Here is a 132,538-nt window from a genome sequence, read left to right on the forward strand (position 1 = left end):
GAATTTAACGGTTCAGTTTAACAGTTCATTGACTAGGTGTAAGGCCAGTACACCGACGTTTCTCTCACTAACAACTAACCCACTGTCGTGGACAGACAACCCGGACACTTGAGATATGTGCTCAGCACAGTGTGCTTGAATCATTTTGCACTTAAGCATGAAAGCATGAAATGAAATCGTCAGAAAAGAGCGTTGTAGAACATCTGAACGAGTTTGTACTTTAATTTAGGATACACCCGCTGCCATACAGTTAAATTGAATTCAATCACTTCCATCAGCGTGTTGAAGTGTTACTGCACATAACATGTGCACTGGGAATAATTGGCATAATAAAAGAAATGTTGGGCATGTTGTTTTGAAATCCGTTTTGAAAATCAATGATTACTGCAGACCTTGCCGTAGAAGGGGAGCTATCAATCCCGCTCCCCATCACTTCTCTGAGACTAGTTCAAGGAGAGTAATATTTTAAATAGCTCCCCATAATTTAAGTTATGAGAGCAGTTAATAACTCCTCTCAGTTATGGGTTTTTTTTTACATCGAGGTTTGTTAATGACTGATTTGCTTGAGGTTGCTACACAAATATCACATGGAATGTGGTAGGATATATGCTTTTTAAATACTCAGGAATATCTCTTGTAAGTTAGCCCTCCACCTATCTACAGTTTTGTCTGTCTGTTTATCAATCTACATGTTTGTCTGTCTCCATCCATTCTTACCGGCCTCGGTGGCGTCGTGGCAGGCCATCGGTCTACAGGCTGGTAGGTACTGGGTTCGGATCCCAGTCGAGGCATGGGTTTTTTAATCCAGATACCGACTCCAAACCCTGAGTGAGTGCTCCGCAAGGCTCAATGGGTAGGTGTAAACCACTTGCACCGACCAGTGATCCATAACTGGTTCAACAAAGGCCATGGGTTGTGCTATCCTGCCTGTGGGAAGCGCAAATAAAAGATCCCTTGCTGCCTGTCGTAAAAGAGTAGCCTATGTGGCGACAGCGGGTTTCCTCTCAAAATCTGTGTGGTCCTTAACCATATGTCTGACGCCATATAACCGTAAATAAAATGTGTTGAGTGCGTCGTTAAATAAAACATTTCTTTCTTTCTTTCCATCCATTCTTGTTTATCTTGTCTGGTTTCCTTTCTCCCTCCCTCCCTCCTCTCTCTCTCTCTCTCCCTCCCTCCCTCCCTCCCTCTCTCTCTCTCTCTCTCTCTCTCTCTCTCTCTCTCTCTCTCTCTCCCCTGCTTCTCTCTCTCCCCCCCCCCCCCTCTCTCTCTCTCTCCCTCTCTCTCCTTCTGCGCCCCCCCCCCTCTCTCTCTCTCTTCTCTCTGCTTCTCTGCGCACCCCCCCTCTCTCTCTCTCTCTCTCTCTCTCTCTCTCTCTCTCTCTCTCTCTCTCTCTCTCTCTCTCTCTCTCTTTCCTTATATTAGTGGGTGTTTTTACGGAGTTAAAAGATAATAGTCCTGAATTTGACATTCATTTTTTTACAGATTCCAAATGGCACAGGTCTCTACACAAAGAGCCGACTTCAGCATTCCGGCGCTCAATTTAGTTTTTATGTCCAGTAATACTGCTTCCGCACACATAACAGCTTCCGATGTTCTTAACACTACACTACCACAGTAATGAATTAACTAATAAAAATCTTGGTTCATTAAACCTGCAACATCCATGGGAATGATGGATGGTAAAAGCTTTGCTGTAATGTTATTGTTTTTTTGTCGAATACATTTGAAACTATTTCATAATATAACACGTAACTGACTGAAACCACGTGCAGATTAGTACGATCCACTGACCTCGTTTTCATATTTTCATGATTTTGGTGGATAGAAAATATCCCAGGTTGACGTACAAAAGTGATACAAATTATTCAAAGTCTGTGCCTATTTCACCAGTTTGAGATTTATGCCAGTTGTCTGGACTCTTATTAAAGTGGGTGTGTGGGAAGCAGGGACCTGGCCCAGTAGTAAAGCGATCGCTTGATGCACCATCACCTTGTGATAATTGGGTCACATGTATTAGAAAACTATTACATGAATTAGGACTTGGATATATATGGAAAAATCAGGAATGTCTTGCAAAAAATAATAAGTATTATTTAACAATAATTGGGCAAAGGATATTTGATCAAGTAAAACAGAATCTTTTCCACCAGTTGAATACATCTAGTAAATGTTCCACACTGTATAAATATTTGGTATATAATTTAAATATGCAGTACTACTTGATTAAGTCAATACCTGTTGAGTATAAAGTCTGCACATAACTTAGCAATTGAAACTGGCAGATATGAAAATGTTAATAGGTCTGACAGAATCTGTATACTATGTAATAGTGGTGATGTAGAAGATGAATATCATTTTGTACTATGTTGTTCTGTATTTAAAGATATAAGAAAAAGATACATAAAACGCTATTATTGCACTAGATCTTCAGTGTTAAAGTTTATACAACTACTTAGTTGTTCAAATGTAAAAATTCTACACAATCTAGGAAAGTATCTGGTAAATGTTTTTAAGTATAGAAATTCTATAATTGTTTAATTGTTTTCCATGCTGCTATGTGTTTGTTTATGTTCTCCACTAGCCATGACTGTATCATTTTATATGTTTATGTTTGTACCAATAAGCTATTGCGAGCTTACGGTAATAACGACTTGAATTGAATTGTGTCAATCCCTGGGCTCACTGGGTTATTTAAAGTATTTTTGTACCAGTCAGTGCTCCACAACTGGTGTAACAAAAGCCGTGATATGTACTATCTTATCTGTGGGATGGTGATCTCTTGTAGCTAATCAAAATGTGTAGCCCATGGCAGCAGCGGGTTTTCTCTCGTTATCTACGTGATCCGTAACCATATTATATAACCATTTATTACACACCAGTGTAAGATATTGCTCATGTCATAACAATCACTCAATATCTAACTAGTGTAATATTGGCGTGACGTGAGCGTGACGTAGATCGCTTGCTGACCTAATTCGTAGAAAACTAACGTGTAGTAGGATGCAACATCTGCTTACTTCTGCGTTGCGGTTTTTTTTGTTTTGCAGTTGGTTTGTAATAAATAAAATACTAAACTAGCTTGCCTGTCATACCATTTTTATGAAACTCGTCAACAGTGTTGGTATCTGACTCGATTTCGCTCGTCAGATACCAAAACTGTTCACTCATTTCATAAAAATGCTATGACAGGCAAGCTCGTTTAGTATTCTATATAAATGAAACATCAAGTGTGTCGTAAATGGCAATGTTTCTTTCTTTTTATTACAGTTTTATTTGAACTGTGCTTGGTTGTTATTAAAAATGACCCAATGCATGACCAGCATTATGGCCTTTGTATTTTCTAAATAGAACAAAAGAATGTGAACTGAGGGATATTAAAGCTGATATATCGAACACCGTAATATGGTGTGTCGAGTTGTAGGATCGATTCATGCTACTGGACCTATTGGACCGTTTCTCGTTCTAGTTGAACAGCAAGGGAGTTTGCTTTTTCAAATACACTTTGGCACAGAATAGCACATACGACGGCATTTAGTTTATAAATTATTACCCAAAGTCAAAATTAAGCTTTACATATTTTTACACTAGACAAGAACTAAGTGATATTCAGTTTCTACTTTAAACCTATTTAAAGTTAGTGAAACCTGTTCCAGACTTCTCACCGGGGAAGCAAGGAAGGACACGTTTTATTTAACAACACACTCAGCACATTTTATTTACGGTTATAATGGCGTCAGACATATGGTTAAGGACCATTGAGGGAGGAAACCCGCTGTCGCCACTTCATGGGCTACTTTTTTCGATTAGCAGTAAGGGATCTTTTATATGCACCATCCCATAGACAGGATAGCACATACTACGGCCTTTGGTGTACCAGTCGTGATGCACTGGCTGGAGCGAGAAATAGCGCAATGGGCCCACTGACGGGGATCGATCCCAAACCGGCCGAGCATCACGCGAATGCTTTACCACTGGACCACACCTCGCCCCACACCAGGGAAGCGTGAGACACTGTAAAGGCCATTTTCCATGAGTGCAGTTTTGGAGGCGGCGTTGGCGGAACGTGGAAAATGGACGCATAACAAAAAGCAAAACAAAAATAATAAAATAAAAAATAAGAAGTAAAATTTAAAAAATAATGATGATGTAAAAAAAAATTAAAATCGATTCTATAGTTTCCATATGAATGGCTTGATATGCGTCCGTTTTTAGCGTTCCGCACTCGCGCCTGATTAAAGTTTAAAGTTTGTTTTGTTTAACGACACCACTAGAGCACATTGATTTCTTAATCATCGGCTATTGGATGTCAAACATTTGATAATTTCGACATACAGTCTTAAAATGGAAACCTGCTACATTTTTCCATTAGGTCAGGTTAGGTCATAGGGTTTTACGTGCATATTCAGAACAAGCTGTTGCAGCGCACGCCTGTCCTGGGCGCAGGTGCCGGCCTCGACCGGCTCCTCCGTCCAGACAGGAAAAAGGGTTGGGGTGGGTGGAAGAGAGGGACCGCCCGCGCTGGCAAGTGCAAGGGAGCAAAAGCAGCCCGACCGGAATCGGTAGCGGGCGGGGTCAATTTTGGTGCTATTGAAGTTTGAATACCTCGTAGGAAGGAAAGTAGTGCGCAATTTCGTGACAGAATTTTGGCGCATTTTTGAAGGGTTCATCGAAAGAAATGTTTTTCCATTGGTAGCAAGGGATCTTTTATATGCACCATCCCAGAGACAGGATAGCACATAGCACGGCCTCTGATATACCAGTCGTGGTGCACTGGCTGGAACGAGAAATAACCCAATGGGCAGACCAACCACGTATCAAGCGAGCGCTTTACCACTGGGCTACGTCACACCCCTTCGCGCCTGATTACCCCCCCCACCCCCCCCCCCCCCCAAAAAAAAACAAAAAAAAAAAACCCCACAACAAAACAATAACAGAACAGAACACATCTTTATTTACACTCAGATCACATAACAAGTGATACATGAGCACATAGTTATAATATGTGCAATATAATAATACAGCGGTTTTACACATATAATATAATAATACAAGATTAACGTGGGGGCATAAATGTGCTCATAATGTTATCTAAAAATTTACAAGTATTATTTAATAAAGTAATATTCGTGCTACAGAATAGATATATGATATTTAATTGCATTTGGTTTTATATAGTAATATTTTGGTATGTACTTGCATCTTTCATTTCGGAAAAAATAGCATTCAAATAGAAAGTGATATTCATCACCAACAACATCATCGTGACATAAACAACATTTCCGTTCACACCTGGGAGCCTGTGATTGGCAGTGCGATAATTAGTGAAAGTAGACCTATGTTTTGTATTTAAAAGTAATAAATATGGTTCAAAATTTATGATTTCTTTAAAAATCCTATAGTCAGTACCTTTGCTAGAATGGTAAATGTTGTCTCTCCATAACTGCAAGTACAGGTCTTTAAGTCTCTCAAGAATAATATCGCTAACGTTTCCATAATTAACAACATTTTGAGATAACCATACGTACGTAAATCCAGTTTCATTAAAAATATTTTCTACAAAATGAAACCATTTATATGCATGTATTCCATAAACATAATCAGATAAAAGGGCATTGTATATGCTAAAGGTTAGCTTATTTTTGTTATCACTATTTAACATCCTACACCAATAGTTAATCATTCTACTTTTCACATAAACAACAAGTGGGAACCTTCCAAGCTCACCATAAATCATATAAAGTGGTGTGCTACGTTTTACACCAAGAATACTTCGCAAAAATCGTATATGTACACTTTCAATAATAGAACAATTTTCAAAACCCCATATCTCACAGCCATAAAGTAAAATAGGTAAAATAGTCTGGTCGAAAAGTTTAAGCTGACAGTCAATTGGTAAGTTGAGGTTACTTATAACAACAACAACGACAAAAACCCTGTTCACGCGGACAGCGGCGCGATATAACATCCGTGTTTTGAGTTCGGCACCCGCGCCAGCGCTACCTAAGAAACCACGCGCATGGTACCCCCGATTTTTGATAGTAACTATTTTAACGCTGGTGCGTCTGCATTAATTTTTCTTTTTTTCCGTACTTCGTTTAAATAAAACTTATTTTGTGGGTGGTGGGTAAACAAAATCGATTTTCCTTCCCTTTCCTTCATGTGATAAATACTAGAGCAGTTCAAAGAGACACTATTTCAAAATATTAGGTAACCAGAACTTGGTTCACGTGATTGTTACCTAGGTAACCGATGGTTTTGTTACACTTGCTTACTTACAGCTTAAACGCCTTCGTGCTAATAAGCACATAAGGCTGTAACCAGAGATCGCCACTGCTGCATGCCAATTATATTTTCATAGAGAATAAAATCCTGATCATCTTGAAGTTTATGACCTTCAATTTTAGAATGTAAAGGTTCACCAGGTAAGCGAGCGGCAGTTCGCGCAAATTTAAATTCGCGTAACGTTCGCGTGAAATATTGTGCCCCAAGAGCAGCTCTAATTTGTTTATATAGATTAGCATGCTCCATAGACATATATATTTCTAGATACTCATATGTCAACATGGTTGTCAAACAAATAAATTTGTGGCTAATGATTTTCTGTCATCAATTAAACTGAGATGTCAAGGATGTCTGACATTTATCAATGTCACACTGTTTATACAGTGACATGTTTATAGAATCCTACATTAGGCAAAAGAGACAGGAAATATACGTAATTAAGTAAGTAAATGAAGGACAATGAAGCCGGGGTGAATCAAGACGGATCACTGCAGCTTTCTGCTAACGAAGAATCCGCGTCCATCACTGGTGGTCGCTAAAGATGAAATTGTTATGATGGTGCAAGCCATCGATCAGACTGTGACATTAATTAGCGCAGCTAACGATTTATCGTCACATCGCGGATCGCACTAACACCAAAGGTCAGTTGTGGTCAGCTCTGGTCAGTTTGCAATATGTAGATAAACCTTGTTTTTGGATCATTTTTAATCCAAGTTTTGCTGCATTACGCTTAATGAAGATGCTAGCATAAACATGGAAATTAAAGAAATGAGAATATTAAAAGTAAAAGAAAAAGTAATAAGAAAGATAATCAATAAGGAATGGCTGGTTATCATAATATAATATATCATCTATAATATATCAAAATCCATGCTATGTGGTGTCCTGCCTGGGAAAATCAACGTAAAAGATCCCTTGCTACTATTCAAGAGTAATACTATACGGCTGAAGCGAATGCACTCTCTCAATGTTTCAACCACATTTCGAAGTACATATTAATTTTTGTCACTTATAATTTAAAAATTAAATATGCTGATATTTCGTTAAACAAATAGTTTTTATTTTATTTATATGTACCACAGAGAATATGTGCTATAAAACCAAGATTGTGTGGTATTTCAGGTTGTAGCCAGCCTCTAAATGGTATTGTAGCAACGCCACCAGCTTTAAAGGGACAGACCCTAGTTTCAACCCGTCAAAATTAACACGAAGTTTTGTTCATCTACAAACCTGTAATACATTTGGATACAGTTACAATTGAGTGAAACAAGAGTCTGTGACTTTGAAATAATGAAATACCCTCTAAATATAGACTACAACTGGACTCCATAACTGTTATTTCTCAGACGCACGTGCGTTTTAAAAATATGAGAAATGCATTTTGTGATATTAAAAACACCAGAATGACCAAAAACACTTCGCATGTACGGAAATTGATAATCTAAACCATAAAATCTAAGTAAAGTATGATTTCAGTTATCAAAAACGGCTCTAATAGTAAAAAATATGTTTTAGTGTTTAAAAACTAGGGTATGTCCCTTTAAGGGTGATACATTACTGGGTTCGCATCCCAGTACACAAAGTGACTGTACAGCTCTCTTAGAAACCAGGGGCGAGATTTAGCTCAGTCGGTTGAGCGCTCGCCTGAGGTGCTTGCGTCGCAGGATCGAATCACGTTAATGGATCCGTTCAGCTGATTGTTTTTTCTCGTTCCAACCAGTAAACCACAACTGGTCAAAGGCCGTAGTTTGTGATTTCCTGTCTCTGGAAAAGTGCGTATAAAAGATCCCTTGCTGCATTAGGATAATGTAGCGGGTTTCCTCTGATGACTATAAGTCAGAATTACCAAATGTGTGTCATCCAGTAAACGATGATTAATTAATTAATGTGCTCTAGTGGTGTCTTTAAACAAAACAAACTTAGAAACCACTAACCAATAACTCGTGTCCTGGACAAACAGCTAGAGTGTCCCGATAACCACAACGTTATGAAGATTCATAATGGCGGATTGCTGTCACAAATATTTATTATGACTTATTTTGAAATGTAAAGGTTAAAGAAGCCCATAAAAGTGCCAAGCCAATAATGTCATTTACTACATTTACTCGGATAACAGTTTTTGTTTATTGGAAAATCTATAATGTGTCGCGATCAACTAAAAAAGTCAAAGTAACTTAGGAGAGGAATGCTAAAAATCTCAGCCAGAAAACGGAATGTAGATTTATCCTTGTTCTCTTTATTTTGGCCATTGGTTGTTAGAGGAAACTGCTGTTTTATCCAATACAGTCACCTCGCGGTTTAGCAATAATACTTATAATACGTGTCCTATTAATCCAGGATGCTATACGTAAAACATTAATCCAGAATGAGAAATGCGAACATCATTACATTTGAGACAGCATTATGAAACAAAATCATTCATTCTTTTTAGCAACATTGACCTTCTCCTTTGAAACAGAGAAACGAAACTCGAACTCCTTCAAGATATCATGGTCCTATTCCTGTGTGAAGTTTTATGAAAATCGGATACAGCCGATAGAACGGTTCTATTTTTAGTAAAACTGATCGTGATCTTTGACGCAGAGACGAGATATTACGACCATTTTTCAGTGTGTCAAGCGGTAACGCGGAGATTTTAATTTCAGTAACGATGACCTTAATCTTTGACACAGGCTAAACGCAAACTCGTTCAAGATATCATGATCCCGTTTCTATATGCAAAGTTTCATTAAAGTCAGATGAAAAATGAAGTCGGTAGAGCGGTGACGTTGTAGTTTCTAATTTGAGTAACACTGACCTTGACCTTTGACACATGCAAAATACGAACTAGCTCAAGATATGATCCTATTCCTACATGTGAAGTTCGAGTAAAATTGGACGGGAAAAATATTCTAAATTCACTCAACGACGAAGAGATACAAAAAAACCCACAACAACCTCACAACAAAAAAACAATCCAACAAAAATTGCATTGTATAATTTCCCCCAGAATGTAAAACGGCAATTATTACAGGCTGTCATGTATTGAATGAATGAATGAATGAATGAATGAATGTTTAACGACACCCCAGCACGAAAAATACATCGGCTATTGGGTGTCAAACGTCATGTATTGATGTTACACGTTTGACATTACCGAGTACTCTACGTCCATGTCACGCCTCTGTGGTGGAATAACAACGACTGCGAGGACTAATTATAAACGCTAGACGGACACACAATGTTTATATTTGCATTTTGCATCGATCTTTTTGCGCTCAGGTCCAGTCGACTACCGTGCACATACCGTGCGAAATATTGCGTACAGAGATGAATACCATAAATACAACTGGAATGGACGCCGCCATCTTTGTTACGTACATATATGCATATATGCACACCCTATCTATACTTTTCCGTTCGTAGCACGGGATACATCTAATGCATGTACGCACGCACACACGCACGCACGCACACACACACACACACACACACACACACACACACTAATACCCACCCCTAATAAAACCCACCCTCCACCTCCCAAAATCTCAACCCAAAACATACACCACCCACTCCAATAACACAGCATTGCATATGAAAATATTTAACCGATTTTGTTTGTTTGTCTTTTTTTTAATAATGGCCATGATGAAGTAATGCTGAGAGAATGCTGTGTTGTCACAATAAACACCAACGTTTTTGGTGAAGTTTTATTAATGCTTTTTTGTTTTGCTTTCCGTTTTGTTTTGTTTTTGTTTTGTGTTGTTGTTTTTTTTGGCTTCAAAATCATTTCTTTCCATTTGTGTCCAGTTTGATACTCTTTCAGATACAGTAGTTACCAATACACTATTTGTCTCCATGCGTAATAAATATATTATGACATTTCTATATGAAAATATCCAATGAAATATGCACTGCATTGTTTATGCCTCTCAGTATATTTCCTTTGATCCGAAATGTCAGAAACAAAATGATCCTCTCTGACAATTAGATTAAATCCTAGTGATTTATAAGTTTAAAGATGACAGTCAGAAATAATCAGACGTATTCAGACAGATTTGTAATGTTCAAAGATTCGTGTCGGAGTTAGTAGATGAACCCTTTTATCGGATATAGGCTACACCACTTTGAAAATAAAATAATGATTGTGTCAGCAGTATCACCATCTCAAAACAAAAAAAATCATTACCTCTTAGAAATGTTGAACGATGAGGACCCAGTTCAGTCAGATAGAGCTATCGTAGACTGTTTTTTGGTCCTTCGCGTTAAACTAAATGACAGCAAATTGAAGCAGACAAATCCTCTGCGAACGTTCGCGTTGATCGCTGTTGCTGAACGTAACCTGGATTTAGTTGTACATGTAGAATATTGCAAAATTATTTGTTTCATGCATTTCAATGTAAGTTCTGTTTCAGAATAAGTTCTCGAACTGGTTAAAGTTTGTTTTATTTAACAACACCACTAGAGCACATCGATTTATTAATAATCGTATAGTGGATGTCAAACATTTGGTTAATTTTGTTACATAATCTTAGAAAGAAAGAAATGGTTTATTTAACGACGCACTCAACTCATTCTATTTACGGTTATATGGCGTCAGACATATGGTTAAGGACCACACAGATATTGAAAGAGGAAACCTGCTGTCACCACTTCATGGGATACTCTTTTCGATTAGCAGCAAGGGATCTTTTATATGCACCATCCCACATACAGGGTAGTACATACCACGGCCTTTGATATACCAGTCGTGGTGCACTGGCTGGAACGAGAAATAGCCCAATGAGCCCACCGACGGGGATCGTTTCCCAGACTGACCGCGCATCGAGCGAGCGCCTTACCACTGGGCTACGTCCCGCCCCCATAGTCTTAAAGGACACACAACATTTTTCATTAGCAGAAAGGTACTTTTTATATGCACTTTCTCACAGACAGCACAACACATACCACGACATTTGATATGCTATTCGTGGGGGAAAAAAATATTTAAAAAAGAAGAAAATTCGCTTTGAACGGAGTTGGTGTACAGGCGTCTGTATAAGCATGGTCGATGTAAATCAGCCAATGACGTGTTCAGAAGAGCGAGCATTCATGAACAATTTGACTGGTTTCCATCTTATCCTATCTCATTACATTCATTTAAATTTAGGCGAGAAAACCCAGTCTAGCGAGGAACTGCGATCACTCGGCCTCACGAAGATGCCCGAGGTGGTACACACTCCCGACTGCGGTCAGTACACTGCGACAGAAATAGAAGAAAAAAAGATGCAGACAGGTACTAAGTAAATTAATGTTTCAAGAACAAAACGACAACGTTAATGGATTTTACACTTGCCAGACTACGCCAGAGGAAAATGGATTTAAAAAGATTCAGTCACTCGTCACTAGGCTAGGGGAAATTAACTCACCGCAAGACAATAACTGAGTAACACTAGTACTGGCATAATGGTGTCATTCGAACAAATAAAATCGTATTGGCGATGATGTTAACATTTCTTCATAAAAGAAACAGAAGCTACGAATGAAGATACCAGTGCAGTATTTACACAGATAGTGTGATAACTTCCATTCAATATTATTTGAAGAAACGATGGTGTCGCATGTTTTTTAAAACACCTTACAAGAGGTTTACGGCGGCAACCGTGATCTCCAGAAAATGTCAATTGCGGGTTTTTTTTACTGACACCCCATGCATAATTAAATTATAAAAGTGTCTTTTGTAACAACTTCTCACATAATGAACACACACTAATTGAAATACCACGTGTAGTGTTATTTGCACAAAGTATTACCTTCATGTATAACCACCAATCACAGCTGCATGTACGTTTACTCCTCATGGATGTCGACCTCAAACTCTGAACTCTGATAACCACGTGATTTTGTACAATGTCACCTAATGAAGTGTACGTATAGCTATATGGTCAGGAGGGCGGCGAGCTATCGCGGCTTTCGGTAGACTGGTTTTTACACCTAACATTAGATGAATGTGATACTATAGAAGACGATGGCACCAGTCAAAATTTTCGCGAGCGCTTGGTCCCCTGAACACGCGACAGGTTTAGTGTAATTCACCACGGCAAGCTAACACAATAACACATACAAAGTCATAGTAGAACGTATACGTACAAACAAGGAGGAAAAATAGAAAGAAAGAAAGAAGAAAAAATAAAGAAAGAAGGAAAGAAAGGAAAGAAAGAAAGAAAGAAGAAAGAAAGAAAGAAAGAAAGAAAGAAAAGCAATGATAGAAAGTGATGGTGGTAAGTCATAGCGTCTAACAGTACCGTATACCAAATCGAATAGTAGTAACTATACTAGAAAGTATATCAACAAAAAATAAATCATAAAAAATAAAAATAGGGGAGAAATAGAAAGAAAGAAAGAAAAAACTCCTTAGAAAGTGATAATGGTAAGTCATGGCATTTAACACATTAACGTCTACAAAATCATATAACTGTACTAAACAGTATATGTATAAAAATAAATAACTAAAAAGGTGAAAAATAGAAAGAAAGAAAGAAAGAAAGAAAAATTAAAAACAAACCCTAGAACGTGATGGTGGTAACAGAGTAACGTATACAAAATCATATAACTGTTCTAAAACGTATATGTACATAACATAAATACATTTTAAAAATAAATAAATAAATAAATAAGAGGAAAGAGAAAGAAAAACACAATAATTTTGAAACCCTAGAAAGTCAGGCATCATTGAAATATCAATGCAAACATGTTAAACTTCCGCTATAGGATTTGTCTTGTCTGTCCGTCTAACCCTCATATATAGATTTCCGGACTCTTTTTTAACAATGTCTCAAGATAATGAGTTGAAATGTTACGTATACTTGTGTCATATACAGTTACAGATCAGTTTGGAAGAATTATGACCCTTGAAATTAGAAGATAATATTACAACCGTCTCGTATATGGAGTTCCGTACTTTTGTTGTTTTGCAATGCCTCAAGATATTGAACCGGAATTGTGTGTATAACTTTATCACCTAGAGTTACATATCAAGTTTGACTTTATTAGGGATTTGCCGTTTCTGACAGACTTATGGTCCTCGACCATAAAAGATAGTACAACATCACAGTTTTCCAGAATTTCTTTGCGTCAAGATACTGATCCAACAGTTTTATTATACATGGGATTTTAACCCTTTTAGACAGTGTTATAGGAAACAGTACTTTATCGCCCTCTCATAAACTGTTATATTCAGAATTTACAGCTCCATGAAAAATTGTTGAAACCAGTAGGGGGCATGAATTGCTTTAACAGTGCTCTTAGAAATTGGAAGTCTATCAAAAGTTAGGCCATCAAAGAATTCTTCTTCTCATCACCGTCTGACCCTAAATGCTTTTTTTTTGTTTGCGTGCTAAATATGATTCCGACTCCTTATTTTATAATGCTTTTTAAGTGCACTTTTGATTAAATACAGAATTCGACCATCTTCTACATACATGTGTGTAGACGTATGACTAAACTGATTAATAAAAAGTCATGTATATTTACACACGCGCGCGCACACACACACACACACACACACATGGGTTATATGTCATCAGGTCCCATTCCACAAAGCTATCTTAGCCCTCAGATCACATTAAGTGCACAACTACCTAATGCACATAAGTTGATCACAGCACTAAGATCGCTTCGTGGGACGGGGCCCAGGACACTTAATATAACAACTTGATATAAACACGTATTTTTTATATTGTACAGTTACATAAATATATAAATGCTTATGTGAATATTAAAGTCAGTAGAAATGTTAAACCTCGTTCTGTTTTTGAACTGACCACTCCAATATATGATTAATTTTTATCATTATGTGTTGATCTTAGTCGTCAGAGGTGGAGGTGAGTTGATGGGCGGGTTGGAGTCACTGCCCCCCCCCCCCCCCCATTTCTGAAGATAATGCATTGCCCATCCCAATTGAGAATCATATTAACATATAGTTGCCCCCTTCCCCCAATCTGTCGCTATGATCGTTCGACGCCTATGTTAATAAGTCTATATAATCCGGCCACCCGAACAAACCCTCTATAAAAAGAACGTGCCAAGAATGAACAATATTTATTAATGGCTTTATCGAGATAATTAAGAACAAAAAACCAGACAGATGTCTTGCTGGTTATGTATTTTGTCAAGTTAGGCAGATTACGTCTGTTAATTTTTAAAAATAACACGGGTCGTTTGGAAAATAAATTACAAAACAAAGAAAACAAACAGCCATGTCTGGTATTGCCACGCTCAAAGGGTGTTAATGTCGCGTGTTCATCAAATCTGTCTAGGAGTCAATCATGACGACGGGTTAGACGGCACTGTGTCATTATTAAGTCGTTAATATTAACCAAGTAGGCAGTATCCGTCTTTAAAAACAGCCGGTGTTGGTGGTGCACTACTTAACCTATCGATTTGAAGGCTAGTAGGTGCTGAGTTCCAAGCCTGAGGAAGTGAGGAAATGCAACGCCGATATGCTATATCTTTCACTAAAGGGGCGATCAGACGATGTGATTTTTTGTAGTAACCAGGGGCCTAATTCACGAATCTCTCGCAACTTTGCGATCTCGTAGTGCAATGCTAAAATACTTGCAAAAAGGATGCTTTGTTGTCTGGCAGAGCTTAAGAGAGCTTTGTGAATTAGGCCCCGGTAGGCACTACATGTCGTGACGACATTATAGCGAATAGAACATGTTTTATTCCATACTTCAATAGTAAAAATTGTGACTACAAAAATTATAATATGAGGGTACGGAAGCAAGGTAGATTTATCTAGGTTGTAGGTCAAGGAGGTTTGAACATTGATTCCTATGTAAAACTATATGTAGATTTCAGATCTGAAATTCTTACCTGCCTAAACCTGTACGTTAACTGGGTATTCGCATACTTTTAATGGTACGTCAAAGTAATTTTTGTCACCCTGATGTTCCCTAAAACAACAGTATCTGGAATAGACACACAACTTTTAGTTTTAGGAAGTTTAAACTTTTAAAAAAGTATTTTACAGTGATTAACAACCAAGTGTTCCATTTGGATTGCTGGATTTTCATAATTGGCCACTGTGACACAGTTTTCCAAGGTCAACTGAAGGTAATTGATTCTGAATAAACCAATATAAACCATATTCTATCATCCTCAGGTGTATAGGACAGAGCTATCTCATGAAAGAAAGGTATGAAGGAAATTTCTATCCTACATGGGATATCACGCGCACTCGTTTAAAATGGCGTCGTTCGTAATATATGACGTCATATTGATGTGAGATGGTGACGTGAGTTCATTAGACACAGTTTTAAATTAATATTTTGTTATTAAAACCTTCATTATAAAAGCTATCTTGTTAATTTGAAACAAACATGATAAATATGATACTCTAGTTTATTTATGATAAAATGGACAAATACCCCCTTCCCCCTTCCCCAACTTTTTCAGACATCTTTGTTTATTAGTGTAAAATAATGGTTTATTTACCGAATGAATGAGAGAAAAAGACTCCATCATATGCGGTCATATGGGATAGAAAAAGTACACCCTCGGTGGTGAAAATTTCGACCATGGGACTCGGCAAGCCTCGTCTAAGTCTTATAGTATTACTCATTTTTATATTTTCATTACACATGCTTCATGGTTGAAATTTAAGGAGTAGATCCAGAATTAAACCAAAGAAGGAGATTTATGGAAAGTGTTAGGTCCATAATTTGGAGAATGATTTGCTAAAAATGGTACCCATACTTACTGAAGTCTATCCCTATGTTGAGGGAGGTATCGACACAAAATGACATTTAAATGTTATTTGGAGGTCAATTAAGGTCATTTGTATTTTTAAAGGTCAGTAAGGTCATTTACGGTCAAATTAGGGGACATGTTTTTACATATTTCATATGCTTGAGGGTAGGGCATTTAAAAATATACTTCTCAAGGTTCACCATCCAAAAATATGAATATAATGGATCATTATATATTACAATTTACATGCAAACTATGGATAATCTTGAAACAAATCAGTTTATCTCAAAATAATGCATATAACATATCTTTAAAACATAATGGTAGCATTTTGTGGTTTAGGCAGGATAAAGTTTATGATGAGGGTAAACACCCACGAGAGATCAACCATTATTGAGATCATCATAGGGTTTGTTGTAAGTGGAAGTGCTGACGCCAATTTGACATTATTGAGATCATCATAGGATTTGTTGTAAGTGGAAGTGCTGACGCCAATTTGACATTATTGAGATCATCATAGGGTTTGTTGTAAGTGGAAGTGCTGACGCCAATTTGACATTTAAAGCTTACTTTAGGGTCAAAATTGGGATTTTGAATTTTACGTTTGTATATTTATGCATCTAGGTCTTTTCTAAAAGGTTCTTTTTTTAAGATTTAGTTTTGATCATTGTGAATGTAATTAATCAATATATATTACAGTTTGCAGATAAACTATGGATAAAATGCAACGAAAATATTCATTTTAGACCACCATCAATTTGGATAACGTTTTCGTGTATCCATGTGTATGGATTGCAGTTCAATTGCTCATTTGTAGTTCTCTTGCACCCTTGATTGGAGGAAGATTTCCAGAGCTTCTATTTTGTTTTAAATATGTTTAACTTGACCACCAATCCCATCATCTGATTCAATGGCACCAGGAGATCCTGCTGCATTCTTTCAGAATGGCATGAAACATTATAAATATGGGACGATATCTTGGGGTCAAGGAAATCTATAAGTTTGCAAACTGGCCTTTTCTCCTTTCTACTCTCTTGGTTTCTGTTGATGTCTTTGTAGATTCGTTTTCATGCTGGGGTGTCGTTAAACATCTATTCTATTCTATTCTATTGTGAATTCTTTGTCAATATGTTTAAGAACGACCAAACACAATCTTTCCTTAAACTATGCTGATACATGTATTTGCAAGTGCCCCAATTACATGGCATGTCATCGATTTGTTAAATACATAGATCAGAACATATTATAACTATCACACAACGTATGAGAACAAAGGTAGATCTAAAAAGTATCAGTCGACGTGATGTTTTCTTGCCACACATAGTGTCATAGTTTATTATGCTGGATCATAGTAACAATGACTTTTGTTTTTGATTCAATATGCTATGGAACATGCGGTTACATTAGTTAGGAGATGGGTTTGAGGATCCAGGGAGGACACATTCAACCAGATATAAATTATTACACAACTTGAAGTCGCATTCCCAGTCTGGAGCTCGTCGCGGTCAGACGTGTTTATTTCGCTTGTGCACGCTGCACGTGCTTCGCGGCTCGACTTGGGGATCCTTCACTTAGTTGTTTTTGTCAGCGAAGTGAAGTTTTGTACTGGGATGTATGTGGCCATTGGAACTGATTGAACGCTGGAACGCTTCTCGTTTCAACAGTCTGCACCACCAGGTTAGATTCGTTTTTAGCGAGATTCCTTGCCTCCACGTCATTTCTCCGTCTGACTATGTTGACGGCCATTCTGCAGAACGCCACGGTTGTTCGCGTTTAGTCTCTACATGTCCGAGCCTGTCCTAGCAGCACTAGAAGATTGACCGCCCCACTCTAAGAAGAAATAGGAAGCGGAGTCGGCCCCTACTACTCTTTTCTAGACCTTACTTTGTTTTATTGCGATACAATCTCATATCCTCTGGAGTCGGGCCCGTCCGCACCACTATACCAACCCATGACGACTGGACTATACCCTAGTCTGATTCTCTCTGTCGTTCAGACGGATCCGGCTTCTCAAGATCTGTATTTCAGCACAGCACTACACCTTCAATGTCTATTGACTGTCAATCTAGGGATTTTCTTGACGGGATGCAACTCATCTCGTCCCTGCAAGATGTGCACCCTAACGGCCTTAACGAGGCCACTCACGTGGACATACAGATCGGATTTTAAACTTTTAGACCTTCGTTCACAAGTTTATGTCGATATTACCTTTTTTTAAATATTATTAAATAGTCCGATCCTCTCTTCTTTCTCTTATTTATTTTCGGACTGTCCTTCTAAAATGCTCCAAATTATATAAATATTCGACCGAGCAGTCAATTCTTTTTATTTTTGGCTTGTAACTTTTTTTTTTTTTTTTTAAATTCTATTAACTTTTTTACTAATTGCTATTTTAAAAATTCTGCCCATTTTCAACTCTACCCCCCCCTCCCCCCTCCGTCCCGAGAGAAATTTTTTCTATCCCGGGACAAGCCCCTGGCTATCCAGAGACAGGCCCCGGGACGGACATGCTCGAAACTCTAGTGGTATATGAGCATGTAAACATTATTCGCACTCACACAACTTGAAGTAGCCCATCGATGACGTAAATACATGCAGGTTTCTCCAAGCAAATGACGCGATTTTAAAAAGTTCTATTTGGATGCAGACAGAAACATAACGTTATTGATAATTTACAATATTGACCACCCTAGAGATGAAGCTTTGACACCATTTGGATTTTTATCAAATACTAAGTAGGTCATATGATAATTGTAATACACTTATGTCACTCAAGGTATTGGACATTGCGTTTCGACCTAATTAAATAGTGGTTTACCTCCTGCAAAAGGAGATTGGGAAAATAATTATAAAAAAAAAGACAAGAAAAGACAAATATGTACTCGAGAATATGATGTACTACAGTCCAGCTGCAAAATATAATTGCCTGTCACACTAATGTGCACTATAGATCTAGTCATTTACAAGATTTTATTGGCATCTATAAGGATGTATCACACCAAATTAATCGTGAACAGTAAATGGTCAAAATGGCACGAGTACCTGCCTTCCCTATAAATTGTATCATATATAAATACCAATAAACGTCAATTTCGCGTTGGTACCTACCTTCACCACAGACCTCAGTACGCATCGGTACCCATTTCTAACAAAACGCTACCATTAACTTTTTAAAAGATGTTTTAGACATTTAAAAAACATTATTTCGAAATAAATTGAATTTAATATCAAGATACCCAATAGTTTATATATAAACTGTAACATATTAGAATCACATTTATGAAGAGTGAAGCTTACCTAGCATCTTTTGAAAACGTTAGAATTACCCTTAGAAAAAACATAGTATCCCCTAATGTAACCTTAACTGACCCCAATATAACCTTAAATGACCTTAAAAGGTAAACGTTTCATGGGTACCTACCTTCAACATAAACCTTAACTCAATAAATATGGATACTCATTTCTAGCAAATCATACTCCAAAATGAGGACGTAACCCGTTCCTAAAAATCCCCTTCTTTGGTTGAATTCTGGTTCTGCCCCTGAAATTTCAATCATGAAGCATCTCAAGCAGATGCATAATGGACAAACAGTAATACTATGGTTTATATTGGTTGAAAGAATTAAAAGAAACAATGATGAAAGAAAGGACTTCAGCTTTCCAGTAGTCAATTTTCACTTCATTTCGATCAATATTCCTTCTGCTCCAGCTTTTGAAGTCTATATTTCGCAACGTCTGAGATAGCTTAGGGCATGATATGCTCATCATATGCTGATGTTAAAGACGGACATTTCACTCTAGTAGAGACATTGTTGGATCAGGGTTATAACATCCAAGGAATCTTAAAAGCCGTTTTATGGTAGACCCTGAGAAAGCATTTCACAATATGATGTCTGATGCGATACCCTAGTTTGACCTTGACATCTTTGTAGTGAACATTTTGTACATTTCAGCTATGGACGTGGGCTCTGAAGGTTGTCCTCATGACGGGTGGCACCTGATATCATCACTGTTTTTACAGTGATTGGCAAGTGCATGTCATGATAGGTGTATATATTCCAATGAGCTCTATCCTGTGCCAGTTTGGATTTCTAAGCTAGTATTGGGAGTGGCAGTGGATTTGGCAAGTGAGAGTTGCAGATCTGAAATCTACACATATTTTTCTGATAAGAATAAATGTTCAAGCCTTTCTGACTCTCCGATACGTAACTATTAATGCTTGTCGTGTACAGACAGTCTTGGGGCCAATGCCCAGGACAACTACGTGATAAAACTCTTATGAGTAAAATCCTTCCTCATTTACTAGTAGTAATTTTGACAAACCACTATCCGACAGCTTATACACGTAAACCGGCCATCGGACTACAAGCTGGTAGGTACAGGGTTCGCAACCCGGTACCGGCTCCAACCCAGAGGGAGTTCTCAAGGGCTCATTGGGTAGGTGTAAGGTCACTATACCCTATTCTCTCTCACTAACCACTAACCAACTAACAACTAACCCACCGTCCTGGTCAGACAGCCCAGATAGCTGAGGTGTGTGTCCAGGACAGCGTGATTGAACCTTAATTGGATATAAGCACAAACATAAGTTGAAATGAAAATTAAATATACACGTAATTCAAATGTGTTGCGTCGTTAATAATATACACAGGAATTGTGGAGAATCATGATTGATGAACTGTTACTCAGACCTGAACTGTATAGTGAGACCCGAGCGATGGCTGATAGAGGCCATCTTGCATTTCAGGGCATAATGTTTAATAATAACTCGGGTTGCGAATAGTATGAAACTTTTTTTCTGTTGCAAAATCTACATCTGGAATGGCAATATATGTTCTTAAAGAAGACGATATAGGAGAGCTAAAGACAGGATAGCCCAGCACTTTGAGTAGGTGTTTACCTTTTGGCGGTCTTTTGAGGCTACTAGAGCTAAATATTAGTTACTATTTCAAACTAATTTCAGTTATACATGTGTATATGATCGAGACTCTGTGCTTACACAGCTCTGCTTTAATCCTTATCTAACAACGTTAAAAATATAATTATATTGTTGCCATTAAAGAGACATTCCTGAGTTTGCTGCAATTTTAAAGATGTTATCGACTAACAGAGACTTTTTAACGACTGTAATTACATATCAAATATATTTTTCTGCATAAAATATTAGCGGCTGTATATTAAACGTGTTTCTGATCGTTATAATATTTGCATTAGGTTCAATTGCATTTTATTTCCCAAAATAAAATTTTTCGTACGTACACAATTATTTGAAGACAAAATTCAGTTTGGGCTTCTTACACACATTAAGATGACCAGAAGCACATTGAATATATAGACACTGATATTCTAAACAAGAAAATATATTTAATATGTAAGTTTATTCGTAGAAATATTTTATTAGTCGGAAACATCTTACAATGCAGCAAACTCAGGAATGTCCCTTTAATTTGGTATCACCAGTCGTTGACATATGAGGCAGAACGTAGCCCCGTGGTACAGCGCACGCCTGATGTGCGATCAGTCTGGGAACAATCCCCGTCGGTGGGCCCATTAGGCTATTTCTTGTTCCAGCCAGTGCACCACGACTGGTATATCAAACGGCGTGGTATGTGCTGTTCTGTCTGTGGGATGATGCACACAAAATATCCTTTGCTAGTACTGGAAAACTAGCAGGTTTTTTTCTAAGACTATATGTTAAAATTACCAAATATTTCACATCCAGTAGTCGATGATTAATAAATCAATATGCTCTAGTGATGTCGTTAAACAAAATAAAGTTTAACTTCATCGTTGCAATACAAAACGATTATAGTTCGTTTGCGTCAAAAGAGAACCCACGAACTGATAAGCAATTCTAGAACAAATAATGAAACAATTCATATCAAAACATAAAATTACGTTTTAAACTCATATCAACTTGTATAACAGTTTTTGAAAAACATTTCATTGTAAATTAAAAAAAAAAAATCAATTTTATTTCCATCAAATTGCATAAATTAAATATCTGGGTGGTTTTTTTTGATACAGGGACGAAGGAGACTGCCTTTAGTTTCTGTATACGGCACTGTTGATTACTCCAGGTTAAACTACATACCTTGGCTGTTCCAGCATTTTGTCTTCACCACTTCATTAGAAATAAGCTTTAATCTATACAATTTGATGATAATTCGTTAAGAAATCGTTTTCAGTTTCATACTTTTTTGTGCAAATAATTGATATGGGAGTTGGTATAGGTTTAAAATGTTTTTTTATACGAGTTTTAGCTTTATACTGTGCATAGTTATGTACCCATTTAACAGCACTCTAATTAATTGGGCTTTCATGGTGTGTTTTTTTGTGTGTGGATATCCCCGTTGGCCGAGATGTTAAAGAGGCGGATCGTCAAAAGCCATGCGACTCGGTGCAGTATGCTGTGGTTCATCACTTCATGTTTGCATTTACTATAGTTTGAGAGGTCGGTCGGTGGGCCCATTGGGTTATTTCTCGTTCCAGCTAGTGCACCACGACCGGTATATCAAAGGCCGTGGCATGTGCTATCCTGTCTGTGAGATGGTGCATATAAAAGATCCCTGGCTACTAATGAAAAATGTAGCGGGTTTCCTCTCTATGACTGTCAAAATGACCATATGTTTGACATCCAATAGCCGATGATTAATAAATCAATGTGCTCTAGTGGTGTCGTTAAACAAAACAAACTCTTTTACCTGAATTTGACACCCAATAGCCGATGTGGTTTTCGTGCTGGGGTGTCGTTAAACATTCATTCATTTGTGGCAGTAAGCTGGAATCCTGCCAATCGGCACTTTGTGTGTTTAAATATTATTCCCAGTCTCAAACTTCTATTATACAAACCATGGATAACAATAAAAAGGTACGTTCATAAGTCTTTAATATTTAACAAAATACTCACAATATATACAAATAATATCACGATGTTTTTCAAGAATTCAAGAAGCAATAAACAGAAAGTTGACAAAACGCGTTACAGTTTTAACTCCTAGTACAAGTCCAACAATAGCACCAAACAACTGATCCTTGCAGTTCATTTGATAACTTCAATAAAATGACAAAAGGAACATCCAAGTAAAATTAAAACTAATATTTACACTTAAAAATAGGACAAGCCTGAAGTAGACCGTTAATTTCCATTAAAATATTTTCTTGCGGATATTACTCACAAAACACGTTCCATTCATAACCAGTTCTTGAACACCTTTATTCTACCTAGACATCATATCATCTGCTATCACTTAAATAGAAATTCGCATGTATCATTCAAACACGTTCATTGTTAGATATGTCTCACCATATTTACACTGAACATGGCAATAAAATATCGGATTTATTGGACAGTCGTTGTTGAATAATTCATCATTTTACCTCTTTGAATATATTACTGTTTTTCAAGGCTTGTACATTTTCTTTTGAATTATTCCTGAAATATCGAATGTTGAGACTCTTGATTTTATTAGAATCTGCTACAGATTCCCTGGTTGGACGGTGATTTCTCAACGTCAGGATTTAGGAAGTTAGCTGCTGACAGTACCTCTGTATAATGCAGTCAAACCTGCTCAAGCGGCCACCTCCATTATCGGATCTTCAGTCTGAAGATCGAGTTACTGTCCCAGATCATCTAATATAGACACAAACTCTGTAGTATTAAGAGCCATATGTCTTAAGTGGTCATCCTTTTTTATTCTGCCAAAACACTGAATATAGTACAAACTAACCTGTATTAAGGAGCCACTTAATGCTTCCGTTGGTGACTGCTGAAAATAAATTTGATTGTACAGATAATATACTCATTTCTACATTTGTCGACCCCTTGTTCACATTCTGTACTTGACCTTTTGTTATTTATATACGGAACAATGTTATACATGAAATACGATTTTGTTTCCCTCAGCTGTCAACCCTAGTTGTAAATGGAATCACCAACATGTTTTGGAATTTTCTGGTGGTTATGTAGATACACTCAGTACAATTATTCCCTCAGCTGTCGACCGGGGCCCTAGCTGCTTATAGAATCTTAATCAGATTTTAGAATTTGTCGATGGTTCTGTATTTACACGCAGTACTATTCTGTATCGAACTGTCGACCATAATTGCTAATGGCATCTTCAAAAGGTTTAGATATTGTACCCGGTGTTCTGTATACACACACTGCATGTTTTCCTCCAGCGGTTGACATTAGCTTCTAATAAAATCTTCAAAAGATCCTCAGGTTCTGGAGGAGGCTGGTGGTTTTGAATATAGTGAAAATATGATTCTTTGTTCACCTACTGACCCTAGCTGCTAATGGTATCTTCAACAAGATGTTAGAATTTGCCAGTGGGTTTGTATATACACACATTATGATTCATTCCACACATGTCAACCCTACCCATTTATAGAATCTTCAACAGTTCTGGATCTGGACTCTGATTCTGTACATAACCTGCAATATGATTCCTTCCACATTTATCAACCCTAACTACTACTTATAAAGTCCTCACCATTTTCTGGAGGTGGTATCTGGTGCTGTACATACTCGCAATATGATTCCTTCCACACGTGTCAACCCTAGCTACCGATAGAGTCTTCCACAGGTTCTGGGGGTGGAGTCGCAGTATGATTCCTTCCACACATGTCAACCCTAGCTACTGATAGAGTCTTCCACAGGTTCTGGGAGTGGAGTCGCAATATGATTCCTTCCACACGTGTCAACCCTAGCTGCCGATAGAGTCTTCCACAGGTTCTGGGAGTGGAGTCGCAATATGATTCCTTCCACACGTGTCAACCCTAGCTGCCGATAGAGTCTTCCACAGGTTCTGGGGGTGGAGTCGCAATATGATTCCTTCCACACATGTCAACACTAGCTACTGATAGAGTCTTCCACAGGTTCTGGGGGTGGAGTCGCAATATGATTCCTTCCACAAATGTCAACCCTAGCTGCTGATAGAGTCTTCCACAGGTTCTGTAGGTGGTCTGTGGTTCTGTATATACACACAGTACGATCCTTTTCTCAGGTGTCTGACGATGGGAACCTCGAGGAGGTCTCGCTGTCGTGGCTCCTCCGTGTTCCTGGCGCTGGAATGTGACTCTGAACCCGACACGAAGGAGGGCCTCCTCCACGAGTGACAGCCCTCCACCTGGCCCACATTCAGGTTCTTGTTGATCGCAGTCCGTGTGTGGTGCAGCCTGTAGTTCAACGACGCCCTGAAGTCACTCTTCGCTGAGGAACCTCGAAAACTGTTAGAAGGCAGAGCACCCTGGAAGAGCCAAAAATCACCAGTTACTGAAAGGTTTATACATGTATGCATATCTACCTAACTACCTCCCTATCTACCTACAAACATGCACAATAGTACATACTTGTAGTTACTAGTATAATACATCTATACATACATCCATCCATACATACATCCATCCATCCATACATAAATGGATTTAATTATCCACTGCGCCAGTGCGTTAATATCTATGTATGTAACAGTCAACCTCGACATACATACAATATAAAGATATTCATACATCAGTACATATTAGCCAGTGTCAAGTCTACCCACTGTTTCATGCACGTAAGCGGGATCGACCGCGTAGATTGTAGGCCACATGCATGTGATTGAGTTAAAGAACACCCTTTTTATGGATGCTTCGATAGCGCAGAACGCATCGTGGTTATCCTTTCAATTTGCGGGCGATTCGGTGCCACAGGTTCGAGTCCCAGCAACGGCATGGGACAATTTGTGAGGCCAGAAAGGATTTAATTATCCCCTGCGCCAGTGCGTTAATATCTATGTATGTAACAGTCAACCTCGACATACATACAATATATAGATATTCATACATCAATACATACATACATACATTAATACATAATACATAAATACATACATACACATGTAGCTTGTAGGCCATATGCATATGGTTCTGTTGACATAGCCGAGAACGTATTGTGGCAAGTCTGCAAGATGCGGGCGATTCGGTACCACAGGTTCAAGTCCCAGCAACGGCATGAGGCAATTAGTGAGGCCAGAACGGATTTAATTATTCCCGGCGACAGTGCGTTAATATCTATGTATGTAATAGTGAAACCCGACATACATACAATATATAGATATTCATACACCGATACAAATATACGTACGTACGTACATCTTGTAGTCAAATCACCTGTTTCCAAAGTAAACTTTAGTACCTACACGTTTACAAAGAATACTATGTGAGCTGTTGTTAGATCTTTCCTTATGTTGGTTTTATACCGCTTGTTCAACGACAGACAGACATGCAGACAAACAGACAGAGAGACTGTTAATTTATGAACGTCTCACCTTACGTACATCACACATATACAAAATAAAACCAACATAAAAGTACATAAGCCATTCCGTATGGTATTATGAGAGATAGTATAGTTACACAATACAAGTATGTCAATTAAAATAATAATGATAACACTATTGTGCATATAAAAAGTCTCTACAACGTTGTAAAATATAAAAACAGGTTTTGGCTCTTTCAAATGCAAGGTTACGTTCTGACATTAAAACACATAACTTTTCTAGATCAGGCAAAAACATAATTGAGCATGTTGGAATAAAGTAAAACAAAAATTCTTATATAACCGACAGTTTATAAAACATGAATTCCATCCTCAACAGATTGGTTATCACATATAGGAGAGTGTGACGGAACATGCTCTTAATTTTGTTTTCGCCTGTGGCGATATTAATTGTTTTAGAGGGCCGTGTGCAGTTCCAATATGCACTTAAGCCCAGGTGGGCACTTTGTTACGTAATACCTCTGCGCGACGGTGGTCGTGCTCTTTCCAATACACACCCAGACTCAGGTGCGGAGGCCATGTGGCCAGTAGTTACGTAATACCTCCGCGAGTGCGGTTTTTACGACCGTGATTTTGGCGACTAGGCGTCAGCATGTCTAGCCATCCAAGAAAAATATGCCGGCTTGGTCGCTGTGGAAATATCACTTGATAGGGGGAGGACCGCGTTGTACCCCCAGGTGATATTCGGCTTTTTTGATAAATAACTAGGGTTTTAGAGATAGAGGGAGAAACATAGGAAGGCTTCCAGGGGGAACGTTGTCCGTCCGGACTGGTAATTATATATTATTTCTGCTCTGTTGTATAACCTTGATGTGGATGATGTGACTTTTAAATATTTTAATACTGTATTATACCAATATTATTTAGACGGTGCTGCCGGTAATCTGACGCAGTAAACTGTAGGCTCACTGTTCTAATATATATAAAGCTTAACCAGTCATCCTAGAGAACCTAGGTAAACTGTAGGTTATTGTCTTTATTGTGATAGGTACCAGTATTAATTCTGTATTACAAGGTTACTGAATGAGTAGTTAAGGGTTAATTAAAAAATAATCAGTTAGGAATAGAGTTGTAATTCCTTTACTAATTAAGTTCCCCTGGAAGCGTTTCTCAATTATCACACGTGTGGGTGTTGTGTCACGGTGAAGTGATTAGAATATTGTGTAAACTAGACACCTAGAGATTAACTAATTAAGTGATTAGTTCTGGGTTGTTATTATATTGTTGTTGTTAATTAACTACTGCGGCAGTACATTTGTCAGCGTAGTAATAATACAGATTCCAAAGTGTATTGTGTTTTTGTTGTGTTTTCTAGTGAACTAAACGTGCTATATTATATATACTTTATATACAGATCTTATCTCTGATCATACCTAGACGAGCCACGCGGGTATAACTGCCCGTTACAGAGAGATCTAATAGATATACAGTTAGGAGATATTTGCATAATCGTGTTTCATTCAGTTACGGGTATTGTAGGATCCCCGTGACAGAGAGAATCGTTGATCTGCCGACAGATTATCATATCGGCTGGTCTCTAACCGAATAGGAGAAACATCACATCGAAATTTCGCAAAGGCACACGAATAATGGCCTGGCATTAAAATGGCCACATATCGCTAAATTATAACTAGTCGTTAACAAACGATGTGCTCTTAGTTTTTATGTATTCTGCACAATAGCTTGTGGCCAAGACACCGTAAGCTGATCGTCGCCGTATTGTTCTAAAACTCTCCTAATTATATATTTGTGTAAAACTACATTAACAGCAAAACTGGTGCACAGTAACATTCCAATTCTAACCGGCCTCGACTTTGTAGTGGATATGCCATCAAACTTGAGGCTGGTAAGTATCGGCTCCAACCCAGAGTGTGTGCACCGCTAGGCTCCATGGGCAAGGTGTAAGGCCACACACACCGAGTTTCACCAAACTTCAAGGGTGCGATTATGGGTGTGTCTCTCCCGAGTGTATAACCCCACATTGGGGATGCACTACCGGTTCTGTGTACTCCGGGTCGGGTGATACCGAGACAGCTCAATTAACAACAAGCGTTGTCAAGTAGTCCCGTACTGAAATGGAAATACTGCGGCTTCACCATTCATATCATCATCATCATCCATGTTTTTAATGTAAAAAAAAAAAACCCTAAAAGTCTTTGTCTTTGTGTTAAATGTTTGTGGCGTTTAAAAAAAAAATTCTTAAAGGGATAGACCCTAATTTTTAAACACTACATCATATTGTTCACTATTAGAGCCGTTTATTATCACTGAAATCAAACATTACTTATATTTTATTGTTTAGATTATCAATTTCCATAGAACCGAAATGTTTTGGCCACCCTGTTGTTTCTAATATCACAAAATGCATTTTTCATATTAAAAATAAATGCACGTGAGTCTGAGAAGTGGCGGCTATTGATTCGAGTTCTAGTCTCTTTTTTAAGGATATTTTCCGGTTTTAACGCCACAGAGTCTTGTTTCACTATGTTATAACTTTATCAAAGTGTGTTACAGGTTTGTATATTATCTAAACTTAGTGTCCATTTTTACGAGTTGAAACTAGGGTCTGCGCCTTTAAATCGTACGTTTTTAAAATGTTCTGACAAGATAAACATACGCCTTCCACGAAGACACTATCATTAGAATCCATCCCATATCACCATTTACAGCTGCATTGGGGCTATATTTCCCAACTCCAAGAACATGTCTACAAGCACAGTTTTGAACTTTGTTAATAACAGAATACTCCTTGGTACCAACTCCGCAAGTATAATGTGTAATACGAGTACGTATTCAAACGTACTGAAAACGTTATATGGCATTCCACCCATAGCCTTACTTTTGGCCATAAGACACCCCTACGCTCTACTTGCAGAGTGTGCGGTTACATTCAAATCTAAAGTCTCGCCTAGCAGAATTTCCAAATCAATATATTTATTTACAGGGTTTAAAACCACATCTCCACATTTAAAACAATAACTTGATCTACATAGAGATAGGTTTGGCAAATGTACTTGGATTGGGATTTCTCCCCACTTTTAAGACACCATACATCAGTGCAGTCATGAATCGGATTAATTTTCAAGCAGAAGCACACTATCGTCTTCATACATTAAAACACAATTCACATCGTTATCAATAGGAACACCAGTGCCAATACCTTTTAAAGCAAGGGATAGGCAATTTATTAATAGATTAAAAAGAAAAGGTGATAATACACAGCCCTGTCTAACACCACATAACAACAACACAACAATGTTGTTGCTGGGTTGTTGTTGTTTTGTTTTTTGTTGTTGTTTTTTTGTTATGTCTCCTACAGGTCCAGCCGGAGGGAACTATAGGTTTCGTCACCGTCCTTCTGTCTGTACCACATATAGTTTCCCGACCTTTTTTGATTTTTGAGAATGCCTCACGAAATTTATTTGACATTTTGTGTATAGCTTTATCATGTACCGCTACAGATCAAGTTTGACTTCTATGGTGATTTACTCATTTTAACAGGCTTATTGCCCTTGAACATGATATTAAAAAAAGTGTTTTCCAGGTGTGTTTTTTTTCGACATGCATCAAGATATTGAATTAAATTTCGTATATAACTGCTTTATCATATACTGTTAAGATTAGGTTTTACTTTCATGGCGCTTTATTGATTTTCTCAGAGTTAGGTAACTTAAAAATTTGTTGGACCCGGTAGGGGAATGAATTGCTTTAGCAGTACTCTCAGAATGCTTGTTTTAAATGAGTTACGGTAATAAATGATTAAATGGGACAGTTGATATTTCTATGCTATATACGCCACTTACATAGGACGTAATTCTTGCTAACTGCTATTGCATTGTGTAGTGTATATACAGAACTTCACATACGTTGTTTTCGCTTCCTAGTTATTGCACGAGTTTTTATAGCGGTCTTGTGGTATGCTCTTTCGCAAAATAAACGAGTGCAATAAATAGGAAGCGAAAACAACGTATGTGAAGTTCTGTATTTATTACATACCTTCTTTTAGATTTTACAAAAACGGTTTTTAATTTAACGTCATAACAACACTTTGTTAAATCCATGATCAAAACTCCTTTCATGAATTTACTTAACGTTAAGAATCATACTCTGCGACAGCCTTGTGTAATGTTTCAAATACGATGTGATGTCATTTGTAAATCATATATGACGTCAGTAAATAAAAGGCGCTAACTGCAGTAAAAAGAAAAAGGGAATTCCCTATTTTAAAAGTTCTGATATATGTGCGATACAAGTAAATTTATCACACGGTTTGAAAATGTCTTTATCACTATAGTAAGATTGAATAGGTATGTAATAAAAACATGTATAATGGTAAGTGCACTTATATAAGACAGCATGATAACAACAGTTCCTGTTCAGAATAAGAATCTCACATTTTCATAAATTGCAAACATTGTTATAGATGTTCTCAGAAATTTGATTGGTTTTATTAAAATGGAGCAAGGCCTCTCCATTGGAAATCCACACTTTTTTCGACATCTTAAACCAAAAGCACCCTCAGATAAAATTCACATTACACATGGATAATAACTCGGTACCCTTTCTGGATGTTAAAATCATATCTAGCGACTCCTCCTTTGAGACAGACCTGTATCACAAAGAAACAGCTTCTCACAGGTACTTAACACCATCCAGTTGCCACCCCAGACACGTATTTCGTGCAATACCTTAAAGTGGAGCTCTCCGGATTCTCAGAATCTGCAGCAGACCAGAGTGGGCAGACCAGCACCTAGAACAGTTCTGTACCTACCTCCGTCAATGTGGCTACACAAAAAGTAGAGTTACTAACATCTTCAAGAAAGCTAAACAAAATACTAGAGATGAACTCTTAAATTACAAACAGCCCAACACTAACTCCAAAAGAACACTTCCCTGGGTTACCACATTCGACCCACGCCAGCCCCAACTCCGTAAACTGGCTGCAGACACCAACATCCTTACCACAAGTAACAAAATGTGTCAAGTGCTAGAGGAGACCAAACTGGTAATTGGGGAAAAACGAAATGCTACCATTGGCAACATTCTGAGGGCTAACAAACTTAAACTCCCGACATCAGATAAAACTACTTGGGGTTGTCGCCCGTGTCACAGGCCCAGGTGTAAAACTTGTGAAAAAATTACATCCACCCAAAATATTGCCAGCAAAAACAATAAAGTGTTCCAGATAAAAGACAGTGTTGACTGTAGTACAGCTTTTGTTATTTACTGTCTGACTTGTATTAACTGCAAAATGCAATATGTAGGACAAACCACCCAACCATTCAGTACCCGACTCAGTAATCATAGGCACAACATTCTGTATAATAAACAATCTAAAGCACCCCATGTGGCCCCTCATTTCAATATAGCAGGACATGAGTATAATTGCACTGTGTTACAAAAGATTACTAATCTTGATAAAATTAAATTGAACATTGCCGAATCACTCTGGATGCACCGCTTGAACACAATGAGGCCTGACGGACTTAATGAGTATGACCCTTCTATTGTTACTTTCCCCCAGTCGGCTTATCCTGTGATTTTTTTAGTCTTTTAACTTGACATTTTCACTTGAACTGTTTTTATTCACCTGTTTTTAATGCTGGACTCCTGGTTTTATGTTTAGTTTGCTCCTGAGGATGTCAGCATTTAGCTGACGAAACGTTGAGCTTTTTAACTTGAGATTTTAATTGTGGTTTTTAGACAGTACCACCCCATCCCCCAAGAAAAAAAAGAAGAAAAAAAGAAGAAAGAAATAGAGTAGCATACAGCAATGATCACAGCCAAGATGCACGTGAGGCTGTATTTTACTGCAGTATGTCACATTTTTTCAGTTGTTTACATTATTAGAATTTGATGCCAAGAATAAACACCTCTTTTATGTCTACTGCAGGGAAATTGATTCACGCTAAATAATACTTCCCGATTTGAATGGCGATTTCTTAGATAATTAACTTTTTTCCCCAACTCAGTTGCGGCGGCCTTGGACTATTCGACTGCAAATAGGTTAAAGAATCGCAGTACTGATAACGTTGACAAGGCAGTTGTAAATGTTGAGATTCTATATCAAGCTGTTCACTTAAAGAGAACGGAAGACATGGCGTTATGGCGTCGAAATCTAAATTGCCTGCAACTGCAGGGAACACATGCGGTCCGATAACAACTATTGTTTATTGCTGATAAATCCCAGCCAATATCAATACAGTTTATACATGTAACCTTGAGAGTTGAAGTGTGGTTGGACACAATTTTCCAAAACAGAAGCATCTAAATTGTTATGTGGTTAATAGAGTTGATGATTAAGATGGTATGTTACACTTGAGACAACCCTTAAGATCTCCTACTTTGTAAGAGCCATTGTATTAAAATGCTATCCAAATCATGTAATACAAACTGAATGGCTTCAAAACGAAGTCGAACAGGTAATTGATCTGAAAATATATATATTTAGTTTGTCTCGAAAAACATTAAGTATTTTGTTATTGCTGACTTAATGTGGTGAACTAGCGTCTCAAATGTATCTTGGGTTCTAAGGGAGTGGTAATTGCAGTATTATTTGGGTTTGGTTTTTAAAATTGAGTTTGTTTTTGTTTGTCTTTTCGTTTGATTGCTTTTTCTTTCTTTTTTGTTTGTTTTTAAATCTGTTCTACACTTAGCTAAACATATACGTTTCAGTTACATAATCATTGCAAGTTAACACTATTTAAATGCATATTTCCATTTATTTTAATGAAGAAAATAAAGTGTCTTACAAAACCTATAAAAATGCAACTATTTACATGGTAGAATAAGTTCAGCAATACACCAGAAAGGTTTTTTAATTTGTTTTGTTTAACGACACCAATAGAGCAAATTGATGAATTAATCGTGATCACCGGCTATTGTATCTCAAACATTTGGTAATTCTGATTCGTAGTCATCAGAGGAAACCCGCTACATTGTTCCTAATGCAAAAGGGATCTTTATATGCGCTTTTTTTTCACAGACAGGAAAACGCATAGCATGGTCTATAACCAGTTGTGGTGCACTGGTTGGAACGAGAAAAAATCCAGTCAGTTAAATGGATTCACCGACTCAACCTACTGAGCTAAATACTGCCTCCCCAACCCTTTTTAAAAACGAATTCAAGTAATATGCAGATAGCTGATATTTGTATATAATCATCACGAACAAAGACAACAACAACAAAATCATCAACAAATCGTAAAATAACGAGGTTTAGTAAGTTATTTGAATATTATTTGACTAAGCCACTAGTAGACCAAATAATAAATAATATAATAAATAAATAAATAAAAGGAACCTTGCAATCCGTTAGACCTGTCCATTAAAAAGTCAACTGATTAAAAGGACTTATCTCTCATAAAGGGTGTCACATGGCCTCCACAGCTGGACTAAGTGCATATTGGAATGTCCGATCGCGCGAAGTATTACGTAACAAGTTGCCCACCTGGGCTACGGGCAATAAACTGCACACGGCCCTCTAACACAATTAAAATCGCCACAGGCGAAACAAATTTAAAAGCATGTACCGTCACAAAGGGAAATGCAGTTTTGTATTTTATTTTACAGAAAATTAACCAACTTAACCAACTCACCAGTAATACACGAAATGAGTCTAACATCTTAAAAGTGTGTAATGGAAGTCATAACATACCTGCCGACTACAAATCCGCTATTGGCCTATTTAATACCGTACTTCTTATCATAAGCTAATCATATGCCGAGTTTAAGGACAGACATATCGTGCTGGTAGAGACGTTCGATCAGGGTTATAATATCCAACGACTGCTCAAAGTCTTGATTTGTTTATATTATTGCACTCAGAGGTCATTTCACGATAATATTATGTCACGTCAGTGACTAAAATGATGTCTGATGCAATATCCTAGTTTGACCTTGTACATACCTTTTCATCTTTAGGTGAAACTCTTGAAAATTTCAACTATGGACTTTATGGCTGTATGTTGTGCTCATGGCGAGTGCCATCAGTGGTGTAGGATATGCTACTCTTTTGCGAACACCTGATATCATCACTAGTTTTACAGTGATTCGTGAGTGCATGCCAATACAGTTGTATATACTCCATAGAACCCTATCATGTGCACGTTTCGATTTCTAAGATAGTCCCGGGAGGGACATGTGGCGCAGATGCAACATCCTGTTACGGATCTCCTAGGGGAGTGGCGGTCCTCCTAAGGACGAACACTTGGTAGTGGATTATGGACGCAATCATGGATTTGCCTAAAACATCCTTTCGACTCTTCTTTTTCAGAGATACGATTTTGGAATACGGTTTTGTCATTCAGATTTATTGAACTGAGTGTTCCTCTTAGTATATATTAACAGTATATCATAGTGTGTGAAATATTATAGTAACAGAGTAGTCCTCATTTGTCAGATGGTTGGTTTATAAAAGTGGTCGTTTGTGCCGGTTTCGATCTACTTACATGTATTAAACAATAATCCATGTCCCTCTAACTTTCTCAAGCAGGAATTAAAAAAACAACAACTATATATGCCAGTCACAAAAATTGTAAGCTCAACTATCCTGCAAACAGGCCAAAATAGAATTTGTCAAAAAAAAGAACGTGTTGCATTGCTTTTAGTTTCAGTATAACGACAGGAAATCATTACCATGGTTTGTTTTGTTTAACGACACCGCTAGAGCACATTAATTTTTAATTTATTAATCATCGCCTATTGGATGTCAAACATTTGGTAATTTTAACATATAGTCTTAGAGAGGAAACCCGCTACATATTTCCAGTTGTGGTGCACTGGTTAGAAAGAGAAACAGTCCAATGGGCCCGCCAACGGGAATCGATCCTAGACCGACCGCGCATCATGCGGACACTTTACCACAGTGCTACGTCCCGCCGTTGTCAGTGTTATAAAGTAATGATTTGAAAACAAACCGTTTATTATCATGGGTACATTATACAGGTTCACGGCAATCCCAATGTTTTATGTTGTGAAAGGTAAACTAATTCTTACCCGTGAAAGCTTAGCAGATGTGCATCTGAATTTAAAACCCGATGCGACGAACTTTTTCAGATAACATCGAAATGTTTTGTGAAGGAAACAGTAGAGAATTGGATTGGTCGCGCTATGCAGGTGTCCCAACAACAAAGTGAAATGAACTTCGTGAGTTGCGTCCAGATCAGGATAAAAATCCAAATAGGTCGTCACGATATAATAGGGCAACCAGCAAACTGCGAACGTCAAGGCCACTGCAATGCACAGCTTGGCCAATCGCCGCCGACTGGAAGTCACGTGATGGTGCTTCATAATTCCCTGTCGAGTCCTGAAATGGTAACTGTTGCACGTCCTGTTCAGCTGTTTGTCCGGCACCCACAGGCGCTTGCCCATCAGGATGTACGACGTCATGATGATGATGCCTGGCAGAATGTAGACGATCAGTAGGATTGTGATGTCGTAGATGCGACGACTCTTCCACGACGGCCACGCCTCGATACAGAACTGCAGGATCTCCCCGGGGAACACCTCGTTGACAGTCTTCCTGACGATAATCAGGGGGATCATGATGAGTAGAGACATCACCCACACGATCACGATCAGGATCCGGGCGAACGTCGTCGTCCTCAGACGACGGAACGCCACCGGGTGTCGAATGGCTAAACATCTATCGAGACTCATGGCTGTTATGGTAAACGTGCTCGCCCCCACAGCAATACCTGGAATATTAAAGAAATGAAATATTAAGAAAAAAGAATTTATATGGGCAACCTCACTGACTTAGTGGTTACGTCATCGTGCTTAATGGTTCTAGGCCCCGTGTTCGATTGCCAATATTGTATTCCAGACCTTACTGAGTTTTGACAAGCATAGTGCCAAGTAGTTGCAAGGACTCTTCACCAATCTCTCTCTCTCTCTCTCTCTCCCCTCTCTCTCTCTCTCTCTCTCTCTCTCTCTCTCTCTCTCTCTCTCTCTCTCTCTCTCTCTCTCTCTCTCTCTCTCTCTCTCTCTCTCTCTCTCTCTCTCTCTCTCTCTCGCTAACCGAGGTACATCTATAAGAGAGAAAACCATAAGCTGTTTTAACAATTACAGCATGTACTCAAGAGAGTTACACATTTTGAGTTTACGATGTTTTAGCAACTCTACAACATAAAAGTTGTTCGATTTACTACAAGTTATATTTTCTCTAGCCTCAACCATTTTATATAATAAACGTTTCGAACAGTTGTTCGAATCACGTTTATCTAGCCTAAAGCACTGGTATTATATAAGTTTCGAAATAGTTGTTCGATTCAAACTTAAGTTTTTCTGGCCTGAACCATTGTATATTATAAACGTTTGGAGCAGTTGTTAGATTCTAACTTAAAGTTATCTAGCCTAAACCATTTGTATTATAAAGTTTGGAACAGTTATTCGATTTAAAAGTTTAATTTTCTCTAGCCTCAATCACTTGTATTATAAAAGTTTCGAAATAGTCGTTGGATTCAACACTTTAAAGGTTCTTTAGACTAAACCATTTGTATTATATAGAACAATTGTTCGATTCAACACTTAAACGTTTGGCCAATGCCATTTAAATTATATATAAATGACTACGCTCGTTATTAGATTAAAAACTGAATTTTAATTCGTTATAAAGCAATTACTTCATAAATGCTTAGACTTGTTAGATTCACAATTTGATTTTCCTCTGATAGAAAGTAATTACATTATAAAAACATGCTGTTAAAATTCAAAACTAAATTTTCATTCTGAGAAAAACTAAGTACATTTTTAAAAACTTAGACTTGTTAGATTCCAAATTAAATTTTCATTTGGTAGAAACTAATAACATGATAAAAGTTTAGTTTTGTTCGTTACAGAACTTAGTCTCTATGGCGGAAACCATTTACATTATGTAATCTTTGAATCGTTGTCCAATTAAGACATTAAAAATAGCTTTAGTCTATACGATTTATATTACACAATATTAGAAATGATTCTGAACTGGAATTTCATTTGGCAGATACTAATTACATTTTAAAACTAAGAATCATTGTTAAATTCAAAAATGACTTTTCATCCGGTTGAAAGAAATTTCAACATAAAAGCTTACAACTGTTGTTCGATTTAAAACTTAATCGTTTTCCTTCATCCATAGCCGATGATTAATAAATCAATGTGCTCTAGTGGTGTCGTTAAACAAAACAAACTTAATACTTTTGTTTTCTTTATATAAACATATTTACATTATAAAAAGCTTAGACCCCGTTGTCAAGATTCGAAACTGACTTTTCCTAGGAAGAAATTAATTACATGATAAAAGCTTAGACTTGTTATTGCGAAGCAGAAACTCGGATGAACTGGCCGGTAAGCCCGGACCTGCGCCTTCGGGATATCTTGACCATCATCGGTGTAATGACCAGTTCACGTATCCACCGTTATCTCGGCTTTGTTGGTGCCTCGACGCAACGGTGGAAATTAAGCAATTACACGGACTATCTGCCTTTGACAGGCATGTGACACGTGCACGACTGGTGCGGCTTTGCGGGATAACGCTTCCATCAAAAGACAATCATGATTGCTGTTTACCGCAAAAGCTTGTCAATGGTTTCGACATACGGTTCAGATGAACGGATCTCCCTCGAGAGTTGTCTGCCCCTTGTTGGCCAGTCAGCCGTGCCATAAATGCAGAATGCATTCAGTCCGCTAATTGTTCTGAAATCTGTGCGGTCGACGATAGCTAAATATTGGAAAACACAATTAAATGCATATAGTGGAAATCATTAGGTAAAAATGCCTCCTTTATTATAGCCGTCTATAAATCAGTGGCCCCACGCGACCGTCAAAGAAATATGCATATTTGTAAAGCAGTCTTATATTGAATGGCATACAATAATGTGGTCTTGGAAAGGGTGAGATCGATAGAACTGCAAAAGAATCGGGTCTATCTGCAGGATCTAGCTTAGTGAAGATTTGTCCGCAGCAATTAGGATTAATATACCCGTCAATTGACCCATTTGGTCTACCAAAAAACCTCTTTACGATGACATCAATAGATTACGTTCATTTATTGATCATTGGCTATTGGATGTCAAACATTTGATATTTTTGACATATAGTTTTAAAGAGGAAACCCGCTACATTTTTCCATTAGTAGCAAGGTATCTTTTATATGCACACCCCACAGACAGGATAACACATACCATGACCTATGATATACAAGTAGTGGTGCACTGGCTGTGACGAGAAATAGCCCAATGGGACCACCGACGGGAATCGATCCTAGACCGATGCGCATCAGGCGAGCGTTTTAGCCGTTTGATCTACAATGGCCAGTGCTCAAAGAATTGTGCACGAATAACCAAATGCTCTATACTGTTTGTCTGAAAGCGCATTAAAATTCCGCCTCTATTGTGAAAGGTTCATCCTTGTATAAGTTACGTGGAAATTAGAGTTAGCAAACCTTTATCATTGAACAAAGGCACCACCAGCTAAGAAAATGTAACGGCCGAATTTACAAAGTCTTTGACTTTTAACTACATACATTTACTATGCTTAAACACCCGCGTTGAAAAAAGAAAAAACCCTTCGTAAATTCGGCCCTAAACGTGTATAATAAAGCACTGGGGTTCAACTGCCTCCGAATACAAGTTATTTAATAGCAGTATAATTAAAAACTGACGACGCTTTAAATATCACGTGAATAATGAATGTATTGCAAGAAATTTAGTAACACCAGAGGTATCTATTTACATACAACGCACAATGTATGGGGCACATTGTATATATATAATAATTGTATATATATATATATATATATATATATATATATTGACAGACGGACAGACTGGACAGGCCGACAGAACGATTACTGTAACAATTTATTTGAATTCCCGGATAAGTATAATTAGATATGCACATATTCCACCCCTGACCATTTCCCTGACTGTCTTCAATCGTCAGAACGATCTAGTTTGTCTACATTCATGGCAACCATCTAGTTTGTCTACATTCATGGCAACCATCTAGTTTGTCTACATTCATGGCAAACCATCTAGTTTGTCTGCATTCATCAGAACAAGCTAGTCTTCCCGCACACAACAAAACCATCAAGTTTGTCTACATTCATGGCAACCATCTAGTTTGTCTACATTCATCAGAACAAGCTAGTCTTCCCGCACACACCAAAACCATCAAGTTTGTCTACATTCATGGCAACCATCTAGTTTGTCTACATTCATGGCAACCATCTAGTTTGTCTACATTCATCAGAACAAGCTAGTCTTCCCGCACACAACAAAACCATTAAGTTTGTCTACATTCATGGCAACCATCTAGTTTGTCTACATTCATGGCAACCATCTAGTTTGTCTACATTCATCAGAACAAGCTAGTCTTCCCGCACACAACAAAACCATCAAGTTTGTCTACATTCATGGCAACCATCTAGTTTGTCTACATTCATCAGAACAAGCTAGTCTTCCCGCACACAACAAAACCATCACGTTTGTCTACATTCATGGCAACCATCTAGTTTGTCTACATTCATCAGAACAAGCTAGTCTTCCCGCACACAACAAAACCATCAAGTTTGTCTACATTCATGGCAACCATCTAGTTTGTCTACATTCATCAGAACAAGCTAGTCTTCCCGCACACAACAAAACCATCAAGTTTGTCTACATTCATGGCAACCATCTAGTTTGTCTACATTCATCAGAACAAGCTAGTCTTCCCACACACAACAAAACCATCAAGTTTGTCTACATTCATGGCAACCATCTAGTTTGTCTACATTCATCAGAACAAGCTAGTCTTCCCGCACACAACAAAACCATCAAGTTTGTCTACACTGGACATCACAATTTAGTTTGTCCATTAAATGAGAACAATGAGGACGTCACGTCTTATTGTGAATTTCGTCGGCAAAACGAACACGGCAAAGGACACCCATAAACGTTTAATTGCAATCGAGAACACATCTACATCGGATATTGGATTTCCTCAAACGCCTTCTGTCGTCACTGGGGTATCTGGTGTCAACAATTCATGTCCAGTAATACAACGGGGGGATTTTTCTCAAGCACGAACTCACATTTCCAACACTGGTATCAAAGGTTCGTGTATCGACGTAATAGAAATTTGCAAGTGAAATTCGAAAATTGTGTGGCACTCTCGAATGAGTGTTCTGCGCGTTTTGGTAAACTGCGTTTCGCGAGACTGAACGGTTTTTATTGTTTTGTTGTTGATGTATTGCACAAGATTGTTTGAGTTTGGTAAATATATTCTACATGGTTAAAGTCATAACTTGGGTAATAACAGTTGAATATATTACATAAACTCAATCTGCACTCTTGTTAATCATTCTATATGTACCATGCGATATTTAGAATGTCGTCGGTTTGTAATCATTCTGCTAATAAAAAACGTGTATGATATTTTGACAGATCGAAAGTTCGTCTCTCGTTATTGCCATTCAATTAGTGTTCGTTTTGAAGACAATTCCGCGAGCTTAGTAGTATGGCAAAAATACATGGGTTAATGAGTGGTTTTAGCTGTTAGTGAGAGAACAATCGACGTAGTGAATACTTTTCTTAATGTGTAGGGCGAGTTGCGTACCTCTATTTAGCAAATTTAAAATGGCGAGAAAAGTTTTGAAGGTTGTCGTTGGAAGATTTATTTTGTTAATAATGATGCAAGTAGTTCAATTGGCATTTAGTGAGTATGGTAGGTTATACATTTTTGGTTTGTGTGTCCATTTGTTGCACTATTTCGATTGAGAAATGGTTGAAACATGGTGCCACACGTTTTGAACACCAGCTATATATAGGATATAGGCACTTTGTACGTCCCTTCGGACTACAGTCGACGTAGTGGCCCTACACCACTGTCTAACCCACTGCTATTTCAAAACTGACACTGTGCGGGAGTTAAAGATAAAGGTTTTTGTTTAATATGACCACTAGAGCACCTTGATTAATTAATCACTGGCAATAAGATGCCAAACAGTTGGTAATGTTTACACGTTGTCTTCAGAGGAAATCCCGTACATTTGTTTTTATACTAACAGCAAGGGATCTTTTATATGCACTTTCCCACAGACAGCACATATCACGGTCTGTGACATGCTAGTCGTGGGGCACTGATTGGGACGGAAAAAACACAATGGGTCTGCCGAGGAGGTTAAATTTTATGACCCAAACATCTCGGTCCAACGCTCTACCTACTGAGCTAAACGGAGCGGCATTTTAATCAGTCGATAGAGCGCTCGCCTGAGCAGATTTCGTCGTAGGATCGAAGCACTTCAATGGACCCACTCCCTGATTGTTGTTTTCCCGTCCCAACTAGTGCATCACGATTAGTAGGCCGTGGTATGCACTATTCTTTCTATGAACAAGTGGATATAAAATATCCCTTATTACTAATGACAAAATGTTGCGGGTTTCCTCTAAGACTACGAGTAAAGATATACGAAATGTTTGACATCCAACAGTCGATGTTTAATAAATCAATGTGCTCTAATTGTGTCGTTAAACAATATAAACTTCATCCTATATTTGTATATGACCAACAATAAAAATTACCAAATGTTTGATATCCAATAGCCGTTGATGAATAAATCAACGTGCTCTAATAGTGTCGTTAAAAAAACAAAACAAAAAACAAAAACGTTTTTTTTTTACTGACCTAACTCCCACTACGTGGGTTGTAGAGGGCATAATAATTTGATATTAGTACACATCAGCATCAAGACTGCAGACTATTCAGCTGTCTTTTCTTACTTTGACATTTCTACATTGCATGCTTGGGGACCTGTTTTTCACGGAGTCGGCAAAAGGCTTACACAGTGGTGGCCAATGTGATTTGATTTACTTCGCCGCTTCCGTGCCGTTAACACTGATGTTAAACTCGCCCGCCTGTTATGCGATTATCCTTCCAAACGTACGCGTGATTACTTGGACATCGTTGATCACTTTCGAAACAAGAGTCACAACAAAACGCGGTTAGTGTCTTTGGCGTTATTCACAATATAGACCTTGACAGTCTTGCGGTTTATGGCTTCACATTTGACGTTATGTGTAAATGTTCTGAAGGATAGCTATTGTGATAGAAGATAAAATATATCCGCACAGTTAACGAAGAACATTAGTTATTTAGTAGTTAATCATTTTATGACAAACAACGTTCACATTCAATGTCTTCTGAATGCACATATTATTTTCAAAGGTTATACATCTTAGAAACGTGGCACCCTATGGCCAACGAATGAATGAATGAATGAATGGATATATGAATAAAGAAATAAGTGAAGGTACGAATGAATGAGTGAATGAATAAATGACACTAACAAGCAAGAAAAAGTCAATAGGTTGGTAGATGCATTTATAGACAACATGAGAAACAAAACACATAGATAATTAATTATATAGACATACATGTACACATGTGCACATACGCACATACGCAAAAAGACAAACCTATAGACAGACATATAGATAATTAGATAGATAGATAGATAGATAGATAGACAGACAGAGATATAGACAGACAGACAGACAACCAGCCAGATAGGCAGGCAGGCAGATATACAGACATGCCGAAAAACATATATACATACAGACAGACAGACAGATATACATAGATAAATAGCGAGACAGATCAACAGAGAGATTGATGAAACATTGTCAATGCAGAAATCGCCTGTACAGTTTTATACAGTCCAGTCAGTAACACCACCTACTAGCGGGGTATTTGTAAGCATGCTCCCCACTGGTTGTTGTATTTGTAAGCATGCTCCCCACTGGTTGTTGTATTTGTAAGCATGCTCCCCACTGGTTGTTGTATTTCTAAGCATGCTCCCCACTGGTTGTTGTATTTGTAAACATGCTCCCCACTGGTTGTTGTATTTGTAAGCATGCTCCCCACTGGTTGTTGTATTTGTAAGCATGCTCCCCACTGGTTGTTGTATCTGTAAGCATGCTCCCCACTGGTTGTTGTATTTGTAAACATGCTCCCCACTGGTTGGTATATTTGTAAACATGCTCCCCACTGGTTGGTGTATTTGTAAACATGCTCCCCACTGGTTGGTGTATTTGTAAACATGCTTCCCAGTGGTTGGTGTATTTGTAAACATGCTCCCCAGTGGTTGGTGTATTTGTAAACATGCTCCCCACTGGTTGGTGTATTTGTAAACAAATATTTACGTTCCACCAGATTAGACACAGACGATTATTCACGATACTAACATCATAAACTAATACGACATGGCAGCCAGTTATTGGTGTTCACCACAGAACAGAACAGAACTGTATTTACTCTCAGGCCGTAAACCACGGCATATGAGGTACATAATACAATTATACATATATTTTGACAAGATGGCAAACGTATAAGTATTTCACATAAATAAATAAATAAACAAATACATATATTTATATATACATACATTAATAAAATACATATCCATATAGGTATTTTAGCCGGGGGACTTAAAGGTATTCATAATAAATTTACAGAAAATTTACAATTTACGGACACCGGTTTTCTTGCTGTTGAAGATATTATAATATTTATATATATATATTAGGTTTTGATTGACAGTATTGTAGTAAGTAAATAATTCTGGATTCTTTAAACAAAATGGGCATTTAAATATATAATGGAACTCGTCTCCGATGTCGTTACTGTTGCTGAGGGGACATATTCTATCATGTAGTGGTATTCGTGTCCATCTACCTGTTTCAATGGGGAGATTATGGTTTGAGAGTCTAAAACGTAATAATGGACACCAATGTTTCTTCTCAAGTGATGTTAAATATCTCTCAAATGTAACATAATATTTTAACAGTTTGTAATTTGAAGCTTTTCCGGAATTATCGATATGACTGTACCATGTTTGTGGAATTGATCTTTAAGTCTTAAAGAAATAAATTCTTTAAAAAGTGTAGCACTTGCAATTCTATTACATTGTGACATCTATATATATGTACAACCAATGTTATCCAATACTGATTTTACAAAGTCTATTCATTTATGTTTGTAAATATTATTATTGCCATTCAACAACAATCTATAAACAAATAATGATAACTTGGACTGCTTCGCTGTAATTAGTCTGAACCAAAAGGTAATCATGTACAACGGTGTAAAATTCCTCACTGGTAATAGTAGTTTTAAAAATTTATTATACAGTTTATCTATGGAAGCTAAACTTTCGAAATCCCATGTTTCGCATCCGTATAAAAGGACTGGTATAACCATGCAATCAAATAATTTAAGCTGACAGTGAATAGATATATTACAGCGTTTTCTTTTTTTGACAATGAAGTACATAGCTTTATGTGCTTGTTCGTACAACATTTTTCTTGCATTAGTAAATTTATTTAATTTATGGAATACAACACCAAGGTATTTATAAGTATCAACTTTATCAAGTCTAGACTTTCCCAAATACAACATTTTGTTGTAGTCCTTCTTGTTGCCACTAAAAATTTAAACTTTTGTCTTTTTACAATTGACAGTTAGTTTCCATTCTGTACAATATGAATTAAAATTATTTAGTAATGTCTGCATATCTTCAAAATTATCTGCGAAAAGCGCTGTGTCGTCTGCATAGAGTAAGACAAAAAGAACAATAGTGTTAATCAAGGTGGCATCTGTGATTAATCCATCTATTTGGATACCATTACATTTATTCTTTATAAAAGTTTCTTCAAGGTCGTTAAGGAACAAGGAGAACAGCAAGGGTGATACATTTTCACCTTGCCTAACACCCACACAGCAAGGAAAATAATTTGTCCGTGCATTATGGGCAGTAACACAAGATTTAATATTATGACTTGGAAACATTTACCATTTATACCGTTTTGTATAAGTTTACACCAGAGACCTATTCGCCATACTGAATCAAATGCTTTGCTAAAATCTATAAATGTGCCTAGCATTGGTTTGTTGTAGTGTTGTGTATAATGTGCTTACTTTTACTCTCAAGAAACAAGGTTTTTGTTGTTTAACGACACCACTAGATCACATTAATTAATTAAAGTAAAACATTTGTTCTGTTTAACGACACCACTAGAGGACATTGATTAATTAAACATCGGTTATTAGATGTCAAACATTTGGTAATTCTGACACATAATCGTCAAAAGAAAGCCGCTACATTGTTCCTAATGCAACAAGGGATCTTTTATATGCACTTACCCACAGACAGGATAGCACTTACCACGGCCTTTAACCATTTGCACTGGTTGGAACGAGAAAAACCTAATCAGTTGAATGGATCCACTGAGGTGGTTCGATCCTGCGACGCAAGAACGTCAGGCGAGCGCTCAACCGACTGAGCTAAATCCCGCCCTTAACATTAAGAAGAAATGTTTCAAGCTCAGTCGGTTGAACACTAGAATCTCATGAAGGTAGCCGATTTCTATATCATCAGAAATATCTCTTCTTCTTTTTTTAATTTAATGACTTCACTAGACCACATGGATTTATTAATAATCTTCTATTGAATGTCGAATGTTTGGTAATTCTGGCATAGTCTTAGAGAGGAAACCCGATAAATTTTTCCACTAGTAGCAAAGGATCTTTTAGATGCACCATCCCACCGTCAGGATAACACTTACCACGACCTTTGATATATTAGTCGTGCTGCATGGCTCGAACGAACGATAACCCAATGGGCCCACCGTCGGGAATCGATCCCACACCGACCTCGCACCAGGAAAGCGCTTTACCAGTGGGCTACGTCAGCCCCTTATTTATTACAAAGTCTGATCTGTAATGTAGGCATGGAGTGTGCTTTTAAGACAAAACCCATCCTCCCATATTCCTACATGTGTTGTGTGTTATTATTGAGCATGCTGTATATGAAAACTAACGAGCATTTCTTATGGCTTTATTAATATAAAACAAGTAGCATTAGTTTATTTAACATAATGACACAAAGGACCATTTTTCTCATGCACGATCAGGGACAGATGGTGTATTTAAAGCAAAACATTTTGCCGAGGAAAAAAGAGAGAGAGAGAGAGAGAGAGAGAGAGAGAGAGAGAGAGAGAGAGAGAGAGAGAGAGAGAGAGAGAGAGAGAGAGAGAGAGAGAGAGAGAGAGAGAGAGAGAGAGAGAGAGAGAGAGAGAGAGAGAGAGAGAGAAAGAGCGAGAAGATAGCGAACGAGAGAGAGAGAAGACAAAGAATGAGAAAGAGAGAATGAGATAAAGAACGAGAGAGAGAGAGAGAGAGAGAGAGAGAGAGAGAGAGAGAGAGAGAGAGAGAGAGAGAGAGAGAGAGAGACGGAGGGAGGGAGGGAGGTTGGAAGGCAAATGCAGTATTCTCAGCATTGAAGTCTAGACTGTTTCTCTGGAAAATATATTTAAATAAGAACAATTCCCTTTGAGCAGGAGGTGGTGTGGACATACAAAGCTTCTCCCCGCACACACGTCTGCCTCGACTATTGCAAATATTCAGACAAACACTGCTTGACTTCAAAGAAATATGAAATTATTTTCACATTATTTCATGACACATAACAAAGATGACTAATATCTGTGTCAAGAGCTTTGTTAACTCCGTATAAACTGGCACAAATCGGCAAATTGTTTCTTTAAAGACCCGCTATGATCTAGCGCTTGTCAGTGTACCATCCTATAAAAACTGGCAAATCGTCCAAGTTCCGTGTTATCGGCAACGAGAAAGTTAGCAGGAATATTTGTGAAAATCATTTGCCAATCGTGTCTGATTCACTCCATTATTTACTTGCCATCACTTATTACTGCTTTCATTTCATGATTGGATGGGGATTATATCCTTTAACGTGATCAAATATGGGGGAAACATAAAGTTTCTTTTTATTCATTAGTCGTATTACATTCACCACAGCCCTGAACGTGGTTGTGGAGTCTCTTTGGAGCTGTTTGAAAAGTAAAACATACAACTGTGTGTAAAATAGTAGGCGCTTTCCTGTTGTTTTTGTTATTTGCTTTTTGTTATTATTAAAAAAAGAATTATGAAAAATCAATATTTATGCACATTCCATTAGAACTCATTAGCTATTTTAGTCTTGAGGCAACTTACAGATGTGTTATTATTCAAGTTGAGGGACAGGTGAATGACAGAAGGTGCGTCCACATGACCATGTTTGCTTTCTAACCCACTATAGACATAACGGTAAACGTCAATAATAATAATGCTGTTGATATAATAACAATATTAATATTAATATAAGCAAAAAAGTCCTAAATTTGTTGCCATTAATAATAAATTGCCGATTAACAGGAAATGTTTTATTTAACGATGTACTCAACACATTTTATTTTATGGTAATATGGCGTTAAGGGCCATCGAATATATATAGAGACGAAACCCGCTGTCGCCACTTCATGGTACATATCACGGCCTTTGTTACACAAGTTGTGGAGCACTGGCTGGAACGAGAAATAGCCCAATGGGTCCACCGACGGGGATCGATCCTAGACCGACCGGACATCAAGCGAACGCTAAACCACTGGGCTACGTGCCGATGAACAGAGACGGGTTTTTTTGCTTAAAATATCAGTAATCATACTAATATTTGTACTAGGTCAAAACAAATTTGTTTAATTTTTTATTTTCTGTTTTATTGGCAATGGTACAGTTTACAAAACATATATTACAAAATACATGGGAAAAGAACAACACAATATACACAAAGCACGTAATTAAATACAAACATCATATGTTAAACATCATAATATTTCCTAATATATTGTTTTGTATATACGAAATTATTGAGACGCCAAATCCAGTTTTAGTCTACTTACAAATATTAGGACGACCAGAAACACATTGGATATAGAAACACCGATGTAACAAACAGACTATGTTTGAGCCCGTGGTTACTCTTGTAACATATCTGTATGAAGGTACAATACATTGAAACCAGAATCTGTAACTTTGAAACGGGGAAATACCATCTAAAAATAGATTAGAGCTCGTCTCCATAACTGTTACTTCTCAGAGGTACACGTATTTTTAGAATTATGGAAAATGCACTATGAGCAGAAATACGCGAAATACGCGAATGTACAGAAATAGATAATCTAAACATAAAATGTAAGTTGAGTCTGATTGTAATGATCAAAAACGGATCTACTAAGCTTAGTAGAACATTTGCAGTAAATTTTAAAAACTATGATCTGTCTCTTTAAAAGATTAAGTTTGTCGGAAACATCTTACAATGGTAGCAAACAATTCGGATCATCGTCTTTAACATGAACCTTAAAACAGGCGTGTGCTAGATCAGGGCTCGAAAGAGCGGACCACGAAAAGAAGTCTATTTTTACACCTGACAGAAGAAATAGAAATTCACCAACTGGAATCATTAAAAAAATCAAAGATAATTTTTCAAGATTGACATGTATGTATGATTGTCTCATTGTGGTTGTTATTAATTGCGTAATGCTCTAAAGTACAGTTCAGAGGTCCTAATGTGTTCACACAGTATCCCAAACCCTTGCCTCGCTCCGTGCAGTCTTATTTCGAGCAGGCCATGTTTATTTTGACATATTATTAAAAAAAACCCAAACATATTTTACTTCTTATTTGGAGTCCTGCAATATGCGCTCAACTCCGTTGCCCTGACATGGTGCCCAACTGTCGTTCTTTATTGGTTCATAATTGAAAATATCTGCTTTCCATGTTTTCTTTATTAGTTAATAACTGACAAACCCTAACAACGTCGTCGTTACAAGAAACCTTGTCACTCTAGTCTCATCGAGTGTATTGTCAGAATTTGTGCATAGTAGCGCATAGACTAAAGATCTGAGTACGGTAATTAAAACTGAATGGACAAAGACATTGAGGTGAACACAATTCTCCAAGAATACATCAGTCTAATAAAATATATCACTCAAAACAATAACAGCAAATAATGACTGCAACCCAAACCGTCAAACCATAGTGTTTGATGTTGACACTACTGACGTTCAGTTCAATACCGCATTACAACGTTGTAGTACACACAGCTATTACTATGCTAGTTGTAATGTATGTCTGATAATAATAAAACTATATAATTTGTATATTCTTCTATAATTAGTCAGAATATAAAGCCTCTTTGTAGCCCTTGTATATTGTACATATTTAAAATGTATGTTGTTAAGCCTCCTTGTAACGCTTTATACTGGTATGAACTAGTGATAACACTATTATGTAACATCAATGAGTGGAGTTTGGACGGTCTGGGTGCACCAATTAACAAGTGTGTGCCAAGTATTGTGGTCGAGAAATGCAGTGAAACCAACACACCCGACAGCCGATACATGACATTGATAAGGCTTACCAAAGTAAGTGTTCTTTAGAGACATGCATAACCACCATCTGTTTAAAAGTATAAAGATGAAGATGATCCAAGAGAGACACCGCCTGCTACCGATTTGATCGGGCTGCTGGTGCTCCCTTGCACCTGCCAGTGCAGGCGGTCCCTCCTCTCCCCCCCCCCACCTTTCCTGTCATGGACGGAAGAGCCGGCCAAGGCCGACTCTTGTGTCCCACGACAGGCGTGCGCTACAACAGCTTGTTCTGAATGTGCACGTAAAACCCTATGACATGACATGACATGACATGACAAGAGAGACACTCCGTGTAACCGACGTTAAGTGCTGTTACCACCAAAAAGCTGAGAGAAAGAATATTGTTCTGCAACCTAGAATATTGAATATTCAAACCCTACCTGTCTTCAATAGGACCGTATCCAAGGGATTTGAGCCTGTGACGTTGAAAACGTGCATTATTCAAGAAATGAACTTTGAACGCAAGAGACCCGTCAAATAGTAACGGCATATACCTATATGATATGCTAAAAGATTGAAGAAAGTCGTTGAACATTCAAACCCTACCTGTCTACAATGGACCGTATCCAGGGGATTTGAGCCTGTGACGTTGAAAACGTGCATTATCCAAGAAATGAACTTTGAACCGAGATATCCAATATATGTAAGTGTTACCAAAGAGGCTATAGTATAAATGTAATTGCACTGAGATGCAATGTCACATGTGTGACTGTTAACTGTTATAATTAAATAATATTGTTACACGTTGATACTTGTTTGTTTTGACTTTATTGAAAGATAAAAGTGATTGATTGTTATACTTTACATTTATCTAATTCCCAGTATTACTGGGTGGGGGGCTCGTGAGACGAAAAATAACTATATTTGCTAGTGTTATTCCTTTCTGTTATAATTCCGTAATATAGTGGTAAATTAAAATTTAATAGTTTCTACACTTCCAGGTGTTTTTTATTTGTTTCCATCAGTATATAAAAAAACCCCTATTTCAAATACTTCAAGGACGATGTATTGATAATCTATGTGGTTTTTCAATACACTGCGTTGCCATGCAGTAAGATTGTAAATACGATTAAACATATGAACATGGAATAAATATTCTGGACTGATATTTAGTACATTTAATGCTTTTGGTTTGTAGAATTAAATTGAATATTAGCACTTACTTTGAAAATTACAAATAAATAAATGTAACTCAGTTAAAAAGGAACATATGTGACTAATACATACATAAATTATATTTTATCAATGGTATTCAAAGACGTATACTTTTTTCTAATTAAGAGTCATACTAGTATTTCTCAATAATTTACGCAGCTTTGACGTGATATGACATTAAAAAGATTCAATTTCAGAAATACACGACATTAAATGTGTTTTTTTGTGCAGTCATATGAATATTGGGAATATTAATATACTGAACTCCAGTGAAAACGCACCATTCAGTTTTCAGTTATTGCCGTAAAAGACAATAACGGTAACCCTAACCCTTGTATACAATTCATAGGTTATTTACCGTCTATCAGAATTCATCCAGTTATATTAAATCAATTAAAATTATTTTTTTATTGTCATATTCTTTTTGCCACTACAAATCTGAATGTTTAAATAAAGTTTGTTTTGATTACCGACACCACTAGAGCACATTGATTTATTAATCATTTGGTCATTTGGCATATGAAATAAACGGGAAACCCGCTACATTTTTCCATTAGTAGCAAGGGATCTTTTATAGACAGGATAGCACATTTCCACGGTCTTTGATAAACCAGTCGTAGTGCGCTGGTTAGAACGAGAAATAGCCCAATAGGTCCACGTACGGGGATCGATCCTAGACCTACCGCGTATCAGGCGATCTGCGTTCCGCTACAAATCTCACTAGTGCGTTTTCAATGTAGTTCAGTATATTTCTGGACCACATCAAGTTATAATAATTACACATTAATTTTTACTATAATAAAATTTCCATTATATTCATTACAACATAACGTCATCCCATTGGTTATTCTCGATGAACGTAAAACTTACGTCATCAGGGAACGTCATATCTGATGACGTCATTTTATATAGCCTAGGCAAATAGTCTTATTGAGCGTTATTGTTTATGAACCAAAATAATTCAAAATAAAGTATAAACTTTTAGTGTTAGTATTAGCAAGTATGATTCAAATTTAATTATAAGTATTGTCTGTTATTTCTTTTACGTTCATCTGTGTATGAATAAAAAATAATCATCCTCAAACTTATGTGAGAACGGCTTCGCCGGTTTACGCACTTTGCGGATTATTTTTTTTGTTTATTGTTCCTACCCCGATTAATATAAATGAAATAACAGACAATCCTTAAATGATGTTATGTTATATGTTGTATTGGTATTATGTTGACAAATGGTCGACATAACGCATTGGAACTTAAACTACTCGTGTCTCACATAAAGGGTATGAGACATCGTTCAACTTTAGCCCATGCGTTTTTCTTAATAACCGACATGCCAGTGGATCTCGATGTTCGTTTACAACAGCGCCAAGCCAAATTGCTTTATCACATTTGCAATTTGCCTCCTCGTAAAGCACGAAAATTGCTATGACAATACAAAGTAGTTGCCAGTAGTTTGTGATTTATTGTCCTGTTTATACGGAATTATGTCGATACAATTGGCATGCTGGGATTTGAAATGGGGGTGACGAAACAGTTAGTGTGGGTGTTTGGCAGGGGACGTGCGTGTCTGCGGTTAGGAGTCAACGTGCGCAATTCGCGAAACACGCACCATGTGCCGTAAAAATTGCTAACAATTAAGAAACTTCGAATCATGCTGGAATTCAGTAATAAGAGACGGATGGGACGTTATGTAGAAATAGCAAGTAAAATGTAGCTTCACATCTTTCGTGATTACCCCGGATCGACGGTTTCTAGAGAACCCTGGCAATCAGGAAGTCGATATTTCTGCATAAAGCATACATAAAGCGTGTTATCTGCTGGTTTATTTGCTAACATTTACTTTGTCAGCTGCTGCCATGACTGCCAATACGTCTTAATTTACTTGATGCTTGTTGTTTTTTTCATTTTGATTTATTTTCCTTCTTATTATCTTTGGAATATTCAAACCTGCTGCTCTGAGGACACATATCTGTTGACTGCCTGTCAAGGACCATTCAATGGTTACTGTAAAATACTTTATTATCGTGGGAAGTGGGACGTAGCAAAGTGATAAAGCGCTCGCTTGATGCGCAGTCGGTCTGGGATCGATCCCCGTCGGTGGACCTATTGGGCTATTTCTCGTTCCAACCAATGATACACATCTGGTATATCAAAGACCGTGGTATGTACTATCCTGTCTGTGAGATGGTGTATATAAAAGATCCCTTGCTACAAATGGAAAAAAATATAGTGGATTTTCTGTCTAAGACCATGTGTCAGAATAACCAAATGTATGACATCCAACAGACGATGACTAAAAATCAATGTGTTATAGTTGTTTCGTTAAACAAAACAAATTTTAATTTTAATTTCGCGTTTTTCTCCCGTGAATAAAATTCGTGAAAATTAAATTCACCCGAAAATAAAGGCTGACGAACATTGGACGAAAAAAGGTTGTAGCCTCACACAACCAGCTTTCATTAGTTTCCTACGAAGCTAGTAGTAACAACACGACACTTAAACATTTAAACCAAGAAATCGATGTGTAAGTACATACATGATAATAATCAATATTAACACTGAAGTTTTTTTTGTATGGTTTTCTTTCATAAAAGTGCTAGCCAAGAGTTCATCGGATAAAAGCAATACACGTGTTAAACATTGGAAGTAAACATCCATTATCACAGTATGTTAAAAATGTGAAAATTAAAAAACCCGACAATAATACTACTCTTAGTATACTGAGTAAAATTAAAAACTTCACAAGCTAAAATTTGAATAAAGTCAATGAGCGATGAAAGCAGGTAATGACAATGTCTACACTCCATTCGAAGCCCATCACAGCCCACGTGACCCGATCCATAGCACGTGCATAGCACCATTGAAGCAAAAGTGGCTTTGCACGTGCCACTGGTCACGTGACTATAATAGCACACGTGATTTCATCGTTACTTGCTCATAGTAGTCTGACACAACGAAACAACACATTAAAACGATATTTGTTAAGACCTGTTTCGATGCCACGCCTCACAAATGTGAAGCGTGAACGTGCCGTCGGCATGTTGCACGCGGGAACGTTAGTAGCTGACGTTGCAAGGGCGTTAGGTTGCAGTCAACGGGCAATTTATGATCTGCGGACACTACTACAACAAACGGGCACCACAGCTGATTGCCTCCGACCGGGTAGACCACGTGTGACGTCATAGGCAGATGGCCGTCATATTGTGTTATGTCACCTCCGCAACCGCTTCATGACAGCTACAGCAACCAGTAATGCACTTTTCAGACATCAGGTGTCCTCGCAAACGATCCGAAATCGGCTGCGAACCACTCACCTCCACACAGTTCCCATATGTTGGACCCATTTTGACCCAATTTAATCCACGTCAACGTCAACTGTGGGTACAACGCCACTTGCGATGGACTGGGAATGGAATAGAGTCATGTTTAGCGATGAATCAAGATTCACACTGCGATTTGCGGATGGCAGGCAGAGGGTTTGGAGACGACGTAGTGAACGTCACGTTCAGTGTTGTGTTAGTGAAGTTAACAGATTCGGAGGCGGTAATGGTTTGGGGTGCTTTCTGTGAAAATGGAGGTTCTCGACTTCTAGCCATACGTGGCAACCTCAACGTTGCTGTATCCCACGACCAGGTGCTGGCCCAGGAACTTGTGCCCTTTATGGCAGCTCATAGTCCAGGCCTGATCTTTCAGCATGACAACGCCAGACCCCACACGGCCATCTTGATAAGGGATTACCTGAAGAACGCGAACATCAATGTCATGGATTGGCCTTCAAGGTCGCCCGACCTGAATCCCATCGAGCACGTCTGGGATGTGCTGGGAAGACGCCTGCACACTCTCAGAAACCCTCCATAGACTTTACAGGAACTTGGTGCCTCATTAGTTGAACAATGGCGCCGTATCCCTAATGCAGTGTTTACACGTATCAAGCAGTCAGTGAGTTGTGTGTACACATGGAGGGCATACGCGCTACTGAACCTGTGATTTCATCTGACGACTCTGCTTGTGAATTATCATTTTGACTGTTTGTGGTTTTGACGAATACTGTGGGCGCAGCAAACAGATTTTATTACTCAACATTTATTCCTATTCTCTCTTTGGACGTCATACTATAACCTTATTTAACACGTTCTTCTGTCATATTTACTTTGACTCAGTATACACATATCGTCTTCACCCTAAAGGTTTTGCTTTGATGGTCAAACACAAACCGTATTGATCTAGTATTTTGACGGTAATAAATAAACTTGAGCTATCACTGAGCCGTAAAATTTCGTTTTCTTTTCGGGTCCGGTTTTTTAAATAAAAAATTTGTAAATTACGAAAAAGTGCACGCATTTACCTCATGTGACGTAAGCTTACGGTATTACATTATAAACAATAAACGGCTTCATAAGGTTCAACATTATTGATATATTGTTACTTCATTTTAAATTGTTTTAAATTTTATTTTATTTTATTACATGTTACATGCTAGTAAATATTACATGTAGTAGGTTGTGATACACAATTCGGTATAGTCGCCTCACAGAGGCGTAGCGTGGTCTGAACCGGAGGAGGGGAGAGCGTTCGAATATGAACCTAGCAGACCTCTTTTATGTACATTTTGCCTGGGCACCTACATAAATGGCCTAATATTACACTGGGAAAATGTTTTCGCCTCAACGGAGAGTTTCGTTCAAACCGCCGAACTCTCCCCACCCCAGCCTACGTCCCTGCCTTTTCTTTCATTCTTTTAAATAATTTTCGTACTTATATCCAATTAAGGTTCAAGCAGGCTGTCCTGGGCTCACCTCAGCTATCTGGGCTGTCTGTCCAGGACAGTGGGTTAGTTGTTAATGATTAGTGACAGAAAATAGAATGTAGTGGTCTTACACCTACCCACTGAGTCGTTAAAACTCGCCCTGGGCTGGAGCTGGTACCGGGCTGCGAACCCTGTGTCTACCAGTCTTATGTTCGATTGCTTAACCACGACACTACCCATTTGACTCTGCATTGTGCAGAGATACGGCCTTGATAATATATTAGTATTTTGTCGTTCAGATTTATAGTAATTCGTGAGTGCTTGCCATCACAACTATATATATTCCACTGAGCTCTGTCCTGTTATGGTTTCCATTTATTAAACCTGACCGGCCTCGGTGTCGTCGTGGTTAGGCCACCGGACTACAGGCTGGTAGGTAATGGGTTCGGATCCCAGTCGAGGCATGGGATTTTTAATCCAGATACAGACTCCAAACCCTGAGTGAGTGCCCCGCAAGGCTCAATCGGTAGGTGTAAACCACTGGCACCAACCAGTGATCCATAACTGGTTCAACAAAGGCCATGGTTTGTGCTATCCTGCCTGTGGGAAGCGAAAATAAAAGATCCCTTTCTGCTAATGGTTCCAATTAATTAAGTTCGAGGTACCGAACTTTTGATTCGTACTTGAGTGTGTATCCAATTAGTAAAAATGTTCAAGCATTTGCTGTAGTACCACCGTGTCTCACTAAAATCAGCTATCTGGGCTGAGCCATGAAAGGTACCATTTTCTGCAGTTAATACTTTGTAGGGGTTGTAGTACTGATATTTATGGGTCACAGTTTGGTGTATATTGCATATAGTGTTTTTAAACACACGTTAACATGGTCGCCTATGGGATTTGAATTGGTATAGTCCAACCTATAGCAATATTCAGTGCAATAATAAAAAAGATTATGATTTTTGTGTTTAATTACACCTACCCACTGAGTCCATGCAAGTTCACAATGACCTTGACCTTGACAATAATTACTGCCCATGGGAGTTTGAACAAAAATTAGCACTGGAAAAGTTGGTACCTATACAGGAATGTTCTTATTTACATGCGAACCCTGCTCTTAAATATGTCTAGGCAGTCTGAACTTAGATTTTAATAGCAATTATTTTTATATTAAAAAAACAACATGTTATTGGGATAATGTCTTTAACTTCTATAAACATAGTTAATGTTTCATGTGTGTACTTCTGATAGCTTAACTTTTTTAAAGACCTTGATTTTTATTGTCCTTTTGGCATATTTATAGGGTGCTAAGTCATATTTTAGACAAATTAGTTTTAGGGGAAATTTTTTTTTTACTTTGAAGAATTTTTTTACCAAAGCCACACTACCTTCATTTGCTTGTTAAACTATCTTTAGGTCTCCAGATTCTTTTTTTAAAATAATCACTTAGTTTGCTCCCATGAGATATACTAGATTTGGAACCAATTGATTTGATTATCTACCTTGGTGTAATTTGATGATTAGTATTTATTATCCAATGTTAATAGCTAAATGATATGCTGGATTACGTTGTAGGAATACATCCAATATACATATTGTATTGATATTAGAAAATAATGCAATCGGGTAATTATGACTTAAAAACAGGTTTTTTTAGTAATGAATCAAAAATTGCGAAAGCTGCATGATAATTCCAGATATTACAAATTTTTTAAAACCTCCAACTACAGTAGGGTATACATAAAATATAATCAGGAATATGGTGGCTGCCAATGGTTTTGATGGTCCAATTTGAAAATCTGCATAGCTGATGGATTTGAAATTATGCACATGGTAACTTGAAGATGCCCACACTCAGCATACAGGATTTTCCTCAACAGTGATGTCGTTAAGTGGTTTCATACAGATGCCATATTTCTTTGATGTGCCTATTGAGGTCTTCATAATCTGGGGGTCAGTCAAGAATGGAATAAGTTTAAGGAGTTGAGGTACTCTGAATAGCCATGCTGTCTCTACATATATAGCTGAGCACAGGCTGACAATAAATATCTTCAGGAGTATTATGGGACATTCGGATACAAAATACATGTGTTTTGTGAGGTGTACATTAAATTAGGTTCACTGTAGAAACAACAGTTTCAGTGAGGTTGTCAGTTTATGTCAGAAGACACCAGATCCTGGTTGTCATAAAAACACATGATTCACCACCTTTTGAAACATGTATGTTATCAGTATAGGTTGCACTATACCAAAATTTCCGGCTGGGTCGAAGTTCGAGGTGTACCGAACTTTTGATAGAGAAGTTAACACCACAAGTCCTGTGATTGGTTATAAATGTGCTCAATAGTTTCATCTGGGCTAAAAATGTATGCAATTTTATTTGATGTAGTACCACCGGCACCAACATGTATGGGGTGATACTAAAATTTTGTGCGAAACTAACTCTGGTTCAAAATGAGCAAAGGCCATTTTCTGCAGTTTGTGCTAGTCCTGCCTGTGGGAAGCGAAAATAAAAGATCCCTTTCTGCTAATCGGAAAGAGTAGCCCATGTAGTGGCGACAGAGGGTTTCCTCTCAAAATCTGTGTGGTCCTTAACCATATGTCTGACGCCATATAACCGTAAATAAAATGTGTTGAGTGCGTCATTAAATAGAACATTTCTTTCTTTCTTTCCATTTATTAAACCAGTCTTAGGAGTGGCAGTCCTCCTACAGCAGCGCAAAAACATGTGACGACTTGTAAACCACTAGAGTGGCAGTCCTCATATAGACGAGCCACCTCATTGTGATTCTTAAATGACGTCACGACTGCTTTAAACATTCCTTTGACTCTTTGTGCAGAGGTATGGTTTTGATTACGGAACAAGGTTTTGTCGTTCATATTACAAGTTCTTAATTTAACTATCTATTTTGCAAACACAGTTTTTAGTCGTTGTGTTGTTTGCAGGAGCTCAGGATAGTTACGTACCACGGTGACTTGGGTTAGTGACTTGGGTTAGTGGCTTGGGTTAGTGAATTTAACGTTTGCTCAAGACATCAACTTCATTATAGTTCAGCAGTAATTATTATTAAACTAATTAACACTGTTAATAATATATTATTATTATTATTATTATTATTATTATTATTATTGAAATAACAAAGCACTGATTGCTGAAGATGACAGATGCCTGGTTTTAGCAACTCTTCGTTGTTGAAGATACACACACGGCAAGACTATAGATACGTAGATAATCTAATTCAATTTTTATAATGCTATTTCCAAACGCAAAAATACTAATCATAATAATTTTCATATGCGCCATTCTTCCGGAATAACATGTCCAGTTAATAACCAAAAATAATGAAGACCACACGTCTCTGTCACTATCCATTAGTAAGCTTATTTCAGAAATTTCTTAGAAATGATTGACTGGGAAAGAATTTCTGTGGTATAATGGATTGAAAACAATGTCGTCGACGTGTATCGAGCCTCGGGGCTGGAACCACAGTTAATTCTAATCTGTCAATAAGATTCTAAATATTTGCTGCAAGAACGTAAACACCATTCATCAACAAGATCATTTTTTTAAAAGTTCACGGAAACTATCATGCAGCGTTTCAAGGCGACATGGAATCGTAACCTAAATATAAAATCAATCGGATTCAGATCAGGGGATGGAGTTTTTTGTTTGTTGTTTGTTAATGTTTTGTTTTGTCTTTCGTTTTGGTTAGGTTTGGTTTGGTTTGGTTTCGATTCTGTTTTGTTTTATTTTGTTTAGTAAAGCTTTGTTTTGTTTTGTTTTGTTTTATTGGCTGTTTGTTTGTGTGTTTATTGTTGTTGTTTGTTTGTTTGTTTTTATTTGTTTCCTTTTTGTTGTTTTGTTGTCGTTTTGGGGGTTTTGTCTTATATTTGAAATACGTAGAACTAATGGTGAGCTGTTAATAGAAAATATAAGAAGGAAAACGAACCTTGTAGATATTGTGTCATTTTGCAGAGCACATCTCCGTATATCCATAGCTGATAGACTCGTTGTGCGCATGTCATAGGGATGCATATAACAGTTACTGAAATATATAATAAAACATCATTAGCAGTAAGTCACTATATTAGGATAACGTCATCAGTACAATACCCTTATACGTCAAACGATTAACTTTCCATGTGTTTAAACACGAACAGGGTCATCATGCAGTGTACGTTTGTTATATATTCACACAGAATAATTTTGCAATCACGATATCCAATATCAGTGTATAAAGAATCAACAATAAATGTTATAACACAACAATCAATAATAAACTGGATAAAATATGTTTCGTACTCTGGATAAATAATCTACTCGTGAGCACTATTTAAAGCATGTAGCTATTGGCTAAGTTGTTCAGAAAACTCCAACCACCCCCAACCACCCCAACACACACACCACACACCACACACACACACACATACACATACACCACACACACCACACACCACACACACACACCACACACACACACGCCACACACACACACCACACACACCACACACCCACCACGCACACATACACCACACACCCACCACACACACCCACCACACCCACCACACACACACCACACGCACACACACACACCACACACACCACACACACACACCACGCACACCACACACCACACGCACACCACACACACACCACACACACACCACACACACACACACCACACACACATATACACACACCACACACACACCACACACACCACACATACATACACACACACCACACACACACACCACACACACACACCACACACACACACACCACACACATATACACCACACACACACACCACACCACACACACACACACACACCACATACCACACACACACCACACACCCATCACACACACACACCACACACACACACAACACACACACCACACACACACACATACACACATACATACATACACCACACACACACATACACCACACCACACACACACCACACACACATACACATACACCACACACACCACACACATACACATACACAGACACACCACACACATACCACACACACACCACACACACGCACACACACCACACACACACTCACCACACACACACACACACATACACACGCACACACATCACACACACCACACACACACCACACACCACACACACACACCACACACACACACACCACACATGCACCACGCACACACACACACACACACACACACACACACACACACAAAACAAACCCATATGATAAGAAAATTAAGAAGAAAAATAAATAAAAAGAAGACAAAAAAACCCCTAAAAAACAACAACAAAATCGTTGATAATTTCGGTCAAACTGTTTTATTTCAATAGGTAGATTTCACGTATAGAATTTGAAAGGAAGATTTGTAATCCGCATAATTTGCTTTTTCTCCAATAGACACGCTTACAAACGACATTAAAAATGTCCTAATAGGAATGCTGGTAATTTGAAGTATAAACAAACCTAGAACAGTTAGACAGTACCTAATGTAACTGTAAAGGTTAGATAAATTTAACTACAATTTGATAATACCGGACAGATTTTTTTCATTCCTTTCAAATGTCATAGCTTTCTAACCCACGAACAAAAATCTCTCCTAATTATACTAGAGTTTAGGATCCTTAGCCAACCCATCTGTAGTTTACTTAGTTCTACCAAAGATACAGATGAAGATCAAAACCCATTGCTTCGATCAGTTATAGAACACATTAAAAAGATTTTTAAACAATTGAAATAAGTAATATTTCTTGGGATTAGATGATGAATTACACGAGTAAATGAAATCTGGTTGGTTATCATTTAGTGTTGGTATGAATATATAATGAAAACGAATACTGAAAGGTAAAATTGGCATAGACCAGGTTTAATCTGGTGAATACAAGATTGGGGCGCTAGGATACGTTGAAGCCAATTCATTCATGTCAACGTATGTTCGTGTTTATATCCTATTAAGGTTCAAGGACGTTGTCTTGGGCACATACACACCTCAGCTATCTGGCTATCTGTCCAAGACAGTGGATTAGTGGTTAGTTGTTTGCAGTTAGTGAGAAAAATTGGTGTAGTGGTCTTACACCTACCCACTGAGTCGTTAAAACTCACTCTGGGTTGACTATGATTATGAACTACTTTAAAAAGCCACTATACCACTAAGGTTTCAGTCATGTCCATCGCAGATAGCCAGGGACTTGATCCGGGACAGATAGGATCCGGTACCGGGCTGCGAACCCTATATCTTCCAATCTTATGCCCGATGGCTTAACAACGACAACACTGAAGCCGGTAGAAGCCAATGAAATACAGCTTGAAATTTCTATCTATAATGTCTGTTAAGCTAAATGTGGAATACGAACATGCAAGATAAACGTGTAATATCGTTACCTTGATTTTAAGGAACATTATGTTGTTTTGAAAGTATATTAAATGACAAATATTCACAATATGCACCTAATTTTACGAGCCAAGCCAAACGTTGGTGTCTATAATACAGTGTGTGGTACCTCCGATTGAAACTGCTTAGAATATTAATATCTGCACATCTAAACTAGTGTTCGTTCTTTAATACTGAACAACAAAGAAAACCCAAAGATTAATTTAATTTTCCTCAATGTATTTCATATTATTCAGCTTGAATTCCAGTAGTTTTTGTCACTTAAACTTAGTAATGTGTTGTGACCATTTATTATTATTATTATTATTTATTTTTTAAATAATTTTTGCATTTACCATGGTTTGACACCCAAATGCCGATGTATTTTTCGTGCTGAGGTGTCGTGAAACATTCATTCGTTCATTCATTGTGTAACCATTTTAGGCCCATTTTGACATTCTCTTTACCGAATTACTTTTATCATGAAAAACATGTTAAAATATTAGGGATGTAAAAAAATATTCAGTCTAATAATCATGTCTGTAGAAACGTTTTACACGTGAGTCTTTGGTGTTGCCATAGAGGTGGAATCTAGATCAGTCGATGGAGCGTCGCCTCAGGTGTTTGGTTCGAAGGATCGAATCGCGTCGGTTGACCCTTTCTATGATTGTCCCCCCCCCCCCCCCCGTTCAAACCAATTCCCCACGACTGATATATCAAAGGCCGTGGTATGTGTAGTATGCATATAAGAGATCCGTAAATGCAAATAGAAATGTGTAGCGGATTTCCTATGACAATGTGTTAGATTTAGTATTTGTTTTAAAATACTAGTAGCCAATGATTAATAAATCAATATAGCGTCTTTAAACAAAACAAACTAACTTTGATGTTATCTTTTGATGATTTTGCTGGGGTTTTGGAATAACTTTTAGAAATACATTCTAGTAAATCTTCAGAATGTGTGACAATTGAAAACGTTTCAAATGATCCATCCATCTGTAGATGTCGTTTGAAAATGATGGATTGTGTTGTGCAATAACTTTTTGAAATACATTCTAGTAAATCTTCAGAATGTGTTACAATTGAAAACGTTTCAAGTGATCCATCCATCTGTAGATGTCGTTTGAAAATGATGGATTGTGTTGTGCAATAACTTTTAGAAATACATTCTAGTAAATCTTCAGAATGTGTAACAATTGAAAACGTTTCAAGTGATCCATCCATCTGTAGATGTCGTTTGAAAATGATGGATTGTGTTGTGCAATAACTTTTAGAAATACATTCTAGTAAATCTTCAGAATGTGTGACAATTGCAAACGTTTCAACTGATCCATCCATCCGTAGGTGTCGTTTGAAAATGATGGATTGTGTTGTGCAATAACTTTTAGAAATACATTCTAGTAAATCTTCAGAATGTGTGACAATTGAAAACGTTTCAAGTGATCCATCCATCTGTAGATGTCGTTTGAAAATGATGGATTGTGTTGTGCAATAACTTTTAGAAATACATTCTAGTAAATCTTCAGAATGTGTGACAATTGAAAACGTTTCAACTGATTCATCCATCTGTAGATGTCGTTTGAAAATGATGGATTGTGTTGTGCAATAACTTTTAGAAATACATTCTAGTAAATCTTCAGAATGTGTGACAATTGAAAACGTTTCAACTGATCCATCCATCTGTAGATGTCGTTTTTAAATGATGGATTGTGTTGTGCAATAAATTTTAGAAATACATTCTAGTAAATCTTCAGAATGTGTGACAATTGAAAACGTTTCAACTGATCCATCCATCTGTAGGTGTCGTTTGAAAATGATGGATTGTGTTGTGCAATAACTTTTAGAAATACATTCTAGTGAATCTTCAGAATGTGTGACAATTGAAAACATTTCAACTGATCCATCCATCTGTAGATGTCGTTTGAAAATGATGGATTGTGTTGTGCAATAACTTTTAGAAATACATTCTAGTAAATCTTCAGAATGTGTGACAATTGAAAACGTTTCAACTGATCCATCCATCTGTAGATGTCGTTTGAAAATGATGGATTGTGTTGTGCAATAACTTTTAGAAATACATTCTAGTAAATCTTCAGAATGTGTGACAATTGAAAACGTTTCAACTGATCCATCCATCTGTAGGTGTCGTTTGAAAATGATGGATTGTGTTGTGCATAACTTTTAGAAATACATTCTAGTAAATCTTCAGAATGTGTGACAATTGAAAACGTTTCAACTGATCCATCCATCTGTAGGTGTCGTTTGAAAATGATGGATTGTGTTGTGCAATAACTTTTAGAAATACATTCTAGTAAATCTTCAGAATGTGTGACAATTGAAAACGTTTCAACTGATCCATCCATCTGTAGGTGTCGTTTGAAAATGATGGATTGTGTTGTGCAATAACTTTTAGAAATACATTCTAGTGAATCTTCAGAATGTGTGACAATTGGAAACGTTTCAATTGATCCATCCATCTGTAGATGTCGTTTGAAAATGATGGATTGTGTTGTGCAATAACTTTTAGAAATACATTCTAGTAAATCTTCAGAATGTGTGACAATTGAAAACGTTTCAACTGATCCATCCATCTGTAGATGTCGTTTGAAAATGATGGATTGTGTTGTGCAATAACTTTTAGAAATACATTCTAGTAAATCTTCAGAATGTGTGACAATTGAAAACGTTTCAACTGATCCATCCATCTGTAGATGTCGTTTGAAAATGATGGATTGTGTTGTGCCCGATATTATTACAGTCAGAGGGGCGGGACGTAGCCCAATGGCAAAGCGCTCGCTTGATGCCCGTCGGTGGGCCCATTGGGTTATTTCTCGTTCCAGCCAGTGCAGCACGACTGGTATATCAAAGGCCGTGGTATGTGCTAACCTGTCTGTGAGATGGTGCATATAAAAGATAAAAGATCCGTTGCTGCATTAGGAAAAATGTAGCGGGTCTCGTCTGATGACTACGTGTCAAAATTACCAAATGTTTGACATCCAATAGCTGATGATTAATTAATCTATAAGAAACATTATTATGACAGGCAAGAAACTGGATTTTAGACAGAAATACCTTATATAAAGGTCATCTGTCATGGACACGAATGTAATATTCTGTTTATTACCATAAAATGATTCTGCTAAATTAATAAACAGACAGTCCAGTCAATGCTTACAAACTACCAACCTTTCGTTGCCGGCGGAGTAATTTGTATTATTTGTACACTTCTTGAAAACCTGATCACAAGTCGACATGTTCTAAAGGCGCGTCATATTAATAATAACCTCTTTATAATATAATCTCCAGATTAATACAACGTCTTTTTGGTACATTTTATACTTAATTATAATTCCAGTCAGCCACTAATGATTACTCGATATTCAAATGACGTATGGATATGTGACCAGGTGATTTGTTTTAATGAAAATGACGCCAAACGTAAATGACGTAATTATGAATAGCCCTCAGTGGAGACTGTGGAATGTCGTATCAGCCAATCAGAAATAGGTGTACTTTTATGACAGCCAATCGTCAAACGACAAAGGTAAGAGGACATACGATTATGTTATGAGGGAAATCGTACGATAAATATGAACCTTGGTATGCTGTTCCACGTAGATAGTAAAATATAATAGGGCCAAATACCTAAACGTTAAGCTGGAATTGATGGTTTTATCGGAAACGCCATCCCGATTGCGTCACTGCTGTGATACAAATGGCTGACCTGACACTTGAGGAAACTTCATGGAAATCAGTACAGTTCTGTGAAGAGCGGTGTCACCTGTTAAAGGGTGATTCGTACAATCATTGTCTTATTTTGTATTTCTCGCCTTTCCTTCCTCGTCTTTAACCGCCAGAACTGACGGCAAAAGAAGCCAGGTGGAAAGACGAAACGGATGCCATTATATATAATACATTTAGCAGATTGGCGAAAACTAAATGGCATACAAATTGGAGAACTAGTACACTGGGGCAAATTAGGGTAATTTGGACCGACAGTGAAGATGAGTGCGTCCGTGGAACTCTAGTGCAGCAGTTTCATATACTAGCACTGTCACCTTCCACTTTTCAGGAAAAAAATACTTCCATCTCATCTATAATGTTTTTGTATTCGGTGATCCGCATTATTGACATAAATTTAATCGATATTTTCAAATCAGTTCAGGACTTTGTTGCAAGCAATAAACGTTTTGAAAAGTAATTACTGTGTATTATTGTCTTTACATCTCTGTCAACATGGGGATTTTTCTCTCCCCTTTTATGTTTCTCTCTGTACTCCAGTTGTCTGTCAATCTGTTTTATTTTTCTCAGTCAAACATGTCCTAGCGGCCACCTGTAATCAGCGGTCACTTGACGTAAGCGGACACATTTTCCCTACCACTTGCTTAATTATAACGTGGCCAGATGCCCGCTAAATTGGATCCCAAATCGCTAATATATCGGTATTAAGCGGCCACAGATAAATGTTTACTGTTCTATGCCTACTGTGTATAAGAAAGCATATACTCCGAGCTTATATAACAGTGTTGTAATACGTGCGATTGCGTTTTTAACACATATTCAGTGATACAAAAATGGCTACGACTACTATGTACTTTTCATTTGTTCCTCGTGTTTCTACTCAGTTAAGGTTCAATCTCGCTGTCCAGGGCACACATCTCAGCTATTTGTTTGTCCATAGTAATGGGTTAATGATCAGTTGTTAACAAGCGTTTAGTGACAGAGAAGTCGATGTACGAGACTAACACCTTCATCACCGACCCGTTAATAAACTACTGCAGTTGAGAGTCGGTAATGAGACACGAGCCCAGTATCTACCATCCTTAAGCCCCGTAGTTTAAGCACTACAAATCCGCTACCGCGATAAGGTAAGGCAACACACACCGCCACTTCACAGGCTACTACAAGAAAGAAAATCAAATATAATTCCGTTCATTTTATGCTGTTCACATGGAAAGTAAATCTGCTGAACTGACAAGAATAAATCCTAGTTGACATAAAATCAGTAACCCGTCGCAGATTGCAGCAGATGGGAACACAGTCGCGTACGACTGGCGACTGATCTGTCGAAGATCGGAAAAGTTGAAATGTATGGAGACATATCTGTGTTTGATCTGTGGAATGTTATAGATTGCATGGCAACCAGGCTTAAAACAAAGAAAGAAAGAAATGTTTTATTTAACGACGCACTCAACACATTTTATTTACTGTTATATGGCGTCAGCCATATGGTTGAGGACCACACAGATATTGAGCGAGGAAACCCGCAGTCTACTCTTTTCGATTAGCAGCAAGGAATTTTTTATATGCACCATCCCACAGACAGGGTAGTACATACCACGGCCTTTGATATGCCAGTCGTTGTGCACTGGCTTGAACGAACCAGGCTTAAAAACCCATAAATATTAACAACATGCTTTTCACGTGTTTATCATTCATGACCAACGAATTATCTAACACTAACCGTCATTTAAAAAGAGATGTAGAGGAACTGGCCACTACTAGTATACATGCCTTTATATATTCGTAACACCAAATGAAAAACAAGATATTAATTTAATTCTCTTTAATTTATTTAACATAATTCAGTTTGAATTCCATTAGTCTTTGTGACTGTTACAATTATCAATGTCTTGTGATAATGTTACGCTCATTTTGGGATTCGATTTTCTAAATAGTCAGGCCCCATTTTCAAGAAAAACGCTTATTTATCGACGTACGAGCATTTCTTTAGGATTATATATTGTTCTACCCTAATTTAAGAGTACTGAATCCCCAAAAACATATTAGCCATCCGAGAAATTTCGTTTAGGGGGTCAAAATGACAAAATAAAATAGTAGTATACGAAATTAGGATTGTGTTGAAAATATATTGAATTTATGTATAATAGATTGTCACAGACCATGCTTTTATATTTTTTTGTGCGATTATTTCTTTAGGATTGTATCCAGCACACTTTAATAAACAAATTTAAATATGCTGAATCCAAAAACGTGTTGAAAAGCAATGCTAATGTAGGCAAAATAACGAAACCGAAACACGCTTTTCTAGTTGCTTGGATACAACATATTTTTGACACAATAACAATTTTGTAGACGTTAATATTATGACCCCCCCCCCCCCCCCCCCCCCCTAAATGCAATTTTTCACATGGACAACACACTTATTTGTATTCAGCAAACCTATATTACTATAGAAAAAACCCCATCTATGTTTTCAAAAAATGTAGATACACAATTAATATATATACTCTGTCAAAGAAGAAAAGCATCTAGGCTAAATATTCATGGAATTATCTCTTTAATACAAAGTAGCGTAACTTCGTTATTTATGATCGTATTACAGTCAAATTTGACAATATTCTTGCTATGGACTGACAGCGTCACACGAGGGCGCTGAAATCAATACCTTGTGTGGCCACCAGCAGCAGCAATTACTGCGCGACATCTCCTTGGCATAGACTGAATGAGTCTCTAAATCCGGGCACGTGGAATCCTAGCCCATTCTGCCTGCAGTGCATGTGGTAGTTGCGGAAGCGTCTGAGGCTCCAGGTCACGCTGGCGTACACGTCTGTCCAGTTCGTCCCATAGATGTTCAATGGGGTTGAGATCTGGCGATCGTGATGAACATTAATGTTCTCATTCTGTAGGAAATCCATTGTTACACGTGCCGTATGCGGCCGGGCATTGTCCTGCTGAAAGAGTTCTCTCTGTCGATCCAAAATGGGAAGCATATGACGGCGACGAATTTCATCCCGGTAGCGTACAGCTGTCAGGTTGCCTTGTACGAACACAAGTTCACTTCTGCCGGTGTATGAGATGGCTCCCCACATCATGACACTCCCTGCACTAAATCTGTCAACTTGGGCGACGCAGTTATTGGCAAAACGTTCATTGCGGCGTCTGTAAACACGTTGTCGTCCATCACATCGCTGTAGAAGGAAACGTGACTCGTCACTGAACCATACTCGCCGCCAGTTTCCCAAGTTCCACCCCTGTACATTCGTGCACCAGCGAACACGTAAATGTCGATGTTGACGTCGCAGGACGGGGCCAACATACGGTCTCCTAGCTCGTAAACCAGCTTCTCTAAGTCGGTTCCGAATTTTTTGTGCAGACACCCTTCTCAAACCAGGTATGCATCCAGCAGTGTTCGTTGCTGTGGCAGTTCGGTGAGTGCAGAACCCGAATATAGCGATCTTGTGCTGCAGTTGTTATGCGAGGTCTTCCACTTCTAGGCCGGTCTTCAGCTGATTGAAACTCTAATGGACGTTCATGCGGCGTGCGACTGCTCATTGCGATTCACCTAACTAGAGGCGGCCTATTGCAATGTTTCGATTCGGCAGGTTTAGTCTTGACATCTTGTAACTCGTCTACGTCGAAATGGAAATGAGGCATCATTGCGAGCATTGCAGCTTTAAATACCCATTACTATCCCAATCTTTTCCCCGAGTTTCACGTGCATTCGCAAAAATCTGACCATTTCACGCCGATTTCCTGCAATTGTCGCACAACGTGCCATAAAGTGCGTTAAACTTGTTTTAGGGTGCATTTGGGCATGCTGTCCCATTCCACGAACATTAACAAACATGGTCATTCAGCAACATTGTAGAAAACCCCCCGATATTTTGTAAAATCAAACACTTTTCTTCTTTCCCTGTCACCTATGCGTTTCTTTTTTGATAGGGTATATATATACATAATCGAAATAAGACCGTCTAAACGATATTTTGGGAGAATGGTGTTACAATCTCGAAGAGGAATTTGTATATTTTTAAAATGCATTTTAAATAGTTAAAACAAAAATATGTATGGCTAAATCTACATGTTAACATTAGTTTTTAAATAATTTATTTCTGTACCTACCATGTACAAGCTCGGATCTAAAAGGTTATCGGGGACGGGGTGGGCTAATATCAATGTAATGGGTATCAATTGGTTAATATAACTTTGAATTTGTAGGTAATAAGAAATATTGACACCCTGAAGCTAAAATCAGAGGATTGGTATTTTATATCCTTGTTTGACATATAGGCACACACACACACACACACACACACACACACACACATACACACACACACACACACACACCACCACCACCACCATCACCACCTGACATATAATAACTGTCCGTCCAGTTTGCGCCCCGCCCCCCCCAAGCCTCTCCGGCCTCATCCGGTTTATATCCAATGTCTCAAACTGGATCAGCAAAATTATGAAATTATGCCCGACCTGGCAGTGAAACGATAGAGATTTGCCTCCAACATAAATGACATTCAGTTGGTTTATTATTATTATTCCTAAAGATATATGGCTATTTTTCAACCTCCAACCCCTAAAATCAGTATTTTAAACATTATCATTCAGAGATTTACTGTATGAATGTATCCGAACAGTTGGAAATATACCAATACGGTCATTACCGTACTCTTGTGATAATGTTATGTTCATTTTATGATCACGTGGATGGACTCTTACGGATGATCATGAATAACCTAAGAATGTCTCTGGTTTGGCTTCCAGTTTGTGTTAAACTAGTAGGAAGACTCCTAGGATCATATTTGATGTAATAAATAAAATATATATTTTTAAACAAACTTCGTTTTTGACGATACCTTTCCGCCATTGCAATGATTTATGATATTGCGGCCACCTTGAATCATACCACACATATCTTGGACTCATTTGTGTGGTATATGCTGCGATACATTCTTGCATTTATGGCAACAAATGGTGCCCTTCATAAGACTTGATGTCGATTTTATACATTTTATGACAAACGGCCGCTATTTTGTTTTCCGCCATCTTGTTTTTCCACATTTTGACCAAACAACTACATTTTCAGATTTTCAAAATACCATTTTATAAATTAAATGTATTCACATATATGTCAATGCCAAAACAAATCTTATAAATATCATTGGGATGATTGGGATACCAGTTACATACCTTTTATCAGGAAATATTTCGCCATTTTATTTTTCGGCCATTTTGAACCAAAAAACATATTTTTTTTTGGATTCAGCATCCCCAAATTAGGTTAAAAATCTATGTTGGACCAAATCCTAAAACAAAATGCCCGTGAATGTTAGATTTCTGGGAAATGGGACCCGACTAAAATTAATTGTATCATGAAAACACAAACAAAAACATATGCGTATATTTATTAATATGTTTGGGTTTCTTTTATTTTTCAGCATACTTTGCTAAATATCGCTGAGGATTATTTTGGACATTATTTCATTATGCGTGTATAATTATTAGAGGTAAAATAGTGGGACTGGGGTTTGTTTAGGCGTCCTTAATCAGACACAACTGGACTATTTCTTGTTATTACTTTCAAAAGACTAGCTTAGCCAGAATATCATATTTCGGGGGTGGGGAAGGGGACAACCCATACTATGTATGTATGATTTTATAAACTTTAATATAGTAAAAACTGGGGGGGGGGGGGGGGGAGGCTCTCTACGCCCCATCGCTACGCCAATGTCTCAAAGTAGGTAAACAGTGTGTTACTAACTTTTACTAAAACACACATTACAAAGACGCCACGAACAATTCGTAATAAAACTACTAATAATGAACAGTCATTTATGCTATTTATGTTTTAATCAATATTAAATTCGATCCCCTATACTATAATGACGTAATGTTTGCAACTAATGCAGGTTACAATACAAATCTTTATTAAAACTGCAAAAGAATGTGTTCAGTTAACTTGACAACTTGCCAAACAACCAAACATTGTAAATTACATGTTAATGACATAGAGCCAATACACTGCAGTCTAAAATTAATATCGATTGAACGTCTGGTGAAATAGTGCTGATTAGACATAAAAACAGTGTCATCATTAGTTATCGTTTCCATTAATTATCCAGATTAAATAAAGTAATAAATGTCATATATTAACACAAGCTAGCAACATTATGAAGTATTCCTTCACACGATAAGTTCTCTTTTATATCATTTCATAATTTAGAAAACATTTCTTATGGCATTATACATCACGGTTATTACCCAATTAATGCTTTTGTTTTCTGTAAATGATGTCACTGCATGCTCATCAGTCATGGCTATTTTGATCACAATATCCTCCTCTCGCCGCCCAAGCCTTTCATGCCTTTGCACGTAATCTTCTGTTTAAGTTTAGAAAGGTCTTTGAACGCCCTTTTTATCAAACTGGAGTTTCGACGTTATGTAATTTGTGAAGCAAGAGCAAGACAGTTTCGTTTATTTCGACATAAGTGTAATGGAAAACATGTCATTCGTAACACCGTAAACGCAGAACATTGACGTAAGGCGTTGCAACACTAGATGTTTTTGTTTCCGTCCTGATTAATTCGGCTGTCATTCAATGCGTGTTTGTGTCTGTCACGAAACAGGCGACGATCATTGATAGGGCGCTTTGTAAAAACATCAATTGGTCACCAAACCTCTAACGTCGTTCAAACTCTAAAGGCCGTTGTACACATAAGCGACACGCCACATGTAAAGCGACCTTCTGTCCTAGACAAGAGATCTGGCTTAAATCAGAACTCATGTCCAGGACGGACGTGTCTGAACCTTCAGTGAAACAGAACAGAACTTTATTTACTCTCAGGCCGTAAACTACAGCATATGAGGTACATAATACAATTATACATATATTTTGACCAGATGGCAAACGTATAAGTATTTCACATAAATAAATAAATAAATAAATAAATAAATAAACAAATACATATATTTATACATACATACATGCATACATACATACATACATACATACATACATACATACATACATAAAATACATATCCATATAGGTATTTTAGCCGGGGGACTTAAAGGTATTCATAATAAATTTACAGAAAATTGACAATTTACGAAGGACACCGGTTTTCTTGCTGTTGAAGATATTATAAAATTTATATGTATTAGGTTTTGATTGACAGTATTGTGGCAAGTAAATAATTCTGGGTTTTTAAAAAAATGGGCATTTAAGTATATAATGGAACTCGTCTCCGATGTCGTTACTGCTGCATAGGGGACATATTCTATCATGTAGTGGTATTCGTGTCCATCTACCTGTTTCAATGGGGAGATTATAGTTTGAGAGTCTAAAACGTAATAATGGACACCAATGTTTTTTCTCAAGTGATGTTAAATATGTCTCAAATGTAACACAATATTTTAACAGTTTGTAATTTGAAGCTTTTCCGAATATTATCGATATGACTGTACCATGTTTGTTGGAACTGATCTTTAAGTCTTAAAGAAATAAATTCTTTAAAAAGTGTAGCACTTGCAACTTTATTACATTGTGACATCCATATATATGTACAACCATGTTATCCAATATTGATTTTACAAAGTCTATCCATTTATGTTTGTAAATAGTATTATTGTAGTCATTCAACAACAATCTATAAACAAATAATGATAACTTGGACCGCTTCCCTGTAATTAGTCTGAACCAAAAGGTAATCACCCTTAGCTTTACAGTTATAGTTACCGGGAAACGTCCAAGTTCTCCATACAACATGTACAACGGTGTAGAATTCCTCACTGGTAACAGTAGTTTAAAAAATTTATTATACAGTTTATCTATGAAAGCTAAACTTTCGAAACCCCATGTTTCGCATCCGTATAAAAGGACTGGTATAACCATTCAATCAAATAATTTAAGCTGACAGTGAATAGATATATTACAGCGTGTACATCTCTCGGACGGAAGAGCGACCTTAAGCACTCGACCAAACAAGCACTCCAACCCGGGGATCAACGGCGGGATGGTAGCGAATGATTTAATAACCGCTAGATATGACAATGCTTGAATCTTGACATCTGTGACCCCCTTGGTGGAATATCCACCCTACGCACTCGAACAGACCACGTATTCCAACCCGGGGGGAGAACGGTGAAACGACAAAAGTAAAAGCATATACTCGACCAAATTAGTTGGCATAAATTTAGCAATATAAATTAACAATTACTCAAAACTACCCGCCTGTACATCCCTTGGATGGAAGAGCGACCTTAAGCACTCGACCAGGCACTCCAACCTGGGGATTAACGGCGGGACGGTAGCGAGTGATTAATAACCACTTGATATGCCAATGCCATCCAGACCTAACCACGATAACCATATTATTCTACTGTAAATATGTTCATGTTCTGAAGCTCGTGATTGACAAATGGCATACACCACCCGCTAACGACACATTATTATTAATTTTCTTTTATTATTATTATTATTATTATTTTTTTTTTTTTTTTTTTTGTTGTTGTTGTTGTTGTTGTTGTTGTTTTTTTTTTTTCGTGTTTGTTTTTTCTTTCTTTCTGTCTTTCTCACTAAGACAGGATCGAAGTCGCAGTAACCCAATTGGCTAATTAACCAGCCAATCAACATCGTTAGATAATCAACCAAGATAGGACACCACTAATTATCGCCTATTTTTTGCAGCACTCTCATTGGTCTAATCCAGCCAATCACGGATCAAGAACCCCACTACACCTAACTGTAAATAAACTGCACGAATTTGTCTTTGCACCCACACCATGTTTTTTTTGTGTGTGTGTGTTTTTTTATTTTTTTTTTATTACTGATGCATTCCATCCTAGCTAACTAAGGTAAGTCAACTAGGGTTCCAGAAGCAAAAACATGCAGGAAAACCGATACCCAACTATCCAGATAGCCTGAAGACAAACCAAGTAAGCCTACTAAAATCCTATATTTAGGGGGCGGGAATCAAAATTCTTCAAACTAAATACCTAGATTGGTGAATATATGTATACAATTGCTACTTGCCACCGTTAGTTTCGTTTATTGCATTGGTAATAAAGTTAAGTATGCCAAGGACTAGGCTTTTTAAACCAATACCTACACTATAAGGGTTTAACCCTTCAAATTAGATAGCTAGGGTATTTTAACTCCCCCTCCGTCATTGTATTCAATGCTATACAAGGACGGAGGGGGATTGGTGGTCATGAATGACCGTTGCACTCACTAGAATAGGGACTTAAGACAATTAGGTACAACCTTAACACAAAACTAGGATTCACACACAGACTACAGGCTCACTGCATCAGTACACAGGATGCATTGACTAATGATAACAATGCACCCGTCCCCATTTAATGGCCCAGCATGTACTCTAATAAGGAACCGGACAAAAGAATACCGTTCCGGGGTAACTTCGGACTTTGGTAACTTCGGCCTGGTAACTTCGGTCCCGAGTAATATCGGACCCAGGTAATCTCGGACCCCATCGGCTTAGTTAAGAGAAATTCCGATGACATTTTTCTACTGGTCTCGACGGCGCAGTGCCTAAGCAAACGTCGGTCTTACAAGGATGACAGGTACAGTGTTCGCATCCCGGTACCGGCTCCAGCCCAGAGTGAGTTCTTAAGGGCACAACGGGTAGATGTAAGGCCACTACTCCCTCCTTTTTTTCTCATTAACACTCTCAATAACATATATATCTACTAACAATGAACCACTGAGGTGTGTGCCATAACAAGTGTGCTTGAACCTTAATTGAATATAAGCACAAAAAATAGTTGAAATGAAATACGTTTTTTTCATTTTATGGCATATGCAGTTCAAACGTTCATTTCAATACGCATATTTCTCCAAAAGTATGGGACATATACCCAGTTGTACATATATTTTATTTCTGGTAAATAAAACAAGAAGTTTCAATTTCAAATACACAATGTATATCTTTATTTTCTAAACCTTTTAAAATATTTTGTTAAGACAGTTTTTACCAGTTGTGTTTAAAATCCAGTTTAATAGTACATATTCTAGATATATGCGAGGGACAATTATCATCATACTTTACGCGTCGTGAATATAAAATATATACTACCAACTACTATATATATATATATATATATATATATATATATATATATATATATTGTGACGGTACATGCTCTTAAATGTGTTTCGCCTGTGGCGATTTTAATTGTGTTAGAGGGCCGTGTGCAGTTTCATTGCACTTAAGCCCAGATGGGCAACTTGTTACGTAATACTTCTGCGCGACGGTCCTCGATCGGTACGCCTAATACACACCCAGCCAGTTGCGGAGGCCACGTGGCTAGTAGTTACATAATATCTCCGGTAGTGCTGTTTATGGTCAGGAGATTGCTCGCGGTTGGCGACAGCCAGACTGACGATCAGAGAGAAATATATCGACTCTAGTAGAGGTAGAATATGAGATGATACGTGAGGTACCGCCTTGTACCCCCAGGCAAAATCCTGATTTATGATAAATAGCTAGTGTTTTAGAGATATCGAGGAGAAACATTTGGAAGGCGTCCAGGGGGAACGTTGTCCGTTTGGACTGGTAAATATATTATTTCTGCTCTGTGTATAACCTTGATGTGATTGATGTGACTTTAAATATTTTGATACTGTATTATACCAATATTCTTTAGACAGTGTCTTCGGTCATCTGACGAAGTAAATCGTAGACTTTTTGTTCTAACATTATACGAGTATTTGGTAATATAAAGCTTAGCCAGTCATCCTAGACGACCTAGGTAAACTGTAGGTTATTGTCTTTATTGTGAGCGGTACCAGTATTAATTCTGTGTTACAAGATTACAGAAAGAGTAGTTAAGGGTTAATTAAAAATTAACCCGTTAGGAATAGAGCTGTAATTCCTTTATTAATTAAGTTCCCCTGGAAGCGTTCCTAAATTATCACACGTTACTGAACGAGTAGTAAGGATTAATTAAAAATTAACCAGTTAGGAATGGTGTTGTAATTCCTTTATTAGTTAACGTCTCCTGGAAGCGTTTCTCAATTATCACACGTGTGGGTGTGGTGTAACGGTGAAGTGATTCGCATATTGTGTAACTAGACACCTAGAGATTAACTAATTAAGTGATCAGTTCTGGGTTGTTATTATTGCTGTTATTAATTAACTACTACGGCTGTACATTTGTCAGCGTAGATTAATACAGATTCCAAAGTGTATTGTGTTTTTGTTGTGTTTCTAGATAACTAACGTGCTATAATAATATATACTTTATATAAGATCGTATCTCTGATCATACCTAGAGACGAGCCATACTAGGGTTTAACAGCCTGTTACAGAGAGATCTAATAGATATACAGTTAGGAGAGATATTTTGATAATCGTGTTTTATTCAGTTACGGGTATTATAAAATCCCCGTGACATATATATATATTCCAAACGTAAAAGTAAAATCCTGAATAAATAAATGTTGCGTTTTTTTAAATTTATATGCTCACACAAATAAACTAAAACAATTTGTGATAACATCAAATATTATATAAACGATTAGGCAATATTTTTATTAATCAGTAATCTAGGCATTCAGTTTCTAAAAGTAAACTGAAAGTTCACAGTTGTCAGAGAATTGTAGACCACATGTCTCATTCTACTCGATGAACGTCCAGATTACAGTTCACATACACTCAATGCATTATTCACCAATGGCTAAATTCGGATTGTTTGATAGGTATTAAAATGCTTATATGCTGAGGATTCAAACATGCTTAATGTGGGCATAGCATCTGATTACAATCAGGAACATCTACAAATCAAACCATAGTAAGAAGGGGTATGAGCAGAATAAATGTTTAAAAGTTAATAAACAAAATATACACAACAACATGTACAATAAATATATAATAATTTTTAATTAAATAACAAACTCATCTTGAAATAATAATATCAGGTTGTTTAACAACAAACTGTCGTTTGCGTATAACCCAGATATAAGTTGCTTTCATTAATACAGAGGCCGAGATTACCGGTCCGAAATTACCTGGGGCCGAGATTACTCGGGTCCGAAGTTACCAGGCCGAAGTTACCAAAGTCCGAAGTTACCACATTCCCACAATTGCAATGCACCCGGGGGAAGCTGAACAAAAGAATATCGGCCTCCCCCATCCAAACCCCCAATACTTGCTGCTGGTAATAACTTGGTACTCGGTGATGTCTCGACCAGAAGCGGTCAGGCCCTTTATAAGGTCCCTGTGGGCAACCTAGGGAGACACGACAGCATCGTAAAGGTCTAAAATTAACGAGCTACTCTCGACTCACTAATATCAAAACCTATATTAGCTCGGCCATTTACCTTTCGACCCACCGTTCAACATTGCGCCAAATTCCCTCAATCAAAATTGCGCACCCTTTTCTCTTTGGCATTTAACTGCTCCATTCAAATTCCATAGCACCACCACCACCCCCACCCGCCTGCTACCGATTTGATCGGGCTGCTGGTGCTCCATTGCACCTGCCAGTGCAGGCGGTCCCTCCTCTCCCCTCCCCCCACCTTTCCTGTCATGGACGGCCGGCTCTTGTGCCCACGATAGGCGTGCGCTACAACAGCTTGTTCTGAATGTTCACGTAGAACCCTATGACATGACATGACATGCAATCAAATAATTTAAGCTGACAGTGAATAGATATATTACAGCGTTTTCCTTGTGTGAGAACGAAGCACATACGAATGGGCACGTTAACGGAGGTTTCCCTCCTTTCGTCACAGCGACAGGTTATATAACAGCAAAGCAACACGATTTTGTGGTGTGGCCCGGGTGAGAGACCATAGTCACGTTAGAAAACGCTGCTAGGGTGTGGCGCATTGAATGGCGGCTCTTTCAGACGAAGAAATTAATTGACCTAATTGAGTTATATCAACGTAAACAAAATCTATGCAACATTTATAAAACATTTGTTTTGATACCACTAGAGCACGTTGATTTATTAATCATAGGCTTTTTTATGTCAAACATTTGGTAATTTTGACATTTAGTCTTCGAGACGACACCCGCTACATTTGTTTTCATTAGTAGCAAGGGATCTTTTGTATGCACCATCCCACAGACAGGACAGAAAATACAACGGCCTTTTATATACCAGTCATGGTCCATTGGCTGGAAAGAGAAATAGCATAATGGACCAACCGACAGTGATGGATCCTAGACCGACAACGCATCAAGCAAGCGCTTTACCTCTGGGCTACCGGCCCTGTACAAACATTTAAAAAGTACTCGCGAATATCACGGTCAAGACAAACAAGTGATTCATTCATTCAGTCATTTCAACTTATGTTCGTGCTTATATCAAATTGAGGTTCAAGCAAGCTGTCCTGGGCACACATCTCAGCTATCTGTCCAGGGTTAGTTGTTAGTGGTTAGTGAGAGAGACGATGGTGCAGTGGTCTTACACCCCAACCCACAGAGTCGTTAAAACTCTGGGTGGGAGCCAGTACCGGGCTGCGAACCCGGTTACCTACCAGCCTTATGTTCGATGGCTTAACCACGACACCACCGAGGCCGGTAAAACACGCGAGTCGTACGTTTATTGTTTATATAGCCACTTTTAAATCGTTCAAAAATAAAACAAAAACTCTCCATAATTATAGTGCGCGACACGGCGTCGTAACAACATTATTTTGGCTTCGTACACAATAAATATATTATCGTAATTTCGTTTCAGATCTTTATCTATTTTTAATTATTGTTTTTAAATTAAGACGCAGTATTGGAAATGCAAAGCAGTTATTTTCTCTAGGTATTATCCATATATCAGACAGGGAATTAAGTGTATCTGCTCCAAGGATTTGCTGCTGCTTTCGTGTGCGCTAAAATTGTGGCAAGCCATAGCAACATTGGCGTCATGACGCCTGTTGCTGCGACGTGTTGCATGTATGTTTTGCGGTTAATATTTAATAATAATAAAAAAACACTTGTCCGTATTGCAAAAAATAAATAATTAAGAAAAATAATATAGCAAATGGAAAGTTCCGCAACAAAATAAAGGCCGTGGAAAATTTAACATATCGCGGCAATCTCCACGGCACTGCCGTAGTTAATTACCGTAGTTAATTGCAGAGATTGAATCACTCGGTTGCATTTCTTAGTTCTGGGCAGGATATAGATACTTAGTCGTAGGCTCGATTACTCCTTGTCGATTCACTGAGGTTTTCCCCTTTCCCAGCTAGTGCTCCACGACTGGTATACCAAAGGTCATGAATCTATGACGTCCTGTTTTTCAGAAGGCGCAGGTAAAAATAACTGTACTATTCAGTAATAGTAACGTATCTGGCGGCAGTGTCGGGCTTGCCAAATGTTAAACAGCAAATTGTCATTGTCAAATTTATATGTTGTTTACCAAAATAACAAAGAGCGAGAGAGAGAGCGAGAGAGAGAGAGAGAGAGAGAGAGAGAGAGAGAGAGAGAGAGAGAGAGAGAGAGAGAGAGAGAGAGAGAGAGAGAGTAGAGAGAGAGAGGAGAGAGAGAGAGAGAGAGAGAGAGGGGGGAGGGAGGGAGATAGAGAGAAAGACAGAGAGAGAAAGACAGAGAGAGGGGGGAGGAGTTAAGAAGAACAAGAAACACTACAATACAATACAATACAAAGTAATACAATTGAAGCGGCTATATCCGGAATAGTTTTATTATTTAAGCATATAGAACAGAAAATCAAATTACGTTGGTGCATATATGACGCCGCACTCCGCATTGGTTTCACTACGCTGGCTTATCCAGGTCAAAAACAAAGCCAGTATTTTGAAAGTGGGACACTTTTGACGGGCTCGTACCGATCTCGGCTTATCACAAGTGTGGAATTCCCCAACAAGAGATCACGTGAGATTTCGCAATTTTTGAACAAATTTAACTGTCTTGATTGAGGGGTCGTCTCATATCTCCAAAACATATTTATATCCATAGAGGTATGGTATAACGCCTTTCCAGGGTCGGTGGGTGGGGGATTTGCCTGGAAATTTTCACAGTGGCCAACTGTTGGCATACGCGTTACATGTAAGGGGGTGTTACTAATTACATAACGCTTTAGGGGTAGAGGAAGAGGGTACTGTGTTCGATTTACGTAACATTTTTCAAGACTATATGTTATTTTTATTACTTAGACCTAAAAAGGTGTTTTTTGGAAATGCGCGGTCAGTCTAGGATCGATCCACATCGGCGGGTAAATAAAAGACCATGGTATGTGATATCCTGTCTGTGGGATGGTACATATAAACGATTTCTTGCTAAAAACTAAATGTAGCGGGTTTCCAAGGCGCGTGTGCAGGGATTTCAGCGGGGTTGGGGTTATAGACTGTGTTGAGCGAAGTTTATATGGGGCCATGGTCCCCCAGAAAATACATTTGAAAATTTTTTTAAGCTTGGGCAAGTAGGGGTTTCGACCTCCAATACCCTCCCCCTGCACATGCACCCGATTCCTCTCTAAGATATATGTCAAAATTACCAAATGTTAGACATCCAACAACAGATGGCAGGAAGGATAGGATATGTTTTATTTAACGACGCACTCAACACATTTTATTTACGGTTGTATGGCGTCGGATGATTATTAAATCAATATGCTCTAATTTTTATGTCGTTAAACAACCCCTACTAACTTTACCCTTTCCAAACAAAAGAATATTTATTTGAAAACGTCTACTTTAGTATATTTTATTTCAAAAATATATACATGATCAATATCTTATACAAACTAAACTTTGAAAGTTCTTTTAACACTTTATAAAATATTAATTCTGAAATAGGAAAGTACGATTGTCGATAATACGTTGTTAAGATCAGACCGGTTTTAACGAAAGACTCTAGTACCGTATCCTCAACCGAACGTTCTTCTTACAGCGCAAGATTTCTCTTTTAATTTTTGGAGACGAACCCTACAATTTGAAATCGGCAAACACACGTGTTAACTGAAACTGACAACAGGCTGTCGTTTGTGCTTTGCCGAGCTATGGCGGCACAGGCGACGAATCGAGCGTACTCTTTTGACGATCTCCGTCCATAGCGAACGCACACGAGTCTTTTAAAAGTGCATTTGAGCTTGTATTTCATATTTGTACATGATGTTATAATATGGTAACCAGAGAATGTAACTTTGAATTTGTTTACTTTGATCTTAATGTCTATCTTCTTTATGAGGTCTTTTTGTTATTTGATCAAAAGATTATTAATCCATAAACCTGAATATATAACAGACAACACGTAATCATATTTCTTTATCTGATATAAAACACCGCACCTTCGGTTTGGCACGATTACAATTTCTGAATTTAGGCTCAAGTGATAGATTTTGTTACAAAATCGAAAAACAGCTGTTTCAGGGGGAAATTATCATTAGGCTTAAAAAACCTTTTCTCCAAAAACTCGACAATACCTGGGGGAAAAACCGACACAATTTGTTTTCTTCAATGTATTATTTAAAAATTAAACCCCCCAAAAAACCTACCTATTACTGACACAATATTGGTTTTTTTAGGCACGTTTCCGGATGTTTTTTAGGTGTTAATGTCAAACGCCGTAGTATGGTTAGGGGTACGTTTGGATGGGAGCAGGGACCATTATTCATTAGTGTTGTGCAGTTAGTGAACCTATCCCTTTCATATTCCGTAGGAGCTAAGTTGGGGGGGGGGGGGGGGGGGGGTTAGCAAGACTCTCACTCTAAGGATGGGGATGGATGGGTGTTTAACTATGTTTCCATTTCTGCTAAAGTAGTCTATCAATTAACAATATAATTATTTGCAACATGACATTATTGAAACTAATGGATAGCAACGCATCGCAAAAGGCGGTTAATATTAAAACAAACATGGTTGTAACCCCCCCCCCCCCCCCCCCCCCCCCCCCCCCCCCCCCCCCCCGCCAGGGGATAATCTGGAACAAGCCGTATTGACGGTAGTGATACAAGAATCATGGCAGTGTAATACAGGGCTTTATCTGGCTAATCAAATGGGCTGGGTGTTGTTGTTTTTTTGTTTTTTTTGGGGAGGGGTGGGGGGTTAAAAGGCAGTTAAGTCTTAGTGGTGGCAGTCCTCTTACAGCCGAAGTAATAAAGATGTATCGTCCTAAAAGTGGCAGTTCTCCTAACGGCGAAACACCTGGCAGTGACACATGGGAGCCGTCACGATATTGGTAAAACATACTTTTAACTCTATATTGTACGCAGGTACACTTTTGAAAATATAAATGATTTTGTTGTGCATATTTAGTATTTTCCGAGGATGGAGGGGGTGGGGCAGGTTCATTCTGCGCCCATGAGGGACACGTTTTCGCTGACTATTGACAGAAGGGTTGTTTTTTCTAGTATAGAATTTGTTTTAGTACCTGGTTTTCATAAACATCTCTAAAACTTCGCCGACTGAAGCAGTGACGTAGATCGACGCAAATTAAAAACATTAGCATATCTGCGACTGATCGGGGAAAGCTGAAAGCTGTTTAACTTTGTAGACCTGTCGCAAACAGCGTCTGTGTTAATCTGCGTCGCTTACACATTTTATTGAAACCAGATATTTAAAGATATCACACGTGTTGCTTAGAGAATCTCACTGCCGATCGTCACTTGATTACGACGGCGAGGCCAGGCTGTCGATGAATAGAGGTGTCCGTTAAAGTAGGACTCCATTTGCTTCATCGGAGATTCAAAGCCTTTCTTTGCACTTGGCGCATTTCCGACAGATGTTTAGATTCTATCAGATCTGTAATTATCTGCGATTCGACCTACATGTTATAAATGAGGAAAAATTACCACGTGTCTTTTAAAGTTGGGTGGCTGCAGTGTAGGTCAAGTGATGCCAAATAGATTTTAAAAAAGACTTTGGTATTTTGGGTTGAGTTTTGTGTGTGTGTGTGTGTTAAAACTGAAAATATTCTGATACACATATACTGATACAAAGGAAATAAGGGAACCCTTAGTATTATATATGTCTGTATAAAATATATTTGATGACAAAATTAAACAATACTATCAAAAGGAATTTGAAAACGAAACATCTGACCTACAACTTGCACCAAATACAAAGTTGGCAATATGTAGCAACCTATATAATAATACTTTTACAAGTGTTGCTTATTTAGATTTGCTACCCACTAAAAATAAACGCTTTGCAATTATCAGACTAAGAACAAGCTCATATAACTTAAATATTGAACTGGAAGATATGAAAATCCTAAAATTCCAAGAGAAGAAAGATACTGCCCCTTTTGTCCAGACATGACTGAGACAGAAATGCACTTTTATAGACAGACAGTGTCACGGGGATCCTATAATACCCGTAACTGAATGAAACACGATTGTCCAAATATCTCTCCTAACTGTATATCTATTAGATCTCTCTGTAACGGGCGGTTATACCCGCTTGTGGCTCGTCTAGGTATGATCAGAGATACGATCTTATATAAAGTATATATAATATTATAGCACGTTTAGTTCACTAGAAAACACAACAAAACACAATACACTTTGGAATCTGTATTAACCTACGCTGACAAATGTACTGCCGCAGTAGTTAATTAATAACAACAATAATAACAACCCAGAACTGATCACTTAATTAGTTAATCTCTAGGTGTCTAGATTACACACTATCCTGATCATCAGACTGGATGTTGCCATTCCGCGAGCAATCCCCTGGTCATAAACAGCACTAGCTGAGTTATTACGTAACTACTGGCCACATGGCCTCCACACCTGCGCTAGACTGGATAATCTTTATATATATTTAGACAGTGAGCCTACAGTTTACTGCGTCAGATGACCGGCAGCCCCGTCTAAATAATATTGGTATAATACAGTATTAAAATATTTAATGTCACATCAATCACATCAAGGTTATACAACAGAGCAGAAATGATATTTACCAAGTCCTAACGGACTAACGTTCCCCCTGGAAGCCTTCCTATGTTTCTCCCCGATATCTCTAAAATCCTAGCTATTTATTCAAAACTCTCAGAGACAGCGAATATCGCCTGGGGGTACAAGGCGGTACCTCACGTATCATGTGGATTTTCCACAGCCACCACGCCGGCATATTTTTCTCTGATCGTCAGACTGGATGTTGCCATTCCGCGAGCAATCCCCTGGTCATAAACAGCACTAGCGGAGTTATTACGTAACTACTGGCCACATGGCCTCCACACCTGCGCTAGGTGTGTAATAGAAACGCTCGACGGCCGTCGCGCAAAGGTATCACGTAACAAGTTGCCCATCTGGGCTAAGTGCATTTGGAACTGCACACGGTCCTCTAAAACAATTAATATCGCCACAGGCGAAAAGAACTTAAGAGCATGTACCGTCACAGACAGATATCTTTATTAACGTATCACCTCATGTACAACATAATTACATTTAAAATAAACATATAAAAATACACAGGCCATTCCATAGGGAATTATGACAGACGATATATACAATAAACAAATATTCACATTTATACTAAATTTAAAAACCAAATATATTAATACTAATACATTGTAACACATTGCGTGAATCAAGAAACATATATTATATTTAAAATACTTAATCATTGAAAATAACCATACGCAAAAGATTACCATCCATGATGAATATATTACTTAGGTTTATTGATGCCAAACCCTTTTAATATACACAACTGTACTAACTGAAGTAAGTTTATAATCAAGGCTCAACTGGTCTTGCCCAGGGTTGGGCCCCTGGCCTCCAGAGGCCAAACCCTGGGTGGACATGCTCGAAACCCCTGTGGTATATGAGCATGTAAAAATATTTTGGATCGGATCAAATGGTCAGACAAACTAGTACAATTGTATACATCCTTAACTGGAGATTTGTAATTTTAATTTTGTATTCACTTTTAACATTAATGTTAACTATTTAGATTTGTATTTATGTATACGCCTTGTAAAGTATTTATATGTGGAACACGCTATCCAATGATCGGCGTTCTAAATAAACATATTCGTATTCGTTTTCGTATTCGTATTCGTATTCGTATTAAATACAAGGATGTAGTGTGGGACTGAATGTCAGTAAAACTACTAATATAACTTCTATATTGTCGATCAGGCTTTTAGTTGCAGCCACTCTTTCCTGGTATATTGTTTTCATCCATTATTTCTTTCCATCAGAATAGATACGAAAAGGAAAGGATAGGGAAAAAATGTGTGTTTAACCTTGACACGTGTCGTTGGTGTCTAATCCTGGTTCCAGCAAAATATGTCATAAGTCGCAGTTCGCCATAGATTGTCACAGAAAAGATACACTTTTCATGGAAACAGTCGTAGACACTCTTTGATGGACCTGAAAAGGGGTACTGATTGGGATCTCGAAAGGGGAACTGATTGGGATCTGGAAAGTGCCAACGACTGGTATATCAAAATCCGTGGTACGTAGAGTCCTATCTAAGTACACATAAAATATCCATGACTGTTATTTTTTTTTGTAGGAGTAGCTTATGCGGCGACAGCGGGTTCCTGTCGCACTCACTTCGCCAATTGTCGCAATACGGCCGTTAGACACCAAGGGGACCATTTTATAACTGTATATGGGTGTCGTTAAACAAGCATTCCTTTCTTTACTAACTAACTTCAATCACGAACATCCATCATACTCCATTAACAGGCTAACTTTAAATAAATGCGCATGCATTGATCCTGTGAATTCCAATCAGTGGATATATGTTTAAGAACGTGTACTAAAAATACGCAATATTACAACTCGCAATGACCTAAACATCTCGCATTCGCTATGCAAATACATTTAGAAAGAGACTGTTGTAAGGTAAATGGTATTTAACAACCACTAATGTATTACTGTCTAGGGTAAATCTTCAGTTAATTTCCTACCCCCCCCCCCCCCCCCCCCCCCAACCGCTAGTTTGACCTTATGTACATTGGTTCCGCAGGTTTGTGCACAGGACAATTGTGTTGACACGGGACACCACGTGGGAGTAGCGGTAAACACGATTAAAGACGTAGACCATCACCAGGTTTTACATTCAAACTCGCGCTGAACTTCACGGCACCAACCACTGGGAATAGAGCGTCGAAGAGCATTGACTGTGTTAGAACAACATCACAGAATACGGGCAGCGGTGGTGTTATGGTTAGTCCGTTTGTCTTAAAGACTGGTAGGTACTGGGTTCGCATCCTGGTACCGGCTCCAATTGAACGTGAATTTTACTGGCTTAAAAGGTAGATGTAAATGACATCACACGAAATAATTGTCTTTTACTAACATCACTAAATCTTAACTCACTGTCTTTTTGTAGACTAAATATGGCATTTACTGTAAGCACGACACAAAAGAACCGCACACCACCCCTAGAAAAAAGAAGCCAACCCCCCAAACAAAGCAAAACAAGACAAAACACACCCCTCAATTAAAATGAACACCCCCCCCAAACACCCAGCAACAACAAAACCCTTCCCCCAAAGAATAACCCCCAACAAAAAACAAAAAACCCCCAACAAATATAGAACAACAACAGCACAAAATTCCACAAACAAAGCAACATGAACAAAGAAAACAAACACCAAGAACGCAAACTTATGGAGATTAGTCGCTAATTAAAACAATGTGGTGCTACAGTTTCGTTAAATACGTATTTCATGTGTAGTGGACATTCACAGACTGTTGTTCATTATTTCGATATTAATAATGAATTATACAGAACGTTTACAATTTCCTCGTTTCTTGGAGCAATATCCACTGGTACCAGTCTAGACCTCTGCATTACCGTATTTAGTGTTGTTTAACATTGGAGAAAGAGATTGTAATAATACGCTGGAAACATGACTGACGTATGACAATACCGTGTTATACGTATTCATTGTAAAAATTACTATACGACAGATGAGCCTTCAGAATAGAAAGAAAGAAATGTTTTATTTAACGACGCACTCAACACATTTTATTTACGGTTATATGGCGTCAGACATATGGTTAAGGACCACACATATTTTGAGAGGAAACCCGCTGTCGCCACTACATGGGCTACTCTTCCGATTAGCAGCAAGGGATCTTTTATTTGCGCTTCCCACAGGCAGGATAGCACAAACCATGACCTTTGTTGAACGAGTTATGGATCACTGGTCGGTGCAAGTGGTTTACACCTACCCATTGAGCCTTGCGGAGTACTCACTCAGGGTTTGGAGTCGGTATCTGGATTAAAAATCCCATGCCTCGACTGGGATCCGAACCCAGTACCTACCAGCCTGTAGACCGATGGCCTACCACGACGCCACCGAGGCCGGTCCTTCAGAATAGATCAACAACTTTAAATTTGCCTTTCCTCTCCTGACGCGTCATTTTGAATAGTTAAACTTTCATAATAAATCACAAGTTTAAGTCATATTGAAATCATTGAAATACTTTGTCATTACCAGTCAAACCATAAGCGTTACGAGACGCGGGGTGGGGTGGGGTGGTGGTGGGGGTGGGGGGGTGGGGTGGGGTGCAGCAAATCCTAATTCATGCAAAAATGATAGAGATAGAGAACTATAGACCCTTCTACCATGTATTTCCATCATTCTAGTTGTAATCCATTTAAAGATTCGTTTACAACCCTGTATAGCTGTTTGTATTGGCAGTAATGCTTTTATGAATAAATGTTGCTGTTCGGATTCGGGCATTTTCGTTTAATTCGGACAACCCCCCCCCCCCAAAAAAAAAAAAAAAACAACAAAAAAAAAAAAAAACCCCACACAAAACAAACAACAACAAAAAAACAACAACAAAAAAACAACACAACAAAACCCCCCAGCCTACCCCGACCCGACCCAACCCCTCCCATACAAAATAGGGATCCCGTAGATCCGCTTATGAATACTTGTGTTACACTGGCCAAAAACATGGCGGCGAAGGAAACTTAAAGTTAAACTAATTTTATTTAACATCACCGGAGCACGTTGATAAATGAATCATCGGCTATTGGGTAATTGTGATACGTAGTAAAGCCGCAACATTTGGTTTTGCATTTGCAGCTGGGTTTTTTGGTGTGTTTTTTTAATTATGCATTTTCTCAGATAAGACAGCACACACAACGATCTTTGATATACCAGTCGTGAGACACTGGTTGAGACGGGGTAAAAAACACTGAGTAGGTCCGCCCAAGGGGATCGATCCTATCGCCCCAGGCGAGCGATCTAGAAGTAACTGGGCTAAATCTGTCACCGCTAACGAATCATGTGTGCTGCATATAAAGTTGACGATATTCCTTCAACGCATTCAACACATTTTATTTACGGTTATATGACGTCATACATATGGTTAGGGACCACACTTATATTAAGAGAGGAAACCCGCTGTCGCCACTGCATGGACTACTCTTTTCGATTGGCAGCAACGGATCTTTTATATGCACCATCTCACATACAGGATAGTACATACCACGGCCTTTGTTACACCAGTTGTGGAGCACTGGCTGGAACGAGAAATAGCCCAATGGGTCCACCAACGGTGATCGATCCTGAACCGACCGCGTATCAAGGGAACGCTTTACCCCTGGGCTACGTCCCGCCACCGACTTTATAATGAAAACTGTAATTGCATTGCTGGTTTTTTTTTTTCCTATTAAAGGATGTGGACGGAAGGTGAGAGCGAGGTTGCAGTTTTAAACGCTATGCTGTGCACGTGATGTTTTCTATTAGCACCTAATGCGCCGTGTTTGCAAATGTCACTATCACGCTCGCAGTCTAACAACCCATAGCAACACTTATACTGTCATTAATCATAGGGCGTAACTTCCAACTTAAATGCAATGTGACGGTACATTTAGCAACCTGTTTGTCAAAGACTCATATTCTAATAAATCTGTGAGCAGATTAATGTGAACTATTTAATTAAAAACTAATTAATTTTAACGATAATCAAGGACACTGCCTGAAGTTCAGTTGTAAAAACCACAAAGTCGTAATTGGTTGTATATTGAGAATTATATTATTATATTGATTTTGTATAAAATGTAATCTTGTCAACAGAGACAAAATTTAATATAGACTTACCACACATAATTACTGTATTGTTACGATTTAAGAAACGTCTTGGCTATTAAGATTAGTTTGATAATGTTGGTAGTATCAGTACATTTTTAGAGGGAGTGGGGCACGGGGTGTGGTTAGGTGTGGGTGAGTGATGGGTTGGGTTGAGATTGCATAGTGAAGTTCCACCTGTGGGATTAGCTTGCCACTCATGATCTACAACCAGAGTACAACAAATTAATTTGTGTTCGCATCTACAGTATCTATTATTATCTAATGTATTTTTGAGCGTAACCCCAATTACGTTTTTAGCACACTGTCTTGGCATAGGTTGAGTTTTCTTGATGTAGTTGGGTTTCCCCGGGTATCGACGACTGACGTTTTTTAACGAATTACATTATAGGTTTTTTTGCAGAATTTTGTTGAATTATATTAAGTTATCATTTGTCGCTGAATCACAGTTTCTAAAGTATTTTTTGCAAATTTATATTTTCAACTTATTTATATTAGTGGTGAGTTTAAAAAAGAAAAGAAAAGTCATTTCAGAACAGGAATTATATTTTTGCGCGTATGATTAAACGAGTTTGTAGGTGAAGTGCCTATGAATGGGTCAACTGTTTTGCTGATGTAAGTAAGTGTGGAAGAAAACCGACCAATCACTCTTGTGAGATTGTCACGGGGATCCTATAATACCCGTAACTGAATAAAACACGATTATCCAAATATCTCTCCTAACTGTATATCTATCTGTAACGGGCAGTCCAATACCCGCGTGGCTCGGTTCTAGGTATATCAGAGATAAGATCTCATATAAAGTATATAATATAGCACGTTTAGTTCACTAGAAAACACAACAAAACACAATACACTTTGGAATCTGTATTAGCCTTAAGCTGACAAATATATTTGCCGCAGTTAATTAATTAACAACAACAACAACCCAGAACTAATCACTTAATTAGTTAATCACTAGGTGTCTAGTTTACACAATAACCTAATCACTTCACCGTGACACAACACCCACACGTGTGATAATTGAGAAACGCTTCCAGGGGAACTTAATTAATAAAGGAATTACAACTCTATTCCTAACTGGTTAATTTTTAATTAACCCTTAACTACTCATTCAGTAACCTTGTAATACAGACTTAATACTGGTACCTATCACAATAAAGACAATAACCTACAGTGTACCTAGGTCCTCTAGGATGACTGGTTAAGCTTTAATAACTTTAGAACAGTGAAGCCTACAATTTACTTCGTCAGATTACCGGAAACACTGTCTAAATAATATTGGTATAATACAGTATTAAAATATTTAAAGTCACATCAATCACATCAAGGTTATACAACAGAGCAGAAAAATATATTTACCACGTCCGGACTGAACTTATATAGATCGTTCAGTGGACGACGTTCGTTCCCCTGCAGCCTTCCAAAGTTTCTCCCCGATAAATCTAAATCCTAGCTATTTATTATAAAATCCCAGACTGGTCCGAAGACAGTACGCGGGACCGAATCTTATCATGTGAATTTCCACCACTCTCAGAGTCAATATATTTTCTTAGATGACCAGACATACTGTCGCCAGTTCGCCAGAAATACCCCGGTCATAAACGTTCTACCGGAGTTATTACGTAACTACTGGCCACATGGCCTCCGCACCTAGTCTGGGTGTGTATTGGGAACAGCTCGACCACCGTCGCGCGGAGGTATTACGTAACAAAGTGCCCACCTAGTCTATGTGCATATTGGGACTGCACACGGCCCTCTAAAACAATTAATATCGCCACAGGCGAAAAGAAATTAAGAGCATGTTCCGTCACAGAGATACAGATAATGCAATTGTAACCCACGAGACAAAATACTATTTGTAAGAGCCTCGGTAAACCTCCGTCTTTATAAAAAAAGAAAATCTCTGTGCGTTGGGTTGGAATTGCCTTATCTGTACCTTACAATGGTAACAGATTCTATTAGTCCGAACTGTCTGTCAAGGGCAGAGGGTATTAGTTTGGAAAAACAAAGTCGATAACTTGACCGATTTGTGTACAACTCATTTCAATACAGCCATAGTGTAACAAAAAAGTAGAAAAGGAACGGAATATTTGTTTAATGAGACATCAGGGCAAACCGCTTGTCGCTTAACCCTTGCCTCAAAGGCTTTTACGCAAAACTGTTTTACATTAATCCGAATGACCCCACTGGGAACCAGTCAAAATATGTTTGCTAACATTTAACGAAACACGGCTGGCTGAACTCAGGGCGAGATATTTTAAACTATGTTTAAAATAATACGGTTATTGTCATACTTGGCTCAAATAATAAAATAGGAAATCCGCCGATGTAATAAACGCTATTTTCCAATGACACCTAGGGGCACGTTATATGTATTTTCCTTTCGTTTTTCTTTCTCTCTTTCGATAATCTTCATTTCTGATAATATTTAAAAGGCATAATTATATTACTATTGTGAAGTATGCATTGTGGGTAAGGTGAAATAAGTTGCGCCGAACGCATTAGGTTTTCTAAAAGCAATACAATATGTTTCAGTCAATTAAGGGTGTACAGAGTCTTGCTCATACGACCGTATTAACGCGTACAACCTTTGATAACCGGTTAAAACAACATATCCACCAATGACGATCGATCCTAAGATTCATGGCACCTCAGCCGAGTGCTCTACAGACTGAGCTGCATCCGGCTCACGTGTAGATGAAGGAAGGAAGGAATGTTTTATTTAAGGGGGAATGATACTATTCGGTCAAAATTTAAAAGTCATTACACCTTGAAATTTTCACATATTATAGATACATCCTTATATTAATGGAATATCAAAAATAAAATCATAGGCCACTGGAGAAATTTTTATCCACGGACCACAAAGTGAATATGTGTATGAATCACTATGACGTTTCCTTTTCCCGTGTATAGTCTAATTAATCATGTTTTATATCCATTAACCATATTTAATTTTAAACCTTTTTTTTGTAATGCAACAACGAGAACAGTAGTTGTGTTGCTTAAAATGACATCCAGCAGACACATATCTTCATTACTAAACCGGAGTTTTTAATACATTGAAACGAAAGAAAAAAGTGACTTTTTAAAACACTTACTGACTATTTACTTTACAATTGTATACAGAATCTAAAAACCTTTTTCATTTTTGCAAATATAGTAATGCTGGATGAGTAAATCAATTTATTACTCCAGCAGGCACTGATAACGGGGAAAATAAAAGTCATAATTTCATGCATTGGTTTAACGTACACTACCATTGGCTGATTTTCCGCCGACAAACCAATCACCTTGTCGGAACTAAATATGACGTCATCACGATTTGGCAAAGCACACACAATGACGTCATGTAGTTTAAAGCGTTTGCATTTACGTCTTTCTGGTTTCAGTGTTAAACTTGTAATAAAATGGTAGTTTAATGTAATTTATTACAGATTTTCTTTTTTTTACAGAATATATAGAAGGTTTTGAAAATTATCTGTGAACCGTGAATAAAATACAAAGTTAAAGCAATACCCAGGGCCCCGTTCCACGAAGCGATCTTAGCCCTAAGATTATCTTAAGCGCATAGCTACCCTATGCATTTAAGTTGATCTTAGGGCTAAGATCGCTTCGTGGAACGGGGCCCTGAACAGTAAAGTAGTTTACGTCGTATCTATATACATGGACGTGTAGCCGATGTATCAAACATAAAGGCTTTTAAAAAACCCAAATAGCTGGGATAATAAATATAACAAACTCGGTCTCAGTTATTATCAAATTTATGTCCCTCATGAAATAATTTTCACTTGTCACTCGCTAAAACTCGTGACAAGTGAACATTCCCACATATCTGTATCTACTGAAACTGATGTCATAAAATGACCTGCCTGTCAAATGTGACTAACTAGTGAAATAAAGTATACTAACATATATATTCTTTATTGCATTAGGCCAACTGGCCCTTGAGCATACAAAATAACATTAAGTAAATACATTATAAAACAGGAGGTGTATATATATACATGCATTTCACTATATAAATGCTAACAATGTAATAATAATAAGAGGATATGCTAATTAATACAACACAATTAAATAATTTAGGATATAGACACACACAAATAATATTAATATCATACATGAGTTATGCTGGAGAAGCTTTAAATTAATTATATAATATATTATTTCGGTGTTGAAATGCTCTATAGCAAAACAGAGCTAGTTTCCTCAATAACTGAATACTTTCACTGTTACATAATTGAATAAATTTAAAAATACTAAGATTTCTTGTATAAAATTCAGGAACATATCTTCTACGAATGGTATTATAAACAGGACACATAAGTATAAAATGGTATTCGCCTTCAATAACGTTACAGTTATAACATACTCGGTCTTCGAGTAATACAGCATTTGGCTTTTCCCACCTTCCGGTTTCGACAGATAGCCTATGTGCTGATACACGAAGTCTAGTCAATGCAAATCTAAATTTTTCAACATACACACAGTCTAAATATTGCTTATAACTAAATGTATCTGAGAAATTACGATATAATACAGCTCTTGTAGATTGTACTAGTCGTGATCGCCAGCTCTGTATATATATATGTTTTTTAATCTCAGTGTAAATAATTTTAAAAAATGTACTTCGTTTATGACTCCTTGGTTCAACCATACTTCAGAGAAGCCGGTTTCATTCAATAAATTTCTCACATTTATGGCCCAGTTAATCTTGTTAGGAAATATAACAATGTCATTTAACATCATGTCGTAACACATTTTGACATGTTTTCTATTTTCGGATTTTTTATAATTTTTAACCAGAACTTAACAATTCTATTGTGTCTATTTATGATCATAGGGAATCTACCAAGTTCACCATATACAAAATCGTTTTGACAATTCTGTTTAACCCCAAGCAGTTGTTTACAGAATTTTAGGTGTACTCTTTCTATGTACGTGATACGTGATATTTTATTTTATCATCCATAAAAGGCTTTTGTAGGAGATATCGCTGGCACTATAATTTGCGATATCTCCTGAGATATTCTGCTAGGAGATATCGCTTCCTATAATCTAGATTGGTCAAATTTTAATCACTCGACAATATTTTGTTACGTCACTGTGCATGTTTCAGCGCTAAACCTATCATTAGCGACGTCACGCCACTGTCATTCTGCTAGTTAACGAGTCTACCGCTACCAAATATAGTGACATTCAACCCACATTACTGACTTTGTTTACAATTGTCGCAATTGAAAAGAATGATAATGGGTGATAAATAGAATACCCCCCTCGTGTCTTGTAATATAATTTATCAGTACTCGTTAATAAAAGTATAAAAGTCCTCGCAAAGCCTCGGATTTCATACTTTTATTAACTCGATAGAGACACTCCGGGAGTATCCTCTATGAATACGAAGCCAGAATGAGACTCCTGTGATTGCCGTCCATTTTAGGACTAACATGGAAGTACACCACAGTAGCCTATGCTTAAATCATACAATGTTTTTTTTAGAATTTTATTTAATTTCACAGAACATCATCTGTTTTTGTCAAAACTGTTTTCTTTTTCCCCCTACGTTGACACAAACAAACATCATACATGAGAAAACATGTTTTGAAAACTAAAAGCAGACTATGCTATAGCCTATATAGACTGACGGTATTTTATTACGTCATTGTGTATGTTTCAACGTTAATCCTATCGTTAATGACGTCACGTCACTGTCGTTCTGCTAGTTAACGAGTCTACCGCTACCAAATATGGTGGCGCTGCGTGCGATAGTATCATTTCCCCTTAATGGCGCACTCAACACATTTTAATTACCTTTATTATGACGTCGGCATTGGCTAAGAATCACACAGGTAATGAGAGAGGAAACCCACTGTCGCCACGCAAAGGGCTACTCTTTCCGATTAGCAGCAAGGGATCGTTTTTATGCAGCATCCCATAGAGAGGATAGTACATACCACGGCATTTCTAACACCAGTTGTGGAACACTAGCTGGAACAAGAAATAGCCCAATGGCCTCACTGACAGGAATCGACCCTAGACAGACCGTGCATCATGCCAGCGCTTCACCACTAGGCTGCATCTCGCCCGTCAATTGCAAATGAAGTTCAGTTCAGTTAAGTCAGTGAGAAATATGGTGACTATAGGTGACTAATGACCAACCGTTCAGTGAGAAATATGGTGACTATAGGTGACTAATGACCAACCATTCAGTGACAAATATGGTGACTACAGGTGACTAATGACCAACCATTCAGTGAGAAATATGGTGACTATAGGTGACTGATGACCAACCGTTCAGTGACAAATATGGTGACTATAGGTGACTAATGACCAACCATTCAGTGACAAATATGGTGACTACAGGTGACTAATGACCAACCATTCAGTGAGAAATATGGTGACTATAGGTGACTAATGACCAACCATTCAGATGCTCCGTGCAGTTTAACGAGAAGACGCATCTCACTGTGGGCGCGATGTCAGATAATTATATTTAGTAACAGCTGGCTGTTTGATTACGCGCGCAACAAACCATTCAACAAATCCTTCTTACGACCAGTCCTGCGTGGACGAAAGGTATCCCAGAAATCAGCGCTATTCGCCCACACGTCGTGTCATTAAAGGGCGTAACGTAATTAAAACAGCAGTGATGCCGTCGTTGGGAAATGTAATCACAATTTAAAACTGTCCTTGAACAGTGTTTTTGTGTAATAATGCGTGTTGTGTATTGTTCTCTAATGTTGGTGTTCGCGTAACACAGATAATCAAGTATGTTAGACTGACAAACATAACATATTTTAAATACCTTGTAATCTCTTTTTAACGAGCGACTTTATCTAATACTGGGCTGGATTTAGTTCAGTCGGTTGAGTGCTCGCTTGAGGTGTTTGCGTCGCAAGATCCAACTACCTTGGTGGATCCATGCAACTAATTGGGGTTTTACTCATTCCAACCAGTGCATCACAACTGGACAAAAAAAGCCGTGGTATGTGTTTTCCTGTCTGTGGGAAAGTGCATATAATATAAAAGATACCTTGCTGCATTAGGAAAAATGCAGCGGATTTCCTCTGATGACTACGTGTCAGAATCACCAAATGTTTGACATCCAGTAGCCGATGATTAATTAATCAATGTGCTCTAGTGGTATCGTTAAACAAAAACACTTTTTCTGTTTAATAAAGATTACCAAGTGTTAAATGTTTTAAATGTCTAGCACAAAAGTTTATCAACCCCATTGAACATCTATGGGACGAACTGGACAGACGTGTACGCCAGCGTGACCCGGAGCCTCAGACGCTTCCGCAACTGTCACATGCACTGCAGGAAGAATGGGCTAGGATTCCACGTGCCCGGATTCAGTGACTCATTCAGTCTATGCCAAGGAGATGTCGCGCAGTAATTGCTGCTGCTGGTGGCCACACAAGGTATTGATTTCAGCGCCCTCGTGCGACGCTGTTTGGTGACGAAAACGCCTACACTACCGTCAGTCCATAGCAAGAACATTGTCACATACTCATGTCAAATTTGACTGTGATACGATCATAAATAACGAAATTATGCCACTTTGTATTAAAGAGATAATTCATTGACTATTTCGCCTATGCGTTTCTTTTTTGACAGAGTATAAAGATTGAAATTGCAGTATATTTATTTGTAGCGTTTAAACATTTAGAATATAATTTATTATATAATAAATTTTGCTTTCCCTGGCGTCCCATTTTGTGTAGTAACTCGTCACGTTTATTTTAGATTGCTGAGCCTTAAACGAAATTAAAGTTTAACTTTCTGTCGTAGAAGAAGAGATTAGCCACTGGGACGACATTAAAAACAAAATAATAAAAACAGTTTTTGTTTGTTTAACGACACCACTAATCACATTGATTTATTAATCATCGGCTATTGGATGTCTAACATTTGTAGTTTTGACATATAGTCGTAGAGATGAAACCCGCTACAATTTTTCCATTAATAGCGAGGGATATTGTATATGCACTATCCCACAGACAGGATATCATATACAACAGCCTTTGATATACCAATCATGGTGCACTGGCTGGAACGAGAAATAGCCCAATGGGGATCCTAGACCCACCGCGCACCAGGCGAGCGTTTTGCCACTGGCTAGTGCCAGGGATCTACTGCCACCATATTGTCTACTGATACACAAAGGCAGCAAAGGATTTTTACATGTACTTCTCATAGAAGAATCAGGGCCTTTAATATACCAATCGTGTGACGGGGAAAACATCGCGTCTACTAACTTACTAAGGGCTAGCAATCCAGGATTATCCTGGTCCTATGTAACTGAACTGAACTGAACTGAAGATAATGTTGACGATGACAACCACGATGATGATGACGACGATTTTTAAATATGGGTACATGCCAATTCTGGAAACATGCATGCAAATTGTCTTCCAAATGTGATCGTTTTGGAATCTGCCCGATAGGTTTGTTTATTATATACATAGCAATGAAATATAAATACCATAAAAGTGATATTCGGTGAAAAGTCATATTTTCACTGTTTTGAAATCGTATTTCCTTTTTTGAAGAAGATCATGATTGAAGTATCTCCCTTGTAAATTATTCTGTTTTGATTATAATTGAGGCCAGTGTCACTTCTTCGTGTTTAAGTTTGATTATTACAAATGCATCTAATCGTATTTGAAAAAAAGTAATTTAAACAATTACACTTATGAAAAAGGGATAACAAGTGCAATTACAATAAAATAGTTAAAACTAATTGAATACGAAGCTAAATAATGATCACACAATGTCCTGTCGTTGAGTGTAAATTAAAATTAAACTTGGCATTGCTGAGGTGTCGTTAAACATTCATTCATTCATTGATTTGTTTTGTTTATGTAGTTTTTTGGGGAGGATCGCTTTGTCAGGTATATTTGCACAGCAGCATTATTACCGGTAAATAATTAGTAATTTAATCAGTAAATAATGATAATGTTAATTTGCATTTCGTTTAAAATCCATGGTCAAGTAAATTTTCTTCAAAAGTGACAACGGATCAAATATAACATGACGTTACGTGTTTTGGTAGGATAAGCGAAATATATTAATAAAAAGCGAAAGAAAATTAGCAAATATGTATATAATGAATAGACCATTTCATGGTGTTTTTTTCGAATACGATTTTTATGTCAACTTGTGATGTGTGAAAACCATATTTTCACTCATTGCTTCGGAGTTCGCAAAAATATGGTTTTCACACATCACTCGTTGACATAAAAATCGTATTCGAAAACCCACATGAAATAGCCTCTATTTATTTATATAGGTGGTGATACCCCGTTGGTCGTCTGCTAATGTGCCGATATGTTATACTATTCCCCTGTCTACTCAGTACTTGCGTCACGGATCGGGAACACACACAGTGTTCACAATTCAAATGATGTAACAATATTTATATTTTAATATTTCGACAGCTGTGATCGAATGCGGATTGCGTAATAAAATCCGTGTCCTCGTACTACAACAACATATGAATTACCATGTCCGTGTCAAATGATATAGTCATATTGAAAAATAGGGTGGGTTGCACTTTTGTGGTACCCACATCCCAGAGTAAATAATAAACAGCCGCAAGTAAAATGTATTCTTGAAACGTGCACGTCATCCCAACGTGCAAAACACCCCTATTATTCAATGTACTGGCATGCACCACTTTGACAATTCAGGCATAGCACTCTGCCATCAGCCATACAAATGAGTCGCTGTAGAACAGCCCTTAAAATTGAACTCATCATCGATGACAGTAATAACGGACAATTGGAAATATTATTGCCCCCAACCCATAAAACAACAACAAACTAACCAAATCACACAAGAAAAATAACATCAAAAATAAGATCAACAAAACCAAACAACAAATAAACAATTCCCCCCCCAAAAAACAACAACAACAACAACACAACAAAACAAACCCCTAATAAGCCCCCCCCCCCCCCCCCCAACAAAGCCAACAGGGTGTATACTACCAAATCAAATCTCATAGACGACAATAGTAACATGTGTGGCTAAAATACCTACCTGCAGCGTATCAATCGACATAAGCGCCACGGATATAAATACTACCACTCCTCACCCTTAAAGAAAACATTGGGGGTCAAGCTGCTCATTTATGCACAAGGCTACTTGATACAGTGGTACTAGATGAAATAAAATTGCATACATGTTTTGCCCAGATGAAACTATTTTTGTTTACAACAAACATACTCACATTTGTAACCAATCACAGGACTTGTGGTGTTCACTTCTCTATCAAAAGTTCGGTGCACCTCGAACTTTGACCCGACCGGAAGTTATTTGGTTTAGTACTACCAACAAACATCGGTGGACCCAATAGGCTATTTTTCATTCCAGCCAGTGTTCCACTATCAAAGGCCGTGGTATGTGCTATCCAGTCTGTGAGATGGTGCATATAAAACATCCCTTATTGCTAATGGAAAAATGTAACGTGTCCTCTGAGTCTCTAATGGGGCGATCACACTGGCCCGAATGAGCTTCCGTTTGTTTTCCGTATACGAAAATGGTGTGATTTTTTAAACTGGCCGAATGTCCCTCCGAATGTGTTTTCCCCAATGTATCACCGAATGCTTTCCGTTTGTTTTCCGAATGTTTTCAGTATGGTTTCAGAATGCTTTCAGAATAGACCGAATACTTCCCGCATGTTGACTTCGAAAGTTTCCTTTCCAAACGCTTTCCGTATGCTTTCCGAATGCTTTCAGAACACGGCGAATCGATCAAGAATGGACCGAACTCTTTCCGCATGCTTTCCGCAAGGGTTCGGAAAACGTTCGGAAAGGGTTCGTCATGTTCTATGTCCATTCGGGGTGTTCGGAAAGCATACGGAACATACTGTGCATTCTGAAAGTGTACGAGCAGTTCGGAAAATGTGGTGAAAGAATACTGGAAGGGTTCTGGCTATTCGTTATACATTCGGCGGCATAAATGAAAAAAAATCCGGAAAGGATACTGAAAACGTTCGGAAAGCATTCGTCATGTTCTAGGTCCATTCGGGGTGTTCGGAAAGCATACGGAAACCAGCACCTCCAAATTTTCATTCCGAATGCACCAAGAACTGGACGCATGCTTCCCGAACGTTTTCCGTACATGCCGTATGCTCCTAGAATGCTTCCCGAATACTTCCCGAATACACATGGACGCCACATTCGGATGGTCGATGAAAATATTTTGAACATGCACAACAAATTTTTGGAGCTACCGAATGCCGTTCCGTATGCATCCGTACGGAGCCGAACAGCCAGTATGCTCCTAGAACACACCGAATGCTTCCCGAATATGATCCGTTCGCTCCCCGAACACCCAAATTCCTATTCGGAAAACAAACGGAATGGCATTCGAGCCAGTGTGATCGGCCATAAGTCTATTTGTTGGAATGTCCAAACGTCTGAGATTTATTAGCTCATGATCAATAAATTAATGTGTTCTAGAGGTGTCGTTAAACAAAACAAACTTTAACTCCAAAGAATATTCCTCTGAAGGGACATGGTATTTTTACGGTAGCTTGGTATAACAGCGTCCATTAAAGCTACACCCTCGCAATGTATTATACCAGTCTTTTCCGAGGAGTTTTCAGCATTCAGTTACCTATAAGACATATTGGTTAGTACCGTATAAGGAGATGTGTCTAAAAGGAAACTCTTAAAATGGTTTTCCGAGAACTAGCAATAATTTTTACTTTTATTGTATTACTAGCGTAACTCGTGGGGAAATTTGGATGGGGTGTGGTGTCCTCCTCACTCCACCCCGATACATGAAGAAGAAGCATAAAGAAAACAAAACCCCGACTGGCGTCTATATAACCAGCCTTCATTAGCCCTAGTTATATACTAGTACACGGCTGCAGTATATATTGTCATGTGATCACAAATGTGGCCGCGCCTATCTAGGCTTTTTAAATGAAATGCTTCTTTGTACGTAATATTTAGCATGACGAGTGTACGGTTGTCGACTGAACATGTGTGCAAAAAGATACTGCATCAGGTAAGTTCAAATAAGGACGTCGGCAGTGCAGATCAAAATAAGACATGCGATCAGAAGGATCGGAAACTGTTAAAAAGGCCTTGCGTATTATACTGTAGATTTATTTTGTTTATTATTTTATTTTATTTTATTATTTTATTTTTATTATTTGGCTTCTTTTTTTATTAATTTATTTGTAATCGTGTTATTAATGCCGCATTAGTTAAGACGAATTGAATGCTCTTTCGATAGACATGTGAATTAGATTTGGTTTTCTGTACTTGCTTTCTGTTTCCCCAACAACTATTTACGCCTACTAACAACAATTTACAAGTTTGAGTTAATTATGCAAAAATTATAAATGAGATAGACTAAAATTAATATATACTCATACATGTACATCACAAATAAATGTGATAATAGCGAATAATGACATTTGTAACTGGCAATGCACCGCTGAGCTCTGTGACGTAATTACAGCGCCAGGACGAGGTAAAACTTTATCATAGTCTCCCCACATTTGAAGATATAGAGAATAATACATAGCACATTTATCGTACAACGAGATGTTTAAAAAAGGTATCTAAACAGCGAAAGCGAGTTGGATACGTTTTTAAACAACGAGTTGTAAGATAAATGGTATCTAACGGACACGAATGTATTATTCTATTTCTTACATATCATCAAAAACCAGCTTTTAAGGAAATTTTAACATCTTTTTTCGACTAAATGTTATTTACATCCCTTTCGCTTGTAGCTAACTTGCTCGTCACAGACAAATGATTGTCAGGTTAACTATACGCCACAGTGTAATCGATTTCGACCGTCTTGTTTTTTTCATTGGATGCATGGCATTGGTGACCTGGTCTTCACATAGGAGCATCCAGTCGTATGTCTTGAAATTGTTAACAAACGTACATGTGTAAAAAAGTATGTGTTATCAAAAATAACAAATGATGTTCTCACCAACGGGTATGTAAGAAAATAAATTAAAGTTTTAAAAGTGTTACTGCATTGAATATGCCATTGTCAAGCCATGCAGTAACACTTTCAAAATGTAAAACGATATAATAATACAATGGCACCTGTTTTATTACTGAAAACAACAAAACAAAACAAACAACAACAATAATAATAACAACAACAACAACAACAACAAAAAAAAAAAAATCATCAACAAAAACAACAACCACTCAACCCAGCAACAACTCATAATAAAAAACAACAACAAACAACAAATAAACAAAACAAACAAAGAACATAACAACAAACAACAAAACAATAACAGAAATGTAATAAAAAAACAAACAAAAAACAACACCCCATCTACAGCCCTCAACCTCCAACAACAACAAACTGCCCCCTCCCCCCAAAACTCCCAAACACCTCCACCAAAACAAAACCACCAAAAAACAACCAACCAACTAACCAACAAAGAAAACCCCAAAGCAAAACAACATCCAACCCCCATCCCAAACAAAACACACAAAAACAACAACAACAACAAAAACAACAAACAAACAAACATGAAGCCCTCCCCCAAACAACAACAAACCAACAACAACAAAAATCCCCAATCGCCCATTCATTATAACGGGAAAATACAGAGAGAGAGAGAGAGAGAGAGAGAGAGAGAGAGAGAGAGAGAGAGAGAGAGAGAGAGAGAGAGAGAGAGTAATAACCACACTTAATCAAGCAATTGTGATAATCTCACTTAATGAAACAATATATGTTTTTGTTTCTTTCTTTCATATCCTGGTACTGAATAGAAACGTGTTGAAGACGGTCTTTGAAAACATAATAGTCGTGAAAGTTCTGTGTGAATAATTACACAGTAACATTGGCAAATATTACAGCACAAATGTAGCTTTTTGTTGGGTCTTATGCTAATAGAAAGCTTATGAGCATGTTTGTAAACACAAACGAAGGCTATATCAAAGTTTGACGTCACAGACCAATTTTGTACTGGCAGCAAAAACATGTTTTTGTAAATATTGTGTTTAGTTTTGGAACAAAACATAATTAAAAATAACACATTTATTAACATGATGTGTCGGTACAATATAATCAATCTGGTGTTCAACTACTATGTTTCTGTTTAGTTATTTAGTCTACATCTTAAGAGAACACTCTAACATGAACACGGTGGCAGTTGAAAATGTATATTTAAGAATACAGTGATTTTCTAAATTAATTAAGTATGGTGTGTGGAAATGGTTTCACTAACGGGCCAGAGATAGGGTCACAGGAGTCGTGTTTGGGGCTCCCTTTTAAATGAAGGTTTTTATTTGTTGCTAAAGTAGTGCCAGACCACACACCCCCCCAAAAAAAAAAAAAAAAAAAAAAAAAAAACATTAGCAATTTTTTCATATGCCCTTTTTCTTTGTTTTCTGTTAACTACATTTATGACTTTCGAACTTTTCACAAACCACAATCATATTTTCAATAACATATTCATAGGTTTTGCGAATGCAGTAAAAAGTAGACACACGCTTCTCTCCCAAGTGTTTAAGAAAATAACCCAAGCCAAGAATTATGATATTTTTTTCAAAACATCACACAAATAAAAATGCATTAGACACGCTTATGCAGTCTCAGTTTTGTTAAGAACAGGACGTTATTGTACAGGTAAAATCAATTTAACAAACATTCCTGAGTTTGCTGCATTGTAAGATGTTTCTGACTAATAAAATATTTCTACGATTAAACTTACATATTAAATATATTTTCTTGTTTGGTCTACAGGCTGGTAGGTACTGGGTTCGGATCCCAGTCGAAGCATGGAATTTTTAATCCAGATACCGACTCCAAACCCTGAGTGAGTGCTCCGCAAGGCTCAATGGGTAGGTGTAAACCATTTGTACCGACCAGTGATCCATAACTGGTTCAACAAAGGCCATGGTTTGTGCTATCCTGCCTGTGGGAAGCGCAAATAAAAGATCCTTTGCTGCCTGTCGTAAAAGAGTAGCCTATGTGGCGACAGCGGGTTTCCTCTAAAAAAATCTGTGTGGTCCTTAACCATATGTCTGACGCCATATAACCGTAAATAAAATGTGTTGAGTGCTTCGTTAAATAAAACACTTCTTTCTTTCTTTTTTCTTGTTTAGAATATCAGTGTCTGTATATTCAATATGTTTCTGGTCGTCTTAATATTTCTAAGAAGTCTAAACTGGATTTTGTCTTCAAATAATTTGGTACGTACGGAAAAACTATATTTGAGGAAATAAAATGAAATTTAACCTAGTACAAATATTAGAGCGATCAGAAACACGTTTAATATACAGCCACTAATATTTTATGCTTTTTTTTGTTTTAAACATTTTATTTCCCCAGATCATTTTGGTAAAGTCAAGGTTGGGGTGCCTTGCCTCAATGCCTTACAGAATTTATATGCATAGAAAATATTCAAATATATTCAACATACGCACACATTTAAATAGATATATAAAATGTACACAGTTTGTTTAATTGTACAGTATATTCATTTTTTTTAATACATAAACAAAATCATGGATATTGAAATAGACTCAATATACACCCGTAAGCTGTTTGTTATGTTTATTTGTTCTGAGGACGGGCTAGTACAGAGAAAACAAGGTTGAAAAAACAAAAACAAAACAAAGTGGTTGTAGTATTACAAAGGTGGACAACGATGAGAAAAACAAAGGAAAAAGAAAAGAAAAAAAAAAGAAAAAAAAAAGGAGAGACGATATTAGTTAGTTTGAAATATCGTGATTGTAACACTATCATAATAGAGATGGAGTAATGAGATTTAATAATAGAGATAAAAAAACCCACAAGAATATTATTTGTAAAGTTAGAACTGTGTAGACATTTATATACTGTAGATAAAATCAAAGTTGTTTCTAGTATTTTTTAATCGAAAAGATTAAGCCACTTGGACCATTCGATGTTAAATTTATCATATTCACAGTTTTTATAATAGATATATTTTTCGATATGAAATTTTTTTTGTAGAATCACTTTTATAGTATCAATACATAGATTTCTTTTAACCATCTTCATTGAATAAATATAATATTTAACCTTAATTATTAACCAGTTTATATTTTTTGTCCTTTTATCATCTATCATACCAAAAATAATTATATTTTTAGTAAATGAAATGCGAATTCCAGTTTTTATAAATATCCATTTTTCAACATTTTCCCAAAGTTCTCGGACTTTGTCACAATCGTAAAACAGGTGTTGTAGCGTTTCTGGGAGATTATTACAAAAAACGCATTTATTTGAATCAATATAATTTATCATATGTAGAAATGTATTGGTACCAAGAATTCTGTGTAGCAATCTGTATTGAAACCATATTAATGAAGTATCTTTCACGCATTTAAATGGTACAAAATAATACTTTGTCCATGTATGATGATCAAATATTAGACCTTTATCTGCGTATTTTGTTTGTGCTTTAGGAGGGTTTTTTTTATTATTAAAAGTGCTGTATATGGCCTTACTTGATGCATTCTTATTTAACAACATTTTTAATTTAAAAGGCAGAATTGGTATTTTGATTGCAATATATTGTGTTATATTGAGACTGTTTTGTATTTGTAAAAAAGCTTTTACAGCATTCGCCAATGATGCATAACTTAAAAAATTTGTGTTTATGTTATATTTTTGTGTGAAACATTCGAAATTTAAAACTTTTCCTTGCTCATCAAGCAGATCACTAAAAATAATACCTTTCTTAATAAATTTCTTGTATAAAAATGTTTTATTATTTAACAGTATTTTACTATTAAACCAAATATTTTGTCCCTATATATCTTCAGTAATTTGGAACTTTTGATGTTTTTGAACTAGTGTCCAGCTGCAAAAAACATCTCGCCAAAACATATTTTTTATGCTTTTCTTTTTAATTTCAATAAAATAATCACCATATATAATAAGATCTTTTGTTGTTAAACATGTAGTGGGCGTAAAGAGTTTAGTCCATGCTGCGTTTTGCTGATAAAGTCTTTGTAACCACGTCGTTTTTAAAGATGTAATAAGGTTTAAAATATCAGGAACCTTTAAACCACCATATCGATAATCTTGTGTTAATACATTTCTCTTGATTTTTTCTGGTTTATTTTGCCAAATAAATTTAAAAAACATGTGTTTAAAAGTTTGAATCATGTGTTTTGGTGGATTTGGAAGAGTTAGGAAAAGATTGATGATTTTAGGTATGATTAAAGATTTTACAACTGTAACTCTTCCAAGAACAGACAGTTTTCTAATTGACCAAAGCTTCATTAGAATCTGCATTTCTATAATTTTAAAGTTATAATTATATTCTATAATGTCATCTAAGTTAAGTGTAAAATTAATACCAAGTAGGCTGAATGTATCTGTCACGGGGATTCTATAATTCCCGTAACTGAATAAAACACGATTATCAAAATATCTCTCCTAACTGTATATCTATTAGATCTCTCTGTAACAGGCGGTTAAACCCTAGTATGGCTCGTCTAGGTATGATCAGAGATACGATCTTATATAAAGTATATATTATTATAGCACGTTAGTTCTCTAGAAACACAACAAAAACACAATACACTTTGGAATCTGTATTAATCTACGCTGACAAATGTACAGCCGTAGTAGTTAATTAATAACAGCAATAATAACAACCCAGAACTGATCACTTAATTAGTTAATCTCTAGGTGTCTAGTTACACAATATGCGAATCACTTCACCGTTACACCACACCCACACGTGTGATAATTGAGAAACGCTTCCAGGAGAAGTTAATTAATAAAGGAATTACAACACCATTCCTAACTGGTTAATTTTAATTAACCCTTACTACTCGTTCAGTAACGTGTGATAATTTAGGAACGCTTCCAGGGGAACTTAATTAATAAAGGAATTACAGCTCTATTCCTAACGGGTTAATTTTTAATTAACCCTAACTACTCATTCAGTAACCTTGTAACACAGAATTAATACTGGTACCTATCACAATAAAGACAATAACCTACAGTTTACCTAGGTCCACTAGGATGACTGGCTAAGCTTTATATTACCAAATACTCATATAATGTTAGAACAAAAAGTCTACGATTTACTTCGTCAGATGACCGAAGACACTGTCTAAAGAATATTGGTATAATACAGTATCAAAATATTTAAAGTCACATCAATCACATCAAGGTTATACACAGAGCAGAAATAAAAATATTTACCAAAGTCCAACGGACTACGTTCCCTGGGAGCCTTCCTATTCTGGTTCTCCTAGATATCTCTAAATCCTAGCTATTTATTCAAAAATCAGAAAACGCCTGTGGGTACAAGGCGGTACCTCCCCCTATCATCTGATATTTCCAACGCGACCAAGCGGTATTATTTCTCTCTGATCGTCAGACTTACTGACGCCATCGTCGCCAAATCACGGTTGTAAAAACCGCACTCGCAGAGGTATTACGTAACTACTCGCCACATGGCCTCCACAGCTGGACTAAGTGCATATTGGAATGTCCGATCGCGCGAAGTATCACGTAACAAGTTGCCCACCTGGGCTACGTGCAATGAAACTGCACACGGCCCTCTAACACAATTAAAATGGCCACAGGCGAAAACAAATTAAGAGCATGTACCGTCACAGTATCTTTACCCCATTCTAACTTCCATCGCACATGATGATATACATCTTTTGAATATTTTTTACTGCCTATCCATATGGCCTTAGACTTGGTGTAATTGATTTTTACGCCAGAAATATCTGAATAGAAATCAAGTAAAAGCATTGTATTTTTCAGAGACTGGGACGTCCCATCAAGAATAAAAGTAGTATCATCTGCGTATTGTGTTAGTCTGTATTCCTCCCCATCAATAAAAACACCTTTTATATTATTGTCATTTCTAACTAAAACTGAAAGAATTTCAGCACAAATTAAAAAAATATATGGAGAGAGGAGGATCTCCTTGTCTGCATCCCCTTTCAAGTTTAAATGTTTCTGATATGTGACCATTTTGTATTACGCAGGACATAGAATTTTTATATAAAGTTTGTATCCATCTTTTTATTGAGGAGTCAAAGTTAAATATATGTTATGTTTTTTCTACAAAGGACCACGAGACTGAGTCAAATGCTTTTTCAAAGTCTATTAATACTAAAAGACCAGGTATAGAATGTGTTTCTGTATACTGCATGATATCATACACTAAACGAATGTTTTCTCCAATGTATCTACCTTTTATAAAACCTGTTTGATCATTATTTATAATTTTATACAAGACTGTTTTAATTCTGTTAGCTATACAACCAGCGGCTATTTTGTAATACAATTTAAATGTGTTATAGGTCTCCAATTTTTTAGAAACTGCTTAGGCTTATTTGGTTTTGGAATGCACGTTATAATTCCAAATTTTTGAACAACAAACATTTCGCCTACACTGTAGCTGTAATTAATTGCTCTAACTATAAAATGTCCTAGATCCACCCAGACATTTTTTAAGAACTCTACTGTAAACCCATCTGAGCCAGGACCTTTTTCGTTTTTCATACTTTTAAGAAAGTTAAAAGCTTCCGAATAAGTAATTTGTCCTGCTAGTTTCTGTGCTTCTTTGTCTGATAATTATTTTTAAAATTATAACCAGCTATTTTCTCACCTATATCATTATCAGATTTATTAAATGGCGCCGAATATAGTTTTTGGTAAACATATTTTGTTTCTATTAGAATTTGTTTTTGGTCAGTTATAATTTCCCCATCATTGAGTTCTATTCTTGATATAAGTTTGCTATAGTAATTTCGGGATTCCATATTACAAAAGTATTTTGTTGGTTTTTCACCTTCATCTATCCATTTTGCTCTTGCTCTTATATAATGACCTTTCATCTTTTCTCTTCGCAATTCCAATAACTCTTTCTTACTTTTTTTGTAATAGTTCAGTATTAGCCTCATTTTCAGATTCTTCCAGTTCCTTGATTTTCTCACATAGTGTATTTTCTTTTTCACTGGTCTTTTTCTTTTTGAATGCCGAATATGATATTGTTTTACCTCTTACTTCCATTAATAGTGTTTCCAGAAATAAGCTGTAATTTATTATAAACTGTATTTCATCTTTTGGTATAATGCTTATAGTTTGTGGGCTATAGATTAATATAGCGTATTGATTTGTAATATTATTTATAACATCTTTTACACTTTTTATGTATTCTTTATCAAATAACAGTGAATTGTTAAATTTCCATAAGCCTCTACCCTTGTGTATTTTATTTAAATTTAAAAATAATACAACAATTGAGTGGTCTGATCTATAGCTGTTTTCTATTATAACTTTTTCTGTTCGTGACATTAAATTAGTTGATAAGAGGAAAAAGTCTAACCTGGCTAATTTCAGTACACTCGATTTCCTCCATGTATATCTCCTGAGATTGGGATATAATTCCCTAAAAGGGTCTTTTAAATCAAAAGCTTCAAGATTTTGTAATAGAATTTCTCGCGCCTTTGGGTGGTTAGTATGTAAGTAATTTTTGGTATCTAGCTTTTGATCTAACACTAAATTAAAATCTCCACATATTAAATACTGTTCATTTGCAAACTCTTCAATACACTGTAATATAGTTTTTAAAAAACTAGGCTTATCAGTATTTGGTCCATAAATGTTTAAAAGCGTTACTCTTCCCCTTCTATAGTAGTGTCCAAAGCAATAAAGTTTCCAGTATTATCTGATTTTATTTTATGAAGTTCATATTGAAAATTGTTATTTAGCAGAATTGCCACCCCTCTTCCGTTACTAGTAAGTGAGTTAAATAAACATTTGTATCCCCACTGGGTTTGTACATATGGTTCTATGTCATCAGTAAAATGAGTATCTTGTAAGCAATATATGTTAAATTATTTACATTTTAAATAATTAAAAACAATTCTCCGTTTTTCAGGATCTCTCAGTCCCTGCCAGTTTAATGTCATTAACTGAAAGCATGACATTTTAAAATAATAGCAAATTGATGAAACTTGTCTACTTTCGTTTCTTCAAAAATTGTGAACAGTATGTTTAATGGAATGTGATTTGATTTAGGTGAATTATCACACAAATGTTTACTCCATCTCTGTACCAGATTTAGTGAAATTTGTAAAAGAAAGATATTAAAAAAAAAAAAATATAACAAGAAGTGCTGAGAACGAAAGAGAAATAGTAATACTGTTAATAGATTGGGCATTAAAAATAACATACAGGTCATAGGTTTTCCCCCTTCTCCCAAGCATGTTAAGTAAGAATGGGTTTACCTATAGATAATATGAGAGGATAGATAACAATGTATTTTAATCATCTTCATTTTCCGTGTAATAATATGCATCTATGTCTCTATACTCGTATTTGATACTTCATATCAGCTTGAACATATACTCACATAAACAATACACATACAAAATACAATATACATGCGCACTTACACATACGCGCATACATTACACATGCGCTCGTACACAAAACTAAACACTAACATTTTATTATTAGGTATACTATAAGCTTATGTCTTATTTGCCTGTGAAAAGATACATTCGTTACACAGTGTCTCGACCAGTAATGAATATCACTGCATGCATGGAAAGCGAATTTATCTACAACTAAAATTATTTTAATAAATAAATAAGTAAATACGACATTCTATGGTCAAATAATTAAGTATCAGTTTAACTAATCAAGGTCGATGAACTTTGTTCTGTGCAAACAAATTATATGTGCTTTACCTAGACATTTAACAAACTTGTAAGAAAAACAAAAAGTGCGGTAACAATCACATATTTTTCAATGTTCATAGTCACCCGCGTCCGCACCCACATATAAAGATCAATCACACAGACAGACACACACGCTCAGTTGCGCATGGGCTCGTTGTGACTATCGTATGAATTTATTATTGTTTTCATTATTTATGTTTGTTACTACCTTATTTCATAGATATTCCTGACAAAATAGAGAAAATACTTATACAGTTTATTATTTCTACAGGAAAGAATGAAAAATACATTTGATATGTAATTACAATCGTTAAAAAGTCTCTCTTAGTCGATAACTTTTTAAAAATTGCAACAAACTTAGGAATGTCAATTTAATATTTGTGAAACTTTGTCCGCCAAGTCTCGCCATAATACTCAGTATAAAAACAAGTTTCCTCTGTTTTCCTCGATACATCACGCTTGCACATGTTTATGTTATAATCATCGTGTGACGTCAATTAGTATTTAAACCTGCGATAGACTGTGTTGTTATGTGTCATAATTACCATGCACAGGAGAAATCAAACATCCTGTAACATATGTCATTTTCTCACACCTTGTCATTTCTGTGGTGCTCTGTATAAGGTTCCACACCACCATTAATTACTCCATGCAGTTCAATACAATTTCTGTCAGAATATAGCCAACTTTGTAAAAATACTACACTATCGAGAAGCTCACATGACTACTAATTTCAGAGAGTGCTCCCAACTGACAAGTACCGTGTAAAAATCACCTTAGGTCGTAGAAAACCCTCATGCCAGAACACAGCTTCATGTTGCTCTTATATAATGACATTATAGCACGTGTACAGTTGTTATCAGTTAGTACTACATAATAGCAAGTAATTTGAAACCATAGGGTTATTTAAATTCTACAGATGTAAACCTACTTTTAATCATCAAAGAAAGGTTCTACAGCAAGTAACGACATGACAAACAAGATGTGGAGGAAATTACTACAAGTAACAAAACGCTGTGTTTAACTGTCAAACCAAATGACAACTTCTTTTATTTAATCAATGTGAGATAAAATAGCACGTTTATTAAAAACAACTCAGCGATTGTTGTTTGCAGAGAGCTATTTTAAAAAATATATTTACCAGACGCATTCAGTAATGGGATCTAACCCAGTTGGAATAGCGTTTCTCTGAGGTGATTGGGCAGGCACGACGGAGGTGTGTGTGTGTGTGTGTGTGTGTGTGTGTGCGCGCGCGCGCGCGCGTGTATATGTCTGTGTGTGTGTGCCTGTCTGTGTGTGTGTGTGTGTGTGTGTCTGTATGTGCGTGTGTGTTGTGTGTGTTCATATGTGTGGTGCGTGCATGTGTGTGTTGGAGTTGGGGCTGGGGCATTTAGGGACCGAAGCAAAAGTATTTTGAAGCCAAAAGAGACGAAATGTTTCGTCTAGGGGGAGGGGATCAAAGAAATCCACTAGAGTTATTTCGTCTTGTTTTGGAAAAAAAGGCTTCACCCTCTAAAAATCAAAAAGGAGTTGAAAAACGATATGTGTTTATTTCCTGTATTTACTTCGGTAAACTCCGGCATGGATCGTATGAAATCGTTATAAACCATTTATTTTTAAAGGCATATTGTCACAGACCACTGACCTATTTAATGGTCTAACAAAGTATTACCTGAACAAAAATTATTTGATTTGTCCCTAAATGTACTTTATTCAACCATCTTCATAACCACCATACTACATTTATTAATGCTATTTTATAAAAGTAATTGAATTATGGCAATGGTCCATAATTCAAAAACTAAAATTGCCGAGAGGGTTGACATGGATGTCACTCCATCATGGTTCATTTAAGGTGATGCGATAGCTGGATTTGGTTTCCAACAATTAATGTAATTTTTATTTATTATCCGTATTTAGAGAAATAAGGTCCTTAAATCCGTGACAGTATGCCTTTAAGACTCCTCTGGTTATTACATAGACTGAGCAAGGGCAAACGAAGGCATTCCTGTCATGGTCGGAGGAGCCGGGCCGGCTCTTGTGCCCACGACAGGCGTGCGCTACAACAGCTTGTTCTGAAGGTACACGCAAAACCCTATGACCTGACCTGACCTAAAGGAAGGAATTGTTTTATTTAACGACGCACTCAACATATTTTAATTACGGTTATATGGCGTCAGACATATGGTTAAGGACCACACAGATATATAGAGGAAACCCGCTGTCGCCACTTTTATATGCACCATCCCACAGACAGGGTAGTACATACCACGGCCTTTGATATATCAGTCGTGGTGCACTGGCTGGAACGAGAAATAGCTCAATGGGCCCACAGACGGGGATCGATCCCACATCGACCGCACATCGAGCGAGCGCTGTACCACTGGGCTACGTCCTGCCCCCGAGCAAGAGCAAAGTACTATAACAACCAGCCATGAAACATAACCATCGTTTTCACTTTCCTTCCTGGTCCTTTGAATGGAGGGCTCTGGCCGTGAGTATCCCCCCCCCCCCCCCCCCCCCCCCCCCCCCAGTTGGCTATTAATGAACTGCTTTATCCCATCCGGGCTTATTCCGGTTAAATACCGTATCTGTGGCAAGTGGATGAAAGTAAAGTAAAGTTTGTTTTATTTAACGACGCCCCTAGAGCACATTGAGTGTCTGCAGAGAGACTAAATGATTTAGTCTCTTTTGGCTTCATATACATTTGCTACGCTCCCTTAGCCCTTTAAATAAGTTTGCTTCAAATAAAAAACACGGGTGACGGACAGGTGGATAGGTAGTATAGGTGGATACACGACGAAGATGTTGTATGCACATTATATTTTAGGCAAAGATTATTGGAGTAAACCAATGAGTACTAGCACATTACCTTAATGATATTTTCGATTTAATTATGCAAATGTTATATGTAATGTCGATTAATTTGTAATTATTACCAAAAAAACCCCAACAAAACAAAAAAACGTAATAGGACACTTGCAACTTTGAGAATTCATCTTTAACCAACAAGTGATAGATATCCAAATTTAATAAATGTAGCACTTGGCAGAGAAGGATACGACTACCTCCACATGGGTTACGCCCCTGTATTGGCAGCAAGGAATCTTTTACTTGTACCTGTCGCAAAGACAGGACAACATGTTTCACAGTCTTCGGTATGGCCTCAAAATCCGGAAATGTATCCGCGCAAGTAGTCTGCTGTTTGACCGTGATTATTTCATGACAGACAGCTTTGAAGTGGCAACTATTTGACTGAACTTGACAGGGGAGAGCATGTAGTTTGTAAACATGTGTAACTTGTTGACATTGACATTTGTGGTAATTCTGCCCCATGCAAAAGTAGTGCATTTTGTGTAAAATGGGTGTACTCCGGCCAGGTTTAGTGGGTATGTTTGTTTAAACCAATATCCTGGGAGAAAGCGCTGGACAACAGGGGTTGTCCTTTTCAGGGTATGTTTCCCACAGGTAGGCAAAGGTACATACAAACATCCACGGGCCTGTTGATACTAATAAAAATGTTATAGCCACTAACGCTATATAGAAACATATAGCGTAATTCATTGTGGTCCGTGACCGTATGCCAGTTGGTGGAACGGAAAGATACTCAAAAGTACCTCGACGACACATTGCATGCCAGTCGACTAACCTAACCACAACGCTAAATATGGTTCTGTACAATGAGAGAATCCAAGTCAAATAAAATTCATCAACATAATTTGAGACAATTAATTTTGTACGATTGCTGCATTTGTCGGTGAAATCAAAACCAAGAACGCAGTTTTAAAAAACAAATACCCGCACATACATATAAAGTTGAATCAGCGGACTGAACTAGGGTAGCAATACACCAAATACCATTTCACGGGTCAAAGTTCGAAATGGTCACAGATCAACATTGAATACTGCCAAGCCCGTCATTATCTGCTAAAAGCTGTTTATTTTGCCAGTAAAGTTGATCTTAGCTAGTATCAGTGAACCATGTGGTATTGTGATTGTAACATGCAACGTTCCACAACAAATATAACGGTAATGTTTGTGCGAAGCAAGGAGAGTTGAAGACACGTTCTTTGATCATATTATGTGATACAAGCCACTTGAGCCCCAGTTTTCTTCGATAGTTTATATTATGATGTTTAAAAGGCTGAAATTAGCTAACGTGTAATGTGTCTGTGGTAATGTACTCTCAGGATGAAGATGGGTGAAACTATGTAAACTATGTACATGTAGAAACATGACGTTTATACATAGCGGCGGGAGGGTTCCTTATCTCATTATGGAGACCAAGTGTTATAATTTCAACGTTAGACACTCAACAATATATGTCAAGGAAAGTTAAAGTTTGGTTTGTTTATCGATACCAATAGAAAACATTGGTTTATTAATCATCGACTATTGGATGTCAAACATTTGGTAATTCTGGCATATAGTCTTAGAGAAAAAACTCGCTAAATTTTTCCATTCGTAGCAAGGGATCTTTTATATGCACTATCCCACAGACAGGTCAGCGCATACCACGGCCTTTGATATAGCAGTCGTGGTGCACTGGTTTTAACAATAAATAGCTCAATGGGCCTGCGGCCTGCCGACTGGCATCGATCCCAGAAATCTTTACCACGAGGCTATGTCACTCCTCTTTACGGAAAAGACAGTACATACCACAACCGTTGATATATCATTCGTCGCACCCCGGCCTGTATCGTTCCCCATCTCTGAACGAGGTAAAAACAAAAATGCATGAGTCTATGTGTTTTCTCAGGCGGGATCTAGTTCAGTCGGTAGCACGCTCGCCTGGCATGCTTTGGGCGTAGGATCGAATCGTCTTAGTTGACCCTTTATCTGACTGGATTTTCCGCCATCCAATCCAGTGATACACGATTGGTATGTTAAAGGCTGCGGTGTCTGCTGTGGGAAAGTGATTTTATAAAAGATATGCTAATGAAAATATGAAGCGTGTTTCCTCTAAGACTATGAGACAGAATTATGAAATGTCTGAGACCCAATAATCGATGATTAATATTATAATCAATGTGCTCTAGTGGTGTCGTTAAACAAAACGAACCTTAGCTTGAATTTGTTGTGTGTTTTCATTAGACCATTGGTTCTTAAAGTGATGTGCATAACATATTCGACTTTAGATCTCACTAATTAGGCATGTAGCGATTTTTTGTTTTGTTTCCGTCTGTTCGGAACACACTGCGGTCCTTTTAGTGCATCAGTGTTATTAACAGCTGGTAAAGAGTTGCAAATATTCACAAATGCGTTTCAAGTTATTTTAATCTAATTACAGCTTAACATTCCTGTGGTTTTCACGTGGACTGTTTTGAGGTCAGCATGTTTATAGTTATTTTGGTCTTGCACGGCGTTTTATCGTTTCCACTTTGGTGCAATCTAAATCCCTGAAGTCTGGGATCGGGATCGGGATTGGGAACTCTGTTAAAGCGCGGGCGCGACGTAACCCGGTGGTAAAGCGTCGCAGAATCGAACCACCTCGGTTGATCCATACAACTGATTGGTTTTTGTCTCGTTCCAACCAGTGCACCACAACTTGTTAAAGGCCACGGCATGTGTTTTCCTGTCTGTGGGAAAGTACATAAAAAAACCTCACTTGGTTCATTACGAAAAACGTAGCGGGTTTCCTCTGATGACTACGTGTCAGAATATCAAATAGCCGATGATTAATTAATCAATGTACTCTAATAGCGTCATTAAACAAAACAAACTTTAACCATCCCAGGCACATTCTCTGACATTGATAATAACTGTTTCCGGGGTGGAATGCACTATAATATTTATATATATGTTTTAAAGGGACATTCCTGAGTTTGCTGCATTGTAAGATGTTTCCGACTAATAAAATATTTCTACGATTAAACTTACATATTAAATATATTTTCTTGTTTAGAATATCAGTGTCAGTATATTCAATGTGTTTCTGGTCGTCTTAATATTTGTAAGAAGCCCAAACTGAATTTTGTCTTCAAATAATTTCGTACGTACAAAAAAATCATTTTTAGGAAATAAAATGAAATTTAACCTAGTACAAATATTAGAACGACCAGAAACACGTTTAATATACAGCCACTAATATTTTATGCAAAAAAATATACTTGATATGTAATTACAATCGTCAAAAAGCATCTGTTAGTCGATAACATCTTTAAAATTGCAGCAAACTCAGGAATGTCCCTATAACCACGATATTTAAACATGTCCGTCAACGACCCATGCTTATATAGGTTGCATGGTACCAAAGAAGAGAGTTCCGTGTCAAAGTTCGAGGTGTACCGTCAAATATTTACGGAGTAAAAACAGCTGTGAGTGTGATTGATAGCAATATGTGACATTGATTATTTGTACAAACACCATTATCCACTGACAATAAATAAATACACGTTTATTTGTTATACAGTTGTTATCCAGTATATACCAGAGGCTGAATCTAATGCAGGGTACCCCACAAAAATGGAACTGCAATTTTCAGCAAAAATGACGGTTGCTAATTAAAACATTAATTAAATCTCTTAAGTGATATGTGATACACCCTCCCCATTTTCTTGCAGGTAGACTAGATGTACTTCCTGCGTTGTTGACACGCTGCTTATATCAGGTTTATTAGTAAACATTAATATTATCGGCAATAGGAATTGATTTGGTCTATTATAACCTATAGCATATATTCACTGTATCAGGGTTGAAAATTAACATGAAAACCATTGTCGCCAGCAGGGCCAGTTGAAGACAAATCTTACTGGCCCTTCTCAAGTTGAACTAGCCCTCCAATTATCACATTGCAATTTAAATACACAGACAAAATCAAAACTAAAATATTCTTTGTTGAATAATAATCATGTGCTCACCGTATATAGTCCGTTTCCTTCAAAAGGAAACCGTCGAATTGGCATGTAACTTCATAATGAATACAGTTAAAACTCATATAAAATCATGTTATCAAGTTTTAAATCCATACCAACCCATACCAACATTTTTTGAAAAAGAGAAAGAAATCCAGTATATATAAAAAAAAAATTCGTTACAAATTACCATTAAATTATGATGATTAAATCTCATTTTTAATACAGGCAACAAAATGCTAGAACAGCCGAGACATACAGCTTCACTTGTATTGTCTCTGAAGTTAAAACCAATAATGCAATGCAAAGAGAATAAAGGTAGAAATGCGCGTCATTTAGTATATATAAACCTAGTATCGGGGTGGTGGTCTTCTCTGTGGCGATGCAAGAAGGGGTACAATCTTCAGTATCGGATTTCCTCGGGAATGGACGAAGCACGCATACGTGTATGTTTAATTTGGATATTATAAATGCTACATTACTTGGCTACTAATAAAAAAAATATCAAAAGAAAAATAAATCTGCTCATTTTCAACTCTGTTATATTATCAGTATTTTATATTGTGTGCCATTTACTGTGATTTGACAATAACAATTGCTTAAATCACTGGAAATTATTAATAAAATATCAACATAAATATTAGTATCTGTCAGTGGTTTTAATAACACATATATAAAAACCAACTAGGCTATATTGAAAATATTGCATTCAGTGACTTGACATACCTTGGGTGTTTTCCCCACCGTGATATGTACCACATTAATTTACTACTGTTTGTGGATGCAGTGGTGTTCATTGCAGATGCCACATGTAATATGTTTTGTTTTCTAGTGGAGATCTTATCATATGCCCATTAAAGTATTTTAAAACAATGAATGAGTTCTAAAGGAATGGTTATTAGAAATGAGAGACTCTGGCTATGCATGCACATAATACATGTATAACTGAGCATACAAGAGTAGTATTTTTATTTATTATTTGTTTTAAATATGATACAGTGCATTTGTACACAACTTTGCATTACACCGATGCTTCATGAGTTGTACATTAAATCAGGCTGCACTGTAGGAACAACACTTTCAATTACGTTATCACATCAAATCAGAACACAGAAGACCTTCACAGTCATAAAAACACCCAATTGGACACAGTTTGAAAAATACTCTTTTTTTTAGTATAGATTGCATGGCACCAAAGAAAAGAGTTCCGTGTCAAAGTTCGAGGAGTACCGTCAAATATTTACGGAGTAAAAACGGGTGTCGGTGTAATTGGTAGGAATATGTGACATTGATTATTTGTGCAAATACTATTATCCACTGACAATAAATAAATAGACTGCTAGGTTATATAGTTGTTATGCAGTATATGTAAGAGGTTGAAACTAATGCAGGGCACCTCCAGAAATGGAACTGCAATTTTCATAAAAAATGACGTTTACTAATAAAAACATGAATTAAATGTCTTAAATGGTATGTGACCCCACATTTTCTTGCAGATAGATTAGATGTGAGGTGCCAGACTTTTTAGTGATGTACTTCATGGGTGTGTTGATACGCTGTAGTTTTATTAGTAAATGTTAACATTATCGGCAATAGAAATTGATTTGGTCTATTAGAACCTGAAATATTAGGCTTTAGTCTCAAGACCCAAGCATGCAATTATCATAGCTCCTGCAAATTTATAGAGCACTGAATTCTACATTTTATTTTTAGCCTCATTGCATTCTCTAATTTTGCTGTTTTGTCATGGGCACGAATACAGCTAATGTCACACATGTTTAACCCCCGTTTTCTCACCACAGTGAACTATGTGTTATAAATAATGAATGAATGAATGGATGTTAAACGACACCCCACCACAATAAAAAAAGTCTCCTATTGGACGTCAAACAAAGATAAGAATACCAATATGATTAATTCCAATAAACATTGTATAATTGTGGATCATAAATAAAAAGAAGTAAGTTCACCAGATTGAATGGTCTTTAAATCGTTGATTGAGTAAATTTTAACGGCCCAACGAAGATGTATAAACGACTTCGTTTTCACTAACCATTCTTTGGTAAAACATCTGAGACAGCTGAGGTGAGTACCCAAGACGGCGAGCTTGAAAATTAATTGGATATAAGTTGTTAAATAAATGAAAATGAAAAAGAACGTTTTCGACCACAACAACAACAAAAAAACAAGTCATTTAACACGACTTACCCAGAAGATCCGCAATGGCCAGATTTAGCAAGAAATTGTTGGTGACACTTTGCAGTTGTTTGTTGGGCGCTATCACGAGAAGAACGAGAATATTTCCTGCCAGGGATGTGAGGAACACTGGGACGTAGAAACACAGGAGAACAATTGTCGACGGGTTCCGCACCGTGAACAGACTGTCTCTGAAGTTACTGATCACACGAAGCCAGTCGTCATCCACAGGAACCTTGTAATTCATCGAGTCATTCGACCACAAGTAGAAACCGTGACTAAAATTCGCCATATCTGTAAGTATGTACATTTCCCTTAGCCTCCTTTAGTTATGTTCTACTACTTTACATCTTTTGTTGTTGTTTTTTTTTGTTTTTTCAGCGAATGATGAAGGAGTGTGGGCTGCAATACCTATAACAGACACATAAACAGGAAGTCCGCTCAATTTCTGTACGTTGTTTATGTTCCATTTTGAAACTTTTAAAAAGCGCCATCTGTGCTCTTTAACAAACTGATTTCCAATACGCGTCTGTTTACACCCACAAACAACTAATTAGCGGGCTATAACTTCCGTTATGTGATCATGTGCATACAGCTGGTGTTCATCATGTACCACAGACAAACTTTTCAAAGAGAGAGAGAGAAATATTTGTCATATAGACTTAGTTACAATTTCAGTTTAACATCCCGCGAAAACTGGGCGATCTCAAATTTAGCATAACATCACGCAAGATAGGGCGTTCTCAAATTGATATGAAATAGTTATTTTCGTCAAAGCATTTCAAAGTATCTGTGATCGTGAACGCATCATTATTTCATTGCCGACGGATAGACGTCTGAACGCCATTTTACCACTTCTAATATTAGAAAGTTACCAGACAGAGGTAATAACTGCTTCATCATTCAGTCTTTACTGTCAATCAGCTGTTCGCATTCATCCACCTTCGATGATGTAAAAAGGAGACGAAAAAGAAAAACCCTACCACCCCTCAAAACTGAGCAACACTTGGCTCTGTTAATGTTATTTCAGAACTAAGACATCTCAGGCATGCGCTTTAGAACGCTGGTCTCAGAGAACAATGTTTTCGAAAAACAAAAGCAGGCACCAGTGACATAAAAAATAAACCTTTTTTTCTCTCTCTCCCAACACTATAAGCACGAGAGAAAATTCGTTGGCGTGTGAATGAACAACCCTGAGTCTAACTGTTGGCGAAAACCCGACGGAAACTGCTGGAAGTTCCGCTCATTTCCGAAGCTCTGTCCCAATCTCCCAATCACGGAATTCCAAAACTTTTGTTTGCTCGGGTCGGTATTACTACGCGGCGAAACTCGTCGCAAGTCGATAGGGGGTCAGGTGCCATCGACAGCGCCAGACGAACGAGCGAGCGATAGCGCAGCGGCCGTTAGCTAAGACCTAAAGACTAAAAGAATCAATTGGTCAACGTGACGTTCTTTGGCAGTTCCGACAGTAAGCTTATTACTTTCAATACAATATGCCTAGATTCGAGAGAACGAACACAATCAACAATGCACGGAGTTCATTATAGGGATGTGAGCTCGTTATAAGAATGAATTCTATTTGTGTTCTTGGGATTTTACACTGATCGATAACTGATTTAGCTTTATATAAGGCCGATTATGTTCACAATGATAAGGTTTGGTAATTAATTTGCGTTTACGGAACTACACCTACACAGAAAGTATGCAGTGTATATAAATGAAAATAAAATCACAATAAGGGAATATCTGTGGTGACTGTAGCTAAACTTTACCAGAGTATTAGTAGCTTTTAGTGATCATTTAGATGGCCTAGACTGACGTTACACATTCATCCCGGTCTATTCATAATAGTAAATGTTTAAAAAAACGTTAACGTTTATATTTCACGCACATTATGATACTGGGCTTCGGCACGCGGATAGGGGTGGGGGTGGTAGTGGTGGTGTAGGTCTGGGTAGGTGTGGGTTTTGGGGTGTGGGTGGGTTAATGTTCTAACTGGTGATGTGTTGTAAATGTCGACTACAGGCGGAACTATGCGACATTTTGTCGTCTTAGTAGCAGTAATGTACACCATTCAACAACAGTGGTACCATGCAACTCAGTGCCACAAAGAACACTTGCTTCAAGTGCGCTATTCAACAACACGACCCATACCTGTAATGGTATAATGTAGCCCAATGTTGCAAAGAGCGTTTGCTTCAACTATGCTATTCAACAACATAACATATGCCTGTAATGGTATAATGTTATTTGGAAGTGGTACTCTGTAATTCATTGTTACAAACAGCGCTCGTCTCAAATATGTCAATCAAGCATACCTGGAAGTAGTACCACGTATAACTTGATGTCGCAAACAGCGCTCGCTATGCGATTGGTCGCCCTAAACGGATCTCTGGAATTTGTGTCGTCCCTGTCAGTACCAGATCGCCGTTATTTACCATGAACTGCGGTGTCGTTACGATTCCTCGTCTTATGCACCTTAGGCGGGTGCTGTGCCTGGATTATTACTGTCGAAGTGGCTGTAGATATTACCGAGACTATAGTTGTTCTTTACGTACCTAGCATGTGTTCATACCATATCTTGCAAAACCAACCCATTCTGTTACCACTAGAAACGACTCCCCCAATTTATTCGTCCTGTGACGTCATGATATCGAGGCTATTTCTCGTCCCAGCCAGTGCACCACGACTGGTATATCAAAGGCCGTGGTATGTACTATCCTGTCTGTGGGATGATGCATATAGAACATCCATTGCTACTAATGAAACAATGTAGCGTGTTTCCTCTCTATGACTGTCAACAATGGCCATATGTTTGACATCTAATAGCCGATAATTAATAAATCAATTTGCTCTAGTGGTGTCGTTAAATAAAACAAACTTCTTTGATGATATCGACGATGCAAGATGTCCCTCCACACACAGAATACAAAGTGTGAGATTATTGTCTTGAAATAGTGCTTCGTCGCCAATCCTCTGAAGAGAGGGAATCATATACATGTTTGACCCCCCAAAAAAGGAAGAGAAAAAAAAAAATGTATATTGTCATATGAAGGTGCCCACTTTGCCACGAGTCACACAAAACGTGATTCTGTAATTATAATATATAACTGAGCCCGCATCATTTGAGAATGGCATTTCTAAACTGGTTATGCTATCTGGTAAGCCCACGAATAGCTATTAATGGTTGCCCATCGACTGCGTGGTCTGTCTTAGCCAGAACAGCGAACTAAAGAGCAAACCTGGTCTAAGGATAGTTTGATTATGATGATGATATTAGTATACAAACATGTCTGGAAGATGACCGAAATTTTAAAGTTCGATAACTCTATTTGTCCATTATAATTAATCTACTTAACTTTCGCTAGGGGTATTTGGAAAAGTGTGTCAAGCAAAACAGCTGCATTTATTGTATTTGATTGATGACATGTCTAACTGTAGCCATGCGTATTACTACCGTGGTGTATTGGACATCCAGAGCGAATCATTTTATTGGTCACCTGTTATACACATTTAAGATACATGTTCTAACATTAAGTCTATTTTTTTTCAGGGACAATAAAGATAAAAACAAATATGCACAGATTGTTTATCATGATATATGTTTGGTGGAGGTGGAGAGTACAGCCTCTTGTGAGGGGCCACAGTCTCTATTGGGTGGAGGACATTAGCCACGTTTATATCTTTATTTATAGGGCGTGTATATCGCTAGCGACTGTTGAGTAGTATACGCCTCACAATAACTACTAACACCTAGACATTAATCACAGTCCTGAAAGGACAGCCTAGATATTTAAGGTGTGTGCCAAGAACAGAGTACTTGAATCTTTATTGTATATGCACAACAATCAAGTTGAAATGAGATAAATAACTTTATTACACCGCGGTGGAAGAGATACCCATGTGATATTTATCGTCTCTTCACACTGTGGAATATGCGTGCGTTTTGAGAGGTCATGACCTGTGTCACAGAGTAGAACTCCGCATAGACCTTAATGCAAAAAGTGTGCGCATGGTTCTTTCGATTCATATTTTTATATCGGAAAAATACTAGGTGTAAATTCTTATAATTAATGTTAAAGCATTATTGAATTACAATGTATATATATATATATATATTAATACATTTCCTTAACCTTGAATATATTTATAGTATTGTCTGTGTAAACTTCATTCATAGATGTGTGAAGGGGCGTAACTACGTGTACGCAATGTACTCATTTGAGTACAAAATGTTTCTGCTTATACGCAATTTAGCTATTTGAGTACACTTTTTTTTTCAACAATCGCACTAAATTCTCAACGTTACGTATTAACGCTCCACTTTAGAGGAATCTCCAACGTCATTCAAAGCGTGGGTTTCATGAAGATATGACAGTCGTAATGACGTCATATAAATTTGACCAATACAAGCATTTGTAAGAAAATAAGTTTTACAGATTGGAATTACTAGTGACTGAATGACACGATTTTGAGTGGTTTCGCTATTTTCTTGAGTACATATTTCAAAAGTCTAGTTACGCCCGTGGTGTGGCGTAGAAATGCACAGATAAATTAGCTAAATGAAAGTGACCACAACATGACGTCATTTTGGTAGGCGGTCTTTAATCTGTGCGTTTTCATGTCTTGTTTAGTTATTTTGGAAGTCATTATGTGCGATGTTTGTTCATTGATGTGCGCTGTAATAAATAAAATACTAAACGAGTTCCCGCGTGAGACCGTTTATATTATAACTTGTGTGTTTTTAATATAAACGATCTCACACGGGACCTCGTTTAGTATTCTATATGTGTTTTGTCAGCAGACGTCTTGCCAGTGTTGTGATGTAGTTAGTACTCTCTTCAGCTCATTAATAAGTTAAGACAAAAGACGGAAGTAAGGCCACTATAATTAAGCTACATTTATGACACGTGGATAAAACTGATGGTTTTTACAGACTATTGTGTGTGCGCGCGCGCGTGTGTGCGTGTGTATATATGTGTGTGTATTTATGTGTGTGTGTGTGTATGTGTGTGTGTGTGTGTGTGTGTGTGTGTGCGTGCGTGTGTTTGTGTGTGTTTGTATTGTGATCTAAAAAGCTACCTGTTAAAAATCATTGCCAGTGTACTTTTATTGATGAGTGTTAAAGATATAGTCCAGATTCTTAATGAGAATATTTACTTTGATGCAAGAGACGACGCTTGAACAGTTCTATGAAAGAAAAAAAAACTGGAGCACATCGATTAATCATCGGCTTTTGGGTGTCAAACATTTGGCAATTCCGACTCGTACTCATCAGAGGAAACCCGCTACATTTTTCCTAATGCAGCAATGGATTTTATATATGCACTTTCCCACAGACAGGAAAACAGATACCACAACCTTTTTCCAGTTGTGGTGCACTGGTTGGAACGAGAAGTAACCCAATCAGCTGAATGGATCCACCGAGGTGGTCCGACCCTGCGACGCAAGCACCCCAAGCGAGCACTTAACAGACCGAGCTAAATCCCGCCCACTTCTATTAAAGAGTGCAACATCGTATGAAATATCTTGACAACGACTAGTTAATATTCCTCAAATCAGCGAAGGTTAAAAGAAAGCTTAATAAGAATGGTTTAAAAAAGACACTATGAAGAATAAATGGATTTGGTTATTAGTTTAGGAACATTGCGAGAGGAAGAGATGACCCATATTAAGTCATGTTCATCATTGGATATACTGTATGAAGTGAAACGGCAATAAGGATACGTCATCATCATCATCATAATCACCATCATTATCATCATCATCATCATCATCATCACCACCACCACCACCACCGTAGTCATCATGATCATCACAACCACCATCATCACCATCATCACCATCATCATGAGCATCACCATCACATCATTATCACCATCATGATCACCATAACCATCACCATCACCATCACCATAATCATCATCATCACCGTCATCATCATCACATCATCATCACAATAACAATAATCATCATCATCACATCATGACCGTGATTATCATCATCACATCATCATCACAATAACAATAATCATCATCATCACATCATGACCGTGATTATCATCATCACATCATCATCACAATAACATCATCATCACATCATGACCATGATTATAATAATCATCATCATCACATCATGACCGTGATTATCATCATCACATCATCACAATAACAATAATCATCATCATCACATCATGACCGTGATTATCATCATCACATCATCATCATCACATGATGTGATAGTAATAATCATCATCACTATCAGCATGATGATCGTCGTCATCGTCATCATCATCGTCGTCGTCGTCGAGAGAGAGAGAGAGAGACAGAGAGACAGAGACAGATGCAGGCTAAGGGACAGAGAAAGAGGTAGGGAGCGAGTGACAGAAACAGAGACAATGACTGACTGAGACAACGAGAGGGAGAGACAGACAGAGTACGATGAGACATAGACAGTGAAATAGATACAATGACTGACTGAAACAGAGAGACGGAGAGATAGACAGAGTGCGATGAGATATAGACAGTGAAATAGAGACAGACAGGCAGACAAAGAAACAGAAAACTGAATGTGTGTTCATCAAAATATTGTGTGAATGGTTGCCGAAAGAAACCTTTTTCTATAGGTGACGACATTAAAAGTATCTTCCTCCGTCGGATCATTTCTGGAATTTCTCGAAACTTGTGTTTGGATTCACGCAACCCAGAAGCATCTGCGATATTACCTGTTTCCCTTACACCGTAGCACGTGGCTAATCCCAAATATGCAACCGCGGTGTTATTAGCACTATAAGTGTTACGCCAGTGTGTTTAAAGGGACATTCCTGAGTTTGCTCACTAACAGAGACTTTTTAACGGTTGTAATTACATATCAAATATATTTTTCTGCATAAAATATTTGTGGCTGTTAATTAAACGTGTTTCTGATCATTCTAATATTTGTACTGGGTTAAATTTCATTTTATTTCCTAAAATATATTTTGTTCGTACGTACGAAATTATTTGAAGACAAAATCCAGTTTGGGCTTCTTACAAATATTAAGACGACCAGAAATACATTGAATATACAGACACTGATACTCTAAACAAGAAAATATATTTAATATGTAAGTTTAATCGTAGAAATATTGTATTAGTCGGAAAAATCTTTCAGTGCAGCAAACTCAGGAAATGTCACTTTAATGTATTATTGTACGCAAGTATATTATTAGTTTGTTTTAAATTGATTGATAGGTTTTGTTTCTTTTCTTTCAATTGTAAAAATGAGAAACAAAACACCCCACTAAAACAATAATCGGAATAACTCCAGCACCATCCAGAAAAAACAATTACAAAACAAAGAAAACAACCATTAAAAGTAAAATAAAATAAAAATAACAATAAAATGAAATAAAAAGTAATAAAAACAAGTTTCAATAAAATGTACAAAAACAACAACACCTGGAAACAAACATACAGCCAGTAATCCCTTTGAAAACCTAAACTTCCTGTCATTTATATAATAAATGGTTGTATTTCAATTTGGTGCTGTTTGTTTTGTTTGTTTTTTAAAACATGTATATTGTATGGTTATGTACAAAAAATTGGAATAAATAAATAATAAAAATCCCACCAAAAATAATAATACACCCCAAAATAAAAGCAAAAAACCCCAAAAACAATAACAAAACAAAACACACACACACACACACACACACACACACAAACAAACACACACACACACACACACACACACACACACACACACACACACACACAAACACACAATCCCCAAAAACAATGGAAAAACAAAACAAAACCCAACAATAAAAAACAAACGTCAAAAAAGACTAGCAAACCGTCGATTTCAGAACATTTTTATTGTCGTCATCATAATCACCACCACTAAGAACCACAAACCACCACCACCACCATCATCAGGGGTGCGATTTAGCTCAATCGGTTGAGCTCTCGCCTGAGGTGCTTTCGTCGCAGGATCGAACCGCCTCGGTTGATCCATTCAACTGTTTGTGTTTTTTTCTCCGTCCAGGACAGGAAAAGGGTTTGAGTGGGTGGGAGAAGGGACCGCCCCCGCTGGCAAGAGCAAGAGATCACCAGCAGCCCGACCGAAATCGGTGGAGGCCGGGGGCATTTGTGGTGCTACTGAATTTTGAATGCCCCGTAGAATCAAGTCAAAAAAGGAAAATGTTGCGCAATTTCTTGAAGAAATTGTGGTGCGTTTTGGAACGAAGCATCGAAAGAGAAAAGGGTGAGCTAATATTAATTTTGAACTTTTGCCGAGAGCAGTTCATGTTGGAACCTAGTCTATTGCCAATAGGTATTACTATAGGTTGCCGTCATTGTTGACCTCTCGTGGTTGCTCCCTAGCTTTATCTTGTACTGTTGAGGGAGCATGCTTTTTATTTTTTTACGGTTCTGTCCTTAAAAGGAAATGGCCGGTTGGCAGGGTCAACTTATGGGACACTTGTTGTTAGTCCTTGTAAGGGCTTGCAGTGTACACATAATCAACCGGCATACAATAGACTACGTTTTAAGTGAGAGCCGCTATTCATTATGGGCTCAGTCAGATAGGGTATTTTGTAATCAACGAAAGTGTGTATGTGTGTGTGTGTGTGTGTTGTGTGTGTGTGTGTGTGTGTGTGTGTGTGTGTGTGTGTGACGGAACATGCTCTTAATTTTGTTTTCGCCTGTGGCGATATTAATTGTTTTAGAGGGCCGTGTGCAGTTCCAATATGCACTTAAGTCCAGGTGGGCACTTTGTTACGTGATACCTCTGCGCGACCGTGGTCGAGCTGTGCCTAATACACACCCAGCCTAGGTGTGGAGGCCATGTGGCCAGTAGTTACGTAATACCTCCGCTAGTTCGGTACGTTCGGGGTATTGCTGGCGAACTAGGCGTCAGCAAGTCTGGCCATCTAAGGAAAATTTCCGTCTTGGTCGCTGTGGAAATATCACTTGTAGGTATTCGGTGCCGCGATGTACCCCCAGGCAATACTGGGATTTTATGGTAAATAGCTAGGGTTTTAGAGATATCAGGGAGAAACATATTGGAAGGCTTCCAGGGAGCGCGTCCGTTTGGACTTGGTAATTATATATTTTCTGCTCTGTTGTATAACCTTGATGTGATTGATGTGACTTTAAATATTTTAATACTGTATTATACCAATATTATTTAGACGGTGCTGCCGGTCATCTGACGCAGTAAACTGTAGGCTCACTGTTCTAATATATATAAGGCTTATCCAGTCATCCTAGAGGACCTAGGTAAACTGTAGGTTATTGTCTTTATTGTGATAGGTACCAGTATTAATTCTGTATTACAAGGTTACTGAATGAGTAGTTAAGGGTTAATTAAAAATTAAAAATTAACCAGTTAGGAATAGAGTTGTAATTCCTTTATTAATTAAGTTCCCCTGGAAGCGTTTCTCAATTATAACACGTGTGGGTGTTGTGTCACGGTGAAGTGATTAGCATATTGTGTAAACTAGACACCTAGAGATTAACTAATTAAGTGATCAGTTCTGGGTGTTATTATTTGTTGTTGTTAATTAACTACGGCGGCAGGACATTCGTCAGCGTAGGTTAATACAGATTCCAAAGTGTATTGTGTTTTCGTTGTGTTTTCTAGTGAACTAAACGTGCTATAATAATATATACTTTATATAAGATGTTATCTCTGATCATACCTAGACGAGCCACGCGGGTTGAACTGCCCGTTACAGAGAGATCTAATAGATATACAGTTAGGAGAGATATTTGGATATCGTGTTTCATTCAGTTACGGGTATTATAGGATCCCCGTGACAGTGTGTGTGTGTGTGTGTGTGTGTGTGTGTGTGTGTGTGTGTGTGTGTGTGTGTGTGTCTCTCTCTCTCTCTCTCTCTCTCTCTCTGTGTGTGTGTGTGTGTGTGTATGTGTTGTTTGAGAGTGACACAGGACAAGATGGAGAGAGAGAGAGAGAGAGAGAGAGAGAGAGAGAGAGAGAGAGAGAGAGAGAGAGAGAGAGAGAGAGAGAAAGAATTTAAAAAAAGAAGCTATATGAAACGTATTATGTAAAATAAACATAGTGTTTGCGTGTGTGCGCGTATGTTTGTGTTTGCATGTATGTGCGGGCGTGCGTACGTACGTACATGCGTGGGTATATATTATGTGGTATATGATACATATGTGGAATACAGATGTGACATAACTGCGGAAATATGTTGTAGGTACTGATCTTTAAATTATTAAACAGTTTGTTAAAAGCCGTGGTTCGTACTGTCCTGTCTACATAGCCGTACGAGATCCCATTTTTGTAAGGGGCTGGGGGTTGTGCAGGATGATTTTTGCCCAAATGAAACACTGCCCGAATCTGAATAACAATATTTATATTTAGCATTACTGCCAAACAGCTTTATAGTGATGCAAACGAATCACTACTACACGGAATACAACTAATATTGTGTGTAGAATGTTGAAAATACACGTTGAAAAGGTTTCTGACCAGGCGCCTAATTTACAAAGCTCTCTTAGGCTCTGCTAGACAACAAAGCATCCTCTTTGCAAGTCTTTTAGCATTGCACTGCGACATCGCAAAGTTGCGAGACTTTAGTGAATCAGGCCCCTGCTCATTTTGCCAGAATATTTGTTTCGTTTATACTTTTGAAAAGTACGTGTGAGATTTATCAAACGTGTAAATCTAACTACCTAGGTGGATCCATTTAACTAATTGTTTTTTTTTGTCGTTCCAACCAGTGCTTTCCTTAATGTGGAAGGTCCCTTGCTGCATTTGAAAAAATGTAGCAGTTTTCCTTTGAAAACTATATGTCAGAATTACCAAACGTTTGGCTTTCGATAGCCAATGATTAATTAATCAATGTGCTCTAGTGGTGTCGTTAAACAAAACAATGTTGTTGTTACCAAATGTGTAAGATCCAAGAACAGATGATTCATTAATAAACTGTCCCTAACTATGTCACTAAAACGAACACCGTTAATGGATAAACGCAGACCTGTATGAAGTATACACCATTTTTGTTTAAACATAAATGTTATTAATTTATTAATTTTTGTTTTTAACCTTCACATTAATTAATATTATAAAATATAAAACTAGAATAATATCAAACCCACAAGCCGATCAGACGCCAATGGAAATCAGGTTAGCAAAAACTCTAGTAAGCCTTCGTTCACATGATTTTGCTGTTTCTTAACCTCGCTGTGATAATGTTCAGTAGTCTGGCATTCGGCTGAAAAATGATGGGCATATGTTCCATCGTTTGTTTAATGTTTAAAGGGACAATTCTGAGTTTGCTGCAATTTTTAATATGTTATTGACGAACAGAGACTTTTTAACGATTGTAATTACATACCAAATATATTTTTCTGCATAAAATATAAGTGTCTGTATATTAAACGTGTTTCTGATCGTTCTAATATTAGGTTAAATTTCATTTTATTCCTCAAAATATCTTTTTTTCGCACGTACGAAATTATTTGAAATCAAAATCTAGTTTGGGCTTCTTACAAATATTAAAACGACCAGAAACACACTGAATATACAGACACTGACATTCTAAACAAGAACATATATTGAATATGTAACTTTAATCGTAGAAATATTTTATTAGTCGGAAACATCTTACAATGCAGCAAACTCAGGATTGTTCCTTTAAGGTTTCCCCGTCCCAACCCGTGCAGCATGACTGCACATCAAAGGCAGTAATATATACTGTCCTGTCTATTAATACATACGTATAAAATATCCCTATGTGCCGCGGCGGGTTTCTTCTCTCTTGGTTAAGTGTCAGGAGGTTGCACATCTGATAGCCGTAGTGTAAATTGTGTCGAACAAATGATATTTTGTATGTACTTCCCCATACAAAGCTAACCGTCTGCACGGTATTTGATTCAGTAGAATCTAGAACACACATATGCTGCTGTCCATTCCATTGGTAATGAAGAATTAAACATGTTTTTATTTCGGATCCAGAATATATAGACCATTGCAGTGGTTTGCCCCAGTCTAGATCCAGATGATACAGAATGTGTGGTTCGAGGGAATTGTTTTATTTACCTCGAAACAAATCTAGATTCTACAGAACGTGCAGTGTTTTAACCCGAGATTAGATCTAGAAGATACAATGTATGCTGGTT

The 132,538-nt window shown here is 37.5% G+C and overlaps 1 protein-coding gene across 1 annotated transcript; it reads right to left on the reverse strand.

Annotated features, from left to right (window-relative positions):
- Positions 1 to 22,900: 22,900 nt before the first annotated feature.
- On the reverse strand, positions 22,901 to 121,156 carry LOC121373953 (gastrin/cholecystokinin type B receptor-like). Its single transcript, XM_041500801.1, has 4 exons — positions 120,417 to 121,156; positions 59,461 to 59,556; positions 35,321 to 36,021; positions 22,901 to 25,250 (listed from the first exon to the last, which is right to left on the reverse strand). Exons 1-4 carry the CDS (start codon positions 120,712 to 120,714, stop codon positions 24,927 to 24,929), a joined length of 1,419 nt encoding a protein of 472 aa, XP_041356735.1. The 5' UTR covers positions 120,715 to 121,156; the 3' UTR covers positions 22,901 to 24,926.
- Between the last annotated feature and the right edge of the window lie 11,382 nt (positions 121,157 to 132,538).

This window comes from Gigantopelta aegis, chromosome 6, assembly GCF_016097555.1.
Source record: "Gigantopelta aegis isolate Gae_Host chromosome 6, Gae_host_genome, whole genome shotgun sequence".
NCBI lineage: Eukaryota > Metazoa > Mollusca > Gastropoda > Neomphalida > Peltospiridae > Gigantopelta > Gigantopelta aegis.

Bases quoted from the DNA above. Each gene is read 5' to 3' on its own strand.
- LOC121373953 (XM_041500801.1), bottom strand. From the start codon at position 120,714: ATGTACATACTTACAGATATGGCGAATTTTAGTCACGGTTTCTACTTG. The intron at 36,022-59,460 runs GTTCGTTTTCCT...TTAATATTCCAG, and splicing joins AATGACACAATATCTACAAG to GTATTGCTGTGGGGGCGAGC. The intron at 25,251-35,320 runs GTAAGAATTAGT...TGGCTCTTCCAG, and splicing joins CATCTGCTAAGCTTTCACGG to GGTGCTCTGCCTTCTAACAG.